Raw genomic sequence first — 144,179 nt, 5'->3', positions numbered from 1 at the left:
TGGGCGTACAGGAAGAATGCAGTGTACTGTGGGCGTACAGGCAGAATACAGTGTACTGTGGGCGTACAGGCAGAATACAGTGTACAGTGGTCATACCGACAGCATACAGTGGGCATACAGGCAGCATACAGTATACAGTGGGCACACAGACAGCATACAGTGGGCATACAGACAGCATACAGTGTACATTGGGCGTACAGGCAGCATACAGTGTACAGTGGGCGTACAGGCAGCATACAGTGCACAGTTGACGTACAGGCAGCATACAGTGTACAGTGGGCGTACAGGCAGCATACAGTGCACAGTTGACGTACAGGCAGGATACAGTGCACAGTGGACGTACAGGCAGCATACAGTGTACAATGGGTGTACAGGCAGCCTACAGTGTACAGTTGACGTACAGGCAGCATACAGTGCAGTTGACGTACAGACAGCATACAGCATACAGTGGGTGTACAGGCAGCATACAGTGTACAGTGGGCGTACAGACAGCATACAGTGTGTACAGTACAGACGTACAGGCGACATACAGTGCATACAGTGTAAAGTTGGCGCACAGGCAGCAGCATACAGTGTACAGACAGCAAATGGTACAGTCGGCGTACAGACAGCATACAGTGTACAGTGGACGTAGTACAGGCAGCATACAGTGTACAGTGGACGTACAGGCAGCATACACACAGTGGGCGTACAGCAGCATACAGTGTACAGTGGGCGGCAGCAGGCAGTGGATACAGTGTACAGTACAGGGCGTACAGGCAGCATACAGTGTACAGTGGACGTACAGGCAGCATACAGTGTACAGTGTACAGGCAGCATACAGGGACAGGCATACAGTGTACAGTCGACGTACAGGCAGCATACAGTGTACAGTGGACGTACAGGCAGCATACAGTGTACAGTGGACGTACAGGCAGCATACAGTGTACAGTGGGCGTACAGGCAGCATACAGTGTACAGTGGACGTACAGGCAGCATACAGTGTACAGTGGACGTACAGGCAGCATACAGTGTACAGTGGATCGCGTACAGGCAGCATACAGTGGATCGTACAGGCGGCATACAGTCGACGTACAGGCAGCATACAGTGTACAGTGGACGTACAGGCAGCATACAGTGTACAGTGGACGTACAGGCAGCATACAGTGTACAGTTGACGTACAGGCAGCATACAGTGTACAGTTGACGTACAGGCAGCATACAGCGTACAGTGGGCGTACAGGCAGCATACAGCAGTACAGTGTACGCACAGGCAGCATACAGAGTACAGTCGGCGTACAGTACATACAGGCAGCATACAGTGTACAGTGGGTGTACAGGCAGCATACAGTGTACAGTGGGCATACAGACAGCATACAGTGCACAGTCGACGTACAGGCAGAATGCAGTGTACAGTCGGCGTACAGGCAGCATACAGTCGACGTACAGGCAGTGTACATGCATTGTAAAAGCAGTGTACAGATTGTTCTACTAACACTGGTCTCTGAAAATATATACTTGAATTTGATAAAACCAGATAACTCCATTAAACTGAAAAGGGGCCCCTGTCAGCACGGAGATTCGGACCATGAGAAATCTAGACTTGGTCCATTTATCCCTTTTGCGTTGCAGGAAGAGTTTGGTGGTAGAGAAACACTGTTGTGCAGGGGACTATGATACATACTGACATGTTGCCTATATAGTCAGTCAGCGATGATGTTGAACTGTCCACCGTTATTATGAGGCAAATTAGCGATTCGATGATTAGAAGGAGCTCTGATTAGCGGTTTCACTGAATCCTCCTAGACTAACGCTTAGTCTCTGAATATGTATAATCTTTATAGAAACAAACCATTTCTTTTAAATTGAAAAGGAGCCCAAGTGAGAAGGGAGATTCAGAATCTAGACTTGCTTCATTTAGGGCTTTAGCTTTGCAGAAAGGGCTCGGCAGAAGGGAAAATATTGTAGTCCAGAGACTGTGACAGACTAACGCTTAGTCTCTAAATAATACATATAATTTTGATGGCAACAAATAAACCCATTTAAATTGACAAGGAGCCCCAGTGAGATGAGAGATTCAGAACTTGAGGGAATCTAGACTTGCCTCACTTTAGGCTTTAGTGCAGGGAGGAATTGGCAGTGGGGGAAATAATGTGGTTCAAGGACTGTGAGAATGAATGAATGAATGAATGAATGAATGAATGAATGAATGAATGCTCAACAGTGCTTGTTGAAGTGAGAGGATGACTTAGAAAAGAACCTTTTGTTGGACAATTTCTGATTTCAATGGTAGAGCATTCCAAACTTTGGAGCAGCAAAGCATAGAGCCACTTCACCCACCTTTGTTTTAGTTTTAGGAGCTTGAAGCAGTTTATCATCTGCTGATCTTAAAGCTCTTGTGGGTTGGTAGCGATGTAACATGTCCCTAATATAAGCTGGGGAGTTTTCATCATTTAGTGCTGAATATGTGATAGAAAGAGTCTTGAAAGTGATGCGTTGCTCTACGGGTAGCCAGTGGAGTGACTTCAGGACAGGGGTGATATGGTCAGTTTTCTTGGTACCAGTCAGCATCCTCGCAGCACTGTTCTGCTATTGTTGCAGTAGTTTGATGTTAACGGTAGTAGTTCCACTGAAGGGCATTTCCATAGTCAAGACGTGATGTGACACAGGCTTGGATAACCTGCCCCCGACTGCCATTGTCATGTTATTTTGTTGATATGTATGATAGATAGACCAAGTATGTATCTTCCTTGTATCTCCTATCCATCATTGAAATAGGCTGTCAATTTTCCACCACACCCCTCATAGAGAGAAATCCTTGACCGCCGAAATATAGCTGAAATATTGCTGAATTAAACAACAACCAAACCAAAGAAATCCTTGTACACTGTGCCATACAGACTTTCCAGACGGAGCTATAATCTGATATATATTTGCGTACGTTGCGGACTGGCCTTCAGAGTGCACGTGTATAAACACCGGCCACCTAGAGCTCCATGTCAACAATAATGCTGGTTGTACAGGGTAATTACAGCGTAACGTCGCCCACTTGTTGGCGTTGTGTGGGTTCTGGGTTGAACTGAGGCAGCATTTGGGGGAAGAAGGGGTATCGCTGACAGAAAGGCTGTTCCTGACTGACAGGTCAAGCTAAGATGCAGCCATGTTATGCCAACGGAAACAAATAATTCACATTGTAAACATCTGTTGTGCCACAGTGATCGAGAAAGGGTTGTTGTCTTGGTTCATAACTTGTGCTTTGCAAACATTTCAGCAAGAAAACACAGCGATGGCTATACCCCGTAAAAAACATATTGAGGTCATAATAAAGTTTGAGTGTTTGTTTCTTTGTTGTTTAACGCCGCACTCAGCAATATTCCAGCAACATTTCAGCTATATCATAGGGTGTGGTGGGCGAGCTGTCTAAGGCGCCAGGCTAGTAATCCAGCGAGTTTGAGGTGTCGGGATCGAGCCCACCTGTGACCGGGTGTAAAAACTTTGGAGTCAACTTTGTGTACAGACTCTTTCAGTGTTGTCACAACCCCTAGACCGCCTCGGTTAGAGCGTCCGCCCGGGGGCGGAAGGTCGCGGGTTTGATACCCGACCGCGTCATACCAAAAGACGTTAAAATATGGTACTTGTTGGTCCCTGCCTGGCGCTCGGCATTAATGGGTACAACAAGGACTGGTCGGCTCGGAGTCAGTATAATGTGTCTGAGTGGGGTATTCATGCTTCACTGCGGCATGACATCTCAGTGGGCTAGCACTATAAAACCAGCTTAAGTCTGGGCTAGTACGAGCAACCGTATACACATACACACGCATGCACGTCGTCATATGAGCGAAATATTCTCAAGCACGACGTAAAACCCAATTTCACCTCACCTCACCTCACAACCCCTAGTGTACTCTACACAACCCTGTGCACTTAAAAGAATTCACGAATCCGTTGGTATATGACCAGATGGTGGCCACATGAATACGTGCAAAACACCTAGTTGTGGGTACAGCAACGTGCAGTAAGCTTGGACAAACTACTGTGATTATGTGTCCCAGTCCACCCAGCTGTGAATGTGTACCTCGTTAAGGATGGGAAAGCCACAGTAACGCGGTGCGCCTAGTGGCTGCAAGAGTTGTATGATCTCCCGGAAGTTGAGATTGACAACAATATGTGCCGTTGACATTGCCATCCAATAATCGAAGGTAAAATACCAGCGCCTTGAGCATGTACTAGTTGCGTGGATATGTGCGTTATATAAATATTCTAAAATATAAATAAAAATATCATAATCGTCTATAATACTATTTAGTACATACTCCAGTGATTGACGTCGTTAGCATCGTTCTACGCAGCTGAGATACGATGACGTTTCAAACCAAGTCAGTGACCCTGACCACCCGATCCCGTTAGTCGCCTCTTGCGCCAAGCATAGGCTACTTAAATAAATAAATAAATAAATAAATAAATAAATAAATAAAGCAAACAAACAAACAAACAAATAAATAAACACCATAGTAAGAGCATGCGTGTATGTGAACATCGGAACATCCTGACCTCCGGCTATTGCAGGAGACAGCCTAGAAGCAGATCGAAACAGCAATTTCACGCCATAACATAATCAATGGTTATGCACTGAACATTGTTATTTTACAGGCGTTACATGAAGGATGTTATTAAATTTTCAACACGTTGATACAGGCAGGGTTAGAGTCGTCAGGACAGTGTGGGTTGCGGTGTATAACATTCATATCGCAGTTTACGATGTGATCGTTCACCCATCAGACGTGTTATAAATGACTTAATACCGCATAAGGAAGGTTGATTTTGATGTGATGAGTATATCACTCAGAACTGCTGTCGAGACTTTGTTGTTAAAGTCCAACAGCAGCCGGAACGCTGGGTGTGTGAGTGTGAGTATAGGTTTACGCCGGTGTTAGCAACGTTCCAACAATACGACGGCGAGGAACACCAGAAATGGGCGTGGAAACTCGAACCCGGGTGACGAACGTGACGCTTTAATCATTAGGTGGGTAGCTGGGGATTACGATCTTGTGAGTGAGTTTAGTTTTACGCCGCACTCAGCAATATTCCAGCTTTATGGCAGCGGTCTGTAAATAATCGAGTCTGGACCAGACAATCCAGTGATCAACAGCATGGGCATCGATCTACGGAATTGGGATACGATGACATGTGTCAAACCAAGTCAGCGAGCCTGACCACCCGATCCCGTTAGTCGCCTCTTACAACAAGCATGGGTTACTGAAGATCAATATTCTAACCCGGATCTCACGGGTGGATTACGATCTTTAGTTTTACCTTTTACCAATACAGTAACAGACATAAGTGAGGAACATTATGATGGTATTCAGTGGGAATGTAGGTGAATGTTAATAGGGGTGAATATTAAGGTACTGATAGACAGTGATGATGATGTTCATATTGTTGCTATGGCAACAGCATTTATCTTCACACCACAAAGGAACCTTCTGAGCATCCATATATGCTTTTGGATGTTGGTCTTTTCAAATATTAAACATGAAATAGTTCTGCATATATATAAGGTTAATCCCTTTCCCGCTCAACAAACCCATTGGGAATCTCTGAGCTTGGCGATCAACTCCCACCTTGTACGTTTAAACGACCCAAACTAGCGCCAAGCATAACCTCCCTGCCCTACTGTTTACATATGTTTAGCGATAACGTATGTAAATTGTTATTGCGTGAGTATATTAACAGTCCATCGCGTTTATCACAATATTCAGATATGCCGTAATGGCGAAAAGACTGGTTGGTGGAATTCGAACGTTTCCCACGGAAGGGCATTTACAGAAGCAATTTCCGAACGCTCCCATCGACACTATAAATCATAACAAATGTTACAGCGGCAATCGGGATAAATAATAAAGCGGAATGACCCCTGCCTTTTTAATAACATCTTTTCCCAGCCGCGTGTTAACGTCTCAAAACTTCGAGCAGCAATTATCACCTCGTACGTCAACGTTAACGGCAACGCTATCACATCCGGGTCACTTCTTTGACCCCAGATTCAGCGCTGGCCATTATGGTAGAGTAAAGCTATGCTCGCTCTATGGGGAGTCGTGAAACTAGATGAAACTATAAATATTTACCCAACACAACATTTCCTCGTACTTTACAGCCTTTCAAAACACGGGGCGAAGATGAGGTACAGACTGTGCATATTGGTACCATACGTACCGAGAACAGCAGAGTTACCCCCCTTGTTATTAAGAACACGCCCACCGTGGAGCACGCACCTGTACGAATACGACACATGTTTGTGCCACGTGGACTGGACAAATCACGATAGTCGCGATGCTTAGAATGTGATTGTGTTTTCTCGTTATCCGAGCAGTTGCTGTGCAGAGTTGTGTCCCTTTAATTCCAGAAACTTATAATCATGGGTTCGAACCCAAGTTCGCCTAAATTGTTTTAAGGTTTGTCAAAATCATTCTCATGGGTTCCATCAAAGAAGTAATGGTCTATTACCTGCACCAATAAAGGTGACTACAGTCCGTTTGAGTGAGAAACGGACCGATGAATTGCAAATTTTATCATTGTACAAAATTGCCACATAAATATAAATAGTACACATGTTTATCATTTACTAATACCCAACAGCTTTCTTATATTTGAAATTTTTCCGGACTCCCCAAAAACGGTTCTTTAAGAAACTATCATTAAAATTTTGACACAGTTCACTATTTGTTACGAGGGAGGAGTGCAGAGAAAGGGACAGCCAGGTGTGCGAGAAAGGATGGAGACGGCACAGCACAGGCTAATGAATCAATCTAACACCTGGCTGTCCCTTTCTCTGCACTCCTCCCTCGTAACAAATAGTGAACTGTGTCAAAATTTTAATGATAGTTTCTAAAAGAACTTTTTTGGTGGAGTCCGGAAAAAATTTCAAATATAAGAAAGCTGCTGGGTATTAGTAAATGATAAACATTTGTACTATTTATATTTATGTGGCAATTTTGTACAATGATAAAATTTGCAATTCATCAGTCCGTTTCTGACTCAAACGGACTGTAGGTCGTGCTCTGAAAACTGGTTAATACGGCATTGACCACTCACTCACTCACACATTAGGCTACTACTGTCGAGAAAACACTGAAGCACATAGACCGCCTATTTGTACTCTTGAAGATTCCAATATATTCGCGTCATTTCGAAGTTCCACATGAGATTAGTTTCACACAGCGACACAGCTGAGAGCATATGTAACCTAAGCAGTGTTTCCGAATAAGGAAATGTTACACGAGTGCTATTATTGCTCTACGTTCGTTGTGCCCATGGACTCGCCAAGTGAGCTGGTCACTGAGTCAGTTACATGCCACTGTCTATTATATAGATATTGTTGCCGCCCGCAATGATTAATATCGACTCCAAGCTTTTTATTTAAAACACGGGAACCTTTATATTTCCTCAAGTTTAACGCCGCAAATATCTGTTGTCAGATCAGATAGTTGCAAGCACTGGAGTTGATGTCTCAGCATAAACTTGAGCTTATGATAACTTTAAATATTGCTTCACTGAAATGCTTGTTAACAGTCCATGCTGAGTTTATACCATTAGACCAATGAAGATTCGGATTTGAACCAAGTTCCAGCAACCCATGCTTGTCGTAAGAGACAACTAACGGGGTCGGGTGGTCAGACTTGCCGACGTCATCAGTGCTTGTCATTGTATCTTATTGCGTAGACAGATGCTTATGACGTCTGTCACTTGATTGTCTGGTCCGAATCGATTATTCACAGGCCGTCAACATTTTACAGGAATATTTTGGAGTACGGCGTGAAACAAAAAACAAAAGAACATACCACTATTTGAGAGAATACGACGGTTAACTTGGCTTTAAAACATGTGCCAGTGTGATGACTCATCCATGCATGTTGAGCAGATTCTGATGTCCGTTGGAGACAAGATCACTGAGATTAGATGCATGGGGCATGGCGCGTCAACATGGAGTCGCTTTGAAACCGCGACACATCTGATTAACTATCACTGGAATAGAAATTAATTAATTCATTTGAAACTCGTTTAATTTTTTTTACTTGTTTTACAGTAAACACTTTGCGCATTTGACTGAAAATAACATCTTTTCTGTATGCAAGAGAAAATTTAGTGTTATTTATGGCTGTCTGTGTATTGGCAGAAGACATGAGTTATTTTCTGAGTGAGTGAGTGAGTGTGTGACCATATTGTAGAGTGAGTGAGTGAATGGCTAAGAGAGTGTTTGTTTGTTTCGTTTGTTGTTTAGCAATACTCCAGCTATATGGCGGCGGTCCGCAAATAATCGAGTCTGGACCAGACAATCCAATGATCAACAGCATGAACATCGATCTACGCAATTGGGATGCGATGACATGTGTCAACCAAGTCAGCGAGCCTGACCATACAATCTCGTTAGTCGCCTCTTACGACAAGCATGGGTTATTGAAGACCAATTCTAACCCGGATCTTCACGAGTGTTAAGATAGTGAGTGCATGGGTTAAAGTATGGAAGATGTATTCATGTGTAACATGACCAACGCCAACCGTCAACCACTTGTGGAGAAGTATTGAAGGCGCTGACTATTTAGGCTGTAGTTTCGATTTTAAACATGGATAGAATATGGAAGCCAATGCCGCGTGTCCCCCCAACGTAATACTGGAATATTGCTAGAAGCGGAGTAAAATCCTTACTCAAACATCCTTGTGCGAAATACGCATCATGTCGGAATCTTCATCATAATAACTCAAACAAGAACGAGCATGTAGCTTACAGGTGATTTGGAGTCTGCGAGTGCCCGTGAGCATGTGTGCATGTGGGTGTGTGTGAGCGCGAGTGCGAGTTGCAGAAACCTATTCCGTGTTTCTTTCGTTTCACCCATCTCCACACAGCAATATGTTTCAGCGTATATTTGACCCATGGATCCAGGTGCTTCAGCACGTGTTATATGGTATTACATGTGAGTGAGTGAGTGAGGTTTTACACCGCTCTAGCACCGCTATTGTACCCATGTATAGAATCGACCCCGGGTGCCCTGCGTGACGAGCCAGCGCTTCAACCATCAAACTACCCCATCGCCCCTATTACATAAAAAATATTCTTTTAATCCCCTTTTCCAAAGAAGCTACAAGAAGCATGATGCGCACATGTATAGTTTCTGTGTTTGATGCACCAAATCCATACATGCATCCCATATTTGCTTCAAGTTGTCTCCGGGGCGGTGGGGTAGCCTAGTGGTTAAAGCGTTCGCTCGTCACGCCGAAGACCCGGGTTCGATTCCCCACATGGGTACAATGTGAGAAGCCCATTTCTGGTGTCCCCCGCCGTGGTATTGCTGGGATATTGCTAAAAGCGGCGTAAACCTAAACTCACTCATTCAAGTTGTCTCCCCTTCTCCCCCAAACTGTCGTTACTGAAGACCAGATATGTCCGATATACCCGGGACAATCGCCGCCATATTGCTGGAATATTGCTGAGTGCGTAGTTAAACAACAAACCAACCAACAAGCCAGCCCCCTTCACGTACTGTTAAGTTATATATTACGGGTGCTTCGTTAGATCATCTAGCGCTTCATCGACTTACCCATGATAAACCAATTAAATCGTAATCGTGTGACTCAACTATATATTTTTATTTATTTCCTTGATACACAAAATGATATGAATGATGCGTCAAATGTATATCTAAATATACCTGATGTGGCTGTTGACCCCTATCGAAGGTCGATACATGTATATCAACGCATGGCTGGAGAATAGGATGTTTAACGCCTGCATGAAATATGATGCTGTTATTCATGTAACACCACGCCCTGGCATGCACTGTGAACTGTACATTCTGCTATAGGCGTAGTCCACACTATACACGTATTACTATTACATCAGTATTCATGACGCATCCTCTAACGCTTCAACATTGTTTATGTATCTGTGGGGGCGATGGGGTAGCCTAGTGGTTAAAGCGTTCGCTCATCACGTCGAAGGCCCGGGTTCGATTCCCCACATGGGTACAATGTGTGAAGCTCATTTCTGGTGTCCCCCGTCGTGATATTGCTGGAGTATTGCTAAAAGCGGCGTTAAGCCAAACTCACTCTCTCTATGTATCTGTGTAGTGACATACTTATTCTGTCAGTGTCACGGCGGTTGAGTGAGTGAGTTGGGTTTTACGCCGTTTTTAGCAATATTCCAGAAATATCACGGCCGGGGACACCAGAAATGGGCTTCACACACTGTACCCATGTGGGGAATTGAACCCGGGTCTTCGGCATGACGAGCGAACGCGTTGACCACTATACCCCACCTGCCCCGCCTAGATAATTGAAAACAGTCTGTTTTCCAGATGTCAACCAGAGATTGGACCAACTGTGATAGTACTGCCGGCTGGTTTTGATATGAGAAACCAGCCTTACATTTCCTCTATCTTGAGTATGTAGTGAACGTGTTATCGTGGGTGTGGCGAGGAGGACTCTTACTCAGTCAGACGTTGCACAAATTGACCTGTGAGCCCCTCCACTCTGATGCCATGTTGCAGTTGTATTGAATCTGAGCTGAAGGCTTTAACCACTGGGCTACCCCACCGCCCGTTTCATCTTAACGCGTGTGAAGAGCCCGAAAGTACACATGCCTTGTGCTATTCCCACTTACATGTATGTATGTATGTATGTATGTATGTATGTATGTATGTATGTATGTATGTATGTATGTATGTATGTATGTATGTATGTATGTATGTATGTATGTATGTATGTATGTATGTATGTATGTATGTGTGTGTGTGTATGTATGTATGTATGTATGTATGTATGTGTATGTACGTACGTTCATGTGTGTATGTGTATGTATGTATGCATGTATGCATGTATGTATGTATGTATGTATGTATGTATGTATGTATGTATGTATGTGTGTGTGTGTGTGTGTATGTATGTATGTATGTATGTATGTATGTATGTATGTGTTTCGTTCGTGTGCGTGCGCGCATGTTTCTGTATGTATGTGTGTGCTACAGTGTAACGCGGATGTTCAGCCACACTATTCTGACCCCGAGTCCTGGTTTCAACCCCTTTAGGCAGAGTGCCAGCCAGGGTAACAACAACTACCACCTTTCACCGTCTTTTTGAAATAACGCGGCCAGGGTTTTAAGTGCCGACATTCGTCAAGTGCAGGATTTCAGATCATAGCTTGAGTTCCCGATTGTTAAAAACGTCTTTTGCCTGCATTCTGTCGGGCTTTTATCTCACAGTTATGAGAAACTCTCCAATTGTATTGAATGGTTGAAATACTGTGAAAAATCGTGACATTTACGCCCAACTTCCTCGCCCACTCCTTTAAGATACCTCTGTACAACAGTACCTCGCCGCCTGTGTTTCAGTGGGTTCAACTCGGCGAACCAGTTTCGTTAAATACTTTTAATAAATATGTCACTAAATAAAGCTACATACATTCAAGTATATTACGAAGAGTGGAGACATTAAACCGCGTTTTAATAGTTGTAGTGCAGCATTGTAAAGAGATGACATTGTCCTGCTAGAGCCTTTTAAGTTCGGGAAGGCCATTGAATATTGGCAGCAGGGGGCAGAGGTAAATTATTTCAGAAATATTTTTATACAGAAAAACTTTATTAGATTTTACGAAAATTAACAAATTGTTTGCTGGATATGTTGGACATTCTGATTAACCGTGTTGTAAATGTACATTAAAAACAGTTACTGAAACAGACTCACAGGATGTTATCGCATAGCTGGGCGGAGGGGTAGCCTTGTGGGTAAAGCGTTCGTTTGGGACGCCGAAGACGCGGGTTCGATTCCCCACACAGGTACAATATGTGAAGCCCATTTCTGGCGCTGGAGTAATGTTAAAAGTGGCGGTAAAAAACATGATTTCTCACCATTATCGCATAGCGATCGGACAATCAGGATATTTCCGAATTAAAACAGTCGCTCAGAGTACGTATCGAATCGCGACCATACGATCAGAGTCGGACTTGAATCGCAACCAGGTTATCAGAGTACGTATCGAATTGCGACCAAACAATCGGGGTTTGAATCGAATAACGACCAGATACACACAGAACACCACATCCCCAGTAACCTCGACATTTCAGATTCAATGATATTGTGGGACCAAGATTTTATCACCAATTTGTAGGCTGACGTAAGAGAGTTTACCCACAATCATGGCCACCACTGCAGCATATCAGCACGTGGCTCTTCCCATGGAGCGGCCTGCTGAAGCGGCCTGCTGAAGCGGCCATAATTATCTTGCTTCACAGGCGAGGCGAGTCATCTACGATCCCACACAGTCACAGCGGGAGTGCAGCGCAGGGCGGGTTGATCAAGATGCTCAACATTTGTAACGCCTATTTCAAGACGAGCCCACACTATTCAACGCCCATGGTTGGGCATATGTGCTGAAGACTAAAGCTTAGTCTCTGAATATATAATGATATTTTTGATACTAACAAATAATCCCATTAATAATGTAAAGGAGTCCCAGAGGGGTTGGAGATTCTGAACCTGAGGAAATCTAGACTTGTTTCATTAAGAACGTAAGCATTGCAGAAAAGGCTGTGAAGAAGGGAAATAATGTGGTTCAGAGACTGCGAGACAGACTAATGTGGCTGTTATTTGTCCCTTTAAACAATATTCACTCGTTCGCTCATATAACTCTACCAATGTTATCTCCATGTCTCAGTGGGCGGTGGGGTAGCCAAGTGGTTAAAGCGGTGGCTTGTCCCGTCGAGGACCCGGGTTCGTTTCCCCAGATGGGTACAATGTGTGAAGACCATTTCTGGTGTCCCCCGCCGTGATATTGCTGGAATATTGGAATAAAGAAGCGTAAAACCATACCCACTCACTCACTCCATGTCCCAGTGACACACGCTTCCATCCGACACGTGTAGCCCTCGGATGTCGACAATAACAGTAAACATCAAAGACATTCCGACGTGTAGAAATGTGATGTCTGTTGTCGGTAGCTTGAGGTTAGGTGGTGGGCAATTCTTGAAGACAGTTTTACAAGGTATATGAGGATGAAGTGAGAAACTACCATGTGACAAGGCTGTGGTGGGTGTCACGGGGTATGACGGCTACCCTGTGACAAGGCTGAGGGTTGGTGTCAGGGGGTATGACGGCTACCCTGTAACAAGGCTGTGGGTGTGTGTCAGGGGGTATGACGGCTACCGTGTGACAAGGCTGTGTGTGTGTCAGGGGGTATGACGGCTACCCTGTGACAAGGCTGAGGGTTGGTGTCAGGGGATATGACGGCTACCGTGTGACAAGGCTGTGTGTGTGTGTCAGGGGTACCCTGTGACAAGGCTGAGGCTGTGACAAGGCTGTGGGTGTGTCAGGGGGTATGACGGCTACCGTGTGACAAGGCTGTGGGTGGGTGTCAGGGGGTATGACGGCTACCGTGTGACAAGGCTGTGGGTGGGTGTCAGGGGGTATTCACTTTCCTCACTGTTTGTTTCTTTGTTTGTTGTTTTGCTTATTGTTTAATTAGCAAAACAGCGCCAGGCTAGTGATCCAGCGAGCTTGAGATGTCGGTATCGGGCCCACCTGTGATCGGGTGTAAAAACCTTGGAGTCAACTTTGTGTGCAGACTCTTTCAGTGTTGTCACAACCCCTAGTGTACAGTACACATCCCTATGCACTTAAAAGAATTCATGAATCCGTTGGTATATGACCAGATGGTGTCCACATGTATACGTGCAAACACCTAGTTGCGGGTACAGCAACGTGCAGTAAACGTGGACAAAGTACTGCGACTATGTATCCCAGTCCGCCCAGCTGTGAATGGGTACCTCGTTAAGGATGGGAAAGCCGCAATGACTCGGTGCGCCTAGTGGCTGCAAGAGTTGTATGATCCCCGGGGAGTTGAGATTGATAATACGATGTGACATCCAATAATCGAAGGTAAAATACCAGCGCCTTGAGCATGTACTAGTTGCGTGGATATGTGCGCTATATAAATATCCAATAATAAATAAAAATGATAATAATATATATATATGCATATGTCACGTCCTGAAATCCCTTTTCTAGTCACGGCTTTCTCTGACCTGTAAAGTAACTCAGTTGACAAGTTAAAACATTTTTTTTGGTAAACATTGATAAATAACCCTTTGAAAAAATTCATATGAGTGCCAGACAACTTGACCGTACCACATGTACACCCCACACATTTAATCTGCTCATCTCAACGTAATTTCTGTGAATTGTAAAACTCATTTCCATTTCCACACAAAGACTTAAAACCTTCAGAAGCTAAGTACCCATGATATGCCTGGTTTATGAGGCATGCGGCGATTTCAAAATACAGTTTACAGCGTTCGCCAAGATCGGGAGGACAACCCCGTGGAGTGCTGCGTAACTGAGTAAAACATCCTGCATGTTGTACACTGAAGCCTCACGACCCAGGCTATTCAGTACTATTCCAAACCAGTACCCAACCCCCGCCACCCACCATCTCGTCTTGTCAAATGGGTCTTGTCACTACTCTACACCTGTTATAGTCCGTTTGGCTCAAAATCGGACCAATGAATCGCAATCCAACTCGAAAACTTCTAAACATATAATACTCAATGAAACACTGATCATAATCAAAACATCAGACCGACTCTGTGATCTGTTTGCAGAATTTATGTCCTAAAAATAAAAAAGTTGTTTAACAGCCAGGTGTACGGGGAGCACGTGCACAAGTGCCGACAAAGTTATTGAATCATTTACCTGTGCTGTCGCCATCCTTTCTCGCACACCTGGCTGTTCCTCTCTTTGCACCCCTCCCTCGTAACAAATAGTGAACTGTGTCAATATTTTAATGATAGTTTGTTAAACAACCTTTTTATTTTTAGGACATAAATTCTGCAAAAAGTCACAGAGTCGGTCTGATGTTTTGATTATGATCAGTGTTTCATTGAGTATTATATGTTTAGGTGGTTACGAGTTAGATTGCAATTCATCGGTCCAATTTTGAGCCAAACGGACTATAACGCAGGACAATGATATACATATCAGGGCTAAGTACACGGGTGAAGTACAGGCGAGCGGCGATGTTTCTATGCTGAGTCAGCGTAATACACCTAAACCATCCGCCGTGTCAGGCTTTCAACAGTTGGTTCCATTCTCTAAAAAGAAATTGCTTGCGTTCCATTTAACCGTGAATTATGTTGGTATGTTGCTATTGTCGGATCACCCAACACAAACAATGCATGCTGGAGGAACACCAACTGACATTCCACCAACTGACACCAACATAATTCCATATGCAATTATCTGTCACATAATAGTGGTTCTCCTGGCTTCATACGGGAAATATATACTGAGCATAAAAACAAACGCAACTCCTACTCAGCTGACCCATTGTCAGTTACCAGACAAAGATGTTGTAATCGGATTGGTATTCGATGACCCGGTGCACGGTGCGAATACAGAAAGACTGACTGACTGACTGAGTTTGGTTTTACGCCGCTTTTAGCAATATTCCAGCAACATCACGGCGGGGGACACCAGAAATGGGCTTCACACATTTTACCCAGAATACAGAAAGAAGCCAAGCAACCAACTTCTGACAGTGCTATGACTTGGTATTAAAGGTAGGTAGGTAGGTGAAAATATGTATAAATAACTCTTTAATATAACCTTGCATTCGCACGGCTATAGGTGATCATCCCCTGGTGAAGGAATGAATGTATTCCGAAACCTCGTGTTCCTTAAAATACAGAAGTTGACATCCATAAATTCTCGCCTTTATGTGTATCAGTTCTAAATGCCGTTCAAAGACGCTGTTATACAGACCCTGAAACAATTACATCCAATACAGTCTATTAGTCTAGAAGAGTCGACAGGCCTTAATTACTGCTGTCTTCTCAAAATAAAGAACAATGTCATCCTTTTTCTTGTGTCTTTTGGGATAATTTTATCAACTGCCATTTTAGCAAACATTTTCATTTCAGATGCTAGATGTTTGTATAGTTTGTTAGTTTGTATGAAGATTTTATTAATCCCACCCACCGTCGCTATGCGACCCAATTTTTGTCCCCGCTTTTTTAAAGTTAACTCTCTGCTTCAGTGCCAGGGCTAGCGCTGAAATTGCTCAGCTCCTTCTGAGGTAATTGTGTGCTTGACGCTATACATTCGGTTCCAGTTTCACATTCAGCTTCCTCCGAGAGCGGGCATATAGCCCTTCACGCATCCATGCACACAGAAACATCCCACATTCTTTACATGTTCCTCAGGAATCGCAAAGGCCTTGTACAGCTTCACACGCAGCTCTTTCATTTAGACTTCGTTGTGTCCACTCGTATGCAAGGTTGACTGCAGTGTTCGAAATTACATAGTGACTGGTTAACCTGTCATCGGAGTGGAAAGGCAAAACACTCACCGCAACCTGTTTCTTGTGCTTTATATATCGCCAACCATCTGATAACTGAGAGTGTTGTGATTTTGTTCTTGAATTAGACCATAGCGAAATGAGATACCTTTAGCTGTTTAGACCTACATTGATGAAAGCAAGTATGTTCAGGTGAACAGCTTCTAATTGGAAACATTTTCCTTTTATCCAGCGAATCTCTGTCACAACAAACCAGTCATGACACGTCGTTCACTTCAGGTTTCAGGCAGAGTGAAGACCAGATTCAAGTGCACGAGTGACCAATTGCTGAGGCGTCGAAATGCTGTGTAGTGTCCTTCAGCCGTGCAAGTATCCGCTGTTCGTGGGTTCGATTCCAAGAATCGCCCCGATTATGAACCTTGGACTGTCAGTACCAAACTGTAGATTTTATCAATGGATAATTATTTCCACATTAATCAGACAAGTCGAGATGCCTTTTAATTGTTATTAAAATAATAATAATAACGGCTATTTGTAAAGCGCCTGTTTCCAAGCCCTTGTGCTTGCTCAATGCACTGACACATTATTACCCCGGATAACCCAAGTGCCTCTGAGGCTCTAGACGGTTAACAGTCATATGACGTATCCCACCGGTTTCAATTATACCTGGTGTAGTGTCGATGGGGTGAAGGACGTTGCTCGTGTTATCAACCACTGGTTCTGGTATTTTGTATCCTATTCATGAATAGGCCACAAACCTTAACAGGAACCAAGTAAAACAAATCGAAGTGGTGTTTTCCCCAGCACCAAATGACAGAATAAATAACTAAAGCTATTAAGTTTTACGCCGCATATTGCAGTATACACGCTACACACGAAGAGGAAACACCAGGAATAGGCTTTACGCTTGGCATCCATGTTGTGGGTGGTAACAACTCTATGTGTTAACTACTGAGCTACCCGACAACCTCAAGTGTATGATACCTGGCTGGAGTGGACGTGTGAATATGTTTACCACAGAGGATAAACATCACAGTATATTAGGGCTGTGCAATATAACCGGTTTACCGGTTCAGACATGAAAACGATAGGTATTGCGATACGCTGATCGAAAACCGGTATTTTGACTTGCTTTCGGAAAACGTCGTAACACTCGGAAATCTTCGGGTATTTCCTTGTTTCATTTGTGCCAAATATTTATTCACATTTTTATTTTATCATGATTAAAATTTGTTATTAAAGCTTAATCAAGCATAGTGATTTTGTTGTGTTTTTGATCTATAAATCAATCAGTAACTCGATTATAGTAGTGTTTTTGTTTAGAAATACTTCATGCAATATATTGCAATACATATCGCAATACATGCTTTCACATCGCAATATATCGCAATATGAATATTCTCTGCAATACCCACCCCTACAGTATATTAGGTGTTTATAACGCCTCAAAAGGATTTACTACATTATTCAAGTTCAAATCACTGATCCTGATTGGAAAATGTACAAGATAAAGAGTGAAATGATCAAAATGAACATTTTCTACCTTCTGTGAATAAATGAAAGTAAAGATTTAGTACTCGTTGTACTCTTTGTGCAGAACGTAAACACCGATAATCATATACTCGCATATAATCTTACAAATAATACATTTTCACACTCCTTCTTTTGAAATACAGACATCGAAATCAGTAAGGCCGTATTTTATATAATTCTACGGCAAATGTGATCATGATGTTTCAGTTGATTCGTCTACGACTGTATATTTCAGCCTGACGATTAGTCTGTCTCACAGTCCCTGAACCACATTATTTTCCCTACTGCCAAGCCCTCTCTGCAGTGATAAAGCCCTAAATAAAGCAAGTCTAGATTTCCTCAGGTTCAGGAATCTCTGGGCTTGTTTGTTACTATCAAAATTATATATATTCAGAGACTAAGCATTAGTCTACCTGACGATCATCGCGTTGATGTTGATAAAGCATACGACTTTATGGATAACAACTTCTTGTTTATTGCATAAAGCCACGTTTCGGTGTAGATTCTAACATCGTTTTCAAGCTAAAAAGTGACTACAATCAAGCACTGAGAAGTATATATACACAGTATATTGTGCCAAATATCAGATTAACATTAACAACAGCACGTTGATCATCACGATTCTATGACGTAACAAAACGATCATGATCTATGATGATGATAATAATAATAATACTACTACTACTAATAATAATACTACTACTTTTGCTGTGCCTGTCCTCTCCTATTCCTTTGGAGTAGTTGACTGGACAAAACAAGACATCCGGTGTCTTGACCGCCTGAACAGGAGGATCATGTCTGATAACAGAGCCCACCACCCTCGTTCCTCTCTTAATCGTTTATATATGCCAATCAATTCTGGTGGTCGGGGTTTGATTAATGTGGAAGCTCTTCATGATAGAATTTTATTGTGTACTTTTGCACATATTTATTTATCGGATGATCCTCTGGTGATGCATGTCAAGATTCATGATGAAAGCAAGGAATTCAACAGCTATTTTAAGCGTGCCAAGGTTGTTGGACAGAATCTGAGATTTGAGGTTGACTTTGCTGATGGCAATGTACTGCTGGACGGTACAGCGATGGGAGTAAACCAGGTGAAGTCCTTCACCACGTCTGCCCAGAGTCGGTCTTTTGTGGAGAAGCTTTCTGAGAAGCCATTGCATCGTGTGTACATGCAGTGTGTAGAACAGACTAGCAATCCCACCGACTCCATCGCCTGGATGAAGTCGGCTGGTCTTAAATGTGAAACTGAGGGCTTCCTTTTTGCTGCTCAGGACCAGTCACTTCCCACTCGTAATCGCCTAAATGTGATTCTTAAAGAAAATATCAATATGAAATGTCGACTTTGCAATGAATTCACAGAGACTGTCCAACACCTTGTCAGTGTATGCCCGTCCTTGGCACAAACAGCATATCTTAAACGACATGATGGCATGGCTCGTTGCTTTTACTACCGTCTCCGCCATGCCTGTGGCTTTGACTCCGAGGTCCATCCATGGTACGACCCTGAACATGTCCAGGGCGTCATGGAAAATGATGCTTTCAAACTTCTGTGGAACAGGCCCATATACAGCCTGAGGAGAATTCCAGCCAACAAACCTGATCTTGTCCTTTTTGATAAAGCCAATGAATATATATATATCATTGAATTTTCTGTCCCTTTTGACACCAATGTGATTGACAAGATTCAGGAAAAGCATACTAAGTATGCGGACCTCGCCTTTGAAATGTCTCGCTTGCATCCCAAGTACACTGTCGTCAGGCTCCCCATTGTTCTCGGTGCCCTCGGTTTGGTACCTCCTGATCTCTTGGCGCAGATCAGGAGAGTGCCAAGGTTCTCCACCGGGAGTACAGCCCTTCTGACACTCTGGGTAATGCAGAAGGCTGCAGTGTTGGGGAGCCTTCATATTCTCCTGAAAGTTCTTGGTGGGTTCGACTAGGCAGCGTTTCCTGGGAGAAGTCCCGTTCGCTGTCTGGGCTGCGTGTAGAGGGGGCAAGGGCCCTGAGCTGATGATGAGCCTTACCAGCCTGACTGTGCCAGGATCACCCGAACCCTCTCTGCTGCATACTATCTTTAATCTGTAAAACATAATAATAAGGGCCTGATGATGTACGCCTCACCGTGGTGGGCCTAGATAGGGGAATTATATTCCCTGAACCAAACGTGCATCACCCAGTTAGGGCTGATGAAATATCTGGCATACCTTTAGAAATTCGGAGGCCAATTAAACAAACAAATGAATCTTTTCCCAAAAATGAAATCAATTTATTAAATGATATTATTTCTATGAAACTTTCATCGGACTGTTCATTACATGAAGTTAATTGTTGTGTCTATGCTGCCGCTCGAACCTTGGAGGAACTTCACACAGTTTCCAAAGAAAAAACATCTAATACTAAGAACAATTCACCCAAGAACAACCGGTTTCAGGTAAAACTAACGGAAACTAGAAAATACATTTCCTGGATAGAGCTGTGCCTGAAGTTAAGATCATCAGGGAGTCCAATGTCAAAACGGCAAAAGGCAATTTGGAGAAAATTAAAATTACAATACAAGACAACAAAAGAAAAGGTACTTCTCCAAATTGTCGATTCCCTTAGGGCAAAAATAAAGGTTTGGACTGAAAGAAAGAAAAAATGGGAAAAGAAAAATAAATTCCTCAAACAAAATTAACTTTTTAGAAACAATGAAAAGCACTTCTACAGGCAACTTAAAACAAAGGGTGATGGTGAACATGACAAACGGCCTCCCATGGATGCCAATGAAAGGTTCTGGAAACAGTTGTGGTCTGTACCCGGCAACTGTAACCTTGAGGCACCATGGGTCCGTGATTATGACCATGCAATGCATGAGAAGGTAACTAGGTCGTTTGTCTGTTACATCTCACCAGATTGCCTGAAAGGTGTCATCAAAAAGTCCAAATCTAATTCAGCTCCAGGGCCTGATGGCATTCGAAACCGGTATTGGAAACTGTTCTCCTGTGTCCAAACACCATTACTACACTGTTTCAATACTCTCGTGGACACAGGTGATGTTCCTCCATGGTTCTGCAAAGGTCGCACAATACTACTCCCCAAGAAAGGAGACTTGACTGGTCCCAAAAACTTCCGCCCCATCACACGTTTGAATACACAATACAAAATATTCACAGGGTGTTTGACAAGCCTCGTGTCATCTTACTGCTCTTCCAATGATATAATTTACAGAGAGCAGAAGGGAGCAAGAAAGGGATGTTGGGGGTGCAAGGATCAACTTCTTGTACAGAAAATTATTTTGGAAGAGGCTAAAACATATCACCGCAACCTCTCCATGTGCTGGATTGACTACAAAAAAAGCATACGACTCTGTCCCTCACGAATGGATTCTGAAGTCTCTTCATTGTATTGACCTCCCTGAGCGACTACTTGATTTACTCAAGTCTTTAATGAGTTGCTGGTCGACTCAACTTGAGATGTACTCGCAACGGCAGGTGCAGACTTCGGAATCTATTCCAATCAGAAGGGGAATATTTCAGGGGGATTCCTTTAGTCCTTTGCTTTTTTGTCTGTCTTTAAATCCTTTGAGCTTTCTGCTCAATAAAGAGGAGGGTTACCATCCCGGACCTCCTCAGCACAGATCCCCAACACCTCTTACTCATCTCCTTTACATGGATGACATCGAGCTCCTTGCCAAAGGAGATACCAATTTGAAAGAGCAGGTTCTCCTTGTCGAGTCCTTTTCTAATGATATTGGCATGACATTTGGACTCGACAAATGTAATACTCTTCATTTGAAACGTGGCAAGGTAACTAATGATGGATCGGTCAAGTTACAAGGGGGAGGAGTTATTGAGCATCTTGTGGAAGATCAGGCCTACACCTATCTTGGAATGCAAGTTCGAGACAAGCTCCAGAATGCCCAGATTCAAGACAAACTTCGGGCCGAGTACAAATCTCGTTTAAAGAAAATCTGGAGCTCAGAGCTAAATGCTCGAAACAAGGTCAAAGCCACCAATACTTTTGCTGTGCCAGTCCTTTCCTATTCCTTTGGAGTAGTTGATTGGACAAAACAAGACATCCAGAGTCTTGACCGTCTGACCAGAAGGATCATGTCTGATAACAGAGCCCACCACCCTCGTTCCTCTCTTAACCGTTTATATATGCCAATCAATTCTGGAGGTCGGGGTTTGATTAATGTGGAAGCTCTTCATGATAGAATTTTATTGTGTACTTTTGCACATATTTATTTATCGGATGATCCTCTGGTGATGCATGTCAAGACTCATGATGAAAGCAAGGAATTCAACAGCTATTTTAAGCGTGCCAAGGTTGTTGGACAGAATCTGAGATTTGAGGTTGATTTTGTTGATGGCGATGTACTGCTGGACGGTACAGTGATGGGAGTAAACCAGGTGAAGTCCTTCACCAAGTCTGCCCAGAGTCGGTCTTTTGTGGAGAAGCTTTCTGAGAAGCCATTGCATCGTGTGTACATGCGGTGTGTGGAACAGAATAGCAATCCCACCGACTCCTTCGCCTGGATGAAGTCGGCTGGTCTTAAATGTGAAACTGAGGGCTTCCTTTTTGCTGCTCAGGACCAGTCACTTCCCACTCGCAATCGCCTAAATGTGATTTTTAAAGAAAATATCAATATGAAATGTCGACTTTGTAATGAATTCACAGAGACTGTCCAACACCTTGTCAGTGGATGCCCTTCCTTGGCACAAACAGCATATCTTAAACGACATGATGGCATGGCTCGTTGCTTTTACTACCGTCTCCGCCATGCCTGTGGCTTTGACTCCGAGGTCCATCCATGGTACGACCCTGAACATGTCCAGGGCGTCATGGAAAATGATGCTTTCAAACTTCTGTGGAATAGGCCCATATACAGCCTCAGAAGAATTCCAGCCAACAAACCTGATCTTGTCCTTTTTGATAAAGCCAATGAATTTATTTATATCATTGAATTTTCTGTCCCTTTTGACACCAATGTGATTGACAAGATTCAGGAAAAGCATGATAAATATGCGGACCTCGCCTTTGAAATGTCTCGCTTGCATCCCAAGTACACTGTCGTCAGGCTCCCCATTGTTCTCGGTGCCCTTGGTTTGGTACCTCCTGATCTCTTGGCGCAGATCAGGAGAGTGCCCGGGTTCTCCACCGGGAGTACAGCCCTTCTGACACTCTGGGTAATGCAGAAGGCTGCAGTGTTGGGGAGCCTTCATATTCTCCTGAAAGTTCTTGGTGGGTTCGACTAGGCAGCGTTTCGTGGGAGAAGTCCCATTCGCTGTCTGGGCTGCGTGTAGAGGGGGCAAGGGCCCTGAGCTGATGATGAGCCTTACCAGCCTGACTGTGCCAGGACCAAACGAACCCTCTCTGCTGCATATTATCTTTAATCTGTAAAAATATAATAATAATAATAAGTTTTGTGTGCAGGCTATTGAGTTGTTGTTGCGCGCACGCACGCACGCACGCACGCACGCACGCACACGCACGCACACACACACACTCACACGCAACATGGTCCCTATAACAAACCATGCATTTTTCAAAACGTGAAAAACGTGCACGTGCATGATTGTGGCACAAATACAGACGTTAGATACAGCAAGCTTGCAGTAACCAAAAACAAAACCAAACCAAAAACACCACGAATATGCTAGGACTTTCGCAAGTGCACCTTCAACTGCAACCAGGCCACCATCAGCAAAACGATAAACCGCTACCAGCAAACAGGCCAGACCCAAGACCACCTACAGGATCGGGAAGGCCAAGAGTCACGACACCAGTCGAAGAAGAATCGGCAGATACAACTCCGGAACAGATTCATGACGGGGTCGTCAACGGAGGCAACAGCACCAGGACACACCATCAGCAGACGATCAGTCCTTCGACGACTGGGTATGGCTGGTATACGAGCCTTCCGTGGGATGGCCTTGACCCGTCTACACGTCAACACAGAAATGCAATGGGCACGAACTGTACGTCGGTGGCAGCGACGTGACTGGCAGAGGGTGCTCTTTACAGATGAAAGTCGGTTCAGTCTGTTCAGAAACATGGCAGATTTCGACGAAGACGAGTACGATTGGCGTCGTTCGATGAAGAAGGCGTTGTGGTATGGCCCGGCATTTGTGGCCAGAGAACAAGAAGACTGGTTATCATCCGAGGAAATCTGAATGGCCAGCGATACAGGGATAAAGTGATGAGACCATTTGTGGTGGTGCCCTTTATTCGACAAAAGGCAAGAGGAGTCATTTTGCAGCAAACAATGCAAGGCCTCACACCGCCAGAATTGTTCGAGATTACCTGCACAACGTTTACGTCAACATATTGCCTTGGCCAGCGTTCTCCAGACATGAACCCCATTGAACATCTCTGGGACCATCTTTATCGTCAGCTGAGACAGCATGTACCACCTCCAGCGGACCGACATGAACTTGAACAGATTCTCTTGGACTTATGCAACAGGATTCCTGTTGACGTCATCCACCGACGTACGACGTCAATGAGGAGACGTGTGTTGGCGTGCATGGATGCCCAGGATGGTCACTCGCTATTGATGACGTGTCCCCTGACTCCTGTTTCATTATGTTACTCACTTTTTTAATGAATTTTTAATTTATGTAGTTTTTATTTTTGACCCCTTGAAATGGACTTAATGAATTGCGGCAAATGCAAAGACCAGCATTACAATGAATTTTCAGTGAAATTATTGGAAAATGATATCTGTTTCTAAAATAATTCTCATAAATCTCACATACGTCTTTGTTTCTATTTTTGTGAAGTGAAGTCGGTGATAACGTTCTTTTGTCCGGTAGTTTACTACTGCACCCTCATGAGTAGAGAAAAATTTTCCCGAGGCTACAGAACAATACACGCACACGCACACGCACACGCACACGCACGCACGAACAAAATAAAATCACACAATCAAAACAACAAGAGTAACTAACATATAACCACACGGCCGCCAGTGTTACGCAGTCATCAGCAACCTTTCACACACGACAGTCGTAAAAGCACACGTGAACCACAACATGGAAAACACACAGCCCGTAGTCAAATACACACGACCTACAGCGTTGTACACACGACCAATCGTATAATAAACCCGGCCAAAAACTGTATATACATGATACAACATTCTCCACCACTTCGTACTTGGAAACGTCACACCCACCCAAAGGGTGTATTTATATGTATGCCTTTCATAGGTAAGCTCTGTTACGGAGGAATGACTATCCAAGTATAAGCTGCATGACCGGTTTGACATATGTACAACGAATCTTGTCAATGAGGCTCCCCGAGAATATTCACGCCTTGGTAAACACGAACTGTGGCATGTAGAAGTGATGTGGACTTGGGATGTGGTACACATGGGACTATGGACTTGGGATATGATGCACAGGGGCTAAGATCCTAGGGACTATGATCCGAGGTTTGTGGTACATATGGGACTATGATCCTAGGGATGTGGTGTGTACACATGGGACTATGATCCTGGGATGTGGTACACATGGGACTATGATCCTAGGGATGTGTTACACATGGGACTATGATCCTAGGGATGTGGTACACATGGGACTATGATCCTGGGGATGTGGTACACATGGGACTATGATCCTGGGGATGTGGTACACATAGGACTACACTTGGGATAAGGACTTGATACACAGGGGACTATAGGGATGTGAGTAGACATAGGACTATGATCCTAGGGATGTGGTACACAGGGGACTATGATCCTAGGGATGTGGTACACATGGGACTATGATCCTAGGGATGTGGTACACATGGGACTATGATCCTGGGGATGTGGTACACATGGGACTATGATCCTGGGGATGTGGTACACATGGGACTATGGACTTGGGATGTGGTACACATGGGACTATGATCCTAGGGATGTGGTACACATGGGACTATGGACTGTGGGATACATACACATGGGACTATGATCCTAGGGATGTGGTACACATGGGACTATGATCCTGGGGATGTGGTACACATAGGACTATGGACTTGGGATGTGTTACACATTGGACTATGATCCTAGGGATGTGTTACACATTGGACTATGATCCTAGGGATGTGGTACACATGGGACTATGATCCTAGGGATGTGGTACACATGGGACTATGATCCTGGGGATGTGGTACACATAGGACTATGGACTTGGGATGTGGTACACATTGGACTATGATCCTAGGGATGTGATACACATGGGACTATGATCCTAGGGATGTGGTACACATGGGACTATGATCCTAGGGATGTGGTACACAGGGGACTATGATCCTAGGGATGTGGTACACAGGGGACTATGATCCTAGGGATGTGGTACACATGGGACTATGATCCTAGGGATGTGGTACACATGATGGGATGGGTACACATGGGATCTATGTGGGTACACTGGGACTATGGACTGGGGATACACATGGGACTATGATCCTAGGGATGTGGTACACATGGGACTATGATCCTAGGGATGTGGTACACATGGGACTATGATCCTAGGGATGTGGTACACAGGGGACTATGATCCTAGGGATGTGGTACACAGGGGACTATGATCCTAGGGATGTGGTACACAGGGGACAATGGTCGGAGGGATGTGATACACAGGGGACTATATCCATAAGGATGTGGTACTTTTGGATAGTTATCAATTCTGTGGTGCTATGTTTACCATTGCTGTGGTGCATATAGGTACGTTTACTATTGCTGTGTGGAAAATGGTCACGTTTAGAATTGCTGTGGTGGAAATGGTCACGTTTACTGTTGCTGTGGTGGAAATGGTCACGTTTACTGTTGCTGTGGTGGAAATGGTCACGTTTTACAGTTGCTGTGGTGCATATATGGTAGGGTGCTGGGGTAGTGGTGCTTAGTGGTGCACATAGGTATGTTTACTATTGCTCTGGTGCAAATAGGTATGTTTATTATTGCTGTTGTGCAAATGGGCATGTTTATTATTGCTGAGGTACATATAGTATGTTTACTTTTGCTGAGATGTACATGCGGTATTACATTTTCACGCCTTACACTCGACCCGCTGGGCCAGACCTTTAAATGAGACGTGGTCTATTCACGAGACATGACTGGCAGTTTCTCTTACAGCGTGCGAATAATGCCACGCCTTGCTTAAAGCCCGTTAACTACAATGTTTTCATTCTTTTTAACTCTTTGAAATACCATCTTGTTGCAATAACGCGTTTGTGAATTTCAGCAGTAAACAGAGTCCCACCTTCGTCTCCTGGTGCCGCTTCTATTATGAACAACTTTCAACAGAAAACATTCAAAGCCCAACCCCAAATAAAATGTGAACTCTTTTGATGCGATACTATAAGTAGCATAACGCCGAGGGGAATGTGTTGTGTACGACTGGGTAAATGTAAACATTAATATCTAAACATGATTTAGTAAGTTCCGTATAGACGATGTTTACAAGATAAGGAACAAAGAATCTTTGAGCGTCTCTTGTATGCAACTTAACCCGTGAAACATTAAAGAATCGAGGAAATGACTAAACTACGACAATCCACGTTGGTGACACATTTCTAGAAGGTTAATGTATATTTACTTTGACTTCACATTATGTGTGAATCTGGATGGGCAAAGAAGTGAAGACATTTGAGACTGGTACAGCGCCTGATGATGAGTACAACGTAGACCAACAACCAAGCAGTCTAAAAAAAACCCCCCAAAAACAAACAAAACAACAACGCACTCGCTCACACTCACACTAACTTACGCACGCACGTACGCACGCACGCACGCGCACATTCACACGCACACATACTCACACGCACACACGCGCACACATAACATATAATGGGTATGCAGTGTTACAAATGTAAATGTATTCGTGCGAATGTGTATGTTGTTCAACGGAACCCTCTTCAACTCTCCAGCAACATGACGTCGTTTATCCCAGTTCATTAAGTCGCCTCCTACAAACAGAGTAGGTTCCAAGGGACCAGTTCAAACCCGGAATCACCACTGGTTCGTGATAGAGAGGGACGATGAGGTAGGTAGGTGACATTGTACTTTGTTTCTGCCAACGAATCGACGTTGTACTAAGAATAATAGTTTACTCTTGATAATGAATTAAGTGTGTCAAACTTTGTTCACAATACCCTTCACGGACAAAGAACCGTTACTTCCATCCAATGTCTGTGGATACATCAGCCTGGTCATGCATCGTGCAGATGTTGACTGCAGTGTACATGGTTCTCCTAAAAGTAGGTCTTCTTCAGTGGTAGAGCGAATAACGACTTGTGGAGAGATGATGTATGTGTGGAACACGTATACAGAGTGTTATCATGTATATACATGCATACAGTGTCATCATGTGTATACTTGCATACTCAGTGTTATTCCCTGTTGTTTATATCCATACTCTGTGTTATCCCGTGTATATACCCATACACCATGTTATCCCGTCTATATACCCATACACCATGTTATCCCGTGTATATACCCATACTCAGTGTTATCCCCTGTTTATATCCATACTCTGTGTTATCCCGTGTATATACCCATACACCATGTTATCTCGTGTATATATACATCCATCCCATACCATGTTATCCCGTGTATATACCCATACACATATCCTGTGTATATACCCATACACCATGTTATCCCGTGTATATACCCATACTCCATGTTATCCCGTGTATATACCCATACTCCATGTTATCCCGTGTATATACCCATACTCCATGTTATCCCGTGTATATACCCATACACCATGTTATCCCGTGTATATACCCATACTCCATGTTATCCCGTGTATATACCCATACTCCATGTTATCCCGTGTATACACCCATACACCATGTTATCCCGTGTATACACCCATACACCATGTTATCCCGTGTATATACCCATACACCATGTTATCCCGTGTATATACCCATACACCATGTTATCCCGTGTATATACCCATACTCCATGTTATCCCGTGTATATACCCATACTCCATGTTATCCCGTGTATATACTCCATACTCCATGTTATCCCGTGTATATACCCATACTCCATGTTATCCCGTGTATACACCCATACACCATGTTATCCCGTGTATATACCCATACTCCATGTTATCCCGTGTATATACCCATACTCCATGTTATCCCGTGTATATACCCATACACCATGTTATCCCGTGTATATACCCATACTCCATGTTATCCCGTGTATATACCCATACACCATGTTATCCCGTGTATATACCCATACACCATGTTATCCCGTGTATATACCCATACACCATGTTATCCCGTGTATATACCCATACACCATGTTATCCCGTGTATATACCCATACTCCATGTTATCCCGTGTATATACCCATACTCCATGTTATCCCGTGTATACACCCATACTCCATGTTATCCCGTGTATATACCCATACTCCATGTTATCCCGTGTATATACCCATACTCCATGTTATCCCGTGTATATACCCATACTCCATGTTATCCCGTGTATATACCCTTACTCCATGTTATCCCGTGTATACACCCATACACTCCATGTTATCCCGTGTATATACCCATACTCCATGTTATCCCGTGTATACACCCATACTCCATGTTATCCCGTGTATATACCATACTCCATGTTATCCCGTGTATATACCCATACACCATGTTATCCCGTGTATACACCCATACACCATGTTATCCCGTGTATATACCCATACTCCATGTTATCCCGTGTATATACCCATACACCATGTTATCCCGTGTATATACCCATACACCATGTTATCCCCTGTATATCCCATACACCATGTTATCCCGTGTATACATCCATACTCCATGTTATCCCGTGTATATACCCATACTCCATGTTATCCCGTGTATATACCCATACTCCATGTTATCCCGTGTATACACCCATACACCATGTTATCCCGTGTATACTACCCATGTTATCCCGTCTATATACCCATACTCCATGTTATCCCTGTATATACCCATACTCCATGTTATCCCGTGTATATACCCACACTCCATGTTATCCCGTCTATATACCCATACTCCATGTTATCCCGTGTATATACCCATACTCCATGTTATCCCGTGTATACACCCATACTCCATGTTATCCCGTGTATATACCCATACTCCATGTTATCCCGTGTATATACCCATACTCCATGTTATCCCGTGTATATACCCATACTCCATGTTATCCCGTGTATATACCCATACTCCATGTTATCTCGTGTATATACCCATACTCCATGTTATCCCGTGTATATACCCATACTCCATGTTATCCCGTGTATATACCCATACTCCATGTTATCCCGTGTATATACCCATACTCCATGTTATCCATGTATATATACCCTTACACCATGTTATCCCGTGTATACATCCATACTCCATGTTATCCCGTGTATACACTCATACTCCATGTTATCCCGTGTATACACTCATACTCCATGTTATCCCGTGTATACACTCATACTCCATGTTATCCCGTGTATACACTCATACTCCATGTTATCCCGTGTATACACCTCATACTCCATGTTATCCCGTGTATACACTCATACTCCATGTTATCCCGTGTATACACTCCATACTCCATGTTATCCCATGTATACACCATACTCCATGTTATCCCATGTGTATACACTCATACTCCATGTTATCCCATGTATATACCCATACTCCATGTTATCCCGTGTATATACTCATACTCCATGTTATCCCATGTATATACCATACTCCATGTTATCCCGTGTATATACCATACTCCATGTTATCCCGTGTATATACCCATACTCCATGTTATCCCGTGTATACACCCATACTCCATGTTATCCCCTGTATACACTCATACTCCATGTTATCCCGTGTATACACTCATACTCCATGTTATCCCGTGTATACACCCATACTCCATGTTATCCCGTGTATACACCCATACTCCATGTTATCCCGTTATCCCATGTGTATACCATACTCCATCCATGTTATCCCTGTATACATCCATACTCCATGTTATCCCCTGTATACACCCATACTCCATGTTATCCCCTGTATACACCCATACTCCGTGTTATCCCGTGTATATACACCCATACTCCATGTTATCCCCTGTATACATCCCATACTCCATGTTATCCCCTGTATACATCCATACTCCGTGTTATCCCCTGTATACACCCATACTCCGTGTTATCCCCTGTATACATCCATACTCCGTGTTATCCCCTGTATACATCCATACTCCGTGTTATCCCCTGTATACATCCATACTCCGTGTTATCCCCTGTATACATCCATACTCCGTGTTATCCCCTGTATACATCCATACTCCGTGTTATCCCCTGTATACATCCATACTCCATGTTATCCCTGTTATCCCTCCATGTTATCCCCTGTATACATCCATACTCCGTGTTATCCCCTGTATACATCCATACTCCATGTTATCCCCTGTATACATCCATACTCCATGTTATCCCCTGTATACATCCATACTCCGTGTTATCCCCTATATACATCCATACTCCGTGTTATCCCCTGTGTACATGTATCAGTGCTAGTTGTCTGACGGCTCAATCCTTACACGCCTTAAGGAGGTACGCCCAGTAGCCTTTAATTTAACGTAAACAATTTCACTCATGCGTGTCTGTATTTGAGCACAGCATCTGTGAAACTGAAAAGTTTATTTTTATTGCAACTGAACTATATTTATACATTTATACGATTGATGTACACCTCCCTCAATCTTCATGCGGTTGCTGCAGTATCAAGAAGGCGATCTAGAGACAGGCGTGTTGGTCAACATTTTAGGATATAGGTTCTGGGAAACAGACCGGTACGAGGGACCGAGAGCGTGACGCATTCAGAACGCGTGTGAGATTCAAAGATAGAGAGGAAGCATTGAACCCGTTTGTCTGGAGCCCCGATCGGAGTTCACCCCGCACTGAAGCAGACTCAGGACAGAGGTAGGACCGGCCATCATGTTTGGACAAAGTAGGAAAAATAGGTGGCCAAACTTCGACGACCGTCAGAGCGACGGAGATAGAGGTAAGTTCTTCTTAGGGCTGGGAGTCCCGGTTTAACGGGTTGAAGGGTGGGGCTGTGTGTAGGAAGACAGCCTTTCATGGAGTACAATAGGCCATGTAAAGCATGTCGCATACGATATCATGATGTGAACAGTTTTACAAATGTAGTTTAAACATATACAGATAATTTGTGAAATAATATTTCGGGAGAGGTATATATTGTGCGATGTCATGTTCGGGTGCTGTTACTTAGTTCAAAGTAGTCTGAGAGTAGTTACAATGTGATACGATTTTGTGTTGGGATGTGGTGTTGAGGTGATATTGACGTGATGTCGCGCCCGTTCAAAGATAATTACACTTATTTTAACGATATGCATGTGCGTGCTTGTGCGTGTGTGTGTGCGTGTGCGTGTGCGTCATTGTAGTAGTCCGTCCTGACTGCTAGTCCAGAGAGATACCATGCAACAGTTTAATACAAATACTTCACGCAGACATATTACACTGTACACTGTCTCCGGTCTGACCGATCACTGGATTGTCTGGTCCAGACTTGATTATTTACAGACCGCTGCCATCCAGCTGCAATATTGCTGAGTACGGCTTTAAACAAGAAGAAAAAGAGTCAGCGATTTGATGGGACATAATTTATTTTTAGCCAATGAGCTCCCTTGCTCTTTTCAGTGCGGGGCAGATTAAGGCCAAGGTCGTCAATGGCCAACGGGCACGACACAATTCTGTTTGCGATGAATAAATGTACGTAAACTCATTATGACAGTGAGATGTAAGTGTCTCTGAAAAAAATGGCGACTAGCGCGCTGACAGGCGCCATCAGTTCAACATGTTTTGGTGCATGTCGTATATGCATACTGTGAAATAAACAAGAAAATGGGTGAGTTACCGCTACAAATTCTGAGCAGGGATTTTGGCTCAGAATCGTGAAATCACGATTTTTCGAGCTTCCGAAGACCCTAGCTCCCAAAGTACTGCTTCGATTTTTGTGCTGTATGTCTCATTTTGTAGGTAAATCTATTGGCTTGAAATGTGTGCATGCTTTCAATGGGCTAAATACAGTGAGTATTGTTGAATTCGCCCTGAAACGAACCTGGTATATTGACCTCGTTACATCCCTTTCCTTTAATATAGTACTAAGACCCCGTCAGTGACAGTATATACCTTGATGGCAGTTTTTAGCGTTACAAGCCCCTGTGGTGCTATCGAGGAAAAAAGTTGTTTACCAAGACAGACAATGGCTATGGTGGGACCAAGAGTGTTTCCAAAGTTTGAGATCTTTTGTCGAGGTGAAGTAATTTCCACAGTGGTCAAGGAAGATTATGCTCACCGACAGGAGTTGTCCCTTCCAGTAGTAATCCTCGGAGATCTTACATCCTTAGATCATCACTTCTCAAACTTTTTCTCTCACAGAGATATGCTTTCAGATGAACAAAAGTTTTCAATAACAGACTTATAAGTCATGCAAGAATGCAGTTTGCCTGCAGTAGCATTGCCGCCAGTGAATTTTTACATAATGTTTGCGAAAGGCTTAACCAGATCTATGATGATGAATGAGATGAGCACTAGTGTTGGGAATTGGTTGAAAGATCACAATTGATGATTGATTCATTACCAGCGAACAATCATCGAAAAAAATTGGTTAGCGTAATTTTTCAGATTTTCCTATCCAGGTTGCTATTGCAGATATGTATAACATGATGCAACTTGCTACTTTAAAGTGATGGCTAATATATCATGACCATAAACTTCCCGGAGTCTTCAAAAAATATATTCAGTCATGGCTTTTCAGTTAGTGAAGTGAGTTTTCTAAGAATTAAACACGTTTTCAGGCCCTTACAACTTCTACGATACGTTCCATTGTCAAGTATTTCAAAGACTAAAACAGTAGTTCCAAAATCGTTTACGGTCGATTATGAGAAAATGTGATCGATTGCTTGGTCGTTTGGTCACTGCGACCAATCTTCGGTTATTTCAATTAATCGGAACACCACTAATGAGCACGAGGATGAGGAGGAACCTGGCGATTATGACGATGTTACCCAATGTCGAACAGGTCAGAAGGTCCAACAAGATGTCATGCAGGCCTTTGCCTGATCTAGTGATCTAGTTTCATCTGTGAAAGAACCATGGAATTGTATTCCAGTAGAAAGGTACTGCAAAAATAATGTGGAGAGACGGTTGTTCATAACCATCATGCTTTTACAGAAAGTTTGTTGTCGGTGTCCTCCCATTACGCAGTTCGCAGACACCTTAAAACAACAACATTTACGGTTCAGTGAACAGATTATCTACTACCTGTTACCTACACATTATAATGGAATAGTCCAAATAAAAACATAGGAACAAACTGAAGCTATAATATTTATTTTGAAAGATGGACGAAATGAGAGTAATTTGAATTTTTATTGCTGCAATATAAAAGCAGTCTGTTTTCAGAAACATTTCATTTCATATTGAAAACATTAGCTTAGCTATTAAAAATTGCGACACTGTTGTATCATATAAATCAAATAAAGACAAATGTGAACCTAAATATTATTCATATGGAATAAAGAAGTTATATGTTTTGCATACAATAGTAAGGTATATGACGAGTGCACTTAATTACGATTTATTCAGAATAAATATTTAAAATATGACGCATCATGTCAATGTGGCCATGGATGTGAGAATGTTTTTCATTACTTCCTTGAATATCCATTGTATACTACTCAAAGACATAAACTGTTACAATCTTTAGAAAGTATTGTTGAAATTAGAACACTGATTGGTATTCATCGTATCTTACATGGCAATGCAGGTGTCTCATTTACTGCAAATCAGAATGTTTTCAAATATGTACATATCTATATCTCTCCAACAAAACGTTTTCTCAGTTACCTTCTGTTGTACATATGATATTATTTGGAGGGGTCTTTTCTATCAATAAACACAATCAAACCTCTCAGTGACAAACCTGTTTTTATATTCGATAGTAATTGATAGTAAAATCAATTTTGAGAAGAGAAATAATTTATCATTTAATCACAACAAAGTTCTATTTACCCACAATCAAACTTCTCAGTAACGAACCTGTTTCAGGCTCACTCTGCTCTACTCACTAGACAGTGGACTGTTCCATTATACCCGTAGGTGTTACCCTAATTAACCTTCTAATTCAGTGTCTGTCAATTGGGTGTCTGTCATATGGGTGTCTGTCAAATGGGAGATAACCCTGTTGTCAGCTGCTTCTGACAAATAGAAAGTAAAAAAAATATATCCGCTACACATGAGCCTTAATCAAGCACACCCTCTTTTTAGGCAAACACATGATCCATTGCTTTTGAGATATTGTGTGAAGCACATGTTTTGTCCATTCCAGTGATAGGGTATGATGGTCCGTTTGGGCCAAAATTGTTAAAAATTGCATTGGATGCAGATGGTGCTAAACTAATGGTCACGTGTATCTGTATATTAAGTAATTTGCTCATTGTTACGGATGTCAACAACCGCCTCTGTGGTGTAGTGGTTAGAGCGTCCGCCCTGAGAGCGGAAGGTCGCGGGTTCGATCCCCGACCGCGTCATACCAAAAGACGTTAAAATATGGTACTTGTTGGTCCCTGCCTGGCGCTCGGCATTAATGGGTACAACAAGGACTGGTCGGCTCTGAGTCAGTATAATGTGTCTGAGTGGGGTATTCATGCTTCACTGCGGCATGGTATACAGTGGGCTAGCACTATGAAACCAGCTTCAGTCTGGGCTAGTACAAGCAGCCGCACATACACATACACACGCATGCACGTCGTCATATGAGCGAAATATTCTCAAGCACGACGTAAAACTCACCTCACCTCACCTCACCCGGATGTCAGTCTCAAATAATTCTCACCATTCATGTTCATATCTTCAACTTCAGTCATTTCTGTCAGTTAGCAACTTGTCAGCAGACTTATTATCTGACGGACTATAACCTATAAAGTGGTCATCGCTGAATTGACGTTACAAGGTTAACAATCACATTACAGTTATTATCAACATAAGTCCTGGCTTGTACCACTGATTATCAGATACTACTGTCATATGTTTTAGGTGTTAGGAGTTGAAACAGAATACATTTACCCCTGAGTTTAATAACACGTTAGAGTCATGTCTCAACAACCCCGTCATGATGACAGCGTTGACAATAAGACAGTATGTTACCAATTTATTTTACAAAATGGGGTATATAACAAAAATCCATATCATTCAGGTTAGAATGATACCTTGAGAGTCTGAATTCTGATTTTAAACATCAAAATATAACTTGTTTTGTTGAAGAAATAACTTGAAATACACATCCGTGTATTTTTGCTATGTGTTCGCATGGCACAAATACTGACCATGCAAATTTGCACGTGTGTAAATATACATTTACATGACCTCCAGACCACATGCAAATTTGCTCCTTGTGTAAATATACCCACGTGAGATTTCCAGATGCGTTCGCATGACACGTTTACGCACGGGTGTATTTTTTACATTGTGTGTAAATTAGCTCACGTATGTAAACAGGTGCATGCGAACGGGGTATACATTGTGTTCTGCTGGCGTACAGCTGTACTCAACTTACTGGGCTAAGCGGGCAGCGATCCAAGGAGCCAAAAATCAAAATCAAACGTGGCCAGGTGTGAAAAGCTTTGGAGTCGACCATGTTTCCAGAATGTTTCAGCATTGACACAAAATTAATTCGTTAGTACATGGCCCCATATTGGACTCAACAACACATGGAAACAACATTTGTTGTTACAGTGTATGTAACCTGCACTGCAAAAAAGTCTACATTTATAAGCTTGTAAATCTGTTGTAAAGATGAGGTTTGCAAAACATTTACAAATTTGTAAATATGTAAGGGAAATAACTGGTGTGTAGTGCTTATTTATTGTTCTTTGTACGTCCCAAGACCTAATCCCTTGTTAATTTATAAGTGAGTCAAGTCATTTAAGATACACCAATTAACAAGGCCTACTCCCTTATTAATTGGTGAGTGAGTCAAGTCAGTTAAGACAACCTCTGGAAATAAGTTGTTTAAATGTGCTGAGCTGTAGGCTGGTTCTGCCTGTCGTGATGTGATCATCGCTCTAATACACCTAAGAGATTGTCAATAGAGGGGTGTGCATTGTATTGAATTTAGTTGATTGTATTTTATTTTGTGTTGAACCGTCCGTTTGTATGATATGTATGAATGAGGGGCGTCGAATGAGGAACCTCGCATATTATTACATTGAAATCAAACTGAACTTAATTTTAATCCATGGTCAATATCGCAATGTTGGTGAAATAATGTTAGTATACGGAGGTTTGTTTCACATTTTTGATAATCCTTTCTTTTATGCAAATAAAATTATTTAAAACTGAACGAATAATGTCATGCTTCCCTCAGAGTGAGGGAAGATAATTTATATAGTGTTTCTAATTAAATTAGATATTTCCTTTTCGTCCGAACAGAATTCACAAATTACGCATGTTTTGTGTGCGTATGTGTGCATACACTCATATATGACATCTAAATTGACAGTTATTAAAAATCAGGCCGTTTGTAAACATAATGACTATATTGGCTGGAACGCTTGAAGAACGAAAATGATTTCACACTTCAAAATGAACTGGAGCAGTAACATTTGTCATGTTATCATATGAAGGGCCTTCAAAACACTGAATGAAATAAATGCTGTAGAATATTTTAACTGAAGCAGATTTCACTTATACCGCAATAAACAGTATGGAGATATGTAACGAAACATACCACTTAAGTGATAACAGTCTCTGTTTATTGCATAGCGCGGCATTTCGATGTTCATCGTTCAGGATAAACAAGCTGATTGGATGATGCCCGAGTCCATCACTTGGACAATGGAGTAGATTTCGACTTTGAATCCCAGTAAATGATAGAAGGTGTACTATGTGTAACCTGAATGATATTGGTGACGAATTTCATTATTTATTTATATGTCCCAAATTAGAATTAGAAAGAGAAAAATATGTCCAGAAGTATTATTATTTTAGACCAAATATGTATAAAATGAATATCCTATTTAACACCAAGAAACTAGCAACTTTAAGAAAACTCTAAATTTTTTGTAAAATAATTATGGCTTTATTTAAGAAATAATTTCATTAACTTAATATGTAACTAGCTCGATGTACATTGCACCTATCATACCGTTTGTATATACTTTTTATGTTGTATATAAATTTTATTTATGTCCCTCTTATGCTGCAGTTTGCAGCCTGAGTGAATAAAAGTTCAGTTCAGTTCAGTTCAGTTCAGTCATACTGAAGTTGATTTACGGATAGAATCTGTCAATCAGCTGTTCAGTCAGCATCCAATCAGCCTGTGTACAATTTGTTGATCTTACTCTCCTGCTGCCCCCATCCAACGGTGTGCTACTTGCTAAATTACCTATTGTTGTTGTTGTTGCTGTTAATCTGCTGCTTGTCACTAATATTAACTCACTCACTCACTGTCTCACTCACTCACTATGCATATATACATCTGGTTGTAGTAACTTTGATCTTGATAACGATGTGAGAATAAACTTGGAAACGCCCCTCTATGCAACAGCAAGAATTCGGTATCTGTAAAGTCGTACTTTAAGAATGTCGATCTAACAAGCATTGGGTTACGACTGGCGTAATGTTATCAATACAGGTTTAAACATTTTCTAAACAAATTTATAAGTTCCTTTGCCGTGGTTGTCACTACAGAGACAGAGACATATTTTCTATGATTACATGAATAGATGAACGTGCAGATGTCGCTTCAAACATTTTAAGGATCGCATTAAACAGCATGGGACTGCATGGCAGATTCTCAAACTAATGTGATATAAGTGGTAATAAATCCTTGGCATTAGAGATCAGATTGGCTTTCTTATTTAGTAATTTATTGCTTTTCATAAACTAGAATCTTTGAAATACATTTCTCTCTAAAATGAATAATGCATTTAAAACCATTCAGTCACTCTCTTATTGTAAGTGACCAAATTAATTAGTTACACTACGAACAGTCTGACACAGTGTGATCGAGGGTAAAATAATGCGTCAGCCGGTACGCTGCATATTAGCCGCTATGTAAGTTCATTATAAAAATAATTAGTTTTGGTTGAAATTAGCAAATTTTCGCAAATTTAGCCAACACAATACGAAACAAATATGAAAATGAATAACTCAAACAACATATTTTGAATATTTACTCAACTATTTTATATTTTGTTATAAGTAATTGTCACCCTCAGCAAGGAATATCGCCAATTCCGTGATTTTGAGTGCGTTTTTGGGTGCATGTGTACTAAGATGACCTACATGAAAACTCTGAAGTTTTCAACATATCTATCATATCAGAATCTATTTCCATAAGGATAAGCTACTTAAAATATATGATGACAGTTAGTACCCGAGGTGGTACGACCACCCTACCTGGCCCATGGACTATATATTTCTAAGTTGAAAAGTACGTGTTGAATATGCCTTGAAAACCAAAATTCAGTATACTGTAAAGGTAATTGTAACATATTTTACTCTGATTAAAACAGAAATCAAACTGAAACTGAAATTTGGCAATAATTTACTTGCAGTCTGATAGGAATACACATAAAACGTGGATATCAACAAAACAAGATAGTGTGGTCACCATGACTACGTCAGCAATCTGATTGTCTCACAGTTCTCATACAATGATTGCTGTGATAGTATGAACCACTACTGACGACCAAGATGCCTAGTACACACCCCTCGCACGGATATCACCTGCCAGTCTGCTCCGTCATATTGGCAAAGAAGCATCGGAATCCTCTGCCATTCCTATGGAGTACCTGCTTCAATTCCTGCAGATTGTGAACAAAAGGATCTCTAGCTCTTGGCGTCGATGTTCGATGGGGATCGTATCGGACTCCTTTCGGACCATGGCAATGTTTCTCTGGCGATCTTCTTCAAATGGGCGATGACGTCTCGAGAACAGCAAGGTCTTGGGTTGTCATCCATTAATATCGATCGATGGTTATCAGAAATGTGGCACGCCGTTGGTATCCAGTACTTCTTGTTGATAACGTTGACCAATGAGTGTCCAAGGTACTGTGATGAGGTCCAACTTGCAGCCATACGAAACACAACCAGCACCATCACTTAGCCACGATCAAAGGGTCCATCTTGGATCTCCTGGTGATATGCCGCATTACGACGTCTGACTACTCGGCAACGACCGCCGGTAACGTGTTGACGATAGCGACGTTCATCAGACCTTCAACCCTACGCCATGTCCTCAAGTTGCTGTTTCCACGCCACACGCTTCTGTCTATGCCTCTCTGCGAGAATGGACATCTGATGGGAAGACGTTCCTCAGACCTTCAACCCTACGCCATTTGCTGTTTCCACGCCACACGCTGGCTTCTGTCTATGCCTCTCTGCGAGAAGGGACATCTGATGGGAAGACGTTCCTCAGACCAGCAGCCCGCAGCCTCCGTCTGATGGTACTGGTGGAGAGTCCAACTCTCCTTTGTCGGGGCAGTTCTTTCCGCATGGGTCATGGCACTGCGTCTTGTCGGACGAATTAGGGATAGGTCATCACGGTCATTTTCGGTATTCCAGGTCTTGGATGATCCACTTTATATCGCTTGTAGCCACGTCATACCTCACAAGTCGACTTATAACTGTGCGGTTAATGTTCTAGCTATAGTATGTGCGGTTAATGTTCTAGCTATAGTATGTGCGGTTGATGTTCTAGCTATAGTATGTGCGGTTAATGTTCTAGCTATAGTATGTGCGGTTAATGTTCTAGCTATAGTACGTGCGGTTAATGCTCTAGCTATATTACGTGCGGTTAATGCTCTAGCTATATTACGTGCGGTTAATGTTCTAGCTATAGTACGTGCGGCTAATGTTCTAGCTATAGTATGTGCGGTTAATGTTCTAGCTATGGTATGTGCGGTTAATGTTCTAGCTATAGTATGTGCGGTTAATGTTCTAGCTATAATACGTGAGGTTAATGTTCTAGCTATGTGCGGTTAATGTTCTTATATTTGGGAGCGGTCCAGCAAAATACTCTAAGCTAAAGTTCCATTATGGAAATAGTTTGATTGACATTGTAGATGATTACATTTATCTTGGGGTGAGTTTCAACAGAAACAGAAAATTGAATACAGCAATAAAACAAACTTTCAGACAGCGCATCTAAAGCTATGTTTTGCCTTTTGACAAAAATCAAGAAACTTTAATACACCAATAGATTGTTTAATCTATTATCATGTTGTTTTAACGTACCACTGGCCTCATGTTCTTATTACATATTCTTTCCTCAACATTGTTAAACGTGTTATACATGTTTTCTTTGAAAGTGCCCATGTATGTGTATATATATATCCCCCTTATACTCCCTACCAGAAGCTTGCTTTTCCTATGTTGTATTTATATTGTAAAACTATAATTTTACTTTCTGCCATCTTGCCTTTATGTATATGTATTGTAAAGGTTTTATCATGTTTCTCTTTTACCACCAAGAGTGTTTTTTTAGAATAAAAGAGTTTGAGATTTAGCTAGCACAGATGATGCGACAGGATATCCTAGGGTCATGTATAACTTGCCACCGAGGATTATCCGAAAGTGTATAACTTGTGTTGACATTTTGTTTGGTAATGTTGGTTTTTGAATCAGTTCAGAAAACTGTGGTGTTCATACTGCAGTGAAGAAATTTTGAATTTATAGACCTTTACAAGGGACATTATCTCAACTGCCAAGGAACATTATCTCAACTGCCGGGGAACATTATCTCAACTGTGTCGCTCTACTTCCCCTGCAGCACCTGTACGTAATGCTCTCTATCTACTTTTGAAGGTATATTTTATCTACTGTATATTCAATGGCTCACTTAGTCTGGTGCTCCCAATCTAATAAACCATTTAAATACAGCATGCTCTGATGGTATGATCAGGGGTTGCTTTATTATAACGGCTGTAACATGTATCCGTCTGAACGCAGTCGACCCCAACTCGGCTCCAGATGGATGACTTGGGGTGGGTTTGCGAGTGAGTTCTTTCGGTTTGTGTGCAGTTTGGGACGAGAGGTGCATCCGTACAATAGTTTGATTTTTTGAAAAATATTGGAGATTCAATTAGTAGCCCCGTCATTCAAACTTTTGTGGTGTTCCCCCGCCCTCACTACAACGTACAATAGTTTGATCCTTGTTTGCATAAAACCAGCTGTTGTAAAATTATATATCGCACTCCAATAATTCCTTTATGATATAGCTGCATCCGTACATGGATAAAATATGTGAAGCCCATTTGTGGTGTTCCCCCGCCCTCATATCGTGGGAATATTGCTAAAAGCGGCGTAAAACTTGATTTCCTCGTTTCCTTGCTATATGTATATTTCTGACTTGATTACCCCGTAACCTTGCCATATGTATATGACTTGATTACCTCGTAACCTTGACATATGTAAAATTATATATCTGACTTAATTATCACGTAACCTTGACATATGTATATATATATCTGACTTGATCACCTCGTAACCTTGACATATGTATATATATCTGACTTGATTACCTCGTAACCTTGACATATGTATATATATCTGACTTGATTACCTCGTAACCTTGACATATGTATATATATCTGACTTGATTACCTTCTAACCTTGACATATGTATATATTTCTGACTTTAATACCTTCTAACCTTGACATAGAAGAGACACTCATCTCAAGTTATAACTCATGGTCGTAACATATATGGCATGATGACAAACTTGAGCAGAATTTTTGAAGGTAGGTGGCCAAGTGGTTCCACTCCAGCGGTTCCAGTTTTTGCTTCAGAAATCAGTCGTTCATTAGCTGTGATATTTCTGAATGAGCGAGTGAGTTGGGTTTTACGTTTAGCAATATTCCAGCAACATCACGGGCTTCATACATTATACCCATATGGGGAATCGAACCCGAGCCTTTGGCGTGACGAGCGAAATGTTTAATCACTGGACTATCCCGCCGTCCCTATTTTTGAATGAACACGCCCACATCTAATCTGTGTTACAGCTCCTGGAGACAAAATTAAAGACCAAATCAAGTCCAGAATAATTGGGCAAGTCTAGAATGAAACAAATTAAGAATAGTTTTGGGCCTGTTTTGGGATATATATACTGAGAGAAATAAATAAAGGATCACAGGAAAATTCAAGCGTTCCTTTAATATTCATCATCAGCTTTGAACAGCGCTGTGATGATAAAAACTGGAAAATAATAAAGGAATGCTTGAATTTTCATGTGAGCCTTGATTTGTTTCTCTCAGTATATTTGGTTGTTTTGAGATATCTAATTAAATGAGACAACTTTATAGCACATAATTGTTTTTCCTAAGAACGATGAAGTTTTCAGCTCCCTGCTAAAGCGTGGGACGCGTCTTGCATGACTATTCTCACACATCACAACAAGCATCTCTCCAGCATAGGTGGTATTTACACCAATTAACGTCTTCTACTGTAGATACACATACCGAGAAGGCAACCCGTCACACCGGGAACGAATGAATGTAGTTTACCGCCGCGGCTAACAAGATTCTATAAATACCTCGGCGTACCTTGAACCTGTGTGGGGAAACAAGTCCGGGTTTGAGGCGTGACGAGCGACTGCTTCCATTGATAAAACACCCTAACCGAGCGCATTCAGGGGAGCACTCTTGCTGAAATTACATTAACGAGTTATAGAGATTGTTGAAGTACTTTATGGATGTTTTATCTGGCGCAGACACATGTCGTACGTCCACGGCTGTCAAACATGGTTCACGTCTTGACTGCTGAATGCATGCATACCTTGTTGATGATCGAGTCATATGTAGGCGTTGAGCGCATTTAGAAATATATTGAATGTAACTACACATAAATTACACATCGTATCGAGGGAAAATATATACATGTATGTAAACTTGCACCGATTACCACTTGATTACGTCGTTAATAGTATGCTTCGCGTAAAGACACATACCTCATCTCCGTGCAGTCGACCTGTATATATATATATATATATTCATGTCACAAAATGTTAAGTTCGGTTAGGTTTATCACGGTGCTAGTATTGCAGTTTTGTCCTGGCCTGTCTCGGTGTAAATGATAATTGGGTGTTTCACAGTACCAATATTTCGTTATATCACGAAGTCTTTGTGAATAACAGTATATCATTATTGCAGTGTTATCCAGGTTTGTCTACGAGTGAATAACAATCGGATTTATCACAAGACCATAGTTTTAGCTATATATAGGCAGTGAGGGAGAGACTTTAAGCACAGTTAATTATGATTTCTTCGACCCGAGTGTACATTTCTAAAATGGAGTTTTACTACTTCACATTTTTGTATTGTAAAGAACTATGCAGAATAATTCACCGAATATTTGAATGAGCATACATACATATATACACACACACATACACACATATATACACACACATATACACACACATACACACATAGTTTGCGCCTCTGAGGTTATCGAGCGGGCATGTTTATACAAAGTGTGAACACATGATTCATATAAAACTATCTCCATGGACAATGCCGTCCTACACAACGAGAGATTCTGGGTGACTCTTTTGTGAAGTACACCCAGTATACACCCAGCCATAATCATCACTTACCCTGGTATTCGGTATTATAACTACTTGAAACGCCATGGATGAACGAGCCAAAATTATCCAATATTCTATGCCCCATTTCCTTTCTATAGTAAAGACTGGGCGTGATCTAGAGCCATCATGCGAGAAGGAGAGTGTGAAGCTTCTACTGCTGTCGGCTTCTGCTTGTACACCCCACAACCGCTACAGCGTCTCTGATTACCAGAACTAATTCCAACCCTCTCTCCACAGACTTCCAGGATTATACCATATACCCTGATACAAGGAACACGGAACCATTCTCCGACCATCTCGCCAAGATGAGCCTACCAGGTGAGTGCTGACTATGCTGGTCACTGTGTTTGTTTAATGGGTGGCGCTGCCATTATACCCGCTTGTTTAATGGGTGGTGTTACCATTATTCCTATAAGCCCAGGGGTATATTTAAAGATGCCTATGGATGATTCAGAGTGGATATAACATTTGGTAGAGCTCCGAGGTCACATTCCGGCCACTACATTGGGTTCGGTGTGGTAAGTACCAGTTTATGGTGACTTTACAAAAATGTGTTTTATTTTTACTTAGCTGTTTTACTTAATGTCTTTGTTGCATCACAAAACGTATATCGCATAAATAAATGCATGCTTTAAATTTATATACGGACTTTAAAAATCTTTTTCGAGATAAATGTGTTTGATATTTGTTCCTGATGGTTGTAATTTTTATGACAGGAAACCCAGCTGTGATACAGTCATCTCGAGGTTTTAATTGAGTATTTAGATGCTAGATAACTTTAGTTATCATACATTAGATGAATCACATTTGAAGTTTACTTTTACGTCTTTTTAGAAACGCGCCATATATAGAAAAAAACCGTGTATAGAATTCAAAAGAATTCACATCTGCTTTGTAACAAACATCTTTTGTGCAAATTGTGTGAGTAGTTGACGCTGCCGGTAGAACGGGTTAAGCGTTGCCCATTATCGATCGGCACTGATTTTTAGTGATCCATCCTTGATGATCGAAGTTTGCAATTAGGAGCTGACATTTCACATTTAGCATGTGGAAGTGTGTGTTCTGTCTGAAATGTTAATAGTCGTTTTGAGTCACGTATTATGATAATTGCTATAGCACACCTTGCAACTACACGTACAGAATGTTGTCACTAGTTTTCGAAACCCATAGTCTCCACGATTTTAATCCTTTTGATCTCAGCATCACCTCGAACCTTATAGGTTTAGCCAATAGTGTCTGTAACAAGTGTCACTGACTTATTGAAACATACACACTCACTCACACACAAACAAACGAACCAGTTATTTGTTTGCTTGTAATGCCGCACTCAGCAATATTCGACCCCGTTTATCGCCTCTCACGACACGCATGGGCTTCTGGAGACAATTCTAGCCCGGATCGTCACGGGTCAAATGAATTAAGGCAAGAGTCAAGCAAGTCGGCACTGAGGTTTAAACGGCGCTGACATATATTTAGGGGCTGTCAATTCCTTAGCCATGTGCATATATGATTCATGTTTTCAATGGACAGTTACTTGAAGAAACTGATTTTCATTTAAATAAGTCAATACATACACAGATATATAGGATCCCATCTAGTCAGCAGTAACTGGTAAATCTATGTCAAATCATAAGGTGATACAAGAAAGTAAGGCAATAGGAAACGCCCCCTCATTTTTAATCTCCGGTAAGTAAGCATGACCTCAAGCTAATGGCTCCCCTGTTCATGAGGTTCAGTGATGATACTGATGCGATGTCAGATGCCGGCGGAGTCAAATGGACCAAGGTTCAATGAGCACGTCAGTACTGGAACATTACTCTGTGTTGCCGTGGTATATCTTATGTTCCCGGGCGGTGCGGCAGTCTAGTGGTTGAAACATTCGCTCGTCACGACCCGGGTTCGATTCCCCACATGGGTACAATGTGTGAAGCCCAGGTATTGGATGTGATCAGGGCGGTCGGGTAGCCTAGTGGTTAAAGCGTTCGTTCGTAGCCCCGAAGACCCGGGTTCGATTCCCAAAATGGGTAAATGCGTGAAGCTCATTTCTGGTGTCCCCAGCCGTGATATTGCTGGAATATTGCTAAAAGCAGCGTAAAACTAAACTCACCCACTTATATTTAACCACAGCTTCATGAACTCTGGGTGTCTTATGTGAATGTGGCTAGGGGTGGGATGATTGCTGATTGGGGATGGAATGATTGGATGTTGAGGCTAGAAATGAGATTTTCGTTTGAGATACACACTTATTTCCTCGAAACAGTTTATTTTACACTCGTAATAGATAATTTTTCAGAACCTACAGAATTTCATGGGAACGATATTTTTTTACATCAAATTTTCACCATCATATTTGGAAAAGTGCATTTGAAGTGAAGCATTAAAGGATTTTTAAAAAGGTCATTACACATTGTTTATATTCGCTCTTAATCAACCCCTAGGTATATATAATATACACAAAATACGGTTAGAAACAGTAATATTGCATTATACAGCTTGTATCAGGAATCTAAAACGCACCTCCCTCGAAAGCATTTCGCGATTTCGCAAGATAATGAGGTAGACGGTCACGTGATCGTGTGACGTCATACCGGATTTTTGTCATAAATGGATGGTGCAGATGTGGTATATATTCATGTTTGAATGGCATTATGTAATAAAAATACATTATGTTAAACCTTTTTAAAAATCCTTTAAGGTAAATGCTGCTTCAAACATTGGGCCGCCTCCTTGGCCTAATGGTCTCTGTCCAATGAGGTTCGATTCCCGACCATGTCATATCAAAAGACGTTAAAAGATTGTAGTTAATAATAATAATAACTTGGAGTTGGGCATTAGGGGGATTAAACAAGATCTGGTGTGCTGGGGCCTGAGTGAAGGCATTCGCACAGTCGTTAACGCATGCACATGCCGTACGCGTTACAGATTTGAACGCGACCTTTAACCCCATTTCACCTCACAAGGAATGGATACATGAATGTCTTCGTGCACGCTAAAATACAATATTTCGTGGATAGGTATACAATGTGTGTTAGATGTATAATGTACACAATACCCCGGTGGCTCTATATTACTAGTAGCAGTACAATTATATATGCACATGGCGCTGTTGTATAATAGAAGCGACAAAACCATGTCCATGCTAAAAACAGAGTTGATTGTTCAATTGTGACTATATCATGAGCATATATTTGTTTCAACAGTATTGCAGCTGTACGATGTTGTTTGTAAACAAATCGAGTCTCGACTAGACAATCCAGTTATTGTTACCATGCGACACGATGGCAGAACATGTGTTTATGAATCACTATGAAATAGTGATGCTATCAGGTGTTTGCGAAAAGGTGAGCGGATCCTGCCCCATCGGTGGCACCCGTCATTAACATATGCTACGTCAAGTCAATTGTGCACTTGAAGTAATTCGGGAACATATGGCATAAATCAAAATAGGGAGTTGCATCGGACATAATTTTTGTCACTGATGCATCAAATGAGGAAATATCAACGTCTTGAAAGCTTTAGTGAGGTCTTGAATGCTCTAGCGTTGATAGCGTTGATTAAACAACTTCTGCGTAAGAGTGGCTTGAGGCTTTTAATAACAACTTCTGCGTAAGAGTAATCTTAAAGCAACGGTCATTCTAAACCTTGGGGAGTTTGGGAGTTAGGACCATCTTACCGCACAGTCTGCTTCGTGCACCGGCACCTAACTGATCCATATCCTTTAAGATAACCAAACCGCTGGCATGGGGAACATCACATGATGACTTCCTGATTCGCCGTAAAGTAAGCTACACCAGTCATGGACATCGATAATAACAATGAGGAACACAATGGGAAATAGCTTACCGTTTATCTTGTTTGTCAACCGAACCTTCTTACAACCGAAGCCAGATCATTGCGCTTGGCAAGACGTTTTCCCCTTTGTACCTACACCAAGTCACAGACACCTAGGATATCTACTCCACATGCATTGCTCATGTTTATGGTTTAACCGTGTTCTAATTGTGAAGTGTGTGAGCTGTCTGGTATGCGTCAGTTTAAACCCCACTGCCACAGGACAGTGTTCACGTTGACGAAAGCATATCCGGTGGCATGTTCTGGCTTGACCTTGTCACAGCTGTGGTAGGTACATAGACGATGACACGTACTGGCTTGACCTTGTCACAGCTATGGTAGGTACATAGACGATGACACGTACTAGCTTGACCTTGTCACAGCAGTGGTAGATACATATACGATGACACGTACAGGCTTGACCTTGTCACAGCTATGGTAGGTACATATACGATGACACGTACTAGCTTGACCTTGTCACAGCTATGGTAGATACATATACGATGACACGTACTGGCTTGACCTTGTCACAGCAGTGGTAGATACATATACGATGACACGTACTGGCTTGACCTTGTCACAGCAGTGGTAGATACATATACGATGACACGTACTGGCTTGACCTTGTCACAGCAGTGGTAGATACATATACGATGACACGTACTGGCTTTGACCTTGTCACAGCAGTGGTAGATACATATACGATGACACGTACTGGCTTGACCTTGTTACAGTTATGGTAGGTACATAGACGATGACACGTACTGGCTTTTGAGCTTGTCACAGCAGTGGTAGATACATATACGAAGACACTTACTGGCTTTGACCTTGTCACAGCAATGGTAGATACATATACGATGACACGTACAGGCTTGACCTTGTCACAGCTATGGTAGGTACATATACGATGACACGTACTAGCTTGACCTTGTCACAGCAGTGGTAGATACATATACGATGACACGTACTGGCTTGACCTTGTCACAGCAGTGGTAGATACATATACGATGACACGTACTGGCTTGACCTTTGTCACAGCAGTGGTAGATACATATACGATGACACGTACTGGCTTGACCTTGTTACAGCTATGGTAGGTACATAGACGATGACACGTACTGGCTTGAGCTTGTCACAGCAGTGGTAGATACATATACGAAGACACTTACTGGCTTGACCTTGTCACAGCAATGGTAGATACATATACGATGACACGTACTGGCTTGACCTTGTCACAGCTATGGTAGGTACATATACGATGACACGTACTGGCTTGACCTTGTCACAGCTATGATAGGTACATATACGATGACACGTACTGGCTTGACCTTGTCACAGCAATGGTAGATACATATACGATGACACGTACTGGCTTGACCTTGTCACAGCAATGGTAGATACATATGACACGTACTGACACCTTACTGGCAATGGTGACCTATACGATGACACGTACTGGCCTTTGACCTTGTCGCAGCTATGGTAGGTACATATACGATGACACGTACTGGCTTGAGCTTGTTACAGCTATGGTAGGTACATAGACGATGACACGTACTGGCTTGAGCTTGTCACAGCAGTGGTAGATACATATACGAAGACACTTACTGGCTTGACCTTGTCACAGCAATGGTAGATACACATACGATGACACGTACTGGCTTGACCTTGTCACAGCTATGGTAGGTACATATACGATGACACGTACTGGCTTGACCTTGTTACAGCTATGGTAGGTACATATACGATGACACGTACTGGCTTGACCTTGTCACAGCAGTGGTAGATACAAGGACGAAGACACGTACTAGCTTGACCTTGTCACAGCAGTGGTAGATACAAGGACGATGACACGTACTGGCTTGACCTTGTCACAGCCGTGGTAGGTACATATACGATGACACGTACTGGCTTGACCTTGTCACAGCAGTGGTAGATACATATACGATGACACGTACTGGCTTTGACCTTGTCACAGCAGTGGTAGATACATATACGATGACACGTACTGGCTTGACCTTGTCACAGCAGTGGTAGATACATATACGATGACACGTACTGGCTTGACCTTGTTACAGCTATGGTAGGTACATAGACGATGACACGTACTGGCTTGAGCTTGTCACAGCAGTGGTAGATACATATACGATGACACGTACTGGCTTGACCTTGTCACAGCAGTGGTAGATACATATACGATGACACGTACTGGCTTGACCTTGTCACAGCAGTGGTAGATACATATACGATGACACGTACTGGCTTGACCTTGTTACAGCTATGGTAGGTACATAGACGATGACACGTACTGGCTTGAGCTTGTCACAGCAGTGGTAGATACATATACGAAGACACTTACTGGCTTGACCTTGTCACAGCAATGGTAGATACATATACGATGACACGTACTGGCTTGACCTTGTCACAGCTATGGTAGGTACATATACGATGACACGTACTGGCTTGACCTTGTCACAGCTATGGTAGGTACATATACGATGACACGTACTGGCTTGACCTTGTCACAGCAATGGTAGATACATATACGATGACATCGTACTGGCTTGACCTTGTCACAGCTATGGTAGGTACATATACGATGACACGTACTGGCTTTGACCTTGTTACAGCTATGGTAGGTACATAGACGATGACACGTACTGGCTTGAGCTTGTCACAGCAGTGGTAGATACATATACGAAGACACTTACTGGCTTGACCTTGTCACAGCAATGGTAGATACATATACGATGACACGTACAGGCTTGACCTTGTCACAGCTATGGTAGGTACATATACGATGACACGTACTGGCTTGACCTTGTTACAGCTATGGTAGGTACATATACGATGACACGTACTGGCTTGACCTTGTCACAGCAGTGGTAGATACAAGGACGATGACACGTACTGGCTTGACCTTGTCACAGCAGTGGTAGATACAAGGACGATGACACGTACTGGCTTGACCTTGTCCCAGCCGTGGTAGGTACATAGACGATGACACGTACTGGCTTGACCTTGTCACAGCAGTGGTAGATACATATACGATGACAAGTATTGGCTTGACCTTGTCACAGCTGTGGTAGGTACATAGACGATGACACGTACTGGCTTGACCTTGTCACAGCAGTGGTAGGTACATATACGATGACACGTACTGACTTGACCTTGTCACAACAGTGGTAGATACATATACGAATATGTCAACACAATTATGATACGTATGTCTAAGGCCTGCTGTACAGGCTTGACGTCAACACAAATATGATACGTATGTCTAAGGTCTCCTGTACAGGCTTGACGTCAACACAAATATGATATGTATGTCTAAGGTCTCCTGTACAGGCTTGACGTCAACACAAATATGATATGTATGTCTAAGGTCTCCTGTACAGGCTAGACGTCAACACAAATATGATACGTATGTCCAAGGTCTCCTGTACAGGCTAGACGTCAACACAAATATGATACGTATGTCTAAGGTCTCCTGTACAGGCTAGACGTCAACACAAATATGATACGTATGTCTAAGGTCTCCTGTACAGGCTAGACGTCAACACAAATATGATATGTATGTCTAAGGTCTCCTGTAAAGGGGCTAGACGTCAACACAAATATGATATGTATGTCTAAGGTCTCCTTTACAGGCTAGACGTCAACACAAATATGATATGTATGTCTAAGGTCTCCTGTACAGCCTAGACGTCAACACAAATATGATACGTATGTCTAAGGTCTCCTGTAAAGGCCTAGACGTCAACACAAATATGATATGTATGTCTAAGGTCTCCTGTACAGCCTAGACGTCAACACAAATATGATACGTATGTCTAAGGTCTCCTGTACAGGCTTGACGTCAACACAAATATGATACGTATGTCTAAGGTCTACTGTACAGGCTTGACGTCAACACAAATATGATACGTATGTCTAAGGTCTCCTGTACAGGCTTGACGTCAACACAAATATGATACGTATGTCTAAGGTCTCCTGTACAGGCAAGACGTCAACACAAAATGATACACAAATGTATGTCTAAGGTCTCCTGTAAAGGGCTAGACGTCAACACAAATATGATACGTATGTCTAAGGTCTCCTGTACAGGCTAGACGTCAACACAAATATGATACGTATGTCTAAGGTCTCCTGTACAGGCTAGACGTCAACACAAATATGATATGTATGTCTAAGGTCTCCTGTACAGGCTAGACGTCAACACAAATATGATATGTATGTCTAAGGTCTCCTGTAAAGGCTAGACGTCAACACAAATATGATATGTATGTCTAAGGTCTCCTGTACAGGCTAGACGTCAACACAAATATGATATGTATGTCTAAGGTCTCCTGTACAGGCTAGACGTCAACACAAATATGATATGTATGCCTAAGGTCTCCTGTAAAGGGGCTAGACGTCAACACAAATATGATACGTATGTCTAAGGTCTCCTGTACAGGGGCTAGACGTCAACACAAATATGATACGTATGCCTAAGGTCTCCTGTACAGGCTAGACTTCAACACAAATATGATACGTATGTCTAAGGTCTCCTGTACAGGCTAGACGTCAACACAAATATGATACGTATGTCCAAGATCTCCTGTACAGGCTAGACGTCAACACAAATATGGGCACGAAATACCCCTACTGAAACGTTTTCCATTCCTATATGGGCGCAATCAGCTACTCCCATTACAGGCGACACTGCTGTGATATCAATAAAAACGGCGTTAAACCACTCTCACCCACCCACTATTGTCAGTTATAAGTCTTGTGGTCGTGTATTCTGCTCCTGACTGATGGGCAGTGAAACAAGTATGTCTAGAACACATCCCGCCCTCCCTTCCTCACAACCGCCCAGTTAATCTAAACACAAATATAGACACAGAGTCGCTAAACAAGCTTGACAGGCTGTTTCACGGAGCGACAGGCGACCACCCGGTCCCCACCCTTTCCCTCTTCAGTGTGCCCGGTGACCCGAGACCCGAGACGCATCCACCCGAAGACCTCTTCCCTAGCAGCAGCAGCTCGTGCTTGGCGGCATATACTATGGTGGCCGAGAAGGGACATCGCTCTCTCTCGCCTTCAATTACGGCTGTCCAGAAAGCGAGAAAACCATAGCACGATTGAAAGCGATCAACAAATATCGCTTTCTCATCTCACACTATCGCTTTCTCGTCTCGTGATATCGCTTTCTCGTCTCGTCTTATCGCTTTTTCTCTAACCGAAAGTGTCCCTTCTCGGCCACCATACGCCTGGGAAGTTGGCCACGCCTCTCTGAATGTTGAGCAGTCATTACTATTTACATTTTATAGGTGATGTCGATGGCATTGCATCACCGAGCACACTTAAATTTACTGGTTTGATGTGTAAAGTGAAGGGTGTTTTCATCCAGAATGAATGATCTATAACAATCTGTTAAATTATATTAATAAGTGCCCCGTTCCGCAAAGCAATTTTTGCGTTAAGACGATCATGATTCCCATTCGTTAACGCTAACAGTCGTTTTGCCGTTACAGCGCTTGAACGTAACATCCTCACTTTAATAATTCAGCCGTTCTCTCACAAACCAAGCCAATCCAGATATAGAACAAACACACATCGTGGCTTTCCCTGTGGCTTTTAACATTAAGAACAAGTAACCACAATTTTCAAGTAGAAACCGGCAGATGGCGTGGCCTATCCCGTGAGGACAGAACATGTCCTCTGTGCGATTCTCAAGCCATTGCAGATGAAGTACACTACTTATTTAGATGTACAGCCTTTGAAACAGAACGTTGTCCTTATAAATGAATTTTATTTTAAATGGCCAAATATGTACAAATATAAACGTTTAATCTGTACAAGAAAAGTGTCAGAATTGAAAACCTGTCGAAATATCTAAATATTGTTTTTGAAAAGTTGAAATAATCTATCCTACTGATACCACCATTCTTGTCTGTTTATATAGTACCACCGTGGGTGGTTTTTGAGAAAATAAACTTGTCTTGGCTTCCCCTGTGGCATTTCCCTGTGCCTTCCCCTATGGCACTCTCGCCGAGGCATTTACCCACGCCCAAGCGCGTCACTTAAACCAGCTTTCGTGGTTCTGAACAACGTAACAAACCATCTCACTGTAAGATGCAAGATCATAATCCACTCGTAATGACTGACTGACTGAGTTTTACGCCGCTTTTAGCAATATTCCAGCAACATCACGGCGAGGGACACCAGAAATGGGCTTCACACATTGTACCCATGTGGGGATTCGAACCCGGGTCTTCGGCGTGAGGAGCCAACGCTTTAGCCACTAGGCTACCCCACCGCCCCCACTCGTAATGATTAATTGATAATTGTGAATTTATAATGCGCCCTTTCCATTACAAGGCACATGCTCAAAGGGATAACTCACAATCTGATTATTATTACCCCGGATAAGGCAAGCTGCCTGTGAGGCGCTGGAAGGTTAATATTATAGCTACATGATTTATCCAATCGGGTACCCATTTTCTGCTTGGTGAACAGCGCTTGTCACTTTCGCACCATTCCGTCTTGACTGACTGAGTTTGGTTTTACGCCGCTTTATCAATATTCCAGCAACATCACGGCCGGGGACACCAGAAATGGGCTTCACACATTGTACCCATGTGGGGATTCGAACCCGGGTCTTCGGCTACCCCACCGCCCTCCGTCTTGAAGCAAGATCAGAAACTGATCATGATCATAATGCACAATGCATAATGAACAATGCACAATGCATACTGATATCAAAAGAAAAGAAATCAGACTAAGCTGTTCCGGCGACACCACAGGAGATATGGAACAACCCCACTTAGCAAGCCCTTATATACCCCCATGTAGTGGCGCCCTCTACCAAAAATGACCCCCCCTCATTATGGTATTACCCAAAGAGAAATCAATTTAATTCTAATTTACCCTGTTCAACCGAATAAATTGTCATTGACATAAACAGTCTTCAAGTAAATATAACGTTAATACCAGAGGTAAACCAGTCTCAATTATCGTACCCCGCCGTCCCCGGGCGTCAAATGAAAAGCAACGGTAACAGTTTTATGAATGGATCACTGTGTGAATGTTTGCTGGTGGCATTTGTGGCACTGCGAAGAAACACACACGGTTTACGATGAGAATCAAATGATAAAAGGTAGTCGTAGAGCCTTTATTCCGAGCGCAGCTCAATCCCAAGGGTTCACCGGTGAGGCAGCAGTGCTTACACTTTGCAAATATTTGTAACGGTTGCAGCCGGTGCGCGGGGGAAAAACGGCTCATCATCACCATTATCATCATCACCACCATCATCATCACCATCATCACCATCATCACCATCATCATCATCATCATCATCATCATCATCATTAGTATTGGATTTTTATGTACGGACAAATTTGGCAGCGATTTCTTACGATAATGGAAATAGTTTTGTTGTTTTATGTGTACATTATCATGACATTTCGCTCTCGGTGGTTCTCAGCTTAGAAAAGCCCGCCTCCGTGGTGTAGTGGTTAGAGCGTCCGTCCGGAGAGCGGAAGGTCGCGAGTTCGATCCCCGACCGCGTCATACAAAAAGACGTTAAAATATGGTACTTGTTGGTCCCTGCCTGGCGCTTGGCATTATGGGTACTGGTTGGCTCGGAGTCAGTATAATGTGTCTGAGTGGGATATTAATGCTTCACTGCGGCGTGGTATCTCAGTGCCCTAGCACTATAAAACCAGTTTAAGTCTGGGCTAATACAAGCAGCCGCACATACACATACACACGCATGCACGTCGTTATATGAGCGAAATATTCTCAAGCACGACGTAAACCCAATTTCACCTCACCTCACCTCTCAGCTTAGAATAATTTGTAATTATAACACTGGCGTATTGTGAAGAACGGGAAATCTAGTCCAATCATTATGTATTTTGGTCATGTGTTAAATGAGGTCTTCCAGTCTTTGGGTTAATCTCGATGACTTCCTCTAATTAGATTTTGTCAATTCTTTCAGGTCAGAGGTACGCGTACCAGCCCTACAGTCAACCATTCTCCCAATCCTTCCCCGAGGAACGCGCTGTGGTCTCACAACAAGGCTTCGGCAACATGGAGATTCCCGCGTATAGCCGCAACGTCAGGAGCTACACTCTGCCCCACCGGAGGGGAACGCGTGAACAGAAACCGATCATGATCATTCCTCCAAAGAAGGAACCCAAACTGATAACGATGGAGGTGAATCAGGAGCCAGAACCAATTTTCATAATGCCCCCACCTCCCCCGAAACAAAAGGTCATCGAGTACGAGGTTCCTGTGAGGCCTAAGACCCCGGAGCCTGTCCTGGTGCCCGTGATGCCACCTCCCAAGGAGCCCGAGTATGTGACGGTGAGGCATGTGGTAGAGGAACAACCCGACGGTACCAACTGGATGGTGCGACAACCCGAGTACAACAACAAGCTTCCTCCACCAGTCGTTTCCAGGTTGCCGGATGATTATGAAAGAAGGGTATGTATCTGGTTTAAATAGTTATATCTAGTGTTTGTAACACACCTGTATACTGTATTTGATCGTTAGAACAATATTCCAAAGTACCATTTTTAAGAATGCTTGTACATTCTAATTTTACTTGGATGGACTTTCTGACAATCTGTTTCTGATCATCACTGTCCTTCCATTCTGGCAATCTGTTTCTGATAATCACTGTCCTTCCATTCTGGCAATCTGTTTCTGATAATCACTGTCCTTCCATTCTGGCAATCTGTTTCTGATAATCACTGTCCTTCCATTCTGGCAATCTGTTTCTGATAATCACTGTCCTTCCATTCTGGCAATCTGTTTCTGATAATCACTGTCCTTCCATTCTGGCAATCTGTTTCTGATAATCGATTGAACACAGAACATTTCGTCAATCGAAGACTAAAAAGAATAACAGTGTCCCCAAAATAGGTTCTAGTACAAATATCGATTCTGTCTGCCTGTCCCTACCTGTCTCAACGTCTTCTGTAATCATCCTGTTTGTGTGCCTGTGTTTGACTTCACTAACCAGTCTTGCCCCGTATTGACAGTATCGGACTGAGAACTGGATCAACCGATCGGTCCAGTGGTTGCCTACGAGAAGATCCCGCTATACGTAATTTGGTATGATGCATACGTACACACTGGTCTAATGTCCGAGTTTGCCTCACTTTAACGCTCAACCAGTAGCTGGGTTCTCTTCACAATGGGCACTTGCATTAGATTTTTCATCTGGGTTCCTATTGTGCAATCAAATCTCCGTCGGATACCGCAAGAGCGGTTCTTTACAGGCAGTCCCGAGCGAAACGATTCCAGGGAGCAGGGTCCACATGCACAAAGCGACCTTAGGTCTACGATGATCGTAACTTCCATTCTCTAACATAGAACTACGGTGGTCTTATGTCCTAATATCGCCTCGTGCAAATGGGCTCAGGACCATTACGTTAAAAATGAACCCCTACAAAAAACAGGAATCTCATTTCCCGGCTCTCCGACTTCCGTTTGCGTTGCCCTCCAGGTGTCGTTCTCCGTGACCGGTTTCCGGGATGTTGGAACATATGTTATAAACGATATGTTACCTAATTATACTGAATTCTGTTACCTAAGGTTTTTACATCAGATCCTCCAGTATGCAGGGAAATATATCCCCATTCTGCTGAGATAGATACAACAGGTTCATTCGTCTTTTTGGTTTTGAGTCCTATTTGATAGACGATACTAAAACAGCCATTTACCCATATAACACGTTTGAACGAAGGAAATTCTGTGCGAGGTTAAAGACAAGAGAAATGGACAATGACGTCACATTCTGGACATTAGTTATGATTCAGTATTCAGAATAATAAGCTGATACCCTAGATGACCGAAGACGGATGCTTGAATTATGTCTGGTATTGTCATGCATACGGTCCTTTTTGTATGACATTTCCATTTGTAGGCACGGTCTATAAACATTTTAATCCTCAATTTTCGGGACTCTCATCACTTTATGTGATTACATCCAGTGACTGAGTGAGTATGGTTTTACGCCGCTTTTAGCAATATTCAGCAATATCACAGTTCGGGACACCAGAAATGGGCTTCACGCATTTACCCATTTTGGGAATCGAACCCGGGTCTTCGGCGCGACGAGCGAACGCTTTAACCACTAGGCTACCCCACCGCCCCGATCACATCCAATACCTGTGTTCTGTGTATTCGTTTCACGCTTACTAATCACGTGTTATGCACTAAACCTGGTAGTGGCAAATTCGGATATTTGGTCGCAGTTGGTATGTATGGACTCAAAGTATCAAGACAAAATCCTCTTTTTGAGTAATGGTGGTGGGGATGGAGACGATTGGCAGAGGGTATTCTGTGATAGATAAAACCTAGAATACTTAATACGTTGAATACTATTGTTTGAAAATAATCCCGGAATATGCTTTACAAAATAGCTTAAATACCTTGTTTTGTGTTAAAAGTACCTAGAATTCTATCATCTGTGATAGAAGTACCCAGAGTATGTGGTTATCTAAGTCAGAAGTACCCAGAGTATGTGGTCATCTAAGTCAGAAGTACCCAGAGTATGTTGTCATCTGTGATAGAAGTACCCAGAGTATGTTGTCATCTGTGATAGAAGTACCCAGAGTATGTTGTCATCTGAGTCAGAAGTATCCAGAGTATGTTGTCATCTGTGATAGAAGTACCCAGAGTATGTTGTCATCTGTGATAGAAGTACCCAGAGTATGTTGTCATCTGAGTCAGAAGTACCCAGAGCATGTTGTCATCTGTGATAGAAGTACCCAGAGCATGTTGTCATCTGTGATAGAAGTACCCAGCGTATGTTGTCATCTGTGAAAGAAGTACCCAGAGTATGTTGTCGTCTGTGATAAAAGTACCCAGAGTATGTTGTCATCTGTGATAGAAGTACCCAGAGTAAGTTGTCATCTGAGTCAGAAGTGTCCAGAGTATGTTGTCATCTGTGATAGAAGCACCCAGAGTATGTTGTCATCTTTGATAGAAGTATCCAGAGTATTTTGTCATCTGTGATAGAAGCACCGAGAGTATGTTGTCATCTGCAATAGAGGTACCCAGAGTATTTTGTGATCTGTGATAGAGGTACCCAGAGTATGTTGTCATCTGAGTCAGAAGTACCCAGAGTATGTTGTCATCTGAGTCAGAAGTACCCAGAGTATGTTGTCATCTGAGTCAGCAGTATCCAGAGGATGATGTCCTCATTTGTTTGTTGTTTAACGCCGCACTCCGCAATATTCCAGCTTGGAGACGGCGTATAGACTAAATATCCTTTAGAAGGTACCATGTTCTCACCGTAGGGATGTATCTTTGATAGTTTGCTCTCGGTACAATAGGGTAACAAGAAAGTCAATAACGCAGTTTATCTTGAATCTTTCATGTCAATGAGCAGACGGGTTACCTGACCCACTAACCAAAATCGAACATGACGTCATCAGGACAAATTCCTTTCTGGACTTTACAAGCGATTTATACGCCATCTGCAGTATATACATGTGAAACTAAAATATAATAGAGCCACATGGCACAATTTCACAGTCATATATAATATATCGTCACAGTAAATCACCTTGCATAATACCCGTTATTGTTACAATGCACATGGGAAAGTCACGCCAGCGTTAATTAATGAAGCTATGATGTATACCATTGACGTAGAATGCATAAAGTGTTTGGTTTGACTTAACTGTACTGTACTGTTCTTGTTTGGTTTCGTAAAGGAACCAACCATTTGATTCTCTTTTATCCGAGGAATGGCAAGATCAATTATTAAAAGCGTCAATCAATTATCCATATGATGAGTGAATGTTTTGTAGCACCTTATTACATATTACCCTCGAACACCGTTGTGTCGATGTTGAAGGGACCTACGGTAATACTTCGAGTTATCAGAGGTTCGACACAACCGAAAAATGTTTCATAAAGAAATAATACGAAGGGGCCATTTTTTTTACATCGAGACAACAGTTGTGAGTTTACGCCGCTTTTAGCAATATTATAGCAATATCACGGCGGGGAACACCAGAAATGGTACGAACCCTTTTTAACCACTGGGCTACCCCGCCGCCCTGAGACAACAGCAAGCTGACATAACCGTGTTTAACTGTACTTCAGTTTCATCTATCATTTCCGAAATGCCATCTGGGGGCCTGCATGCTGAGTGCCAGTATATGCCCCATCCCTGCGATCTGACATACCCAGTGGATATACAGGGATAGATAGGTCCCCAGTAAAATATACTGGTATCAAGAGACCTTTTGGGCTGGGTCGTCAGGCTTAGATGATTCCGTTCTTCATATCATCATTTCTGGTGTCCCCCGCCGTGATATTGCTGGAAGATTGCTAAAAGCGGCGTAAAACCATACTCACTCACCCACTCTTCATATCATGGCAGTTGGAATCGTTGTTACTTAAATCTCAACGAGGAACGGTGGGGTAGCCTAGTATTTACAGTGGTTACCTATTGGTACAATGTGTGAGGCCCATTTCTGGTGTCCCCCGCCGTGATATTGCTGGAATATTGCTAAAAGCGGCGTAAAACTCACTCACTCACTCATTAAACCTCACCATATCGATATAGCTCGAATAAATACGGCAGACTACATAGCTGGGATGTTGCTGAGTGAGGCGTTTAACAACAAGCAATAGGTATCGAACCTGATATGTGTGCATAATACGTTTCTTGTATTTCTCCAGTCCAAATACAGCGACACTCTTCTCGGCGTTCGACGCACCATCCTGTGGGATTTCGTCATCGCCAGCTTTGTCCTCTTCGTGATCATGCTCCTCATCGCCATCTTTGTTGCTGGCTTCCTCTCCTAGACGACGTCAAGAACCAGTTCTAGACGTCTCAAGTCTACTTCTGTAACAAAGGGCTGGAAATACTTTCCTATCTGAATTCTGACCAACCACCTCGTACTCATCATATTCCACAGCAGGGCGTGTCTTCGGAATACGTCACATACATTTATATTACCCAGGAGGTGGAACAGCCCAGTGGATAAAGCGATTAATTGTCTGAGTTCGATTCTCCACACGTGTACAACATACTTTATGTCCCCGCCTCCACATCGCTGCAGTTTTGTAAAAAGCGGCATAGAACCTTTCTCACTCACTCACCATTTTCTCAAGCAGGATTTAGACATAATAATACATATGTTGACTATCCAGGACTTTATTGGACACGAATTCTGTGGCACATGGGAGTCGGACAACACTCATGTCTGAACCACACAAATGAACTTGTTGTTTAAGTAATTCATTTCGGGGCACGACTGGACCAGAGTTGCCATGCAGAGTTGTGTCTCTTGGCCTGAAACCTTTCTTTGAAGTAATTTATTTTGGGACATGACTGGCCCAACGTTGCCCATTCGTCGCCCCTTTCCGTAACCTCCAAGAAGATCGCTCATTCGTGACCAACTCGTGTTATTCCGGGACAAGCCGACTCATTCGTCATCACTCGCCCCTTTCCGTAACCTCCAAGAAGATCGCTATTCGGCTTGTCCCGGAATAACACGAGTTGGTCACGAATGGAATGAAACCGACTTGGAGGTTACGGAAAGGGGCGAGTGGTGACGAATGGAATGGAAGATCGCTATTCGGCTTGTCCCGGAATAACACGAGTTGGTCACGAATGCAACGTTGCCATGTAGAGTTGCGTCCCTTGGTCTGAAACCTGTCTTTGTGATTTGAATCTATGATTCGCTCTGTTTCTGAATCTGTAAGTACCAATCCTGTGTGTTTCTACAGATTTCGTCAATGTAAAAAGAAAGAATCTAAGACCCGCATCACTACGGGCATTAACCTGACATGTGTTCGAAATATTGTCAAATGATATTATTTACATCATACAGTAAGCCCCGCATCCTTTGGTAAATACGCAGCTGAACAGATAATACGACATTGTCCAAGATTTATATGTTGGGGAATAAAGTTGCCTGTAAAGGACACCGACGTAATGAAATCATCGTTAATGATGTTTCATATTAATATTAAATGACTCATTCTGAAAAGAAAACCCGAACAGATGCTAAATATATTCGCTTTCGTAAACACGTGTCCATGTAAAGTATGAATAACATTATCGTCTACGAAATGTGAACTTATGTATTTGGCAAACAGATTAGAAAACTCAAGATCAAGATAACAGGTAGTTACTAAAAATTTAAAAATATAAAATAATAATAATAAAAAGTCACGAGCAATTGGTTATATCAGATGACCCGGCGACACACCACAATAAAATCACAATTTGTAGAAACTCTGATATATAGTTGTGATATAAACTGCACAGCTTGTCAACATACCATATGCTGATGACGTCATTAGTGTTGATGACGTCACACGTCATTATCTCCACTGTTTCTGCTCTAAATCCTCAATAATATTTGATAATTATAGACTGGTGATGAGGTCAATACCTATTTTTATGGACCCGCGGGTCCATAAAAGCAGGTATTGACCGAATTCACCAGTCCATAATTGTTTGGTTTTTTGTAATTACCGGAAAGAAAGCTTCTAAAAACCAAAACATGTCCATTTAGTCAAGAAAGTCATTTTATTTTCGCTACAAACCAATAACGTTGTGTCAACAATACTGTGACATGAAAAACAATAGAACGACGCCATAGCTTGACGTCAAAATCTATTTTTAGTAACTCAAAGTCAATATGACTTTTGGTCGGACCTGGGTTGGAGTCAATATGCTTTTCTGTCGACGGTCAGGTGACCGCCTCTAGACCAATCAAGTAGCCGGAAAAATATGCTTACATAATAATGTCACATATACTGAAACCTATTCCCATATGAGATCGTAGGTAAATACATTAGAATTAAGAATCAATCGATATTCAAGTAATTTGTTTGTTTTTGTTTTTAAATATTTCTTTATTTAAATAACGAAGTATCAATCTTCAACCAACATAAAAGATGAATGTACTTTTCAGACACAGGTCTACAATAAGAGACCCTGTTTTACAGTTGTTGCGATCGAATATTCACATCACATCAGCACTACATAGAAAGGTCGGGGATTATAGCAATATTAAAACGCCGTTTAAAAAATGAATCTGAATTAATTAGCTGCTGTTAAATGTTTATATAAGGTACAGGTAGTTTGGTACCATCGTACTGATATATTATCAACTATATAATTATATTGTACATATGTATGCCACATGTTTATTAATTATATTAGCAATAAAAATCTATTTTGTCTATTTAGTCGTTGTATATGACATGGTACCTGTGAAGATCCGGGTTAGAATTTGTCTTCAGCAACCCATGCTTGCCGTTAGAAGCGACTAACGGGTGGTCAGTATACCAACTGTGTTGATCGATGCTCATGCTGTTGATCACTGGATTATTTTGCCCAGACTCGATTATTTACAGTCCCCCGCCATTTTGCTGGAATATTCCTGAGTGTGGCGTTAAACAACAAACAAACAATGTATATGACATGGTGTGATTTAACACAGGTTGTTGGTGTGGGACAACACTTTTATAAGGCGAATAATCTGTCAGTCCTAGGTAGAGAAAATCCGAAAATTCACTATTCAGTGAAGTATTGCCAGCATTATAGTTCACTTGTTAATACAAAACAATAATAAACTTCACGATCGACAAGATCAGCACCCTATTTCTAATGAACATTAGGTCTGGCGGGTGCTTCAACATAACGCGGTTACTGTTTTTGCAGCACCTGCTGTTGTCATGTTAGGGGCGGTTGGGTAGCCCGTTCGCTCGTCACGCCGTAGATCTGGGTTCGATTCCCCACATAGGAACAATGTGTGAAGCCCATCCATTTCTGGTGTCCACCGCCGTGATATGGCTAAAACCGGCGTAAAACCACACTCACTCACTCACTGTCGTCATAACTGCAAGACCCGTGAAGATCCGGGTTAGAATATTGATCTTCAGTAACCCATGCTTGTCGTAAGAGGCGACTAACGGGATCGGGTGGTCAGGCTCGCTGACTTGGTTGACACATGTCATCGGTTCCCAATTACGCAGATCGATGCTCATGCTGCTGATCACTGGATTGTCTGGTCCAGACTCGATTATTTACAGACCGCCGCCATATAGCTGGAATATTGCTGAATGCGGCGTAAAACTAAACTCACTCACTCATAACTGCAAATTTGCTTTTAACGAATCTGCTGATCGAAACTGATTAATGTCTGGAGTTGTGCTTTGGGGTTGATAGCGCACACTTGACACCTATTGAATGACGCATTTAAACATAGAAAATACGCCCCATCTCCACCCCTCCAAGGAAGAAAACGTAACTAAAACGAAAAAACCCACACTTTATTTTTTTAATAATTAACGACAACATTTTTCTTCTAATACGAAACCCTTAAATCAAATTAGATGTTACACATTCTCATTGTGTGACTGATAACAGAAGCTCGTGGATGAAAGTGAGTGAGTAAGATTCTTTTTCGTGTTTCCGGTGATCTCAGCTTACGTCCACAAGGGGCGGTTGGGTAGCTTAGTGGTTAAAGCGTTCGCTCGTCACGCTGAAGACCCGGGTTTGATTCCTTAGATGGGTAATGTGTGAAGCCCATTTCTGGTGTCCCCCCGCCGTGATATTGCTGGAATATTGCTAAAAGCGGCGTAAAACCAAACTCAGTCAGTCAGTCAGCTTAAGACAAACAAAGGTTCATGGGGCACTTTCTCGACCCACGGGAGTAGTTAGGCCAAAGGTTAAAGAAACTCTGTTTTCTGGATATTTTTTGACTTTTCCAAAACAAATCATTGGCCACGAGAGTCAAATATTGTCAAATGTCGGTGGGATTTTGGAGGTTAAATTTTGCAAACACAAAATAACACAAGAAAATGCATACTCGTTTATTGAAATAACAACATTAAAACGGGAACAGATTTAAGCAAAAAAATGTCATGCGACTGAAGACAGCTTGTTTTGGCAGCACCATATTAGCGGATAATCGTTTGTCGATATATCTCCAGACACGTACATTTAGCGTCAATGTTAATGGACACTGCGCGAAGCCGTTAACCTGTAAGGAGCTTTGATTTAAGGTCGGACAGTGATCGTCAGAGCCTCAGTTCCTATGACAGCAGAGTATATTTTATGAAACTGTACACCACTGTTCACAGAAATGTATTTAGATGTCACTGACTAATACAAGACACGTATTCCGCATGTGACGTAAGATACAATATTTATATACACCCAGGAACGTGCCCATAGAGGTCAACTGACCGCTTTTATCAATATTCCTGCAATAACACGACGGGGTACACCAGAAATGGGCGGGCTTCACACATTATACCCATATGGGGACTCGAACTCGGGCCTTCGACGTGACGAGCGAACCACCAGGCTACCACATGGCCCCTATAGCTCAACAATGAAATCTGACTTGTTTAGATTCCGTTAATATCCTATAGGGAAATTATTTTGTGTGATTTATAGTAACGCTTAGAATCAGCTGGTTCCGTCTACAAAGTCCAAGAGTGACCTTTGGGATCAATCATGCACATATGTTTGGACCAAGAATGTCATCTATTGAGACTACACATACACATATAAACTGACGGACGAAAGAGAGCACACATCTGGATGTTTTAATATTATTTAGCAACATTTAGCAACATGTAGGCTATACAGTTTGTGAGTTGTGAGTGACAATAAAAACGGCTTTCAAAATATTTACGTGGATTTTGTTGTTGTTGAAACTAATCCCAGAGAAAAAAAGGTTGTGTACTTTCTTTTGTGTCTGTTGTTTAGACATTTTATCTGCTAAGTCTGTGAACATTGGCTGTGAGTTTAATGGCAAGAGTACGTGGAAGCTGGGATCTAGTCGTTGGAATGGTTGGTTCGAGCCCTCGGGTATCAGTATACCAACCGCACACAAGGAAACTTTCTCTGAACATATTTCCGTGCTGAAAATGATAGACTTTCACCTGCTTCTGACAAGACAACAAAAGAGAACATGATATGATATGTTATTTGAGTGAGTGAGTGAACAAGAGCATGGTGCCTAAAATATAGAGGCGGGCAAAACCGGGCATAAATCAGTTTAAGATAAGATCTTTAACTATGATATAATATAGCCCACCGAGGACAAACCTCCATAGGAGGTCGACTTAGGTGAAAGTCCAAAGTAGCAACATTATGTTTGGAGTGAATGAATGAGTGAGTGAGTGACAATGGACAGAGTGCTGACAAACCATAAGATATAAATGGGGGTTGGTCGAAATTGGGCTAAAATCTGATTAAAATAACTCGATTTTTCATATAACTTTTGCCGAGGACAAACCTCCATAGGACCGTCCAAAGTCGCAAAATAATGTTTGGTGAGTGTAATCATACATCACATCTGAGTGAGTCAATGTGTGAGTGAGTGAGTGAGAGTGAGTCAATGTGTGAGTGAGTGAGAGTGAGTGAGTGAGAGAGCGAGAGTGGTTGAGAGTGAGTGAATGTGTATAGGATGTTGCAAAAACATAACGAGATGGAACAATCTTGGAGTGGTCGTTTCGCATTAAAGAAGGTGTTTCGTTTGAGACTTCTTATATAATTGTTTTAGTATATTATGGGATGTATGTGAAATTTGAGGGCAAAATATTTTTCCATCATCAATAAATTCTGGCACAGAATATGATTTATAGTGAGACCAGCCGACGCAGCGCCACAGAATATAAAAATCAACGTCCAACTGACTATATATAGCTTACAAATATAGGCGGCAACTAGACTAACACTTAGTCTCTGAAAGGATGGAATTTTTAAAGAAAAAGTACTCAATTTAAACTTAAAGGGAGCCAAGGTGAGACGGAAGATTCAGAAATGAACCTGGTGAAAATCTAGACTTGCTTCATTTAGAACATTTGCATAAAGAAGGGCCGATGCAGGACTGATTGACAGAGTTTGGTTTTACGCCGCTTTTAGCAATTTTCCAGCAACATCACGGCGGGGACACCAGAAATGGGCTTCACACATTGTAATCGAACCCGGGTCTTCGGCGTGACGAGCCAACGCTTTAACCACGGGGCTACCCCACCGCCCGCCGATGCAGGAGGAATCTATAGTAAAATAAGGCGATAACAACATAAGGGACCACTAATGTTAGTTAACTATAATCGTACCTCGTTATGATAGTTTCGACTAAAATATACAGCAAAGAGCCAGGGTCCCGATCCACAAAGCGTTCGTAGCGCTACGACATTCGTAAGTCTATGATAAACTATAGAGTTGCGACAGGTCGTAACGTTACGAACGCTTTGTGGATCGGGCCCCAGGACCTAAAACATATTTCGTTGGTTGTAAGCGAGTTCGTAATAAACGTAGTATATTGTAACTGGGACTACGGGACAGACTAAGGCGGCAGGTTAGCCCCTCTACACACTTTCCAAATCACTTAGTCATATAAATCTCTAAATGTGAAGGGGTTTCGTAACACATAAAGAGGAGAGATTAGTCTGGCTATGTAGACCTGGTTGTCGTTGTAGAAAACAACCTTAGCGCTAAGGTGATCGTAAGTCCCATACCTAAACATAGACCTACGACAGTCTTAGCGCTAAGGTGATCGTAAGTCCCATACCTAAACATAGACCTACGACAGTCTTAGCGCTAAGGTGATCGTAAGTCCCATACCTAAACATAGACCTACGACAGTCTTAGCGCTAAGGTGATCGTAAGTCCCATACCTAAACATAGACCTACGACAGTCTTAGCGCTAAGGTGATCGTAAGTCCCATACCTAAACATAGACCTACGACAGTCTTAGCGCTAAGGTGATCGTAAGTCCCATAACCTAACCATAGACTTACGACAGTCTCAGCGCTAAGGTTGTTTTGTACAACGGCACACTGGGGTGAGTGAGGGAGGAGGATTTCACTCGAACCGAGTCTTGGGGGCACGAAGAGTGAACGCTTTCTTACCGCTGAGTTATCCCACTGCACCATAAGGTGAACCATTGCCTTTAACCATACACAACATACTGAGGTCTGTGATAGGGTCAGATCAGCGATCGGCGTAAGGTACTTAATTAAAAATGAGCAAAGATATTTCATCTCAACGCCACAACTGTACATTGACCGATCTACCCAACACATACATAACATATAAGACATGACGCATCTTATGTACATAGCTAGTTTGTATGGGGGTCAAATGTGTCGGTGCGGGTATTATCTAAGTCCTATTGAAGCAAGGAAGGTCTGTTTAAGAGAGGGACGCTCCCGAGGTATCTGCAGGTAGTTCCTCCTGCCTTGGGGGTCCGATGGACTCCACGTGCTGTCGGGGGTGATGCTTTGAAGGAGGCGCTGAAACACATCAACCAAAATATCCTATCTACATTAAAAGAAAGACCCGTTTCCCATATTCACATGAAGACATATTGACTTTAAGCAGTATCTATTGTACGATCGCGACTAGGTCATGAGCATAGGTTTATGAAACCGTATGAAATACTCATGATACAAGGTGTACGCGAAATAGTGCGCGTATCATGCCCCACCGGTGGCACCCGTCATAAGGGCAGCATTTGTATTTTTTGTGGTTCTCATCGCCCGACCGACCCTTCTAATTAAAGTGCCGACACCCCCCCCCAAAAAAAAAAAAAAGAAAAGAAAAAAAAAAAAAAAAAAAAAAAGAAAAAGGACAACGTAAAACAAAAACCCTATTCTTTTTCATTCCAACATAGCCGTCTCGAACCTAAAAACGTACCGCCTCGTCATCTAAAATGTATATCTTAAAATCAGTCCAAAGAACGCGAGAAATTGTGATAAGAATTACAATAAATGAAAATCAAGAACATTATTTAGTTAATTTTGTCTTTATTAATTTTTTTTTTTTTTTCCCGACCAACCATCCATGTTCAGAATTTGGTGGCTACGTGAAACACATAAAATGATGCCCTAAACACATGCAAAGGCATGCCAGTTGTCCATCTAACACCACGGTATAGAGGTCTTTCAGCAATAGGAAATATTTTTGCATAAAATAGTATGGACAAGCATGTATGGACAGAGATAGGTGTATAAACTTAAAGAAATTCAGGAATAAAACCCTTTTACCCTAGCCAGGTATATAGACCAGTCATGTCCAATCAGTAGCTAGTTGATGAAATGCTGTAAGTCAAGATAGCTGCAAAAATGGTTCACAATTTTTATCCAATCCGATTCTACCCAGCCCTCACTGCAATGCTAAAGCCCTAAATAAATCAAGTCTGGATTCCGTCTCACAGTCCCTGAACCACATTATTTTCCCTTCTGGCTATCCCTCCCCGCAATGTTAAAGCTCTAAATGAAGCAAGTCTAGTTTCCGTCCCAGAGCCCCTGAACCACATTATTTTCCCTACTGCCTAGCCCTCCTCGTAATGTTAAAGCCCTAAATGAAGCAAGTCTAGATTCCGTCCCACAGTCCCTGAACCACATTATTTTCCCTACTGCCTAGCCCTCCTCGTAATGTTAAAGCCCTAAATGAAGCAAGTCTAGATTCCGTCCCACAGTCCCTGAACCACATTATTTTCCCTACTGCCTAGCCCTCCTGCCCTAAATGAAGCAAGTCTAGATTCCGTCCCACAGTCCCTGAACCACATTATTTTCCCTACTGCCTAGCCCTCCCTGCAATGCTAAAGCCCTAAATGAAGCAAGTCTAGATTCCGTCCCACAGTCCCTAAACCACCGTATTTTCCCTACTGCCTAGCCCTCCCTGCAGTGCTAAAGCCCTAAATGAAGCAAGTCTAGATTCCGTCTCAGTCCCTTAACCACCTTATTTTCCCTACTGCCTAGCCCTCCCTGCAGTGCTAAAGCCCTAAATGAAGCAAGTCTAGATTCCGTCTCACAGTCCCTGAACCACCTTATTTTCCCTACTGCCTAGCCCTCCCTGCAATGCTAAAGCCCTAAATGAAGCAAGTCTTGATTCCGTCTCACAGCCCGAGAACCACATTATTTTCCCTACTGCCTAGCCCTCCCTGCAATGCTAAAGCCCTAAATGAAGCAAGTCTAGATTCCGTCCACAGTCCCTGAACCACATTATTTTCCCTACTGCCTAGCCCTCCCTGCAATGCTAAAGCCCTAAATGAAGCAAGTCTAGATTCCGTCTCACAGTCCCTGAACCACATTATTTTCCCTACTGCCTAGCCCTCCCTGCAATGCTAAAGCCCTAAATGAAGCAAGTCTAGATTCCGTCTCACAGTCCCTGAACCACATTATTTTCCCTACTGCCTAGCCCTCCCTGCAATGCTAAAGCCCTAAATGAAGCAGGTCGAGATTCCGTCTCACAGTCCCTGAACCACATTATTTTTCCCTACTGCCTAGCCCTCCCTGCAATGCTAAAGCCCTAAATGAAGCAAGTCTAGATTCCCTCAGGTCTGAATTTCCTATCTGACTGGGGTTCCTCTTCAATTCAAATAGGTTTATTTGTTATTATCAAAATTAAATACATTCAGAGACCAAGCGTTGTTCTATGTGATGATCTGCATACCTGTTTTAGTGAACCCTCTGCTCTGTATAGTGTCGTCACCATGACGACCACGACCGGCATGACTGGTATACACGCGAGGATCCAGCCAATCGTGGCGGCGTAATCCGGGTACTTGTACTTCCCGTATGTAGGCGGGCTGTACTGGAGCAACGTGAAGATGAAGGCTGTCTACAGAAAGTACGGATATATTAGACAAAACCAGGGAGCAAACTCCTAGAAGATACGGTCGATCGAAAGATGGAAACAGATTCATTCTAGGGGATAATGACCCCTTATGACTAATTACTCACATTTACATAACATGTGCCAGGGTTCAAAATACATTTTTTCTGAGCGCAGCTGGTGTGACAATATGAATAACAAATGCTATTTGCTTGAAAGAGAATACCGCCTTTACAAACAATCATTGAGTCTGTGTCAGGATTCGAACCGTGTTTCCGATGTAGCTAGCAGAAAACCACCTAGCCACCCATTGCTGTCCCACTCTTCGGCTGCATGATATATGGGCGGTGTGGTAGCCTAGAGGCTAAAACCTTTACGGCAAGCATGGGTTGCTGAAGACCAATTTTAACCCGGATCTTCACAGGTATTTGCTTATCAGGCCAAAGGCCAGGTTCGATTCCCAAATGGGTACAAATGTGTGAAGTCCTTTTCTGGTGTCCCCCGTCGTGATATTGCTAGGATATTATTTAAAGCTACTAAATATCGTACTCACTCAATCAACATGGTATCATATCATAAATTGGTGTGTATAAATCTATCTTTTCATGTTCAGTATCCATTATATTGAAGTAAGCAGACGTAAAATCGATGTACGATATGTGAGGTGAGGTGAGGTGAAATTGGGTTTAACGTCGTGCTTGAGAATATGTCGCTCATATGACGACGTGCATGCGTGTGTATGTGTATGTGCGGCTGCTTGTACTAGCCCAGACTTAAGCTGGTTTTATAGTGCTAGCCCACTAGTATGAGATGCCATGCCGCAGTGAAGCATGAATACCCCACTCAGACACATTATATTGACTCCGAGCTGACCAGTCCGCCATTAATGCCGAGTGCAGGCAGGGGCCAACAAGTACCATATTTTAACGTCTTTTGGTATGACGCGGTCGGGGATCGAACCCGCGACCTTCCGCTCTTCGGGCGGACGCTCTAACCACTACACCACGGAGGCGGTCCGTACGATATGTAGGGTACAGACATGAAATGATAAGGCTTTTCGTGGTGGGGGTGGTGGTGGTATAGTTTAAGGGCAACTTGGAACAGAGGTAGGGTCTATTTGCGACCATAAAGATCTTGTGCATTTGTGCAACATTGTCTCCCTTTGCCATTTCAGGATCCGATGATCTTCGAAACTGGCCCCACATTGAGACTCTCTCAGTGTCATATCCAGGGTTTCACTAAAGCGAATACTTGGTGGCATTGAAACTTTTCATCCACAACAAACACTATAACTTAACACACATGTTGTTCGAAGCGGAGATAAACTGAAAATAAACATATTGCCTACCATCATAAACAACGGTGTGACGTAACACCACGTGATCTTGAAGAATAATGGCGGTCTCCGTCCAAGCATTAACTCAATGTCGTCACTGAACCGCTCTATACCTAAAACCAAGCACACAGTACATGACATACAGGGGACCCTCGTGGGGACATAGAAAATAAGTGAATTTCCGAAAATGAAACATCATGTAATGAGAGAATATTACATTTCTTTTAGACATGTTTGGTCATACTGATTGAACATCAATAACAGTATCATAAGAAATAGTTGAATAGTTTACATATACCAGGTGATATTTAAATATTTAATTTAGTCATCCATTTTTAGCATTCAATGTACACGTAATTAATCATTATTTAATGACGTACGTACATTTTCAACAAAACCATTAATCACGAATTAGTAGATATATTGCCCAATGTATATCTTGGTGTATTTCCAACATGGTCGGTTTACGAATTGCATATTTTTAACGATATCCGGTCTTGGTCGAAAATTGCCAAAATATTGTTATTGTGTAAGTATTGTAACAATACTACCGTAAATCCAGGCCACGCATACACACTCCAGGAAGGCGGTTGTGAGGAGCACCAAGAAGGCGAAGTACCAGTCAATCAGCTGGAAGATGTACATCCCAGCCTGCAACAAACACAGTGGGATACACTTTCACATGGTGTAAGATGGGTTGGGGGTGAGCTTTCACATGGTGTAACATGGGTTAGGGTGAACTTTCACATGGTGCGTAACATGGGTTGGGATGCACTTTCACATGGTGTAACATGGGTTGGGATGCACTTTCACATGGTGTAACATGGGTTGGGATGAACTTTCACATGGTGTAACATGGGTTGGGATGAACTTTCACATGGTGTAACATGGGTTGGGATGCACTTTCACATGGTGTAACATGGGTTGGGATGCACTTTCACAAGGTGTAACATGGGTTAGGGTGAACTTTCACATGGTGTAACATGGGTTGGGATGCACTTTCACATGGTGTAACATGGGTTGGGATGCACTTTCACATGGTGTAACATGGGTTGGGATGCACTTTCACATGGTGTAACATGGGTTGGGATGCACTTTCACATGGTGTAACATGGGTTTGGGGAAAGATATGTGTCTACATATCACCCTCCTATATACACCGGAATAATTTCGGTTTGAGGAATATTTGATCATATTGCATCCTGACGGTAGTACGGGATGGGGATTATTTGTTCATATTGCATCCTGATGGTAGATATATAGGTGTGTATGGTGTATACATCTCACCCTGGTAGTGACGACGAGACCCACAAAGTAGGCGACGACACAGAAGCCTGCTGTCAGGTAGATTCGCTTCTTCCTCAGCCACGGATACTGGTCAAAGATGGCTGACATCACCGTCTCCACCGTAGCAAACTGCAACATCAGTGTAGGATAAACTCAACACACAGGACATATACTGACTATAATGGCAGCACAACATGCGTCAACACGAAGAAAAGGCGGAGACAGACAGAAGGAGACGTCGAGACGGACAGACAGGAGTTTATGTGGAGACGGACATCACGGCAGGGAGACGGACAGACGGAGACAGACAGAAGGAGACGTGGAGACGGATATCACGGCAGGGAGACAGACAGAGACAGACAGACGGAGACAGACAGAAGGAGGCGTGGAGACGGACATTACGGCAGGGAGACGGACAGAGACAGACAGACGGAGACAGACAGAATGAGACAGACAGAAGGAGACGTGGAGACGGACATCACGGCAGGGAGACAGACAGACGGAGACAGACAGAAGGAGACGTGGAGACGGACATCACGGTAGGGAGACGGACAGATGGAGACAGACAGAAGGAGACGTGGAGACGGATAGACGGAGACAGACAGAAGGAGACAGACAGAAGGAGGCGGACAGACGGACAGACAGAAGGAGACGTGAAGACGGACAGAACAGAGACAGACAGGAGAGACGTGGAGACGGAGACAGACAGAAGGAGGCGTGGAGACGGACATCACGGCAGGGACGGACAGACACAGACGGAGACAGACAGAAGGAGACGACGGACATCACGGCAGGGAGACAGACAGACAGAGACAGACAGACAGAGACAGAGGGAACGACATGGGGAGACGGACAGACATCACGGTAGACGGGAGACGGACAGATGGAGACAGAAGGAGGAGGCGTGGAGACGGACAGACGGGGGAGACAGACAAAAGGAGGCGTGGAGACGGACATCACGGACAGAAAGAGACGTGGAGACGGAGACAGACAGAAGGGAGACGTGGAGACGGAGACAGACAGAAGGAGGCGTGGAGACGGACAGACGGGAAACAGACAGAAGGAGACGTGGAGACGGACATCACGGCAGGGAGACAGACAGAGACAGACAGACGGAGACAGACAGAAGGAGACGTGGAGACGGACATTACGGCAGGGAGACAGACAGACGGAGACAGGCAGAAGGAGACGTGGAGACGGACATCACGGTAGGGAGACGGACAGACGGAGACAGACATCACGGCAGGGAGACAGACAGAAAGAGACGGAGAGACGGAGACAGACATCACGGCAGGGAGACAGACAGAAAGAGACGTGGAGACAGACATCACGGCAGGGAGACGGACAGACGGAGACAGCAGACACAGAGACAGACATCGCGGCAGGCAGACAGACATAATAGCAGACAGAAGGTGACGGACAGACAGACCGACGTACCACGGTGTCTAACATGAGTGCGATCAACATAAGCGAGAACACGAAGCTCCACAACTGCGGGACCGGGAGACGCGACAGAGCTTCCGGGTACGTCACAAAGCCAAGCCCCGGACCTACAACATCAAGGGCAGTGTATGCAATTGCAAAGGGCGAATGTGTTGCAAAACATGATGCAAGACAATGTGCATGCAATACAGACATGTTAAATCAGAGGTACAGGGGCTCACCTTTATATTAAGCTCTTAAAACTTCACTGATGAGGATGTCTTATGTGGAGAACTGAGATAGAGACCTAAACAATTACCGATTAGTTTGATGTTGTTTTCTATATCCTAGCCTTTTCTACTCGTGGTTTCTTTATTAAACAAGATTCTAATAGACAAAGCAGAGGACGAATCTCGAACGTCAGTACGTGGAGCAAGGCGATAACCCGTGAAGGTCAGGGTTACAATTGGTCTCCAGCAACCCATGCTTGTCGTAAGAGGCGACTAACGGGGTCAGGCTGATTGATTTGGTTGACACTTGTCATCGTATCCCAATTGCGTAGATCGATGTTCGGGTGTTGATCACTGGATTGTCTGGCCCAGACTCGATTATTTACAGACCGACGCCATATAGCTGGAATATTGCTGAGTGCGTGCTGATATATCCAAGTGAATTTCCCAAAATGATGACTAAAAACGTATTCACTTTATAAAAGTGCGCATTTTACATAATTGCCCTTTAGGTAAATCTGAATACTTTGGATTTGAAACCGTAGTTTAAGTTTCACAGGTAGCATGAATTCATCTCACCCTGTTCCAACGACTGGTATGGTGACCTTCAAACTTTCCGACCTTTGACATTGAAATCCTATTCATTTGTAGAATAATTTATTGCATTATCACGAAAAGTATTTTTTTGATCAAAATATCTTTTAGAATTTGCTTTTTTACTCTATGAAGTAGAAAAAGATTGAACCTAAAGAAAGATTCTAGATTGTAGTATTATTTGAAAAAAACAAATCCCTTAAAAAAAAAGTTTTAAAGCCACCAGAGTTATGTCCCTTCGACTATCGATCAATGATGTTCGTCTGCGACAATCATGGCAAACCACTTTGCGTCCCAAACAGATAGAATTAGAGGAGAAACGGGTAAAAGCTCTTCCGGAAAACATGAGAATTTGGTACCTAAACAGAGTAATAAGTCGTGGTACAGTAGTGTGGGATGGTACGACCAGTTTGAACTCGTATTTCCTGACTGTTCCATCTGTAAGAACAAAAAAGACTTTCTAATTTGCTTCCAGACCACATTAAACTCAACGGGCCGTACCACCCCATGCTGCCTGGCAATTAGCCGTCGTTTAGCTTGCTTGTTTCGCTTGTTTAACCAACATCATAAGCATCGGTCTATGCAATTGGGATACGATGACATGTGTCAACCAAGACAGCGAGTCTGACCACCCGATCCCATTAGTCGCCTCTTGAGACAAGCATGGGTTGCTGAAGATCAATTATAACCCGGATCTTTACGGGTACGACCAGCATCTCTTCGCCTTGCTGCCTTGTAATGACTTGCGAGATTCGGCCTATTACAATCTTGTTTGAAATGAAAAAAATATAAGCAGAAAAGGACATAGAAAACAAGCGTGGGTTGCCGAAGGCCGTAACTAATAACATTTACCTTATGAACATAACCTGTGTCATTTGTAATTCTATTGTAGGTAATTCCAACCGAACGGGTTGTGAACACGCTGGAATATCAGATACAGGTTTTATGTTAATGTTTCATATTGAAATCTATACGTGTTCAGTGTATGACATCTATGCTGCAATGCCAGTATGGCACGAGTTACATGGGTGAGGGCGGGGTGTGTTTTTAAGCTTTATGCACATCAATTGAATATAAGAGGGGCGCTAGGGGTGATACAAACGCCTTTGTAGCCAGTTAAACTCTAAATACAAAATAATTCGAACAATATGCGGAATTTCTAAGTTACAGTTGTCAAGTGTAAGTCGGCAAACCACGTTATCTTTGGCTGAAGGTGACTTTCAACTTTCAAGGATGACTTTTACAAAGTTAAAATCTTTCTGATAATTTGCTTGTCATAATATATGTTATATCAATATCCCGTTCAATGCGTAATACTTTGTGTGTCTTTAGTATTTGACCAGTGACCCTCGGTTTAATGTTTTACAATGCGTACTGACCAAGTGCAAAGTGTCAAGATGTATGATCACAAGTCGATGTTTGTAAAGAAACATGCTAACTGAGTTCAAGATGGTCGCTATCCATGCGACATTAAATAATTAAAGGTTGTATGTTTTGCTTCATGAGTTAAAGTGTTATAAGAATACCTATGCATAGGTCAAGTGGTCAAATGTAACATAATGTATGATATATTTGGGATTACACTTTCTTGGTAAAGTACAGATTCTAGTACTTTTGTCGGGTTGAGTCTCATCCGAGATTCGAACCCACACCCTCAGAGTCAGGCACCTAACCGCCAGCAGACAATATACCAGACCACCAAAATATCTACATCAATTGGCTTTGAACACTAAGAACAAAAGTGGCTTTAAGTTTCAAGGTACACTGATTTGTCAGCTTACTTGTGATGTTTCTATTTTTTCGTAAGCATTCTGTTCAACCCAAACCAATACATTATCTCGACCCATTTTATATCTCTATACGGCTGGATCTGGCGCTGTTCAAGTGAAGTAATACAGAGCCTGTCAGCAGGTGCCGGAATTAGCCGAGTGGGCCCGAGGTCCCTGTCATCTCGCGTTACCTGACGAGACCACCTCCGAGACAGGGACGTTGGCCTCGTGCGCCATGAAACCAATGATTGTGAAAACAACCAGGCCACCAAACATGCTTGTCCCCTCGCTGACAAAAGTCACCAGAATCGCGTCTCTGAAAAGAACATCACAACAATTATCTGAAAAATAACGACATTTCACAAAAAAGTTATCTTTGATCGTGAACACACACATCAGTGTTCGGATCTAACGATGCGACAAAATCGTTCTTTTCGCTCACGAATCTATCGTTGTTTGCAGCTGGTTCTGCAATTTCCTCTACCCTTTAGTCACTCTTAGTGTTATCTCTACACCCCGTGTGACCTCATATACTATACGTACCTCTACACCCCGTGAGACTTCATATACCACACGTACCTCTACACCCCGTGAGACCTCACATACCGTACCTCTACGCCTCGTGAGATCTTATATATACCACACGTACCTCTACACCCCGTGAGACCTCATATACCACACGTGCCTCTACACCCCGTGAGACCTCACATACACGTATCTCTACGCCCCGTGGTAAGACCTCCACCATATCTCCACATCCACTTAAGACCCTCCATACCATCCTCCTTTTCCTCCATATTACCCCATCCAGATCCATTCGTGGTCTCCATGTGTCTCCATTAAGTCCATGTCCATGAGATCACCTGTCAAGTTTCTCCATTGGTTTATCTGTCTCCACCCCGTGTGCCTCGTGAGATCCTGCCACACGTACCTCACACCCGTGAGTCTCATGCCACGTACCTCCACTGTGGTCTCCACGTTATCTACACCGTGGTCTCCATGTGGTCCATGCCTGAGACCCTTCCACTTGTGGTCCTGGGCACGTGTTCCACCCGTGCGGCCTCCATTGGTCATGTACCTCCATTCCATGCCTCCGTGTCCACCTGTGGGGTGTCTCCACCCGTGGGGCCCCGTCGGGTCCTGCCGTGGTTGTGTCCATGTGCCTGGGGTTCCTTGTGCCTCGTGGTTCATGTCGTGCCTCTGGCCCGTGGGGACGTGTCCGGACGTGCCCGGTGGATCACCACGGCCTGTGGTTACCGTCCATTGGGACACCCTGTGGGTTGTGCCTCGGTGGGGTTATGCTGTTCCTTGTGGGTTTCCTCGTGTCGTGTCCGCCTCGTGGGTTTCTGTCTTCGTGAGGACCATTGTGTGGGGACCTGTGGGTTCGTGGTGTCGTGGACGTGGGACTGTGTCTGGGGTCGTGGGGCGTACCTCGTGGGGTTTATCGTGCCACCTGGCAGGGCCTCGTGGACCTCCTTCGTTGGTTCCTCGTGTCTTCGTCGGGCCATGAGACCTCGTGCCGTGGTTCATGTACCGTGCCTCTGTCCGTGGGACATCGTCCGTGGGACGTGGCGCTACGTCGGGCGTGCCGTGGTCCGTATCCGCGTGGGGTTCCGTACCCGTCGGGTCGTGCCCGTGGGGCCGGTAGTCATGTGCCTTCCGTGCCTCTTGTGGGCGTACCATATGCGTGAATGTTCGTCGGGGCCGGTCGTACCGTGGTTTCTTCTGTGCCTTATACTGTACCTCTACACCTCGTGAGACCTCATATACTGTACCTCTACACCCTGTGAGACCTCACATACTGTACCACTACACTTCGTGAGACCTCATATACTGTACCTCTACACCTCGTGAGACCTCATATACTGTACCACTACACTTCGTGAGACCTCATAAACTATACCTCTACATCCCGTGAGACCTCATATACTGTACCTCTACATCCCGTGAGACCTCATATACCGTACCTCTACACCCTGTGAGACCTCATATACCGTACCTCTACACCTCGTGAGAGCTCACATACCGTACTTTTACACCTCGTGAGACCTCATATATTGTTTCTTCTCATATTTTCTCTCTGTTAAATGTACGCAGATGTTATGTTATCTAGGCAGATGGTAATTGTGTTATGACTGTGTCCCTAACATGCTTCCATATTACTTTATAACTCAAAGCAGCACACACAAAAGCTGAATTGCTAATAAGGGGGAATTGCATGCCTATGCCAGATTCAGATGTGGGTATTCATAACATTGAAGTAACTCTCACCTGAGACAGTTGTTGTCGAATTTGTTGAAGCTTGCCATGGTGATGAGGCCTCCCCACGCGGGGCCCAGGGAGTAGAACACCTGCAGACATGCCTCCAGCCACACCTGCACCAGGTAGCACAGTTAACCATGGTTACGTGAAGAGGTTCATCAAACTGATATATTATATATTAACACATGCATTAATTAAGCATCTCCTAAATCCAAGGACAGATTTTAATATTCTGGTCCAAACGTTCGCTCATCCCTTGCATACTGGAATGCATATGCAAAGCGCGATATCTCAAAAGCTATGGGTCGTATGTTCACTTGCTGTGAATGCGCCAAGCACATTAAGGTATAAATTTCATAATTGCAGAACGTACACTGCTTTAATCAAGCTGCATTTATTTCTGCGTGTGTTTTCTCCCGTTTGGTAACATTCAGCAGTGACATGTGTGTTAACTGCACTATAAAGCGCCGTCATATTGCTGACTCGGCGCCAAACAACAAACAAATAAATTAAAAGAGTACAGTACAAAAAAACCCAACTTTTTCTAGACATGGCAGAAACTACAGAATATCAACTACAGAATATAAACTACAGAATTTTGGCATGGATATGCAGGGATGTCCTGTCAACATCGGTGCTAACGTGAACATTAACCGCACGGTTACACGTGACGATGCCATCGGTGACGTGAAGGAGCGACCCAAACCTGGAAGACCGTGGAAGACAACGGCCGTTATGTCTGAGTCCTAATTTATGTCAAGACGCAATCCCAAGTCCCAAGGCGAAGAACTCCGACGGCCATAGAGCGAGAGAGTGAGTGAGTTTAGTTCTACGCCGCACTCAGCAATATTCAAGCCATATGGCGGCGGTTTGTAAATAATCGAGTTTGGACCAGACAATCCAGTGATCAACAGCATGAGCATCGATCTACTCAATTGAGATACGATGACAGGTGTCAACCAAGTCAGCGAGCCTGACCAAACGATCCCGTTAGTCACCTCTTACGACAAGCATATGGGTTGGTGAAGATAATTCTATCCCGGATCTTCATGGGTCTGCCATGGGTCCGATGAAAGTCGTTATCTTCTACATGCTACCGCTGTTAAGTATGGAGAGGTCGTGACGAGGCATATGACCAGAAGATGACCCCTGCAGCTGAACCATTTTGGTGGTGACACATTGATGATGTGTGCTTGCGTTTCGTATGACTGCAGGTTGGGTCTCATTACAGTACCAGGACACTCAGTGGTCAACGTTATCAACAGTAAGTACTGAATACCGCCGTCGTGCCAAATTTTGATAACCATCCCCTTGCCAGTCGTCCAATGTTCATGGATGACAACATTCTCGAGCCGCCATCGACCATTTGCAAAACAACGTCATCGACACATTACCATGGCCCGCAAGGAGACCCTATATTGACCCCGTCGAACATCTTGGGATTTTGGACTCCAAGATCCTGCTGGAGGTCCCCTGTTCAAATTAAGCAAGAATTCACGCAGACACGGCGCTTGTTTGCCTGTATGAGGAGGAGACTGGCAGGTGTTATCCGTGAGATGGGCGGTTACAAAGACACTTATGTTGTCGACAGTCACAACATTCAATATTTGAGGACTGTGTAACAATCAAATTGGTGGCGTAGTCATTTTCGATTTGCATGTCTTTGTGTATTCCTCTTAGATTTCATGCAAATTGTTACCAAATTTCAATTTAAGTTTGCTTTTGGTTTTAATCCGAAGACAGTACGTTACAGTTACCATTTTACCCTTCAGAATTAGGTGTTCATAGCACATGCAACAGCTTGTAGGTTTCTCGTACATCATATCAAAACAGACGGTGCTTGATAAATGCTCATTTGTATATTTAAATAGGTTTGCAAAATGACTAAAATGTCACCATTAAAATATACAGGATTGTAGACAATTCTACTACCAGACACATGGTGGTGCTGCCTGACATACGGTGTGTGTTCATGCATATTGCAGTTTGAGTAGTAAACATATTTTCCCTTGTAGCTACAGGGTCCATTTCAGAGTTAGTTCATGAAAAGGCTTTACCATATAACACAAAGTTACTTTGTAGGAATAAACATGTTGTAAATGGGTCATTGAAGATCAGGAATGTCACGCGTCTGAAGTGAGTGAGTGAGTGAGTTTAGTTTTACGCCGCTTTTAGCAATATTCCAGCAATATCACCAGAAATGGGCTTCACACATTGTACCCATGTGGGGAATCGAAACCCGGGTCCTCGGAGTGACGAGCGAACGCTTTAACCACTAGGCTACCCCACCGTCTCATTGAAAACGTAAGAGCTGGTGAGTAAGGAGTTGTGAATTAGATCACAATGTGTCTTTCTGTGAAATTTGAATATTGTGAGTGAGTGAGTTTAGTTTTACGCCACACTCATCAATATTCCAGCTATATGGCGGCGGTCTGTAAATATTCGACTCTGGACCAGACAATGCAGTGATCAACAGCATGAGCATTGATCTGCGCAACTGGGAACCGATGACATGTGTCAACCAAGTCAGATCCCGTTAGTCGTCTCCTATGACAAGCATGGGTTACTGAAGATCAATATTCTAACCCGGATCTTCACGGGTTTAATACGAAAGACCATCTAAGTATTCCCTAAACCAACAAACAAACATCTTTCGTGCAGTGAATGAAATTTGCTGAGGCTTTGGCAGTATATATACCTCCCATCAAAAGTTTAGACTCACTAGTGTAAAAATAGCCTCTTACTTCAAGCCACTGTTCTAAGCTAAATTTTGCAAAATATTCCTTACTGATAAAACGTACTGTCTACATATGAACTGATGTATTGTAAAACAAATTCGTAACGTTGAAAAGATTATTTTCAGTAGTTCAGTTAATGATACAAATCAGTGAAAATTTGCGAATTCTTATCAAAACATCACACCAAACTGCAGCTGTTCACATGCACGATATTTGCACATGTTTTTCAGCAATTTGATGCATGATCCTCGTGCAATTCATATGCATAAAGTTTACAGTTGGTTCCCCAGAGTTAGTGGAGAAATCAATCTTCGATGTAACCATATATACATAACATATAGTGAGTGTTTTAAGTGAGTCTAAACTTTAGATGGGAAGTATATGATTTTACAGCCTACCTGTATCTCCGTGAGTTTTTTAAAGTCGGCTCTGATGTACACAAGAAGCCCTTCGTCACTTCCGGGTAGCATGAGACTGCGTATCAGGAGGATGATCAAAAGCAGGTAGGGCAGGGTAGCCGTCACGTATACAACCTGTACAATACGGGAGGTGATCAGAAACAAACAGACCCACATCATCAACAGTTGACTGAGTTTAGTTGTACGCCGCTTTTAGCAATATTTCAGCAACATCACGGCGGGGGACCAGAATGGGCTTCAGACATTGAACCAACGTGGGGAATCGAACCCGGGTCTACGGCGTGACGAGCGAACATTTTTAACCATTGCGCTATTCCACATCTTCCATCAACAGTTGATGTAGCTCAGGTAAAATCATCAGCATTGCCTGTGAGTGAATAATAACTTCCTATAGTCTGTTTGCAGTGAAAACGTACCAATGAATTTCACATTAAACAAAAAGTAAATCAAATAAAGTGAAATTAAGATTGCGAATCCTCATAACTTTACCTTGCCAATTGAACATTAAAATCTCAGTTCTCACTGCAAACAGACTATAATGGCTACAACAACGGTTCATTTTCAGTAAACCGAAAGCTCGAACTAGCGTCATTAAAGAGCAAACTACATGTAGTTAAAATCAACGGGAACTGGATATATTCTATCTCGGGGAAAACATTCGTCACGCAAATACACATGATGACGATCGTGTTTTGTTGCATTTATCTGTATCCAGTGATACTGACAAACCTTTCTTCATCTTGAATAATTATAGTTTTTGTTTTGTTTTTCATATCTGTGTATACTAGTGGTGGTCCGATTAATTGAAATAATCAATTATTGGTCGCAGTGACTAAACGACCAAGCAATCGATCGTCTTTTCTCATAATCGAACACAAACAATTTTGGAACACTTGTTTGCATTAACAATATTTTTCACACGATTGGTTTTGTCTGTGTCACTAAATTTACATTTCATTTGCAAATTACCAAACTCAGTCCCGAAATCATGAGTAAATTTATCTTTTCGAGAGACTCCAGGCCAGGTCATTTATGTTCCTAACATACTAGTAATAATTTAGAGATGTGGAATTTGCAAATGCATTTTGTGCAATTTGCAAAAACAAAAAAAAAAACACACAAAAACTTTTGTGCATTAACAAACATAAGAGGAAAATTTGATAAATGACGCAAACCAATTATTTTCGATCATTGATCGGTTGTAATGAACCAAAGATCAATTATGAGAATTTAATCAATTCCCAACGCTGGTGTATACCAGGTAAAGTTTTGTTTTTATTACTTTTCCCGCGGACTTGATTCCTCTGATGATGCACAGGAACACTATCATCCATCCGGTCATGAGGCACAGCGCCAGGTGAGTCTGTATCCCTCCGACACTGTCCAGCCCGTCGGAGATACGCAGAACGTTGTACCTACGAACATTTACATTGTAGCGAAGTGGGCAAGTTGCTGACTCACACATCTTTTACGTCAAAACGTCATATCACTGTGCGGAGTTATGTCCCTTAGGCGTGCTAGGCACCTGTAATCATGGTTCAAACCCTGGTTTGTGTTAATACATATAGCAAGATTCACCAACGTGGTTGACGTTTAACGTCATCACGGGTTTGGCTTCTCGCCCACACCATTCTGCCAATACTGTCCAAAACGGTAACTCGCTCACTTATACCACACTCCAGTACCCAAGTTTTGTTGATTTTCACCTTTGAACCGTAAGAAGTTACATGTCGCACACGAAAGACTCGAAATATTCAATAATCCTGTCAGAAACAATTTTCTTCTTGAAATATTATGAACAGTAACCCTTGCAACAAAAGATACCTCTCAAGTGCTGTTTGGGTTAAGAAATCGCGGCAAAGTGATTTTAATTTACCAGATACCAACGTCCCAAGCGAACAAGTGCAGTGTCCAACGGGTGCACGGCTAGGTTGTTTGTTTGTTGTTTTACGCCGCACTCAGCACTGTTCCAGCTATATGGCGGTGGTCTGTAAATAATCGAGTCTGGACCAGAAAACCCAGTGATCAACATCATGAACATCGATCTACGCAATTAGGATACGATGACGTGTTAACCAAGTCAGCGAACCTGACCACCCGATCCCGTTAGTTGCCTCTTATGACAAGCATATGTTGCTGAAGGCCAATTCTAACCCGGATCTTAACGGTTTCACGGCCAGGAGTAGATGGGTCGGATTGGAGACCCTCTCCCCATCAAACGTTGTACATCCGGGTGAAAATATACTTACTGCCAGAACTCTTCCGCTGCAGTGTGTGAGAGCGTGGTATTAGTCCCAACTGTGGTGTGACGCATTTGTCCATCGTCGGTGATGTTGTGCAACACGATATCACCAGTGACGGTGCTGTCGTTGGTGAGTAAACGATGATACTTTTGTGCCGAGGTGACGACGCAGGATGGCGTGTTCCACCAGTTTCCACACGACGTCCATGGCAGCACTTGGGAACACGACTGCACGAGGAAGTACACCGACCACGACAGCACGATGGGGTAGTACATCAACGTCAGTGCCGACAACAACGTCATGCTGATGCCCAAACCTATATAGTTACAGACAATTAAAACGACCTGCAGTCAGCGCCTAATACTCAAGTCATTGAGTACATCATTTTTCATATTATCTGACCTAGGACCAAAATTGATAAACACCCACGAAAGCTATATACGTAGTCCTTATTTTGTTCTGTGTATCTTATCCCATTCTCATTCCGAGATAAGAAACACAACCGCTTTCTTATCGCAATATTCCCCGTCTTGGGGACATTTACAAAAAAAATAAAACAGATCAGCCGGATCTTTCTTAATCTACATTTTATTATTTAATGTATTATATAATGTAACATTATAAAATGTTTCTGAAGAAAAGCGACATAACAACATAAACAAATTTAAAACCTATTTTTCGCCACCATTAATGTATAAATTGCTTTCGTCACAATATGACTGAAATATTGCCGATGTGACGTAAAATATTAACTAACTCACTCACTGTTGTTTTTCAATGGTTAGGGTTCCAATGTCAAGTAATGGAAATATTATCTCTAAAAGTCGCACTATTTTCACTATTCTGTTTTGAAGTTCATTTGATTATAACCCCTGCGTCTTACGTCGGCCATTCGCCTAGCAAGCCAATTATTTCGTGTAAGCCCGATAGGTTGCAAAGCTTTATATCTAGATAGTATTGTGGGCTTGCCCAATCATTTTGGCAACAAGCATGTGTAAGCTCGGGCTTTTTATAATGGTACCTAATTTACCATTGCGTAATCAACAGTTAACAGACCATGAAATGTTGTTTTAAGACTGTAGGCGAATTGGGAAGTAGGCGAAATGAGAACATGCCGGAAACTGCGCATTCGGTTGACGCAACCACTGGCTGGGGTAACATGAAAAGCTGACCACGGACTGGAGGCTGAATGTGAATTGTGCATACCGTAACATTGGAAGAGCAACTATTTGAAAGACACACTGATGGTACACTAGTAGGAGCATTACTTGATAACGACAATTTTCGTTGGCTGCCAAGGTACCATTTGCTATAGTGTCGGTGTTTTAAACATTATGTCGTTTTCAACCGTGTTTTGTGGTTGGAAACCCAAAAACAACTACAGCCGTCATTCATATTCACAGCTTGCCTGACTGCAAGTTAGCTGCATAAAATCTAGGGTTGTTTTTATATTCCTGGGGCTGAACCGTAATGAATAGGATCGCACAATAGTATCTGTTGGACGTGTAATCTGATTTTCTAAAATGATCACGAGCTTGCTGGTCTGTCTGGCCTCTCTCATCATGGAATATTTTGTTAACCAGATGTAGTGCACACCAAAATATAATAATATCGCCTGACTCTACTGTTCGTCAAAGTCTAAACATTATTTATACCACATGGTTGTTTGGGCATGGAAACGTCAGTGTAAAATAGACATGAATTTAGTGGCACAGGGCCCTGTTTCACATAGCTCTCGTAAGCCTAAGATCTCATAACTTTTCTCGAAGCATTCGTACATCCTATATTGTAACATTGACTTACGATAGTCGTAGCGCTACGAGAGCTCTGTGAAACGGGGCCCTGTGCCAGGAGACTGTACTGCTTATCAACTTACATATCTATATGACTTACATATCTATATGACTATATAAAAGTATGGCACAAGGGTATATTGTTTAAATTAGAGGCTTATGGAATACGTGGTGGCTTAATTGAATTGTTTTGCAGTTATCTTAGAAATAGAGTACAAAGAGTAATTATAGATGGCCGATCATCAAATTTAAAACATATATCGACAGGGGTCCCCCAGGGATCAGTCTTAGGGCCGCTACTGTTCTTAGTATACATCAATGATATTGTAGATGGCATCAACAGCAACATTCGACTATTTGCTCATGACACATCAGTGTATATAGTTGTAGAAGATCCAGACAAAGCTGCAAGAATTTTGAATAATGACTTAAATCGTATTTGATTGGGCCGATAAGTGGCAAGTGAATTTCAATCCAACAAAAACTGAATAGATTTTATTCTCATGCAAAGTAAATCCCACTGTATGTTCACGCATAGACATGAAAGGATCTCAAGTAAATGCAGTACATATCCATAAACATGTAGGTGTTTATCTTCAAAAAGATTGTTATTGGAAAAACAAATTGAAGAAATAGTAAAGGTTGTACGTCCTATGGTACACTGTTTAAGAAACTTTAAATATAGATTAACTAGACATACATTAGAATGTATGTATACCTATTATATACTTTAATTCCACATTTAGATTATTGTTGCAACATATGGGACAACTGTCTGAAAGAACAGTCTATGATTCTAGAAAATATACAATTAGATCTAAGAACGATTTGTGGAGCAGTGAGAGGAACTAGTTATAACAAAAATCTACAAGGAGACCAATTTCATACCATTAGTTAAGCTAGAGAAATGAAGAAACTTCCTTTATTCTACAAAATGCACAATAACCTTACTCCAATCTACTTATCTGATTTAATTCCAGAACACGTTTCAGTTTTAAGTTCTTACAATCTGAGAAATACTGATAGTATTCGCACAATTCGTTGCCATACAGAGTCGTATGCACGCTCCTTTTTACCAGACACCATACGTTTATGGAACAATTTACCAACCGAAAAAAATAACTCACAATCAGTACATTCGTTCAAAACCCGATTACAGACCAAACAAGGAAATACTCTCTTCGTTAAAAACTTTGGATCTAGATTTTATCAAATATTCCATGATCAACTCAGGTTGGGTTGTAGTGACTTGAACGCTCATTGTTTTGATAGACATATTTCAAATAATCCAAATGGTGCATGTGGGTATCCATTGGAAGATTCTCTCCATTACTCTTCTTGCCCCTGTTATGACTTAATAAGATCAGATAAATATTTCTACACTAATGGTTTTAACTTAAATTCAATTCTTCAAGGTAATCGAACTTCAAGCAACAGAATTAATCAGCTTATTCTTGGTCATAAATACATAGTACTATACTCCTCACAAAAAAATAAGCAACAAAGTATTTTCAGTTTAATACCTTTATCAATCTCGATAGCGATTTTGGCCGACATGTTACTGAAAGGTAAATATTCAAAGAATATATAACCTTTAGTGGCTGTCAAATTGATTTATCTGATAACATTGACAACACCACCCGAACACAACCACCCTCAGAAACAACATACAAAATGTGTGGCATGAATGTGCTCCACTCTTCACACTCTTCGGTGTAAACCTACCTGTAATCATTCCTCTGGTACAACAAGTGCGTCCTAACTGCATTTTTATGGATGATAATGCCCAAATTACGTACTACGTAGATTAAAATGTCCTAATATTCTTGATGTACTCACAATGACTTTTGGTTTGAAAATAACAGGCTGGTTTTGTAGGACATTACTTCAATGCGGCTTACCCACCTTTCATCAAGGGACAGAAGCCCCAGATATGCATCGCGCTCTTTCCTGCGAACTGTCCCAGTGCCACCTCGAGGAAGAACAAGGGGAGACCACACAGCACCAGGCACACCATGAATGGGATGAGGAACGCACCTGCAGATTGGGAAGTTGAGTGAGGTAGAGTTAACGAGGGACTGAACGTTTAACAATAGTCCTGCTATCTCGTGGTGGCGTGTAAATACTGGACCAGGCAACCCAGTGATTGCATGCAAGTCCCACATCGTCCGGACAGTCATCTGGACATTACCTTAAGAACATAACAGATTAATATTCAATGGCAACCAAGTGCAACCAGAACAAACTGACATGTTTATCACAACCAGAATACTTCTTATACTTCTTTATACTTTCATCTGCACATGTAGATGTAAGTATCATCTACGTAAATAAAAGTATCTACGTGAATGTAACTTCGTAGATGAATGTATCTTCCAAGTATACCTTCTATCTACGTAGATGAATGTAACTTCCACATAGATGAAAGTACCTTCTACGTAGATGAATGTATCTTCCACATAGATGAAAGTACCTTCTACGTAGATGAATGTATCTTCCACATAGATGAAAGTACCTTCTACGTAGATGAATGTATCTTCCACATAGATGAAAGTACCTTCTACGTAGATGAATGTATCTTCCACATAGATGAAAGTACCTTCTACGGAGATGAATGTATCTTCCACATAGATGAAAGTACCTTCTACGGAGATGAATGTATCTTCCACATAGATGAAAGTACCTTCTACGTAGATCTTCCACATAGATGAAAGTACCTTCTACGGAGATGAATGTATCTTCCACATAGATGAAAGTACCTTCTACGTAGATGAATGTATCTTCCACATAGATGAAAGTACCTTCTACGTAGATGAATGTATCTTCCACATAGATGAAAGTACCTTCTACGTAGATGAAAGTATCTTCTACGTAGATGAAAGTATCTTCTACGTAGATGAAAGTATCTTCTACGTAGATGAAAGTAACATCTTCGTAGATGAATGCATATTCTACGTAAATGAAAATATCATCTACGTGGAGGTAAAGTATTTATCTACGAAGGTGAAAGTATCTTCAACATACATGCAAATACCTTCTACGTAGATGAATGTATCTTCTACATAGATGAACGTACCTTCTACGAAAAGAAAGTACCCTCTACGTAGATGGAAGTGTCTTCTACGTAGATTAATGCATCCTCTGCGTAGATGAAAGTAACATCTACGTAGATGAAAGTAACATCTTTGTGGATGAAAGTAAGATCTTCGTAGATTAAAGTAACATCTACGTAGATGAATGTGTCTTCTACGTAGATGAAAGTATCTTCTACGTAAATGAAAGTATTATCTACGTAGAGGTAAAGTATTATCTACGTAGGTGAAAGTATCTTCTACATAGATGAAAGTACCTTCTACGTACATGGATGCATCTTCTGCGTGGATGAAAGTAACATCTTTGTAGATGTATCTTCTGTGTCAATGAAAGTATCATCTACGTAGTGTTATAGCAATATCTACGTAGGTGAAAGTAACATCTGCGAAGAGGTAAAGTATAATCTACGTAGATGTTCAATTATTTTATATTGTGGCACGAATAAGCTTCCATATTTTTACCGAACCCTAAAGGAGCGCTCAAATCGTCATCTTGCCATCTGTAATACGGGGTAGTACAAATGGGACGTATGACAGATGGGAGTAAATCATCAAGTCTGTCAAACTTTATAGGTGAGGTGAGGTGAAATTGGGTTTAACGTCGTGCTTGAGAATATTTCGCTCATATGACGACGTGCATGCGTGTGTATGTGTATGTGCGGCTGCTTGTACTAGCCCAGACTTAAGCTGGTTTTATAGTGCTAGCCCACTGAGATACCATGCCGCAGTGAAGCATGAATACCCCACTCAGACACATTATACTGACTCCGAGCCGACCAGTCCTTGTTGTACCCATTGATGCCGAACGCCAGGCAGAGACCAACAAGTACCATATTTTAACGTCTTTTGGTATGACGCGGTCGGGGATCGAACCCGCGACCTTCCGCTCTCCGGGCGGACGCTCTAACCACTACAACACGGAGGCGGTCGTCAAACGTTATAGCGCACGATATAACATGCTATCAACAGCCAACTCATACAACCACTGTAAGGCATTGAGTTACGTACACTTTTATGAGATCATATTTCTATATGTGCCCACAACTCATGCGAAACCCATTCAGGACGATTATATCAAACAAACTAATTATAACTAGTATTATAACTACGATCGTTTACATTAATTTTTTTATTACTGCTTTTTTCATGCTTCAACGGCATCTGGGTATGGGTTAAACCAGTACAATATCATAGTAACCTGTATCTTGTGTAAAACGTTGCAAAACTGTCAAAAATGCGAAAAAGATGTTGGTTGTATAAAGATTATTATTCTTGGTGTTATTGTCATATACAAATATCATATTTATTGTGATACAAATTGTATTAAAGGAGTCATCGGAGAGTACAATATATACGTAATCGTAATGTATACGTTATTCACTATGCTGAGCGCATAGGATAATTGCTTCATCGTGTAATGTTATTTTATGAAGAATTCATCTTTAAGACATATTTTTAGCATTAAAGAGTTAACTGTAACAGTATCAACAACACGTAAACAATGCCCTAACGAATCACTCAATATAATTTCAAACTATTTGCGAATATGTGTGTTTACACATGCGTTTTATCAATATTCCAGCAATATCATGGCAGGGTACACCAGAAATGGGCTTCACACATTGTACCCATGTGCCCCGCACTTAAAAGAGCAAGGTAGCTCATTGGCTAAAAATAAAATATGTCCCATCAAATCGCTGACTCTTTTCAGTGCGGGGCAGGTTAAGGCCAAGGTCGTCAATGGCCAACGGGCACGACACACTTCTGTTTGCGATGAATAAATGTACGTAAACTCATTATGACAGTGAGATGTAAGTGTCTCCGAAAGAATGGCGACTAGCGCGCTGACAGGCGCCATCAGTTCAACATGTTTTGGTGAATGTCGTATGTGTATACTGTGAAATAAACAAGAAAATGGGTGAGTTACCGATACAAATTCTGAGCAGGGATTTTGGCTCGGAATCGAGAAATCACGATTTTTCGAGCTTCCGAAGACCGTAGCTCCCAAAGTACTGCTTCGATTTTTGTGCTGTATGTCTCATTTTGTAGGTACTTCTATTGACTTGAAATGTGTGCATACTTTAAATGGGCTAAATACAGTGAGCATTGTTGAATTCGCCCTGAAACGAACTTAGTGTGTTGACCTCGTTACATCCCTTTCCTTTAATATAGTACTAAGACCCCGTCAGTGAGAGTATATACCTTGATGGCAGTTTTTAGCGTTACAAGCCCCTTTCGGAACTCGAACCCGGGTCTTCGTCGTGACGAACGAACGTTAACGCTTTAACCACTAGGATACCCCAGAAAAACTATGTTTCTCCTTTGTATGGTATAAGAAAACCTTATAAGATTAAACGTGATATCATAAGACCAATATATGAGGAGGGCGGTTTTAGTGGCCCAACATAAAACAGACTATAAATCCAAAAAGAATTGCGTGGTCTAAGAGAATGTTTTTAAAGGACTCCAAACAGACTGCCATCTTTTCCTACAATGTGTCACAAAACGTACAAAATATCCTCCTAAAGGGAGAAACATTTACATAACAAAAAATTATAAATAAAAAAACAAACTGTTTTGGGAAGGACGCTCTTTGAGCATGGGGTTTCTATACGCAATTGATAAATAAAACAGTTGTTCAGGGCAATGACATTCTATGCAATGTTTAGGGTACAATGAACCAATTCTCTTGGATAAAAAACCCATTCGTGTACCCATACTACGCTAAAATAGACATGACATTTGTAAATGATTTGATAGACACTGATGGAACAATGTATACTTGAGCAAACTAGAGACCACTTAAAATGTATTTTATGAGCAAACTAGAGACCACTTAAAAACGAACTTCTTAGAATATGCAAGCCAAGTAAGAGCAGTTAACAAATATTTTAAAACATACAACATATCATCTGCAGAAAAACTTGAATTACCATTAATTCCTTATCACATTAAAGACATCTTTGAAAATAAGTAAGGCTGTAAGAGATATTATGATATACCTATTTCAATTTTAGACTCAGCTATATATAGCTATAAAAAAAAATATGGGAAGATGATCTTGAAACGAATATAAGTGAAAAAGATGGAAATCCTATGAAAAGATTATATTTCGAGCTCAGATTTAAGTTGGTTCCAATATTCTTTAGTGCATAAAATCTTGCCAACAAACCTACTTTTGTTTAAGATGGGATATGTAGAGAGTAAATTATGCTCATTTTGTAAAAATGCACCAGAAAGCGGAAATCATTATCATCTCTTTTACGACTGTCCAAATTCTAAAACATATGGAATTAATTTTTCAATTGGATAAGAACAAGAACAGATATCACATTGAATATCGATAAGAAGAAAATCATATTTGGATTCTCTGAAAAAAGGAACGATGTCCTTAATCTCCTGATAACAGTTGTCAAATTTACGTTTTTAAAAAATACTATATATACATGTACAGAGGTTTCGATATGATCAGAAAGGAAATAAGTAAAGTTTAAATTCAATATCGAGACATCACATGACATCTCTCCTTGTAACTTTTCCAAATTTGTTGGATTCCGGTCTGATTGCCATCAATTGTTTGATTGATATTAACATACAACTGGCCCATTTTCCTACAAAATCATGTTGTATAATATGCTTGTCAATGTGAGATACCACCAAAATCTGCATACATACGCATGCTATATATTTGGTTGTCATTTGATGTCATGATTTTGTACCGAAAAAAAGATGAAAAAACAACAACAACAACAAACCCAACCTAGGCTACCTCACCGCCCCCGTGTTCACAAATAGGAAAACTACTATCTGAACTTGTCTGTGATCGTTGGACATTACAGCTAAGTAAGCAGACATCACATCAGAGTAATATTAAACACAATTCTTGTTAGAGAGACCCTTTGCCTAATTATCTGGTTTGTGTCATCGATAAGACTCAAGTTGATACCATCCCCACCCCAGCCCCCCTTATCCCCCCTTATCCCAACACACAGTGTAATAACATGAAAGCTGTGCCGCTGCTTCATACGTTTAAAGATGAAATTCAATGTTTTTCATCGCTTCATCGAAAGTCACAGTTGATCATCATCATCATCATCATCAACTAAGAACTTATATAGCGCAAGAATCCAGTAGTATAACTGCTCAAAAGCGCTTTGAGAGGATGCATGTCACATGTATCAGCAAGGTCCACTCGGTCTAGGCGTATGTCTTTGTGAAAAAGGTGGGTCTTGAGATTGGTTTTAAAAGTGGCCAAGTTATTTATAAGTCTCAGTTTTATTGGCAGATCATTCCAGAGTCGTGGAGCTGCTCTGGCGAAGGATCAATCTCCATAGGTGGTGGTCCTTGCGTGTGAAACACACAGCATGCTTTGTCCAATGGATCTAAGAGACCTGGCTGACTTGTATTCCTGGAGGAGTTCCTGGAGATACACAGGGGCTAGGTCTGTCCTTGCTTTGAAGGTTAACAGGAGCACTGTCTGCCACCTTCAACCAATGAAGTTTCTTTAACACTGGAGAAATGTGGCTGTCTTTCTTTGTCTTTGTCACAAGTCTATCTGCACAATTCTGAACGCGCTGCAGCTTTGCAATCAATTGCTTTGGTAGTCCAATTAGAAGAGCATTGCAGTAATCTAAATGGGACACAACACAGCACTGAACAAGAGATGTTACGGTCTTTAGACTTACAAATCGACGTATTTTGGCAATGTTTCGGATGTTAAAATATGCATGTCTGCATACTTTGTTTACATGGGACTCTCCATTCATAGATGAGTCAAATACAAATCCCACATTTCGTGCTTCTTTGCTTGGTTCAATGATGCAGCCTCCAATTTCAAAGATGGGCAGAGCAAGTTTACCTCTCGTTGACTTTGAAGAGAGAATCAGCAGTTCCGTCTTCTCACTGTTGAGCTTGAGAAAGTTTAGGGTCATCCAGTCCTTGATGTCCTTGATACAGTTCATCAAACGACGATATGTATCCTCTACTGATGTTCTGTTGGAGGGCTTGAAGGCCAGATACAGCTGGGTGTCGTCAGTGTAGATATGGAACGAGAGATTATTGGCGCGAGCAATGTCCCCAAGAGGTGATGTGTAGATTGTGAACAGCACTGGTCCCCGTACAGAACCCTGTGGAACTCCATACTTGAGGCTAACTTGCTCTGACATTTGCCCATTGACTCTCACAGCCTGAAATCGTCCTGACAGATAGGACTCCAACCAGAAATAAGCTTCACCAGTAACACTGAATCTCTCATTCAATCTGTTGAGAAGAATGGACTGATCAATTGTGTCAAAAGCGGCTGACAAATCGAGCAACACCAACACTGCCGCACCATCTGAATCAATTGCCTGCAGCAATTCACAATTTCATGTCAAATCTAAAGTCTTGTTGCGAATGCTCCCTATAAATACTCGGCTTTTGAAGACTCAGGCGGTCAGGCTCACCGTACTCTGCAATATTCCAGCTATAAGAGCGAGTGAGTTAGTTTAGTTTTACGCCGCTTTTAGCAATATTCCAGCAATATCATGCCGGAGGACACCAGAAATGGGCTTCACACATTGTACCCATGTGTGGAATCGAACCCGGGTCTTCGGCGTGACGAGCAAACGCTTTAACTACTAGGCTACCCCGCCGCCCCTCCAGCTATAAGACGAATAAGCAAGTAATCTAATCCGAATAAACAATATCAGTAAAACAGTACATGTTTTAATTCTGTTCTTATTGAATTTCAGGTATTGTGACGGTCCACAATCTGGGGCAATCTTCAAGGTTTTACGTAGATAATAACCATGTTAAACGTGTTATTGCAGCACATACACCAGCAATTATCATAACGTTTCAGCTGGATCGATCCTGTTCTGCAGATGACATTAAGCATGCACAATGTTTATGGACGACTGACGTCATCTGATAGCCTTTCTCCTACTTAAATGAACTGTAATATTGTAATTCACACTGTAATACGGTAAGACCAACTACAATATAATATTAATGGTTATAGACTATTGTTGGTGGTGTAGCCTAGTGGCCAAATCGTTTGCTCGTCACGCCAAAGACCCAGGTTCGATTCTCCGCATAGATACAATGTATGAAGCCCATTTCTGGTGTTCCCAGATATTGCTGGTGATATTGCTGGAATATTGCTAAAAGAGGCAGACAACTAAGTCACTACGCACTCACTGTAAACTATTGTCGCAGTCAGAATTGCGTTTTGATTGTAGTTAAACACAACAGACGTTTATTCTACGGGAGCGATAGAGCGAGATACTCGTATGTGCATATTCGTCATGTATGCATTGACAATATTCGTTTCTATATTTATAGCGAATAATGTAAGTATATGTATTATGCATAGACATGCATACAAAAAGGTTATCATAAGGAATAACACGATAAGAATAATGGCAGCATCACTTTGCAGGAACAATTTATGTAGCTACAACGAGAACAATCACTTCAGTAGAAAAAAGTGTATTACATCACGAGATGGCATCAATTGAAAAGAAGGAAATGGAAAACAATATTACACGTCATCAGTTGAGTAAACAGATAGAACAATACACGACGTCATCACTTAAGTGGAAAGGTGTAAGCAATATAAGATGTTATCACCTCAATAGACAGATGTAAGCAATATAAGATGTCACCACTTCAATAGAAAGGTAAAAGCAATATAAGATGTTATCGCTTCAATAGAAAGGTGCAAGCAATATAAGATGTTATCACTTCAATAGACAGATGTAAGCAACATAAGATGTTATTATTTCAATAGACAGATGCAAGCAATATAAGATGTTATCATTTCAATAGACAGATGTAAGCAATATAAGATGTCATCACTTCAATAAAAAGGTAAAAGCAATATAATATGTTATTACTTCAATAGAAAGAGAAGATGTTATCACTTCAGTAGACATATGTAAGCAATATAAGATGTTATCACTTCAATAGACAGATGTGAGCAATATAAGATGTTATCACTTCAATAGACAGATGCAAGAAATGTAAGATGTTATCACTTCAATAGACAGATGTCAGCAATATAAGGTTGTCATCACTTCAGTAGAAAGGTGTAAGGAAAATATCACTTCAGTAGACATATGTAAGCAATATAAGACGTCATCACTATAACAGAAAGGTGTAAACAATAGAGGATAACATCATTAAAGTAGAAAAGTGTAAGCAATATAATATGTTATCACTTCAATAGAAAGAGGTGATTATCACTTCAGTAGACAGATGTGAGCAATATGATATGTTATCACTTCAGTAGACAGATGTGAGCAATATAAGATGTTATCACTTCAATAGAAAGATGTGAGCAATATGAGATGTTATCACTTCAGCAGACAGATGTGAGCAATATAAGATGTAATCACTTCAGTAGACTGATGTGAGCAATATAAGATGCTATCACTTCAGTAGACAGATGTAAGCACTATCAGATGTTATCACTTCAGTAGACAGATGTGAGCAATATAAGATGTTATCACTTCAATAGAAAGATGTAAGCAATATAAGATGTTATCACTTCAGTAGACAGATGTGAGCAATATAAGATGTTATCACTTCAGTAGACAGATGTAAGCAATATAAGATGTTATCACTTCAGTAGACAGATGTGCAAGCAATATAAGATGTTATCACTTCAATAGACAGACAGATGCAAGCAATATAAGATGTTATCACTTCTAGACAGATGTGAGATGAGATGTTATCACTTCAAGAGATGCGAGCAATATAAGATGTTATCACTCAATAGACAGATGTAAGCAATATAAGATGTTATCACTTCAGTAGACAGATGTGAGCAATATAAGATGTTATCACTTCAAAAGATGTAAGCAATATCAGATGTTAGAAAGGTGTAAGCAATATAAGATGTTATCACTTCAGATGGCAGATGTGAGCAATATCAGATGTTATCACTTCAGTAGACAGATGTGAGCAATATAAGATGTTATCACTTCAATAGACAGATGTCAAGCAATATAAGATGCTATCACTTCAGTAGACAGATGTGAGCAATATAAGATGTTATCACTTCAAAAGAAAGGTGTAAGCAATATAAGATGTTATCACTTCAATAGACAGATGTGCTATCACTTCAGTAGAAGATGCTATCACTTCAGTAGATGTTATCACTTCAATGACAGATGCAAGCAATATAAGATGTTATCACTTCAATAGACAGATGCAAACAATATAAGATGTTATCACTTCAGTAGACAGATGTGAGCAATATAAGATGTTATCAGCTCAATAGACAGATGTAAGCTAGTGGGCAAACGCTTAACAGGCAGCAGGGCTCTCACTTTGCTCTCATAAGCTGGTTTTCTGTCATTTCGCATGGTTATGCAATTGCTACTCAGGCACATTATACTGACTCCGATGACAAAGTTTGGGACCAACAAGTACCATAGAGTTATTCGCGGTCGGGGATGAAGTCCGCTCTCCGGGCGGACGCTCTAACCACTACACCACGCATATGAAAATTATGCAGTTTGAAGTTTCGAATAAATAATGTTTATTATTGGACTTCTCCTGAACAAGTTTTCCTGTGCTTGACTCTCGAAGAATGACAACGGTAATGATCGGCATATATGGCTTCTTCTCTTACATACAATGAAAACGATAAAACATATAACAATACACAGATAGTCAGAATCATTCTGATTACTTACATCACACATTTATATATAAACGATCCCCGAATCAAGGGAAAGGTCCTCGCAAAATCCTGTGTACCCATGTCCGGGAAGCCGCCCTTTGGTAAGAATTCGGTCAACGGTAGTGATGTCATATACGTTAACATTGTTGTTACATATTTGGCAATTTCTTTGAGGTGAAGGTCGGTTGAATAAGAGTAAACAAAGTCGCCATGTCCCACCAATTACACTTTCAGTGTTATAATGTATATTTTGTGTATCGTTCAGATATTTTTTAATGAAACTAATTTATTTATCTACGTTTAGCCTTGTGCTATATCATATCCGTGGATATAGGGTATACGGATTTTATTCTTTGAAGATTTTTGTTTGTTTGAATAATATTTACATAAGAAATTGACATACTGAGTGTAGTACACCATATTTAAAACCCTTAAACAAGCATTAGAAGAACAAACGTATGCATAACTGCAACATGTACTTAAATAGTGAAATATTCTTTTTAATTTACGTCAAACTGATGCCAAACAGGTACCGGTGCGCGTGTTGTTCATATAAAGATACACAGTCAAACCGTCTAATTACGGATCTATTCGGGACATTATTTAAATAATAAAATCAGTCATTTTAAGTTCTGTCGAAAGAGTGTTAAATTCTGACATAGAAACCGAAACTTTTATACAATTCATGGAAATTAGGTGAGATATATATTAATCAGCATAGTCATTTTTCCGAAGTCGCAAAATACATAAAACAAGCAATGACGTCAACTACAATGTTGTAATCTTTTCAGTAATTTCATTACATTGAAGATAATAACGATGCAAAATTAGTCAAAATACATCTACACAAACAGTAGAATATGTGAATCTAAGAACTAATCTACCTATCGGATAGGGCCATCCAAATCGCTATTACGTGCTTTCACATGTAGTACATTGTCATCTTTTCCTATAAATTGATAAACTACCAAAACGTATCCGCTCACGAAGATGGACATTGTACTAGAATAGTTCGGTTCACGGTGAACAAAACATAACAAAAATATAGCGTCTCTCTATCGTCGTTTGACGTCATACTAGACGAGTCATTTTTAATGTTGACCGTATAACGTTATGCATATGCAAATAAACCAATTTCATATATACTATGTCGTTCAGATATCAGGCTGTATTTTCTTCGCTCACACTTTCCGTAAAGATGCCAAATTAAAAATGAATCGTAACACAGTGCTTTTATCGGTGCACGATCAAAAGCGGAGAAATTTACTGTTTTTTAACGCATAACAAAATTTTGGACATCATTTAGCAGTGTCTGTTTCTCAAACCGCCGAGGTATTTGCATTTATATTTATACCAACGGATAGGCAATTTAATATTCCACATTTCTGTGTAATTATATATCCGTACGCAGATCCAGGACCATGTGAGCGCAAATCTCGCACAACGTTCACTTTTCAAACCTTATGAAAATACGCGCCTGAAAAAAACCTCGGCATCAAAAAGGGCTTAAGACTGGTAGGTAGCAGTCTCAGGATTTAAGACAAAAAATGATATCAGTCTTAACTTTTGAGACTAAAAAATGTACGTGATCCCCGATTTAAGACAATGTTTTGGATTTAGGATCAAAATGACAGATTTAAACAGATTTCCACAGGACCCCGCAGTTCGTGCTAAATCGGTTATGTTTATGAGTGCGAAGCGAGCGTTGTGGAAGCCTGAAACGATATCTTACTTGTGTTCAGATCGCTTCACTGAAGTTAAAGAATCAAAACTACTTACTAGTTGTTGTAAAATATGCATATGATTGATGACCATAAAGAGTTTCTATGACACAACTTGTAACATAACGATTTCTTCCTCGGAAGTGAGGTTGTGGTCGAAGTAACAATAATATTGTAAGTAGTATTGATATTGACACCCACCTCGCTGCCACGAGAAAATTGTTATGTTATACGCTATGTCATGCAAAATCCTATTGGCCATCAATAAAATACATATTTTACTACCAGTAGAAAGTAGTTTTGATTTTGTAACTCGGTGAAAACAAACCTAAATACCATTTATCCTCAGACTGGCGGATGTTCCCGACAGGGCGCCGCCATTTTTAAAAATAAAAAAATCTGTTAGAATTAATGAGATTATAGTTTGTTTTCATCAAGTTAGATAATCAAGACTACTTTCTACTCGTAGTTAAATATGTATTGGAATCATAACCAAACGGATTTTGCATGACACAACTTATAACATAACGATTTCTTCCACGGAAGCGAGGTGGGGGTCGAAGTCACAATACTGCGCGATAAATTTCTTGCTACATTCCCATGGTTAATGTCTACTCACCAGTATGTAGATACTAGTCAATGTGCGTCTTTATATTTGGTCTTATAATCCTAATTAGTTTATTATCATACTTGTATGCATTTTGAAACTAAATAAAAAGCAAACGATCTGCTGATATTTATAGTGAATTTATAACAGAACTGTAATATCTAGACATTTTATAGTTTGCCAATTTGAATCATAATTCGCACACACACCCTAGTGCATGTTGTCTGACTCATTACACTTCACGGCGAAAACAATGATTCTGTTGAATGCTACGACAAATGAATAAAATCAAAATGCAAATATTAAAATTAAAACAGATTAAAGTTATGGGAACAATATCAGGCCATTACCTTGTTCGAGGAATGTATCCATCAATATCCACAAAACTGTTCCAAATGATGTGTCTTTAACAGTTTAATATACGAAAAAGTGATAAATCTTTTCAGGTATTGGTGTATAGTCTCATTGGTCAACCAAGATAGCACACCTGGCAACTAATTGCATAATGTCCGCCTTTCTTTAAAACAGTAATTTAGTTAATGCCAATAATGGGCAATCAATCAATGTATTGCCGGTTAATCGTTTGAAAGAAGGACGTTGTTTTACGCAGACACCGACACGACAGAGTGTATTCAGTATAGATTAGTAAATCTACATACATAAACACTACCTTTGACAATTCCGCTGTGTAAGACAAAAGTAATTAATCAATCAGCGTGTTATCGGTTAATCCTTTGATCGATGTTTATAATGTTGAATATTTACTCCAGACACAAGAAATGCCAAATGGTAACCTTTGTCCGGGTAATCTATAAATGACAGATTTAAGCAATTTTTAGACTTAAGTCACTTTCATGACCCCGGGGCCTGGTCTTCGGCGTTACGAGCGGACGCTTTAACCACTGGGGTACACAACCGCCAAATAAAGAACACAACAGTTTTCTGGCCGTGACACACATCTTTCACGTAACCTTTTACAGCAAATGATGACATATATACACAAATAGCTTTTGAGATGTTATGTGAAGTACGTGCCTTAGAATCTGTTTGCTCACTGTATGGGCTAACACATGAGTAAATACGGTACCTCTTGTACCGAACGTTGATGTTCAGTATGCTGACCCACAGTTCAATACTCAGTACCCCACCGCCAAATGATTGTATGGAACCATGTTTGGCATGACCACATACACGACAATTACTGTGCCAAATGCTTGCATCGAACCTTTTTTGGTGTCGACCAAGATGTCAGTCACTACATTACCCCAACGCCAAATGAGTGAGTGAGTTTAGTTTTACACCGCTTTTAGCAATATTCCAGCAATATCACGGTGGGGGACACCAGAAATTGGCTTACACATTGTACCCATGTGGGGAATCCAACTCGAGCCTTCGGCGTGACGATCGCACGCTTTAACCAATAGGCCACCCCGCCGACCCTAGTGCCTGTATCATAGTTTATTGTTATGTGCGACGTCACTTATATGATAATAATGCACTTGTAGAGCGCCTAATATCCACCTCAAAGGTGGACAAATTATGCGCAGACATTATAACACTACCCCGATTAATCCAGGTGTTGAAGGTTACAAGACCATCTAATCCCACCGGGTACCCATTTACTGATAGATGAACAGAGGCATTTTTTTAACAAACTCACTTGATGAAACCACGTGTTCCACGTGTGCTTCGTTGTGGGGCAGGACTGAAGTCCAAGAAACAGGAATCAAGCTGTCAAACACGGTCACCCAACCAAGGTGAGGTGAGGTGAAATTGGGTTTAACGTCGTGCTTGAGAATATTTCGCTCATATGACGTCGTGCATGCGTGTGTATGTGTATATGCGGCTGCTTGTACTAGCCCAAACTTAAGCTGGTTTTATTGTGCTAGCCCACTGAGATACCATGCCGCAGTGAAGCATGAATACCCCACTCAGACACATTATACTGACTCCGAGCCGACCAGTCCTTGTTGTACCCATTAATGCCGAGCGCCAGGCAGGGACCAACAAGTACCATATTTTAACGTCTTTTGGTATGACGCGGTCGGGGATCGAACCCGCGACCTTCCGCCCTCCTGGCGGACGCTCTAACCACTACACCACGGAGGCGGTCCTCACCCAACCAAGGACTCTCCGTGACCAACTTATACTGATTTGTGACCTATGCTCTATGCACAAGACCAAATACATGTAATACCCATTACACAGTTACTAGCTATGACAGTAAAGGTAAGACCTACCTCCTCCGTTTCTGTTGCAAAGGTACGGAAATCTCCACAAGTTGACCAGGGAAACACAGTACCCCACCATGGACAATATATAATCCGCCTTGTGACTCCATTTCGGTCGCTTCGATATTCCAGAGACAGCCGGCGACTCGTCCAACATTTTCAACGACTGTTCACCAGCTTCCTCGTCCTTGTCCCGTGGCTCTAACTGAAGGGCGTCCATGGTCGTGTGTTTCAAACGGGACTCCGTTCTTCCTTAAATGAGTCGAAAATCACCACGTCAGCTTTACACTCCTGTCGACCATACAAATTAGATCCTCTTTAGCTCTTTAGCAGGTGTTCATTATGCTGACAAAGTTCGAAATAATGGTAAAAAAATGTAAATAATATAAATTTTGAGTCTAGACCCTGCTTTAGCGGAGACGTGATACAGACACACCGATTACAATGATGTGAATATATAGGACAGGCTGACAGCAGGTGCGTGCACAGTAGTGGGATATCAAGTAGTGGGGACATTTTATATACCTACAACTGTTTGACACTGCCCGTGTTGATGGTACATTAACACTTGATGTAAGTACAGTAAGCAGATCAGTTTTGTCTACAAACCCCACACTGGTAATGACGTCATAGATGGGGAAATATTGTACGACATGTGTTTAATTATACAACTAAACTTGATACTAACGACAAACAGAAACTGTATTATATAGCGATGTTCGATGTGCCCACCATTAGCAGTGATACAGGCGAGACAGCGGTGAGTGAGTGAGTAGGTGGGTGAGTTGGGCTGGTGAGTGAGTGAGTGAGTGGGTGGGTGAGTGAGTGAGTGGGTGGGTGGGTGGGTGGGTGAGTGACTCCGCATTTAGCACTCATCCAGCAATATCACGGTGGGGGAACACCATGAATGGGCTTCAGACATTGTACCCATGTGGGGAATTGAACCTGGGTCTTCGGTGTGACCACTAGGCTACCCCACCGCCCCTAATAATATTGGAGGAAACCCGGAGTGATGCAGGTCGTTATCCATCTGGAGATGCCGACGAGCATGGGTCTGGCGCTGACAAACCTAGAAAATTTACATAATCAGGATTCAAACCCACGATAATGGGTTTACAACCTCCCCCGACTGCTGGGACACCCGTGCCAAGGTCTGTCCGAAGCGCGGAAGATAAGTTGTTCGACTCCCGCCATGCCCCAAAAGACATTTAAAGATAGTACTTCTTATTACCCAGCCTGGGGCAAGCGTTAAGGGGATAAAACAATGTCAGCTCGGATTCAATACAACTGCAACATGGTATCAGTGTGGTCGGACTCACAGACCAACGTCTGACTGAGTAAGAGTCCTCCTCACCACTAGGGCTCTCACGAGTCCAAAATTTGGGACTCGAGTACTCGAGGTGTCAGACCCGACTCGGACCCGAGTACCCGACAATTTGGATGCTTATCTGAAACCAACATTCAGGCATACACGTGGCTGTTCCAACTTCCAATCTACGAATAATGCAACATGTATATGTGAATCCAAACGTTCCCGAATAAAGCAATTGATATTAAATGTCAATGGAAGTATCTATTACCTTTTTATTTGCAAACAGAATGTGAAGGCAACGTAAGTGTCACTGTGACCAAGTTCTACGCGATCAATTATGTGATTAATATTCATGAGCTGGGCCGGTGATACCTTATTACGCCTGTAAATGCTGTAATATGATTGGATGTGTCCGGGAAAAGAAATAAAAATGCGTCCAGACATTAGATGTTTTCTCACGATCATCCATCTTGATTGCATGAGATGTTTAGAGGTATCTCCCCTGCGGGTCCTCGAGTCCATTCAATTGGACTCGAGTCCTGCTTTACCCGACTCGGCCCCGAGTACCCGAGTACTCGTGAGAGCCCTACTCACCACATCCACGATAACACGTTCACTACATACTCAAGATTTCAGGAAATGTGAGGCAGGTGTCACATATATGTTTTGGGGTACATTTCCTTTGTAATATACAAATATAATTGTAAATCCATAGTACTCCACGTTTGATCAGGATATCGTTATATATGTTTCCATGATACACACAAAAGTTCATGAAATGTAAGGTTATATCTACACAGTTCTTATGGAAGTGGAAAGGTCCACTGATGTCCGGGATGAAAACCAGCCGGCAGTACTATCCGAGTTGGTCCAATCTCTGGTTGATATAAGGAAAACAGACTGTTTTCAATGATCTGAGAGGTGCGGTGGTGTAGCCTAGTGGTTAAAGCATTCGTTCGTCACGCCGAAGACCCGGGTTCGATTTCCAACATGGCTACAATGTGTGAAGCCCATTTCTGATGTCCCCTGCCGTGATATTGCTGGAATATTGCTAAAAGCGTCGTAAAACCAAACTCACTCGAATATTATTACTGGAATGCTGTTCAGTGTCGTTAAATTCCACTCACCCATTGACTCACTCACTCTTCAGTCAGTCAATGTGCGTTGACATAAATGAAACGATAACAGGTACTGTAGACAAAACTCATTTAGAAAGTCACTGGACCTTAGCCTTCATATTTCTAATTATCTATAATGATTTTATACTTCAATTCCCATACAAATTTAAGTTGTCTACACTTAATGTCCTATGAATTAAACATTTATATTTGATAATTTGTGTAATTGTGCATTGCTTTTAAACAGGCGATTCATTAGCAGTATTGTTTAATTTCTATTTCAAGCAACCATATCGTTTTAATATATCATAAACTAGTGCTCAAAAGAAAGTATGCCTTGTGTTTGACCAATCGTGAAAAGAAAAGAAAAGCATATATAAATGAACAGCTGTTTCATTTCAATAGAGTATTCAGTTCTACAGCAAAGTCGAAAGTACCGTTTGACTGACAATGACTTTTGCACAACTCAACAAGGCACTTTCTGCAAAATGTCATCAAATGTTGAAGTAATAGTGAGTATGACCACCATTGGCTTCAATACACGCCATAACACGTCGACGCATTGATGACGTAAGACGACGAATGACGTAGGCGTAATCCGTTGCCATTCCTGTAGGAGACATTGTTCCAGTTGTTGAGCGGTGACAGGTGGCGCTGGCCATGGTAGTCTTATGATTTGTCGATACAGTAGGTAGTCACATAAGTGTTCTATCGGATTTATGTCGGGAGAACATGCTGGCCACGGCAAAACATCGATGTCAGCGTTTGTAGCGACCAGAACTGGGATAAACAGTCCACAATTTCGTAAAACCCTAGTTACTGCAGTACGGCACCCGGTTAGCTCTAAAACGGAAAGCGATCTATGCGCGGAATATGATTTAGTTTGTTTTGTGGGGAAGCAGTGAAAATTATCATTTACATATTTCGATATTCTTTTGCAAATATGTAACTCACATTTGATTCTCCAATATAATTTTGGAAGCACCTTAAGAGTTTCTGATTATTTTTGTACTCGTCAGTTATTCGTTCATTTACATCGTGTGGCAATTCCCAAAACTCTTATAATAATTCTGATTCTTGTCGTATTTAGGTGTTCGTGATCCAATTTGCTGCATTTATACATGGTCTTTTTACTTTAAACTGGTTGCATAGTTTAGCTGTTTTTGGTAAGACTCAAATTTCAAGCCAAACAAATTTAGTCAAGTAGCTTATGGGATTCCGTGATGAAATCCCATTGATGAAAGAAAATCATATATTCTTTTGTGTTTATATGTTAAAGGAGTTAAAAAAAATGTTTGGTTCCAATCTGAATATCAATGCGAAAGATATTTTTAGCTCAAAATCCACGATGGCCGCCACAATTTACCTGGGAACTGAAAAAGTTGCAAAACCCGGAACAAAACAATGGTTTTAACATCAAATACCATGCATATTTGGTTAAGGAATATATTTCTCATATGCTGTAAGTCACCAGATCTTTTAAGGTTGCTTTTAGTCTTAAATTTACATAAAAAAGTTATTGTTAGCTCTATAAGTCACAATGATAAATAAAAAACCCATTTCTGCACAAAGCATATATTTTATATAGAACTAGTACAATATGAAAATAGAATATACTTCTTACCCTGTTTATCAACTATGAAAGAGGTCTTTACATGAAACTGCGATCCAGAAATATACTCTTCAAAGTAAGAAACGCATAGCCATTTTTAGAAGAATTTCTTGCGTTAGTTTAAGAGCAATTATATCATGTAATCCCAATGGTAAAAGGGCGAAAATTCAAACGTCTATAGACAATGCCTTTACTGTTGTGTTTCTGTTTACTTGAGTCCACAAGATGGCGTCAAAGTCAGTTCTTTGTATGGCCACTATTGGCAGCAATTACTGCTCGGCACCGTCTCGGCACAGACTGGATATGTTGACGAAGTAGCTCTTATCATTGTAGGCGTTTGAATTTCCATTTTGACAACAAGGATAACCATGACACTAAACGAATACTTAATCTTCTTGAAGTCCACAACTGTGTACAACTCGTGTCAGAGGCAAGCCACAGAGGTGGACACACTCTGGACTGGAAAGGTTAACCATGCTTCAGACGCGTGTGTCAGTTGTGTATCTGTATAGGATCGACAGCTCTCTGACCATTTCCATATCCTTGTGAGCTTGGACCTCTCAATACCCAGTCCAAACGTGAAGATTACTCGCTGTAAGAACATGCGCTCCCTGGATAAGGATACTTTTAAAGACAATTTGCTTAACTCAGACCTTATACTTGAGCCACAATCTGATGCTGAGAGTCTCGTTCTGCTATACAGTAGAGTTCTATCTGAGCTGCTAGACAAAGATGCACCAGTGAAGGACAGAGTCATACCAGTCACAAAAACATCTGCTTGGGACTTCACACCTGAAGTTCGACAAGCGAAAAGAGACAAGAGGAAAGCAGAACGCAGATGGAAAAAAATCTTTCCTGGTGATTCATCGCCAAATGTATATTTCAGCCATAAATCACTCAACAACGGTCATCAGCCAAATCAACATCTCAATTCTAAGACTGAAATCAACAAGTCAAGTCCAAAGTTGCTGTTCAAACTTTTGTTCAGTATCTTGGGTAAACACTGGGAATCGCCACTTCCGACACCTGATGACAATGAACCAACAGCACAGACATTTTCGGATTATTTCTACGAAAAGATCCAAGACATTCATGACAAGATTTCGTCTTCTGTGGCTGTGGATGAAGCTGATTTTCCTCCAAAATGTTTGATGGCGCGCCTCTTACTCATATTGATAGTTTCACTGACACTAAAGTTACTAAACTACTGAAATCTGCAAAAAGAACAACTTGTTCACTTGATCCGATTCCAACTGACCTTCTATATGACTGTCTCGACGTACTCTTACCAACATTAGTGCTGATTATTAACTCTTCTACTTCACCTGGTTATGTCCCAAGTCAGCTCTAGTTAGGCCACATCTGAAAAATCAAGCCTTGATTGTGAGGATCCAAAAAAATACAGGCCTGTTTCAAACTTAGCGTATATATCCAAGCTTATTGAACGTACAGTCTCCAGTCGTCTCGTGGGCCACCTTTCCTGCCATAACCTCTATGAGGTGTTCCAATCAGCCTACAGAGCACACCACAGCACATAGACGGCTCTGCTGAAGATCCTGAATGACCTACGATGTGGTATTGACACAGGTCAAGTGGCCCTGCTCACATTACTTCACCTAAGCAGTGCCTTTGACACGATTGATCACCAGAGACTCCTCAAAAGATTTGATACAGAACTTGGAATAAAAGATTCAGCTTTATCATGGCTGGCACCTTATCTACAGGACAGGGCTCAAACCGTTGATATTTGTGAGCCTATGTGAGCATCTAGGCTTGAGTCCGGAGTCCCTCAAGTATCCGTGCTTAGTCCGATCCTCTTCACCCTCTGCACTGTTCCATTTGGCTCTATTGTAGCAGACCACAATCTTGACCACTTCTACGCAGATGACACGCAGCTGTGGAAGTTATTTCAACCAAACACAGAGTCAGCTAGAGCGTCTCTTAATCAGACATCAGACTGTTGCAAGAAGATATTCATGGATGTCATCAAATGCCTTGAAATTAAATTAAGAGAAAACAGAGTCCATTCTTCTGGGACAGGCTGGAAAACGCAAGCAATGTGACATTACTAGTGCGTCTGTCTGTGGAGCAACCATTCCACTTTCTTCCACTGTCAAGGATCTGCTACTTCCATCTCCGCAATATCAGTAAGGCCAGACCGTTCTTACCAAAGATGCCTCCAAAACTCTCTGCCTGAGCTTAGTCACATCTCGTATGGACTACTGTAACAGCCTTTTGGCCGGATCTCCATATTGTGTCACTGACCAACTCCAACGCATACAGACTTCAGCTGCTTGCATTACCTCCCAGATCTCCGGAAAACAGCACATCCCACCAACTCTAAAGGACCTCCATTGGCTGCCTGTGAAACACAGAATCTCCTTCAAACTCCTCTGTCTCGCATACCAGTGCATGAGTAACATGGCTCCAGTCTACCTCTCAGATCTTCTTCAGGCTTATGCACCATCTAGATCTCTTAGATCAGGGAATCAGCACCTTCTTGTTATCCCCAAAGTCAAGCAAGCTAAATATGGACACCGTGCCTTCTCCTATGCTGCTGATAAAAAAGGATTTTTCCCCTTATTTATTTGTATACATTTTTTTTCAAAGATTATAACCATTTTAGAATGATCCGATCCGATGACTTCAAAATTATTTCAAGGGATTTAATTGAGAGAGTGTAAAGCAGAAAATAGTGTTTTCTCCCCATCATTGCATTATATTCATATCGATTTTCAAAGAACTCTGCTTTGAGACGAAAAACTTTAAACGTATTAATAAGAAATTGATCAATCTTAATCTGATATTGACCATCGACATTTTGAAATAAGGACTGCTCCCTTACTGACAGTCTCATCAAACAGATATAAACATCTCTTTTTAGTTTCATACATAACTGTTCTTTACTTTTATTAATAAATTGATTTACATTGATTTGATAAACTGAAGCAATCATATGCTTACAAAATGCACAAAACCTACATCTGCTTAAATTCGTCTGTTAGCTGCTATTTGAGCGAGGGAGTGTTCATTATTTTTTCTCTTGTTAATTTAAAAAAAAATATTTTGGGGTTTTCGTTTAATAAAATATTTCATGAAATAGAGAAACACACTTGGATACAGTTAATACCCTCAGACTTTAAATATTCAACTCTACCATTATGACCTTCTGACCTTTTAGCAACCTTTTCCACAACCATTTTGTACAGTGCTCAAAGTACTATTTGCACCATATTTCAACTTGGAACCAACCTTTTTATTTAACTAGAATGTCTGATGAATACAAAAAACACAATGCCTTGCTTTCATCACAAAACTTCCACAGGACCTTCATACTGTACCCATCCTACCACACTAGTTACATTAGATAAAAGTGTTGAGAACAAAATACTGGTGTATATCGGCTATGTTATGTAATATCATTTAGACTAAAAGGCGCAGAGGGTGTTTGTCAGATAACTTCCATCACAGAGAATGAAAGGCAGGAAGGGTGTATACTGAATATATAAATGGGAGCGACCAAACCCATGACACATCCACAAGTAATCTCTGCTAAAAACAGAGTCGATTGTACAATTCTGACTATATCATGAGTATAAAATTGTTTCTGCAGTATTACCGCTGTGCGATGTTGTTTGTAAAAATCGAGTCTGGACCAAACAATCCAGTGAATGTCAAACAGAATGAAAGGTGGGAAGCTATATCGGATATATAACCAAACCACACAGAATGAAAGGCGGGGAGGGTGAGTGAGTGAGTTAAAATTTAGTCACATCGGCAATATTTCAGCCATATCGTGACTAAAACAAGTTTCAAATTGACCATAAATACATGTCAATTATAAAAAAAACTGTCAACGAAGGACAGTAAAACCAACTAAAATATCACAGTAGTTAGAATAAAACTAGCATATCTCTCTAAAATTGGACTTCAAAAGGCGGGAAGGGTATATCGGATATATAACTGAACCACACAGAATGAAAGGCAGGAAGTTATATCGGATATGTAACTAAACCACATAGAATGAAAGGCGGGAAGTTATATCGGATATATAACTAAACTATACAGAATGAAAGGCGGGAAGTTATATCGGATGTATAACTAAACCACACAGAATGAAAGGCGGGAAGTTATATCGGATATGAAACTAAACCACTCAGGGTGAAAGGCGGGAAGTTATACCGGATATATAACTAAACCACACAGAATGAAAGGCGGGAAGTTATATCGGATATGAAACTAAACCACACAGAATGAAAGGCGGGAAGTTATATCGGATATGAAACTAAACCACACAGAATGAAAGGCAGGAAGTTATATCGGATATGAAACTAAACCACGCAGGATGAAAGGCGGGAAGTTATATCGGATATGTAACTAAACCACACAGAATGAAAGGCGGGAAGTTATATCGGATATGAAACTAAACCACGCAGAATGAAAGGCGGGAAGTTATATCGGATATATAACTAAACCACACAGAATGAAAGGCAGGAAGTTATATTGGATATGAAACTAAACCACACAGAATGAAAGGCAGGAAGTTATATCGGATATGAAACTAAACCACGCAGGATGAAAGGCGGGAAGTTATATCGGATATATAACTAAACCACACAGAATGAAAGGCGGGAAGTTATATCGGATATGAAACTAAACCACGCAGGATGAAAGGCGGGAAGTTATATCGGATATATAACTAAACCACACAGAATGAAAGGCAGGAAGTTATATCGAATATGAAACTAAACCACACAGGATGAAAGGCGGGAAGTTATATCGGATATGAAACTAAACCACGCAGGATGAAAGGCGGGAAGTTATATCGGATATATAACTAAACCACACAGAATGAAAGGCGGGAAGTTATATCGGATATATAACTAAACCACGGAGGATGAAAGGCGGGAAGTTATATTGGATATATAACTAAACCACGGAGGATGAAAGGCGGGAAGTTATATCGGATATATAACTAAACCACACAGAATGAAAGGCGGGAAGTTATATCGGATATAAAACTAAACCACGCAGAATGAAAGGCGGGAAGTTATATTGGATATGAAACTAAACCACGCAGGATGAAAGGCGGGAAGTTATATTGGATATGTAACTAAACCACGCAGGATGAAAGGCGGGAAGTTATATCGGATATATAACTAAACCACACAGAATGAAAGGCGGGAAGTTATATCGGATATATAACTAAACCACACAGAATGAAAGGCGCAGGAAAACTAAACCACACAGATGAAAGGAGGGGAAGGTATATCGGATATATAACTAAATCATGGAGGCGGTCCCACACAGAATGAAAGGAGGGAAGGTATATCGGATATGAAACTAAACCACACAGAATGAAAGGAGGGAAGGTATATCGGATATGAAACTAAACCACGCAGGATGAAAGGAGGGAAGGTATATCGGATATGAAACTAAACCACACAGAATGAAAGGAGGGAAGGTATATCGGATATGAAACTAAACCACGCAGGATGAAAGGAGGGAAGGTATATCGGATATGAAACTAAACCACACAGGATGAAAGGAGGGAAGGTATATCGGATATGAAACTAAACCACGCAGAATGAAAGGAGGGAAGGTATATCGGATATGAAACTAAACCACGCAGGATGAAAAGGAGGGAAGGTATATCGGATATGAAACTAAACCACGCAGGATGAAAGGAGGGAAGGTATATCGGATATGAAACTAAACCACACAGAATGAAAGGAAGGAAGGTATATCGGATATGAAACTAAACCACGCAGGATGAAAAGAGGGAAGGTATATCGGATATGAAACTAAACCACGCAGGATGAAAAGGAGGGAAGGTATATCGGATATGAAACTAAACCACGCAGGATGAAAAGGAGGGAAGGTATATCGGATATGAAACTAAACCACACAGAATGAAAGGAGGGAAGGTATATCGGATATGAAACTAAACCACACAGGATGAAAGGAGGGAAGGTATATCGGATATGAAACTAAACCACGCAGGATGAAAAGGAGGGAAGGTATATCGGATATGAAACTAAACCACACAGAATGAAAGGAGGGAAGGTATATCGGATATGAAACTAAACCACACAGAATGAAAGGAGGGAAGGTATATCGGATATGAAACTAAACCACACAGAATGAAAGGCGGGAAGGTATATCGGATATATAAACTAAACCACGCAGGATGAAAAGGCGGGAAGGTATATAGGATATGAAACTAAACCACACAGAATGAAAGGCGGGAAGTTATATCGGATATGAAACTAAACCACGCAGGATGAAAGGCGGGAAGTTATATCGGATATGAAACTAAACCACACAGAATGAAAGGCGGGAAGTTATATCGGATATATAACTAAACCACGGAGGATGAAAGGCGTAAAGTTATATCGGATATGTAACTAAACCACACAGAATGAAAGGCGGGAAGTTATATTGGATATGAAACTAAACCACGCAGAATGAAAGGCGGGAAGTTATATTGGATATGAAACTAAACCACGCAGGATGAAAGGCGGGAAGTTATATTGGATATGTAACTAAACCACGCAGGATGAAAGGCGGGAAGTTATATCGGATCTATAACTAAACCACACAGAATGAAAGGCGGGAAGTTATATCCGATATGTAACTAAACCACGCAGGATGAAAGGCGGGAAGTTATACCGGTATATAACTAAACCACGCAGAATGAAAGGCGGGAGAGGTTGTACACCGGCTATGTTATACATATAATTCAGACTGAAATTTGAGGGAGGGTGTGTGTAGAATGTTGAATATATTAGTCACAACGAAAGAAGTAGTATGCATTCGTTAGAATGCTACATGAAGAATGTTACAGATGCAGATGACATGTATCTTCGTAGCAGCTTAAAATATGTCACGTTTGTTGTTGTCTAACACGCACGTCATGACAAATTGACGTCATAACATAATCCGTTTAACTGTAATCACTTCTCCCTGAAGATAAAAGTGAAACATGTTGGAGAAGATCCGTGTTGTGTAATTATCTCAGAAACTTCTTCTTATATATGTACTACTGTACGCTCGGTATTCTCATCACTTTCTTTATATATATATATATATATATATATACGCGCACAAAATGTCCAAAGTAGTACAGGTGTTCAGTCATAAATATTGCATAGATAAATAAAAACAGAATGCCTTTTTCTCCAACATGTTTCGTTCTTTACTCTTCAGGGAGATTGTAGCGGTTACAGTATGACGTCATTACATATATATTGTGACGTCATAATAGGGACAACATTCTAGAGCGACAAGGTCACAGCTTGCAATGGTTTAACATTGGTTTGTACTTGTCTATGAAGTAGTGTTCTTTTAAAATTCGTTTTACTTTGTCCGAATTTTGAACTTGATAAAAAGGAAATATTGTAAATTTAACATCGTTTCCTTTCGCACAGACATCTAGATGTTCACTCAGTGGGATACATCGGGTTTCAGGACACTTTATTTGTTGTTTGTGGACACGAACCCGGGCTCTTAAATTTTCTGATTGCATGTTATGACATATATTATGTTTTTGCAAGAGCAGTCAAAATTCTGTTTTACATAGAATTCTCCGTGTCTCGTGAAAGTTACAGAGTGTCCTTCAACAATATGTCGACACGTTCCACAGTTACCTCTGTTGCATCTAGACACAGTAGGATTTGATAAATTCTGTTTCTTTGAAATAAATTTTTAATATCTTTAAGATACTAACAAAAGCCAAATTTATTTCAAAGAAACAGAATTTATCAAATCCTACAATGTCTAGATGCAACAGAAAGGCTTTAACTGTGAAATGTCATTATATTGTGAAGAAGACACTCTGTAACTTTCACAGAGACTGACGAGAATCTATGTAAAACAGAATTTTGACTGTTCTCTTCTAAAAAGCATAATATATGTCATAACATGCACAGGCTGTAATGAACAGTATTGGTCAATCAGAAAGAATTTAAGAGCCCGGGTCGTGTCCACAACAACAAATAAAGTGTCCTCAACCCGATGTATCCCACTGAGCTATCTAGATGTCTCTGAAAGGAAACGATTTTAAATTTACAATAGTATCTTTAAGATACTAACAAAAGCCAAATTTATTTCAAAGAAACAGAATTTATCAAATCCTACTGTGTCTAGATGCAACAGAGGTAACTGTGGAACGTGTCGACATATTGTTGAAGGACACTCTGTAACTTTCACGAGACACGGAGAATTCTATGTAAAACAGAATTTTGACTGCTCTTGCAAAAACATAATATATGTCATAACATGCACAGGCTGTAATGAACAGTATATTGGTCAATCAGAAAATTTAAGAGCCCGGGTTCGTGTCCACAAACAACAAATAAAGTGTCCTGAAACCCGATGTATCCCACTGAGTGAACATCTAGATGTCTGTGCGAAAAGGAAACGATGTTAAATTTACAATATTTCCTTTTATCAAGTTCAAAATTCGGACAAAGTAAAACGAATTTTAAAGAACACTACTTCATAGACAAGTACAAACCAATGTTAAACCATTGCAAGCTGTGACCTTGTCGCTCTAGAATGTTGTCCCTATTATGACGTCACAATATATATGTAATGACGTCATACTGTAACCGCTACAATCTCCCTGAAGAGTAAAGAACGAAACATGTTGGAGAAAAAGGCATTCTGTTTTTATTTATCTATGCAATATATATATATATATATATATATATATATATGCTGGACAGTATGACTTCAGTGTTATATGACTGACAGAAGCTGGACAGTGTGACATAAATGTAGCGGTTTCGATGGATGCAGGAAAGTATGACGTCAACGGAATATATTGACCGATGGAAACTAGGGTAGTATGACAATAAAGTAATATTCCCAATGGAAGCTCGGCAGTAAGTCATCAATGTAATTTTCCCAATTTAGGTTGGGTAGCATGACATCCATAATTCCTGATGGAGTCAGGAAGGAATGACATCAATGATATAATACAAATGAAAGCTGGACAGTATAACTTCCATGTAATATATATAGCCAATGGAAGCAGGGCAGTATGGCATAAACATAATATACCCGATGGAGGCAGGAAAGTATGACATCAAGGTAATATTCCCAATGGAAGCTGGGCAGTGTGGCATAAACATCATCTACCTGATGGAGGCAGGAAAGTATGACATCAAGGTAATATTCCCAATGGAAGCTGGGCAGTGTGGCATAAACATCACATACCTGATGGAGGCAGAAAAGTATGACATCAAGGTAATATTCCCAATGGAAGCAGGGCAGTATGGCATAAACATAATATTCCTGATGGAGGCAGGAATGTATGACATCAAGGTAATATTCCCAATGGAAGCTGGGCAGTGTGGCATAAACATTATCTACCTGATGGAGGCAGGAAAGTATGACATCAAGGTAATATTCCCAATGGAAGCTGGGCAGTATGGCATAAACATCATATACCTGATGGAGGCAGGAAAGTATGATATCAAGGTAATATTCCCAATGGAAGCTGGGCAGTGTGGCATAAACATCATATACCTGATGGAGCCAGGAAAGTATGACATCAAGGTAATATTCCCAATGGAAGCTGGGCAGTGTGGCATAAACATTATCTACCTGATGGAGGCAGGAAAGTATGACATCAAGGTAATATTCCCAATGGAAGCTGAGCAGTGTGGCATAAACATCATATACCTGATGGAGGCAGAAAAGTATGACATCAAGGTAATATTCCCAATGGAAGCTGGGCAGTGTGGCATAAACATCATATACCTGGTGGAGGCAGGAAAGTATGACATCAAGGTAATATTCCCAATGGAAGCTGGGCAGTGTGGCATAAACATCATCTACCTGATGGAGGCAGAAAAGTGTGACATCAAGGCAATATTCCCAATGGAAGCTGGGCAGTGTGGCATAAACATTATCTACCTGATGGAGGCAGGAAAGTATGACATCAAGGTAATATTCCCAATGGAAGCTGAGCAGTGTGGCATAAACATCATATACCTGATGGAGGCAGAAAAGTATGACATCAAGGTAATATTCCCAATGGAAGCTGGGCAGTGTGGCATAAACATCATATACCTGGTGGAGGCAGGAAAGTATGACATCAAGGTAATATTCCCAATGGAAGCTGGGCAGTGTGGCATAAACATCATATACCTGATGGAGCCAGGAAAGTATGACATCAAGGTAATATTCCCAATGGAAGCTGGGCAGTGTGGCATAAACATCACATACCTGATGGAGGCAGGAAAGTATGACATCAAGGTAATATTCCCAATGGAAGCTGGGCAGTGTGGCATAAACATCATCTACCTGATGGAGGCAGAAAAGTATGACATCAAGGTAATATTCCCAATGGAAGCTGGGCAGTGTGGCATAAACATCACATACCTGATGGAGGCAGAAAAGTATGACATCAAGGTAATATTCCCAATGGAAGCTGGGCAGTGTGGCATAAACATCATATACCTGGTGGAGGCAGGAAAGTATGACATCAAGGTAATATTCCCAATGGAAGCTGGGCAGTGTGGCATAAACATCATATACCTGATAGAGGCAGGAATGTGTGACATCACAGTATGTGATTTACTATCACCAACTAAAGGGTAAGCTGAATGTTCCCTAAATTGCAGAGTGAAAGGTGGGTGGAGTCTACTAATGCCTACAGTGAATAATGCCTACAGTGTTAAATAAACAACTTTACGCACCAGTGCTGCTGATTGCACCTGCCTTCAACCTTTCAATAAAGTGGCATGGTCCTATTTCAAAGTGCACTAATGCCTACAGTATATAGAAAACAGTAACTTTCTATGTTGAGAGATATTTTATTTGGTCATTCATATACATATGTACATTCATATACATATCTTTCACATTGTCATATTTTTCTTAATTTTCTTAAACTTTATTCATATCTTTCACATAGTAGTTTGTTTTGAGATAAATAAATTTACATAAATAAACATAATCATTTATTTGGATTAAAATGTAATTAAAACTTAATTTGATTCATGATTATATATACATATATACATCTTTCACACAGTTAACTACCACATTCATTAATAAAGTCATTGTGGTGACCAAAAGTAATTTACATGTATAAACACAGTTTCACACATTCATCAACATAGTCATTTGGTTTTCAAGCTAGCTTGATCAAATATCCTGCAGCAGTCAGGAATTCCAGGGTGTCTTGATACCAGATGTCAGCTGGGCCTTCAGACGAGTGAGTCTCTGGTCAATTTCTGTGTACGTCCTCTTGCGGGGTGGGGACGGGCGCCATGAAGCCATCTGCACCAGCTTATTTCTCTCCGCTTTCTCCAGCTTCTGCAGAACCTTCACAAGAGCGAAAATGTTCGGGTGGGCTCTCTGGACGGTCTTGTTGAGATGCGAATGCCAACCCTCGAGATGATTGTTCGTCCTTGGGCCGCTGGTGTCGTGGTGATTCCATAGTCCGGCTCGTAACCGTGCATGGTCGTCTACCCAGGTGCTGGTGATGTAGTCCTGGAACTCATCCTTCTGTCCAATGGCAGGGGCGTCGTCCATGACCTCTATCCAGGCATTTTGTACCATGGCCACTGGGAGAAGGGGGAGTGCTGCTGCTCGTCGGACCCATCTGTGGACCTCAGGATCCTGCTGGTAGGCTTCGCTGAAGCCGAGGTTCTGTACTTTCCTCCAGAGAGCCTGGCTGTAGTGGAAATAGCATCCACGGACGTCGCAGTTGGGGAAGACGGTCTCAACAGCGTTGATGGCAGCGATTTCGAAATCCGTCTGGATGACATCAGGCTGAAGGGGCGATCCCGTTGTCTGCTGGATCTTGTCGTCCATTAATTACTCTATTCTTCAGTTTTAAAGCAATACATTTCCTTCTCCCTTTAATAATCTCTCTATTAATTACTTTACTCTTCAATTTCCTTCTCGTGTGAGAACTAAATGCGTATGGAATTATCAAAACATAAGCTAGCTAACGATTTAATACTCTTGATCTTACTCTTTACTCTCCTTGCTGGCCTCCCCTAATCCTTTGTAGGCAATAGTGGACCTAACCGAAAGGTGTTATCTAGGACTGGGAGGAGTAACCCGGATACCCGGGAAGGGTGGATAATGAGAGGGACCCGGGCACCCGTCTCAATACCCGGACCCGTTATGATCATGTGACTAATATAGATTAAACAACGTATGTTATTCTTTCATGGTTAAAAGGTTGTATTGCATTGCCTTTGAAGATTTAGACATAATTTACAATCATCTGTTTTGAATATAATATATGGTTAAAGATATTGTAAAACTCAATATTTCAGCCTCCGAGCTGAAGAATATATTTTTTGCCATTTCTTACAAATTTGATGTCAGGAATTAACATAACGGGTATCAGGGCAGGGTAGGGTAATAGGGAGTGGGGTACACGGGTAGAAAACTTGGACCCAGCCCTAGTGTTATCCCACTTTTGGTTGAGGGAATAAGTGTAATAATAGAGTCGAAAAGCTATTAAAATTAGTACTATTGTATTCTCATTCTGCTCTCAAGTTATATGATCTACTATAAGCAGCAAGAAGGAAATCTTAAGACTCCATTATTGTTTATCTTAATGGTGTTATCATAGGTATGTCATGCAATTATCAATGAGGAAATTAATGGACATGATAGTCATGGAAAATCAGAAACTTCGGACCGGTGCTGCAGTCTAAGAGATCAATTGTACCTCAAACATATTCCTATAACCTATTTAGATTGTTAGATAGGTTAGGGAATGGCAAGCTTTCGTTATCATGATTACCTTTCCAATCTTCAGTTACAACTGCACACCTATAACAACATATATATTATTCATGATTTTTCTTCTAATTGGGTCCTTAAACAAAAAAAATTATGAAACCCACAATTAACATATGTTCGAATTCATTTTATCAAATTTACCAGTCAAAATCACTGAACTGCTGAACATGTCAGTCTATCAACCAAAACTTTTCAAGGTAAGAACTTAGTTCACAGTCCTTAAATTTACTTGTCCAATAGCAGACATATTTATTAAAATTCATATTTAATACCTTTATGGGTCAAACTTAAACTTATCAACATATGTTGTACATATGACACATTATCTGTTTACATGCATTGCAAAACTTAAGAAATTACCTAATCATACACATTCCCATCCGAATTCATTCACAGATGTACAAATTATTTCACAAAATAACATTACTTCCCCCACAAAATGTGTCATATGAGATAACCACCTTGTTCCAAAAAACACTGCACCTGTGAAGGTCCGGGGTAGAATTGGCCTTCAGCAACCCATGCTTGTCGTAAGAGGCGACTAACGGGATCGGGTGGTCAGGCTTCCTGACTTGGTTGACACATGTCATCGGTTCCCAATGCTCATGCCGTTGCTCACTGAATTGTCTGGTCCAGACTCGATTATTTACAGACCGCCGCCATATAGCTGGAATATTGCTAAATATGGCGTAAAACTAAACTCACTCACTCCCCAAAAAACACTGAGGTTCTCACACCTTTCAATGAGTCAGATCCTCTTTGGAATCAACAATCTAGTGAGCAGCAGCAGATCTGGACAAGCAACTAGTCATTAGTAATTAGGGAAGTATCTGGTGACATGTTTATGGCGGCTTCGCACAGTCTGTGGAAGAAAAGCTGGTCTGCATGCATTTGTATTCAGCCATTTAACAGACAAATGAACCTTTCAGTTTTAACTATCGAGTTTCCACTTTCAATTCAGCTCTAGACTAACACTTAGTCTCTGAATATATATAATTTTGATAGTATGAAACAAACTCATTTAAATTGAAAAGGAGCCCCAGGGAGACCAGAGATTCAGAACCTGAGGAAATCTAGACTTGCTTCATTTAGGGCTTTAGCACTGCAGGGAGGGCTAGGCAGTAGGGAAAATAACGTGGTTCAGGCACTGTGAGACGACTAATTCAGCTCAAGCAAGTCTAGAAACAGACAAACAGTCACATCTGTACATTGATTATAATCAACCCTTGATATATCATGCATAATATCATCAGAATGGTAATATTGATATTCTTTGTTAAATACTGGAATTTCTGTTTCTGCAATATATATTACCAGAGACCATCTATTATATGGTCTCTGATATTACACTGTAAATATTACAGTAGAAGTGAGAAATACAACCAAGATATGACACTATATAATTGTATAACTGGACTCATTTGAAGAAAATGAAATGTTACTGTTTCGTCTAGTATATCTACATAACATGGCTCCCCGACCGCGTCATACCAAAAGACGTTAAAATATGGTACTTGTTGTTCCCTGCCTGGCGCTCGGTATTAATGGGTACAACAAGGACTGGTCGGCTCGGAGTCAGTATACTGTGTCTGAGTGGGTTATTCATGCTTTACTGCGGCATGGTATCTCAGTGGGCTAGCACTATAAAACCAGCTTAAGTCTGGGCTAGTACAAGCAGCCGCACATACACATACACACGCATGCACGTCGTCATATGAGCGAAATATTCTCAAGCACGACGATAAACCCAATTTCACCTCACCTCACATAACATGGCCTCACAAGCATCTTTATTGGGGAGGTAAAATTTAAACGATGAGCAGGCGAGAAATGAAAAGAGCGTTCAATGTGTAATAATGTAGAAAACATATTCTACATGCACCATATCAAACTGTTCGTTTTGATGTACATATATCATACGCAAATTACGTACATTAAAATGCAGCTGTCTCAGGGTGATGTACATTTTAACAAATACTTGGCTGCATGTTAGGTTTCATTAAAATGCCACATTTGGTCTTTCACGCACATGTCTGATGGATTGTTTATGGGCACGTGGATTATTAATGTTTTCAGTAAGGGCCATAAGGACCCTCACTGATGAGATTACCGAATAAAATTGACACTCCTGGTTGTTTGTGTGTGGGCGACATTGACTCTGTACCGTCTAGGATTATAATAATCGCCGACATAATGGGACATTGCCATAAAACATCCCAGTCAGTCTGAATGACTCGGCTAATTGCTTTTATTACTATGCATGCGTTAGAGCCCGAGGAATAATGGTTGAAATTGTTAGTTGGAGCACGATGACATGATACATGTGTGTAGTGTATGATGATTCTTTAATTACCATATTTGATACAAATATTAGACAAGTTTTTTCCTGGTATTTGTAAAGAAGCAGCTAACAAGTATTTATTTTCAGTTCGAATGTACTCGGCTATAACAATGTTTGAAATACACAATGTCATTTTAGAAAATGGTCAAATGTAACCTATGTTGTATTTGGGATTACACTTTCTTAGTAAAGTACAGATTCTAGTACTTTTGGGGTTGAGTCCTAGAATCTGTACTTTACTAAGAAAGTGTAATCTAAAATACAACATACGTTGACTGACCACTTTCTAAAATGTCATTGTGTATTTCATAGCTTTCTGCTGTGGGAGCCGTGCCAATTAACACTTATCAGAGGGGTACATAAAGTCCGTAGTCTAGACTACAAGTTGTCCGACTTCCATTTTTGTGGAAGCCGCGGTGGCTGAGCGGTCTATGCGTCTGACTTTGTGGGCTGGCGATTAGGTGCCTGACTCTGAGGGTGTTGGTTCGAATCCAGAATGGGACTCAACCCAAAAAGTACTAGAATCTGTACTTTACTAAGAAAGTGTAATCCCAAATACAACATACGTTATAACAATGTTTCTTTGCAGGATTATATCAACCATTCCCCTCGTGCGACGTACGCCACGAGATCACTTGGAATTTCTGACGTATTGCAACGCTTCAACAAGTTATCATCAGTTACTAAATTCACGCATCTTTTGAACACTCCGGACATAGGGCTTCATCTCTGATACAGTAACAAGCATGTATAAACGGCGTCAACCATTATCTTATAAGCTCTAAGTTTTAAACGCTAATATATTACCCTTACATTTGTACGGCTCTATATCAAGTTTTTACCGTATGAATGTATCACATGTTGTATCAATCTTATATATTGTATAATGTAAACCGTAGTATACAACCGTGTATTGTATTGTATAATTGTGTTGTATTTCATAATGGTGTCGTATGCAGGGTATCTGCATCTGTATGTACGTGCGTAAGTGATGTATGATTATAACACAAGTGTGTGTATGTATGTATGTGTGTGTGTGTATGTATGTATGTGTGTGTGTGTGTGTGTGTGTGTGTGTGTGTGCGTGTGTATGTATGTATGTAGGCAGGTACGTGTATGCGTGGGCGTAAAGTATGTATTTAAGCAGGTATGTGTGTGTGTGCGCGTGTGTATGTATGTAGGCAGGAACGTGTATGTGAGGTGAGGTGAGGTGAGGTGAGATTGGGTTTATAGTCGTGCTTGAGAATGTTTCGCTCATATGACGACGTGCATGCGTGTGTATGTGTATGTGTGCGCGTGTGTATGTATATAGGCAGGTACGTGTATGTGTGCGTGTGTAGTATGTATGTAGGCAGGTACGTGCATGTGCGTGCGTGTAGTATGTATGTAGGCAGGTACGTGTATGTGTGTGCGTGTGTATGCATGTAGGCAGGTACGTGTATGTGTTTGCGTGCAGTATGTATTTAGGCAGGTACGTGTATGTGTGTGCGTGTAGTATGTATGTAGGCGGTACGTGTATGTGTGTGCGTGTGTAGTATGTATGTAGGCAGGTATGTGTATGTGTGCGCGTGTAGTATGTATGTTGGCAGGTACGTGTATGTGTGTGTGGTGTAGTATGTATGTATGTAGGCAGGTACGTGTATGTGTGCGCGTGTATGTAGTATGTATGTAGGCAGGTACGTGTATGTGTGCGCGTGTAGTATGTATGTAGGCAGGTACGTGTATGTGTGCGCGTGTAGTATGTATGTAGGCAGGTACGTGTATGTGTGCGCGTGTGTAGTATGTATGTAGGCAGGTACGTGTATGTGTGCGCGTGTAGTATGTATGTAGGCAGGTACGTGTATGTGTGCGCGTGTGCATGTTTGTAGGCAGGTACGTGTATGTGTGCGCGTGTAGTATGTATGTAGGCAGGAACGTGTATGTGTGCGCGTGTGTATGTATTTAGGCAGGTACGTGTATGTGTGCGCGTGTAGTATGTTTGTAGGCAGGTACGTGTATGTGTGCGCGTGTGTGTATGTATGTAGGCAGGAACGTGTATGTGTGCGCGTGTGTATATGTATGTAGGCAGGTACGTGTATGTGTGTGCGTGTAGTATGTATGTAAAGCAGGTACGTGTAGTGTGCGCGTGTAGGTGTATGTATGCAGGTACGTGTATGTGCGCGTGTAGTATGTATGTAGGCAGGAACGATGTATGTGTGCGCGTGTAGTATGTATGTAGGCAGGTACGTGTATGTGTGTGGTGTGTATGTATGTAGGCAGGTACGTGTATGTGTGCGCGTGTAGTATGTATGTAGGCAGGTACGTGTATGTGTGCGCGTATGCATGTATGTAGGCAGGTACGTGTATGTGTGCGCGTGTAGTATGTATGTAGGTAGGCAGGAACGTGTATGTGTTCGCGTGTAGTATGTATGTAGACGGGTACATGTATATGTGCGCGTGTGTATGTATGTTGGCAGGTACATGTGTGCGTGTGCGTGTAGTATGTATGTAGGCAGGTACGTGTATGTGTGCGCGTTTAGTACGTATGTAGGCAGGTACGGGTATGTGTGCGCGTGTAGTATGTATGTAGGCAGGAACGTGTATGTGTGCGCGTGTAGTATGTATGTAGGCAGGTACGTGTATGTGTGCGCGTGTGTATGTATGTAGGCAGGTACGTGTATGTGTGTGCGTGTAGTATGTATGTAGGCAGGTACGTGTATGTGTGCGAGTGTAGTATGTATGTAGGCAGGTACGTGTATGTGTGCGCGTGTAGTATGTATGTAGGCAGGATACGTGTATGTGTGCGCGTGTGTATGTATGTAGGCAGGTACGTGTATGTGTGCGCGTGTAGTATGTATGTAGGCAGGTACGTGTATGTGTGCGCGTGTATGTATGTAGGCAGGTACGTGTATGTGTGTGCGTGTGTATGTATGTAGGTAGGTACGCAATGTATGTGTGTGCGTGTAGTATGTATGTAGGCAGGTACGTGTATGTGTGCGCGTGTGTATGTATGTAGGCAGGTACGTGGTATGTGTGCGCGTGTAGTATGTATGTAGGCAGGAACGGTATGTACGTGTATGTGTGTAGCGTGTATGTAGGCATGTACGTGTATGTGTAGTGTATGTATGTACGGTACGTGTATGTGTGTGCGTGTGTATGTATGTAGGTAGGTACGTGTATGTATGTGTAGTATGTATGTAGCCAGGTACGTGTATGTGTGCGCGTGTGCATGTATGTAGGCAGGTACGGGTATGTGTGCGCGTGTAGTATGTATGTAGGCAGGTACGTGTATGTGTGCGCGTGTAGTATGTATATAGGCAGGAACGTGTATGTGTGCGCGTGTAGTATGTATGTAGGCAGGTACGTGTATGCGTGCGCGTGTAGTATGTATGTAGGCAGGTACGTTTGTGTGTGCGCGTGTAGTATGTATGTAGGCAGGTACGTGTATGTGTGCGCGTGTAGTATGTATGTAGGCAGGTACGTTTATGTGTGTGCGTGTATGTATGTATGTAGGCAGGTATACGTGTATGTGTGCGCGTGTAGTATGTATGTAGGCAGGTACGTGTATGTGTGCGCGTGTGCATGTACATGTACGTAGGCAGGTACGTGTATGTGTGCGCGTGTAGTATGTATGTAGGCAGGTACGTGTATGTGTGCGCGTGTATTATGTATGTAGGCAGGTACGTGTATGTGTGTGCGTGTGTATGTATGTAGGCAGGTACGTGTATGTGTGTGCGTGTGTATGTATGTAGGCAGGTACGTGTATGTATGCGCGTGTAGTATGTATGTAGGTAGGTACGTGTATGTGTGCGCGTGTGCATGTTTGTAGGCAGGTACGTGTATGTGTGCGCGTGTAGTATGTATGTAGGCAGGAACGTGTATATGTGCGCGTGTGTATGTATGTAGTAGGCAGGTACGTGTATGTGTGCGCGTGTAGTATGTATGTAGGCAGGTACGTGTATGTGTGCGCGTGTAGTATGTAGGTAGGCAGGTACGTGTATGTGTGTGCGTGTGTATGTATGTAGGCAGGTACGTGTATGTTTGCGCGTGTAGTATGTATGTAGGCAGGTACGTGTATGTGTGCGCGTGTATTATGTATGCAGGCAGTTACCTGTATGTGTGCGCGTGTAGTATGTATGTAGGCAGGTACGTGTATGTGTGGGCGTGTGTATGTATGTAGGCAGGTACGTGTATGTGTGCGCGTGTAGTATGTATGTACTTGTTTAGGTAACCTAAAATGTATACGTGTGTATGTTTCTGTATTCTGTATGTTTGTAATGCTTCTGTACTTTAAAACTTCCTCAAAATGTTTGTATCGTATCACTATGTTCAGAAAGCGAGACTTAAATAAACATTATCTCTCTTATCTTCATCTATCAATCAGGAGTTGAAGAGCAGTTAATTGCCAAGACAACCGGCCACAGGAGCAATTCAGCGAGGAAGTATAAACGGAGCAGCACTGAACAGGAAGCAGCTGTCAGTGACGTCATTCAAGGGAAGAAATTGAAAGTGGAGCCAAAATCCTATGCAACTGTGACCAGTGTCAGAGGATCAACTCCTGCGAATGACCATGTTCAAATCTCACTGATTGTTGTGGAAAAGCGATTTCGGTTCGTTCTGTAATCTCTGAAAAAAGTGTGAGAAAAGGCATGTTTATTGTTTTTGAAATTAGTGCAGTCCGTCCGACCTGACATTTTGGTCAAATAGATATCTGCAGTATTACAACTACATGTGTCGCTCAAGTATGTCGTGGTGCTGTTTAGCTATTAGATAAAACATTTCAGTTTGATCACAAATAACGCTGACGCATAGACACGACTTATGCCCACCAAAGTCTACGCGTGGCTGCAAACAGGATTTGTGTAACAAAGTTGTCAGACATTGTGATGTTCATCGTAATAGGAAAAGCTGAAAATGTACCACTTGAAAATGTACCTCAACGATGCACTGAGGTTTCTTACATATAACATCAGTCATATGACCAATATGAACTGAGTTATCTCCCTTCTTAGCAACAGCCAAAATGGCCGACATTGTTGAAGTTTGGAAGCGGTGAGATATGGCATAAAAGGTAAGTACTGTGAGTTTTAAGAAAGTTTTCCATAGGGAAATAAGTTTTGACAGTTGTTAAGAACATAAGGCATTGATAAATGATTCAAATAGTCACGTTTGATCAATGCCAAGTTTATCTACAGGGTACATAAAATTGATATTGAAGTTTTAGGCTTCAAGGTCAATTAATATTATGCTATTCCCACTAGTTTGTCTTGTCATATGGTGATGGATTATGAGGCAAATACAATCTAATCTCAAGTGAAATATTGCCTTAAAAACTTTATAAAAAATAAATGGAACCACTGTATAAAAGAATAAATGGAACCAATGTATAAGCTACTAATGCATTCCTACTGATACTATTTTCCATCCGACTTCTTACATATGATGAAAGCGTCTGTTGTCAATGATAGTCAAAATGATAGTCAAAAAAATATTTCAAATATAGATAGAGTATTAATGAACATATATTTGTTCACTCCACAAGACATGGCTACCATGCGTATATTGATGAATACAGATTTGGATAGGCTTATTTTATGTTGGTGTATTTGTCTCTTTGATCTGTTACAAAATTTAGTATTAGTTCACAAAGTACCAATGAAAAGCAGATATGTTTACACCTGAAAAATATTATCCAAACAGTAGATTTCCAAGTTACACATCGGGAATCAGCTCGCACATAATGGCTGTAGTCTGCCAACATTGTGACACAGTACACTGAAGCTTTGCTTGACCAACACTAAAAGTGGAGCCTGGTCAAAGATGCACAAGAAGGCCAATACAGGCCGGATCAAACAAGACCTACCAGACATGCACACTTTTGAGGACTGAGAAGTCACAACCCCTTTCACTTCAAAGATGCTCACCAGCTTCGAAATATTGCCACGGGAATGTTTGCTGACAAGTCTGTTAATGTGGACACAGCACTGGAGATTGGACGAGAAAAGTCTTGAAAATAGGTCAAGATGATATCCATACATCCTCATCAGAAGTTTACCAAGGTTTGTTATCACTTGCGTGTTTGAGAGGACCTCCAAAACAAACGCTGTTTTCATTTGAGCTGTGTGTCCAGAACTTTTCCAGGACGATGGTACCGTGCGGAAATGCCAGAAGTCGCAGCTAGCTAGGCACATTTCAGAACTTCATCCCAATATCATCATCGCCTCTGATCCTGGCATGGATACAGCACTTATCATGGATGGGTGTGCCCTTTTGTAACAAATGCAGTGGCCAAAGGTGGGATTGCTTCAAGATATATGCTTAATATCATTCTGTCAAAAAGTTTGAGCAAAAGCAAAAAACAGTCCTTCAGTTCATGTGGTTTTTAACTGGTTTTTGACAGTTATGAAGTTCTAACCACAAAGGAATCCGAACAGAAACGTCGGCTCTAAATCTCTTCAGTTGCTGATGTCGAAGTCAAAGACACAACCCCAGTTTCACCCGGGAAGGGTGGATAATGAGTTGGACCCGGGCACCCGTCTCAATACCCGGACCCGTTATGATCATGTGACTAATATAGATTAAACAACGTATGTTATTCTTTCATGGTTAAGAGGTTGTATTGCCTTTGAAGATTTAGACATAATTTACAATCACCTGTTTTGAATATAATATATGGTTAAAGATATTGTAAAACTCAATATTTCAGCCTCCGAGCTGAAGAATATATTGCCATTTCTTACAAATTTGATGTCAGGAATTAACATAACGGGTATCCGGGCAGGGTAGGGTATTAGGGGGTGGGGTACCCGGGTTGGAAATGTGGGCCCGTCCCAGCCCTAGTGTTATCCCTCTTTTGGTTGAGGGAATAGGTGTAATAATAGAGTTGAAAAGCTCTTAAAATTAGTACCATTGTATTCTCATTCTGCTCACAAGTGGATAAGTGATCTACTATTAGCAGCAAGAAGGAAATCTTAAGACTCCATTATTGTTCATCGTAAAGGTGTTATCATAGGTGTGTCATATCATTATCAATGAGGAAGTTAATGGTCGTGATAGTCATGGAATATCAGAAACTTCGGACTGGTGCTGCAGTCTAAAGAGATCAATTTTACTTCAAACATATTCCTATAACCTATTTAGATTGTTAGATAGGTTAGGAAATGGCAAGCTTCATGATTACTTTCCCATCTTCAGTTACAACTGCACACCTATAACTACATATATTATTATTCATGATTTTTCTTCAAATTGGGTCCTTAACAAAACAAATCATGAAACCCACAATTAACATATGTTCGAATTCATTTTATCAAACTGCTGAACATGTCAGTCTATCAACCAAAACTTTTCAAGGTAAGAGCTTAGTTCACAGTCCTTAAATTTACTTGTCCAATAGCAGACATATTTATTAAAATTCATATTTAATACCTTTATGGGTCAAACTTAAACTTCTCAACAATATGTTGTACATATGACACATTATCTGTTTACATGCATTGCAAAACTTAAGAAATTACCTAATCATACACATTCCCATCCGAATTCATTCACAGATGTACAAATTATTTCACAAAATAACATTACTTCCCCCACAAAATGTGTCATATGAGATAACCACCTTGTTCCAAAAAACACTGCACCTGTGAAGGTCCGGGTTAGAATATTGATCTTCAGTAACCCATGCTTGTCGTAAGAGGCGACTAACGGGATCGGGTGGTCAGGCTTACTGACTTGGTTGACACAGGTCATCGGTTCCCAATGCTCATGCTGTTGCTCACTGAATTGTCTGGTCCAGACTCGATTATATACAGACCGCCGCCATATAGCTGGAATATTGCTGAGTACGGCATAAAACTAAACTCACTCACTCCCCCCAAATACACTGAAGTTCTCACACCTTTCAATGAGTCAGATTCTCTTTGGAATCAACAATCTAGTGAGCAGCAGCAGATCTTGACAAGCAACTAGTCAGTAGTAATTAGGGGGAGTATCTGGTGACATGTGTATGGCAGGTCCGCACAGTCTGTGGTAACACAAGCTGGTCTGCATTCATTTGTATTCAGCCATTTAACAGACAAATAAACCTTTCAGTTTTAACTATCGAGTTTCTACTTTCAATTCAGCTCTAGACTAACACTTAGTCTCTGAATATATATAATTTTGATAGTAACAAACAAACTCATTTAAATTGAAAAGGAGCCCCAGGGAGACAGAGATTCAGAACCTGAGGAAATCTAGACTTGCTTCATTTAGAGTTTTAGCACTGCAGGGAGGGCTAGGCAGTAGGGAAAATAACGTGGTTCAGGCACTGTGAGACGACTAATTCAGCTCAAGCAAGTCTAGAAACAGACAAACACTCACATCTGTACATTGATTATAATCAACCCTTGATATATCATGCATAATATCATCAGAATGGTAATATTGATATTCTTTGTTAAATACTGGAATTTCTGTTTCTGCAATATATATTACCAGAGACCATCTATTATATGGTCTCTGATATTACACTGTAAATATTACAGTAGAAGTGAGAAATACAACCAAGATATGACACTATATAATTGTATAACTGGACTCATTTGAAGAAAATGAAATGTTACTGTTTCGTCTAGTATATCTACATAACATGACTCCCCGACCGCGTCATACCAAAAGACGTTAAAATATGGTACTTGTTGTTCCCTGCCTGGCGCTCGGTATTAATGGGTACAACAAGGACTGAGTCAACTCGGAGTCAGTATACTGTGTCTGAGTGGGTTATTCATGCTTTACTGCGGCATGGTATCTCAGTGGGCTAGCACTATAAAACCAGCTTAAGTCTGGGCTAGTACAAGCAGCCGCACATACACATACACACGCATGCACGTCGTCATATGAGCGAAATATTCTCAAGCACGACGATAAACCCAATTTCACCTCACCTCACATAACATGGCCTCACAAGCATCTTTATTGGGGAGGTAAAATTTAAAAGGTGAGCATGCGAGAAATGAAAAGAGCTTTCAATGTGTAATACTGTAGAAAACCAATTCTACATGCACCATATCAAACTGTTCGTTTTGATGTACATATATCATACGCAAATTACGTACATTAAAATGCAGCTGTCTCAGGGTGATGTACATTTTAACAAATACTTGGCTGCATGTTATGTTGCATTAAAATGCCACATTTGGTCTTTCACGCATATGTCTGATGGATTGTTTATGGGCACGTGGATTATTATTGTTTTCAGTAAGGCTGACTGGCTGAGTATGGTTTTACGCCGTTTTTAGCAATATTCCAGCAATATCACGGCGGGGACCCTTCACAAGTGATGAGGGAATAGAACCCGGGCCTTAGGGGTGACGACCGCTTTAATAAAATTGTACACTCACTGATGAGATTCACCGAATAAAATTGACACTCCTGTTGTTTGTGTGTGACATTTGTGTGAGGGCGACATTGTACCGTCTAGGATTATAATAATCGCCGACATAATGGGACATTGCCATAAAACATCCCAGTCAGTCTGAATGACTCGGCTAATTGCTTTTATTACTATGCATGCGTTAGAGCCCGAGGAATAATGGTTGAAATTGTTAGAGCACGATGACATGATACATGTGTGTAGTGTATGATGATTCTTCAATTACCATATTTGATAGAAATATTAGACAAGTTTTTTCCTGGTATTTGGAAAAAGCGGCTAACAAGTATTTATTTTTCAGTTCGAATGTATTCGGCTATAACAATGTTTGAAATACACAATGTCATTTTAAAAGTGGTCAAATGTAACGTATGTTGTATTTGGGATTACACTTTCTTAGTAAAGTACAGATTCTAGTACTTTTGGGGTTGAGTCCTAGAATCTGTACTTTACTAAGAAAGTGTAATCCCAAATACAACATTCGTTACATTTGACCACTTTCTAAAATGTCATTGTGTATTTCATAGCTTTCTGCTGTGGGAGCCGTGCCAATTAACACTTATCAGAGGGGTACATAAAGTCCGTAGTCTAGACTACAAGTTGTCCGACTTCCATTTTTGTGGAAGCCGCGGTGGCTGAGCGGTCTATGCGTCTGACTTTGTGTGCTGGCGATTAGGTGCCTGACTCTGAGGGTGTGGGTTCGAATCCCGGATGGGACTCAACCCCAAAAGTACTACAATCTGTACTTTACTAAGAAAGTGTAATCCCAAATACAACATACGTTATAACAATGTTTCTTTGCAGGATTATATCAACCATTCCCCTCGTGCGACGTACGCCACGAGATCACTTGGAATTTCTGACCTATTGCAACGCTTCAACAAGTTATCATCAGTTACTAAATTCACGCATCTTTTGAACACTCCGGACATAGGGCATCATCCCTGATACAGTAACAAGCATGTATAAACGGCGTCAACCATTATCTTATAAGCTCTAAGTTTTAAACGCTAATATATTACCCTTACATTTGTACGGCTCTATATCAAGTTTTTACCGTATGAATGTATCACATGTTGTATCAATCTTATATATTGTATAATGTAAACCGTAGTATACAACCGTGTATTGTATTGTATAATTGTGTTGTATTTCATAATGGTGTCGTATGCAGGGTATCTGCATCTGTATGTACGTGCGTAAGTGATGTATGATTATAACACAAGTGTGTGTATGTATGTATGTGTGTGTGTATGTATGTAGGTGTATGTGTGCACGTGTGTATGTATGTAGGCAGGTACGTGTATGTGTGGGCGTATAGCATGTATTGAAGCAGGTATGTGTGTGTGTGCGCGTGTGTATGTATGTAGGCAGGTACGTGTATGTGAGGTGAGGTGAGGTGAAATTGGGTTTATCGTCGAGCTTGAGAATATTTCGATCATATGACGACGTGCATGCGTGTGTATGTGTATGTGTGCGCGTGTGTATGTATATAGGCAGGTACGGGTATGTGTGCGCGTGTGTATGTATGTAGGGAGGTATGTGTATGTGTGCGCCTGTGTATGTATGCAGGCAGGAACGTGTACCTATGTGTGCGCGTGTAGTGTGTATGTAGGTAGGTACGTGTATGTGTGCGCGTGCAGTATGTATGTAGGTAGGTACGTGTATGTGTGCGCGTGTGCATGTATGTAGGCACGTGTATGTGTTTGCGTGTAGTATGTATGTAGGCAGGTACGTGTATGTGTGTGCGTGTAGTATGTATGTAGGCAGAGTACGTGTATGTGTGCGTGTAGTATGTATGTATGTAGGCAGGTACGTGTATGTGTGCGCGTGTAGTATGTATGTAGGCAGGTACGTGTACGTGTGTATGTGTGTGCGTGTGTATGTAGGCAGGTACGTGTATGTGTGTGCGCGTGTAAGTATGTATGTAGGCAGGTACGTGTATGTGTGCGCGTGTAGTATGTATGTAGGCAGGTATGTGTATGTGTGCGCGTGTGTATGTATGTAGGCAGGTACGTGTAATGTATGTGTGCGCGCGTGTAGTATGTATGTAGGCAGGTACGATGTATGTGCGCGTGTAGTATGCGCGTAGGCATGTATGTGCGCGTGTAGTGTATGTATGTGTGCGCGTATGTATGTAGGTAGGTACGTGTATGTGTGCGCGTGTAGTATGTATGTAGGCAGGTACGTGTATGTGTGCGCGTATGTATGTAGTATGTATGTAGGCAGGTACGTGTATGTGTGCGCGTGTAGTATGTATGTAGGCAGGTACGTGTATGTGTGCGCGTGTGTATGTATGTAGGCAGGTACGTGTATGTGTGTGCGTGTAGTATGTATGTAGGCAGGTACGTGTATGTGTGCGCGTGTGCAGTATGTATGTAGGCAGGTACGGGTATGTGTGCGCGTGTGTATGTATGTAGGCAGGTACGTGTATGTGTGCGCGTGTAGTATGTATGTAGGCAGGTACGTGTATGTGTGCGCGTGTAGTATGTATGTAGGCAGGTACGTGTATGTGTGCGCGTGTAGTATGTATGTAGGCAGGTACGTGTATGTGTGCGCGTGTGTATGTATGTAGGCAGGTACGTGTATGTGTGCGCGTGTAGTATGTATGTAGGCAGGTACGTGTATGTGTGCGCGTGTAGTATGTATGTAGGCAGGTACGTGTATGTGTGCGCGTGTAGTATGTATGTAGGCAGGTACGTGTATGTGTGCGCGTGTAGTATGTATGTAGGCAGGTACGTGTATGTGTGCGCGCGTGTACGGTGTATGTATGTAGGCAGGTACGTGTATGTGTGCGCGTGTAGTATGTATGTAGGCAGGTACGTGTATGTGTGCGCGTGTAGTATGTATGTAGGCAGGTACGTGTATGTGTGCGCGTGTAGTATGTATGTACTTGTTTAGGTAACTGAAAATGTATATGTGTGTATGTTTTTAGATACTGTATGTTTGTAATGCTGTACTTTAAAACTTCCTGAAATTGTTTGTATTGTATCACTATGTTCAGAAAGTGAGACTTAAATAAACATTATCTCTCTTATCTTCATCTATCAATCAGGAGTTGAAGAGCAGTTAATTGCCAAGACAACCGGCCACAGGAGCAATTCAGCGAGGAAGTATAAACGGAGCAGCACTGAACAGGAAGCAGCTGTAAGTGACGTCATTCAAGGGAAGAAATTGAAAGTGGAGCCAAAATCCTATGCAACTGTCATTTCTGTCAGAGGAACAACTCCTGCGAATGACCATGTTCAAATCTCACTGATTGTTGTGAAACAGTGATTTCGGTTCGTTCTGTAATCTCTGAATAAAGTGTGAGAACGGCATGTTTGTTGCTTTTGAAAGTAGTGCAGTCCGTCCGACCTAACATTTTGGTCAAATAGATATCTGCAGTATTACAACTACATGTGTCGCTCAAGTATGTCGTGGTGCTGTTTAGCTATTAGATAAAACATTTCAGTTTGATCACAAATAACGCTGACGCATAGACACGACTTATGCCCACCAAAGTCTACGCGTGGCTGCAAACAGGATTTGTGTAACAAAGTTGTCAGACATTGTGATGTTCATCGTAATAGGAAAAGCTGAAAATGTACCACTTGAAAATGTACCTCAACGATGCACTGAGGTTTCTTACATATAACATCAGTCATATGACCAATATGAACTGAGTTATCTCCCTTCTTAGCAACAGCCAAAATGGCCGACATTGTTGAAGTTTGGAAGCGGTGAGATATGACATAAAAGGTAAAGTACTGTGAGTTTTAAGAAAGTTTTCCATAGGGAAATAAGTTTTGACAGTTGTTAAGAACATAAGGCATTGATAAATGATTCAAATAGTCACGTTTGATCAATGCCAAGTTTATCTACAGGGTACATAAAATTGATATTGAAGTTTTAGGCTTCAAGGTCAATTAATATTATGCTATTCCCACTAGTTTGTCTTGTCATATGGTGATGGATTATGAGGCAAATACAATCTAATCTAAAGTGAAATATTGCCTTAAAAACTTTATAAAAAATAAATGGAACCACTGTATAAAAGAATAAATGGAACCAATGTATAAGCTACTAATGCATTCCTACTGATACTATTTTCCCTCCGACTTCTTACATATGATGAAAGCGTCTGTTGATAATTAAATCTTTGAGTAATTTGTAGTCAATGATAGTCAAAAAAATATTTCAAATATAGATAGAGTATTAATGAACATATATTTGTTCACTACACAAGACATGGCTACCATGCGTATATTGATGAATACAGATTTGGATAGGCTTATTTTATGTTGGTGTATTTGTCTCTTTGATCTGTTACAAAATTTAGTATTAGTTCACAAAGTACCAATGAAAAGCAGATATGTTTACACCTGAAAAATATTATCCAAACAGTAGATTTCCAAGTTACACATCGGGAATCAGCTCGCACATAATGGCTGTAGTCTGCCAACATTGTGACACAGTACACTGAAGCTTTGCGAATCTTGACCAACACTTAAAGTGGAGCCTGGTCAAAGATGCACAAGAAGGCCAGTACAGGCTGCATCAAACAAGACCTACCAGACATGCACACTTTTGAGGACTAAGAAGTCACAACCCCTTTCACTTCAAAGATGCTCACCAGCTTCAAAATATTGCCACGGGAATGTTTGCTGACAAGTCTGTTAATGTGGACACAGCACTGGAGATTGGACGAGAAAAGCCTTGAAAATAGGTCAAGATGATATCCATACATCCTCATCAGAAGTTTACCAAGGTTTGTTATCACTTGCGTGTTTGAGAGGACCTCCAAAACAAACGTTGTTTTCATTTGAGCTGTGTGTCCAGAACTTTTCCAGGACGATGGTACCGTGCGGAAATGCCAGAAGTCGCAGCTAGCTAGGCACATTTCAGAACTTCATCCCAATATCATCATCGCCTCTGATCCTGGCATGGATACAGCACTTATCATGGATGGGTGTGCCCTTTTGTAACAAATGCAGTGGCCAAAGGTGGGATTGCTTCAAGATATATGCTTAATATCATTCTGTCAAATAGTTTCAGCAAAAGCAAAAAACAGTCCTTCAGTTCATGTGGTTTTTAACTGTTTTTGACAGTTATGAAGTTCTAACCACAAAGGAACCCGAACAGAAACGTCGGCTCTAAAGATGTTCAGTTGCTGATGTCGAAGTCGAAGACACAACCCCAGTTCCATCTGACAAAAGTGTCTTCCTGTCAAACAGACACAACAAGCAGGCGCTTGTCTACCTGATGGCAGAACACCTGAAGGATTCCAATATCAGCGTACAGCATGCTGGTAACGAAGGCGATGCAGATGTTGTGATCACTGACAACAGCACTAGAGCATCCTGCTTGTGTGTGTTCAGATGACACAGATCTTCTGGTACTACTTATTGACCACTATACTGATAGGCATCAGGACATTATCATGAAGACAAAAACACTCATATTCTGTAACTAGAGGGCGACAATCATTAGGTCCTAATTAATGCCAATGTCTTCCATTCACCCATGCTATCAGGTTGCGATACATCAGCATTCTTTGGCATGGGCAAAGTCAAACAGTTCGGAAACACAGCCATACCTAAGGAAACTATTGCTGGAGTTGGCGAGACATAGGAGCCCTCCTTATATCAAGGAGAAAACCGACCCCTTGATGGAATGCGGTACCTCAATATCATTCCGTCAAAATATGACCCATTGGTGAAGATGCCCCCAACTAGCCGAGCATGCTACTTTCACATTTTGAGGGTCCTACATCAAGTGGCTACTTGGAAACAACTACAGACTGTGTTGGATAGGGATAGGTTTGGATTCAAATCGGTCGATGACGTTGTAGGTCACAGACAAACCATTGACGACCTCCTGCGCAAGTCCGGTGTTCCTGCAGTAAACAAGAGGAGGTATCCTGCACCTCGTGCAGCTGTGTGAAGAGATGAATGTTGTGCAGCATCCACTGTAAATGTTTGAATCCATCTCCAACAGTCTGTATGAATTCTGATGATGCGGCAAAGAGTTGCAACTCCGTTGAACGCCAAGTAGCCTTGTTACACTATTGGTAAGGACGGGGTTAAATGTTTTTGCTAATGTGACTGATGTTTTGAAATTTTACATCATGTACGATGTAAATTGTGGATGAGTTTGGGTCCGGGTTAGAATTGATCTTCAGTAACCCATGCTTGTCGTAAGAGGCGACTAACGGGATCGGGTGGTAAGCCTCGCTGACTAGGTTGACACATGTCATCGTATCCCAATTGCGTAGATCGATGTTCATGCTGTTGATCCCTGGATTATCTGGTTCAGACTCGATTATTTACAGACCGCCGCCATATAGCTGGACTATTGCTGAGTGCGGCGTAAAACTAAACTCAGTCAGTCAGTCAAATATGTAGTTATAAGCTATTGGCTAAATGTATGTTGCTGTGTCAAAGATACTACAAAATGGTAAATTTTGAAAACATCTCTCTCAAAGTGTTACCTTGCAAAGAACTGTCACAGAAAATGTTAATGTGGTGCTGTTAACTTTCCACTTGTTTTTCACTACAAGTAACTGTCATTAATCAATTCAATAACTGATTCAATGTCCTTACACAGTTTAGACTACCGAAGTGACACAAATATTGTGTTAAAACCAATATCTGTTTGAATATCACTTTAGAACATTACTTTATGACTTTTCATCTTTTTATGAGGATTTTGCCCCAAAATGACAATTACCCCAAAGTTGAGTGAGTTAAAATTTAACGTCACCTCGGCAATATTTCAGCCATATAGTGACGAGAAAGGTTGTACATACACAATAAATACAAGTAGTTAAATAACCAGTCATCGAAGGACTGTAAAATAACTAGAGTATCACAAAAAGAGTTCAAACTAGCTAGCACATATCTTTAAAAGTAGAAAACTATTTTGCACTATACAATGTAAAAATGGGCTATTGATCGCCAACAACTGAAGGTAGATCACCATACTAGGGATCATGGGACTTACATTACTTTTGCTACCTGCATGGACCCTGGCTGGATTTACACCATCCCTTCAGCCGCTGGCGATTGAAGGAAAATTAAGCCATAATTAAATATAACAAAAATACTACGTTTGAAACATCTGGTAAGTTTAAATTTCCTTTGAAAGTTTTGGGACTTACGTACCCTCTCAGGAGGACAATGCTTTTACAGTACTTTAACCCCTTTTGAAGATACAGCCACTAACAATCTGAGTTACTAATTTAAACTTCCTTCATAGTTCGTGATTTGAAATAGTTATCCCTTGTGATGGAATATTCAATACAGTCAAGCAGGGCATGCTTGACCGTGAGTATATCTGCTGAGGCCAATACGACATCGTCGCATGATGGCCTCGTCAAATCTGGACAGACAACCCAAGTAGGTGCACGTGTAGCCGATAGTTAGTTTAATTTCATGTAATGTATTGATACCTACTTGAGTGTCCCACTTCTTTAGCATTTGATCACGGATAAAAGATCTAGTAACAGCTTTGTAATCAGAGTATGGAATGAGAAGTGGTGCCACAGATTTGTTGAGTGCTGCCTTAGCAGCAAAATCGGCCATTGTGTTCCCAGAAATTCCAACGTGGCTCGGTAACCAACAGAGGACGATGTCGTATTGGCCAGTAGCAACATCATTAATTTATATAATTTAATAATTTCAATTAAAAGTGGATGTTTTTAAGAAAGATTTTTAATAGCTTGAAGGCACAGAAGAGTCTGAATAGATGATATATTGTTTATATTTGGGGTCTTTATTAATATATTTTAAGGCTGTTAATATGGCGTTTGCTTCAGCTGTGAAATTGTGCTGTGATCTGGTAATCGAGAAGATATTGTTCTGGATCCAATGACAGTTCCCCAAGGTTGATTTTGGTTGGTTTTTGCATGGTGAACGTGTACCCCATTGGGGTTCATTTAGTCATAAAAATTACTTGTTATACTAAATGTCCGGGTTTCATACACTTTCTACTGGACTATACAATCAAGCGTGCTCTTTGTATTAGGAAAAAAAAGCGTCATGCCTCTCTTGCTCAGAAGTAGTTCGATCAAGGTTACAACATCCAAGCCTCAGTGAAGCTTTCAAGAAGTTTTATGGTAGACATGTGGAGGACATTTCGAAATTTGATGCATCAGTGACAAAACTGATGTCCGATACAATTCCCTATTTTGACTTATACCTTACCTTGCAAGAGTACTAGACACCTCATTATTCTAACTGTCAATGTCAATGAGTAAGTCATCCCTCTAACAAATGTAGTAGCCATGTTCAAATTTCAGTTACCGTAACGTCACTACAGAGGACGCAAAAACTACAGAAAATTAATAACACATTACATATTAATTACCTCCCTTAGCCACTATTTAATTGTAAATGTTTGTAAATATCATCTTTACAAAATTGTAAATGTTTTGTAAATCTCATCTTTCCAAGATATTTACAACCTTGTAAATGTAGAGTTTTTGCAGCGTATTTTTTCACGCCGCTGTTAGCAACATGTCTGCAATATCACGATACCAGAATAGGACTTCACACATTTATCCACGTGGGAAATCGAACCGGGGTTTTCGGTGAGACGAGTGAACACGCTAACCACTAGGCTACCAAGGCACCCTGCTATCTGCTGTGAGATTGAGCGCAGGAGAAACAGGTACACTTTGAGAAATTGGAAATGTTCTTGACATAACAGAGCTCGACAACATAAATACAATTTACACAGTCGGCGACCGGCAGTCCACCAACACAGGGGTTTTAAAGGACGGGGCAAATATGGGATTCGAACCGATCAGATCCTGACAAGTGTGCACAAGCGTTGCTTTAGATAAAGGATTCATCCCGTTGACTCAGTGGGAGTGATCGAAATGCCATAAATTAATGATAGACGACTGTATTAGTGGGAAACAACGCTAAACGCCCCTCTACTCTGAGCTTATCATCGGTGACTATTGACCACACACCAACCTCCCTCATTGATTAATTGATTGTTGTTTAACGCCGCACTCAGCAATATTCCAGCTATATGGCGTCAGTCTGTAAATAATCGAGTCTTGACCAGACAATACAGTGGTCAGAATCATGAGCAATTGGGATACGACACGTGTCAACCAAGTCAGCGAGCCTGACCACCCGATCCCGTTAGTCGCCACTCAGGACAAGCATGGTTTGGTGAGGACCAATTCTAACACGGATCTTCACGAGTAACATCGTCCCTCAGCCGTACCGGTGGAGGTAGACATGACGGGAGAGAGAGAGAGGGAGACAAAATAACAGGACAATTGCGCATGCACGTCATAAAAACATGAATTTTGTAAATACGTACCTGACTTTTAAACTGATACGACTAGTTCCAAAAACACAAGCTATAAAGATGTGTGTCTTCGTGTCGTTACCAAATAATTGTGTAAAATTATTTTTATCCAAACGAGCACAATTCCGAATTTTCACTAAAACGGTCTCTGTATTTATGCAAGTCACACTCCCCTCCCCGAGTTTGGATTATGTGATATTGACATGCTTGTGTGCGCCAACTGTTGATAATAAGGGACTCTTTCAAAATTTGGTTGTCGGATAAATATCAACTCCTTAAGATTACGGGGGCTGCAAAGTCCCCACCCCTCAAACTCAACTCACCATATTGATCGATATGGCCCCTATTGCTGTAAGTCCTTCCAGCATAGTGTCTTGCACAGAAAGGCAGAATTCTCAGATCATATTCTTTTTGATTTTGAATTGGTCCCTAATCCCGAAGTATACAGCATGAATCGAATATTACTACCTGCATGGTGCCATACAAACGAACACAATGACAAACATTCGGGATGCAGTGTCAGTGAGCCTAACCACCCGATCCCGTTAGTCGCCTCTTACGACAAGCATGGGTTACTGAAGACCAATATTCTAACCCGGACCTTCACGGGTATCAAGTCAGTAATGTATCCTCATCACTCCGGTTCCCATTCATAGTAATTTTGGCTCCGACGATTGATGGGTTGGTTTGTTGTTTAACGCCGCACTCAGCAATATTCCAGCTATATGGCGGCAGTATGTAAATGCTCGAATCTGGACCAGACAATCCAGTGATCAACAGCATGAGCATCAATCTACGCAACTGGGATACGATGACATGTGGCAACCAAGTCAACGATTTCGTTAGTCCCCTTTTTACGACAAGTATGGGTTGTTGAAGACCACTTCTAACCCGGATCTTCACGGGTTCAATAGTGAGTATGGTTTTACACCGCTTTTAGCAATATTCCAGCAATATCACGGCGGGGGACACCAGAAATGGGCGTCACACATCGTACCCATGTGGGGAATCGAACCCGGATGTTCGGAGTGACGAGCGAACCACTAGTCTACCACATCGCCCCTATAATTATATTCACACACAAAGGTGAATAAATCCGGTCCACCAATCCTGTTGCTGATAGATATTTCACATTGTCAATTTATTTTTTTTCACTAATGTCGAACACCCTTGTTGGGCTATTCCGAACAAACGATGTGCCAAAAATAGTTGTGACCGAAATGTCATTGCTTCGACGGATTGTTGTCCGTTGCTAATGAGGTTAATGCATACTCTTTCCTCGTCCATGTGTGTGAAATATGCAAATTATGCAAGTTCAGTAACAGGAACGAGGAAAGTTAAGTAACAGGAACGAGGAAAGTTCCTGGATTGATAGGCAGTTATTTGCATCATGTATGGCGGTAATGTGTCCGTATATGCTAACAATACCATGAAGTATTATATTAGTAAAGAACGAACTGAAGTCAATATACTGAAATTCTAACAAGGATGTAACTGACTGACTGACTGACTGACTGACTGAGTTTGGTTTTACGCCGCTTTTAGCAATATTCCAGCAACATCACGGCGGGGGACACCAGAAATGGGCTTCACACATTGTGCCTATGTGGGGATTCGAACCCGGGTCTTCGGCGGGACGAGCCAACGCTTTAACCATTAGGCTACCCCACCGCCCCTCGATGTAACTGACACAAAATACAGCCCCAAATCCCAAAACAGATTTTTACAACTGTTACTTGAACGGTCACTCACAGTCTGCTCAGACTGATTGTCGAGTGCTATTCACTGCCTGTATAATAAGCAGCATACATGATTTGTACTTCCGCACATATATATACACATATATATATATAATTGTTGTTTTGAAATGAATGGAAATGTAACCAAAAAGAGGAAATTAAAAAAAATGATTTGTACTCCCTCAATCTTTTGTGAAATATAACAATACATGTAAATTTGTATTGAAAAAAAGATACGTTTCAAGTTTATTCTTGCAAGAATAAATGATGAATATATGTCAACATTTACTATATCACATTACCCGTTTGTTTGAAGACAAAATTTGTCAACTTTTCTAAAGATAAGAACATACATAATTATTAACAGTCTCAGTAGCATATATTGATTGATGGTGAGGCGATCGTTTTCATGATTCGTGTACTTGAGTTTAAAAGATTAGGAATAGTAAATTGTAACACTCTCCTAATATCGCTTATATTCTGCACAAATTGCAGATCAGCGGGACTGAAATAATGATCATGTTTTTAGAGCAGGACACATTTTATTTCGTAGATGTACAATCCATGCATGGCGAGCACAACCTTGCATTAAGGTCTTGCATTGTGTGATGCACGAAAATAGACATAATGCTATTTTTATAAATAAACTTTCAAAATGAATCACGCACACAAATACACATCAGTGAGTGAGTGAATGAGTGAGTTAGTTTTACGCCGCACTCGGCAATATTCCAGCTATATGGCGGCGGTCTGTAAATCATCGAGTCTGCACCAGAAAGTCCAGTGATCAACAGCATGAGCATCGATCTGCGCAATTGGGAACCGATGACATGTGTCAACCAAGTCAGCGAGCCTGGCCACCCGATCCCGTTAGTCGCCTCTTACGACAAGCATGGGTTACTGAAGATCAATATTCTAACCTGGACCTTCACGGGTCCAAATACACATCAGATTTTTCTATTCTTTTCTTGATATCACTCACTATCATCTTAGGTAAAGCAAAAGTGCTGAAAATTACCTTTCAAAATAGGGTACATAGTAATTGTCGCCATTTTTGACACATTCCGATCCACGGCGTCATTCGGTGTATGTTGGGAAATGTAAAATTAGGATATAGTACCCTAAATTCATGGATAACGTTGACTAACGTGGATCGCAGTAATTATCGTGCTATGTCGTCAATAAACGTCACGAAGCG

At 41.5% G+C, this 144,179-nt stretch overlaps 2 protein-coding genes across 2 annotated transcripts; one reads left to right on the top strand and one right to left on the bottom strand.

The window, feature by feature from the left end:
* Nucleotides 1-31,490: 31,490 nt before the first annotated feature.
* LOC124278322 lies at nucleotides 31,491-61,430 on the top strand. Its single transcript, XM_046714044.1, has 4 exons — nucleotides 31,491-31,896; nucleotides 44,750-44,830; nucleotides 56,334-56,821; nucleotides 61,043-61,430. The coding sequence occupies exons 1-4, from the start codon at nucleotides 31,830-31,832 to the stop codon at nucleotides 61,166-61,168; spliced, it is 762 nt and encodes a 253-aa protein (XP_046570000.1). The 5' UTR covers nucleotides 31,491-31,829; the 3' UTR covers nucleotides 61,169-61,430.
* Nucleotides 61,431-68,217: 6,787 nt separating this feature from the next.
* LOC124278321 (sodium- and chloride-dependent glycine transporter 2-like) lies at nucleotides 68,218-103,802 on the bottom strand. Its single transcript, XM_046714043.1, has 13 exons — nucleotides 103,389-103,802; nucleotides 88,963-89,094; nucleotides 85,271-85,580; nucleotides 84,304-84,436; nucleotides 83,001-83,135; nucleotides 79,874-79,977; nucleotides 77,794-77,918; nucleotides 75,025-75,137; nucleotides 73,588-73,716; nucleotides 72,852-72,951; nucleotides 72,313-72,413; nucleotides 70,803-70,970; nucleotides 68,218-68,638 (listed from the first exon to the last, which is right to left on the bottom strand). Exons 1-13 carry the CDS (start codon nucleotides 103,597-103,599, stop codon nucleotides 68,504-68,506), a joined length of 1,896 nt encoding a protein of 631 aa, XP_046569999.1. The 5' UTR covers nucleotides 103,600-103,802; the 3' UTR covers nucleotides 68,218-68,503.
* Between the last annotated feature and the right edge of the window lie 40,377 nt (nucleotides 103,803-144,179).

Source organism: Haliotis rubra, unplaced genomic scaffold, assembly GCF_003918875.1.
Source record: "Haliotis rubra isolate DU_JTF1 unplaced genomic scaffold, ASM391887v1 Scf235, whole genome shotgun sequence".
In the NCBI taxonomy this organism is placed as follows: Eukaryota; Metazoa; Mollusca; class Gastropoda; order Lepetellida; family Haliotidae; genus Haliotis; species Haliotis rubra.
This window is presented reverse-complemented; position numbering and strand designations above follow the sequence as displayed.

Coding starts and splice junctions, on each gene's coding strand:
- LOC124278322 (XM_046714044.1), top strand. CDS start 31,830: ATGTTTGGACAAAGTAGGAAAAATAGGTGGCCAAACTTCGACGACCGT. Junction 31,897..44,749: donor TCAGAGCGACGGAGATAGAG/GTAAGTTCTTCT, acceptor CTCTCTCCACAG/ACTTCCAGGATTATACCATA. Junction 44,831..56,333: donor CGCCAAGATGAGCCTACCAG/GTGAGTGCTGAC, acceptor CAATTCTTTCAG/GTCAGAGGTACGCGTACCAG.
- LOC124278321 (XM_046714043.1), bottom strand. CDS start 103,599: ATGGACGCCCTTCAGTTAGAGCCACGGGACAAGGACGAGGAAGCTGGT. Junction 75,138..77,793: donor CTCGGAGGTGGTCTCGTCAG/GTAACGCGAGAT, acceptor TTGATGTTGTAG/GTCCGGGGCTTGGCTTTGTG. Junction 70,971..72,312: donor TCACACCGTTGTTTATGATG/GTAGGCAATATG, acceptor TACTTTCTGTAG/ACAGCCTTCATCTTCACGTT.